Genomic DNA, 144,179 nt, shown 5'->3' with positions numbered 1-144,179 from the left:
GCCATTGGTTCAGATTTGTGGACGACACCTGGGTTAAAATTAAATCTCGGGATGTACCATATTTCACTGACCACATTAACTCAGTGGACAACCACATCAAGTTCACCAGGGAGGATGTGAAAAATGACAGGTTAGCCTTCTTACACTGTGAAATTGCAATTGGTGATGGGGAACATTTGATTGTTGATGTTTACCGTAAACCAACACATACTGATCAGTGTTTAAGGTTTGACTCTCATCTTCCACTGGAGCACAAACTAGGAGTCATCAGGACGCTGCACCACCGAGCTGACAATGTCCCCACTGACACAGCGGCCGGGGAAGGGGAGGAACCCCATATTAAACAGGCCCTGGTTAAATGTGGTTATCCTAATTGGGCATTTGTCAAACCAAGGAAGACGCTCAAACAGTGCACCAGCCAGTCGAAGAGAGAAGGACAACAGCTGTCTAAATGTAAACCAGTGGTGATTCAATATGTGGTGGGAGCGTCGGAAAAGTTGAGACGCGTTTTTTTCCAAACACCATGTCTCAGTTGTTTTCAAACCCCAAAACAAGCTGCACCAGAAGTAGGTCCACCCCAAGGATCAGGTCTCCTGGCACAACCAGAGCAATATAATGTACACTGTTAAGTGCCAGGAAGATTGCCGTCACTTGTACATTGGGGAAACCAAACAGATGCTGGCCAAGAGGATGACACAACACAGAAGAGCTAACATGTCAGACCAGGACTCCACAGTCCACCCACCTACAGCCCAGTGGCCACTCTTTCATGGATGAGGATGTGCACAATCTTGATAGGGAGGAACACTGGTTTGAATGGGGAGTCAAAGAGGCCATCTATTTGAAGAGGGAACAACCATCCCTGAATGGGGGGGGGGTGTGCTAAGAGTACATCTGTCACCATCTTACAATGCTGTGATTGCAACTATTCCCCAGTCCTCAGTGAATAGTACACATGGCCAGTGTAACTCTAGTTAATGGTCATGTCAATTTGCATATAAAACTGATCGTTGGTTTGGGTCGTTATGCCACTGTATTGTACTGCATTGTTTATAAAGGTGGGGACACCTGCAGTCAGTTGAGACTGAAGAGGTCACTTAGCTGAGTGATGAAATGTTTCTCTCAATAAATGTTGTGAACTGATCCAACTTTCTGTGAATTAACAGAATACAATTTGACTTGAAAGATTTAACCAACTATGGTTACTAAATGGCAGTATAGTTACATGGCAGGAATGCACGTAAAACATTGAATTAATATTTAAGTCAGTTAAGGGTGGTACAGTTATGTGAGTCAGATACTTGCTTTTGAAATATCTGCCGAGTAATATTGGCTGGATGGCTAAATGTTTAAACAGTAAGTTCACATGATTCAGACACATACAGAGACAAGAAGTGCTACACTGTATAATTTAATATAAGTTATCAGAAGGGTTTGGGTATATTTGTGTATGAGTGTGAGACATAAAAGTGAGAGAGAGGGAGAGGGTTTGAGATTTACATCGCCCAGCTCAAGTCATTGTCTTGTCTCCACCTTAATCTGGAGACGAGAGTTTCTGTTTTACTGTGGAAATGACAATAAAGCCTCTTCCAGTGACCAACGATGGAGAGAATCTGGAAAGGTGGTTGGGTGGGCCCACATCTTGCTGTGACTCTGGTACCCATATCAGAAGCAGTATGGTTCCCTGGGTGAGGCTAATGGTCATGTCAAAAGACATAGCTTCTCCGAGGAGCCTCCTGTCTGGTTGGTGTTAATTTGGCAGCACTCCAGTGTGGGGGCAGGGAGAGAGCCGCTTAGCAAACACAACTAGTAGTATATGAACAGGCTATTGATTACCTCTGGTGGAGTTTTCAAGGAGGGGGGAGAGAGAGAGAGAGAGAGAGAGATAGTCTCCTCACTACATGGTCCAGATGGATAAAATGACTTTATTACAGATAAGTTGAGGATTTCAGCTTTAAAGACCCAGGACACTCTTAAGAGATTTTTTGGTTATCTTAGCTGGTTAGACCTATTCCAACATGGAGGTTGGGGGGATCTATGTATGGTTCATGCTGTATGTATGTATGTATGTATGTATGTATGTATGTATGTATGTATGTATGTATGTATGTATGTATTGTACATGCTGTGTGTGTGTGTGTGTGTGTGTGTGTGTGTGTGTGTGTGTGTGTGTGTGTGTGTGTGTGTGTGTGGTACATGCTGTATGTATATTTAAATGTATGTATGTATGTATGTATGTATGTATGTATGTATGTATGTATGTATGTATGTATGTATGTATGTATGTATGTACAGTGCATCCGGAAAGTATTCACACCCCTTCACTTTCCCCACGTTTTGTTATGTTACAGCCTTATTCCAAAATGGATTAAATTCCTTTTTTTCTCATCAATCTACACGTAATACCCCATAATGACAAAGTGAAAAAGGTTTTGTAGAAATTTTTGCAAATTTATTAAAAATAAAAAACTGAAATATTGCATGTACATAAGTATTCACACCCTTTACTCAGTACTTGGTTGAAGCACCCTTGGCAGCAATTACAGCCTCAAGTCTTCTTGGGTATGAAGCTACAAGCTTGGCACACCTATATTTGGGGTATTTCTCCCATTCTTCTCTGCAGATCCTCTCGAGCTCTGTAAGATTAGATGGGGAGCGTCGCTGCACAGCTATTTTCAGGTCTTTCCAGAGATGTTCAATGGGGTTCAAGTCTGGGCTCTGGCTGGGCCACTCATGGACATTCACAGACTTGTCCCGAAGCCACTCCTTCGTTGGCCTGGCTATATGCTTAGGGTCGTTGTCATGTTGAAAGGTAAACCTTCATCCCATTCTGAGGTCCTGAGCGCTCTGGACCAGGTTTTCATCAAGGATCTCTCTGTACTTTGCTCCATTCATCTTTCCCTCGATCCTGACTAGTGTCCCAGTTCCTGCCGCTGAAAAACATCCCCACAGTATGATGCTGCCACCACCATGCTTCACTGTAGGGATGGTATTAGCAAGGTGATGAGAGGTGCCTGGTTTCCTCCAGACGTGACGTTTGGCATTCAGGCCAAAGAGTTCAGTCTTAGTTTCATCAGACCAGAGAATCTTGTTTCTCATGGTCCGAGAGTCCTTTAGGTGCTTTCTGGCAATCTCCAAGCAGGCTGTCATGTGCCTTTTACTGAGCAGAGGCTTCCGTCTGGCCACTCTACCACAAAGGCCTGATTGGTGGAGTGCTGCAGAGATGGTTGTCCTTCTGGAAGGTTCTCTCATCTCCACAGGGGAACGCTGGAGCTCTGTCAGAGTGACCATCGGGTTCTTGGTCACCTCCCAGACCAAGGCCCTTCTCCCCCGATTGCTCAGTTTGGCTGGGCGGCCAGCTCTAGGAAGAGTCTTGGTGGATCCAAACTTCTTCCATTTACGAATGATGGAGACCACTGTGCTCTTCGGGACCTTCAAAGCTGTAGAAGTTTTTTTGTACCCTTCCCCAGATCTGTGCCTCGATACAATTCTGTCTCGGAGGTCCACAGACATTTCCTTTGACTTCATGGCTTGGTTTCTGCTCTGACATGCACTGTCAACAATGGGACCTTATATAGACAGGTGTGTGCCTTTCCAAATCATGTCCAATCCATTGAATTTACTACAGGTGGACTCCAATCAAAATGTAGAAACATCTCAAGGATGATCAGTGAAAACAGGATGAACCTGAGCTCAATTTTGAGTGTCATAGCAAAGGGTGTGAATACTTATGTACATGCGATATTTCAGTTTTTTATTTTTAATAAATTTGCAAAAATTTCTACAAAACCTTTTTCACTTTGTCATTATGGGGTATTGTGTGTAGATTGATGAGGAAAAAAAAGGAATTTAATCCATTTTGGAATAAGGCTGTAACATAACAAAATGTGGGGAAAGTGAAGGGGTGTGAATACTTTCCGGATGCACTGTATGTATGTATGTATGTATGTATGTATGTATGTATGTATGTATGTATGGTACATGCAAAATATAATATGTATATGTAATTAGAAGAACCCCGCTACAATGTAGCGGTTTGGTTATCCACCCGTCTAAATCTCCCTCCTCTTCATCCTGCCAGCTAACCGCCTTCCCCCTGCCCCTAAACCCCCCCCACTCCAACTCCCTCCCCCAAATGCTCAGAATCATCTGAAATGCCGAGAAAAGTGGTTTTTAGCCATTTTTAGAAAATGCATATTTTGCATAATTATGCATAATTATTATAATTATATTTTAATTTTCTGCTATTTTTCTGGTCCTGTCTGGAACAATACCTACCACCTCCAAAAAGAATTAGGATCATAAATGCTTTAGTTTTCGGTCCCGCTATCTATACTAACACCACACACACACACATTACGAAAATATATGAGTAGACTAGAAGAACCCCGCTACAATGTAGCGGTTTGGTTATCCACCCGTCTAAATCTCCCTCCTCTTCATCCTGCCAGCTAACCGCCTTCCCCCTGCCCCTAAACTCCCTCCCCCCACTCCAACTCCCTCCCCCCAAATGCTCAGAATCATCTGAAATGCCGAGAAAAGTGTTTTTTTGCCATTTCCTGAGCAGAGGCTTCCGTCTGGCCACTCTACCATAAAGGCCTGATTGGTGGAGTGCTGCAGAGATGGTTGTCCTTCTGGAAGGTTCTCCCAACTCCACAGAGGAACGCTGGAGCTCTGTCAGAGTGACCATCGGGTTCTTGGTCACCTCCCTGACCAAGGCCCTTCTCCCTCGATTGCTCAGTTTGGCTGGGCAGCCAGCTCTAGGAAGAGTCCTGGTGGATCCAAACTTCTTCCATTTACGAATGATGGAGACCACTGTGCTTTTCAGGACCTTCAAATCTGTAGAATTTTTTTGTAACCTTCTCCTGATCTGTGCCTTAATACATTCCTGTCTTGGAGGTCCACAGACAATTCCTTTGACTTCATGGCTTGGTTTCTGCTCTGACATGCACTGTCAACAGTGGGACCTTATATAGACAGGTGTGTGCCTTTCCAAATCATGTCCAATCCATTGAATTTACTACAGGTGGACTCCAATCAAAATGTAGAAACATCTCAAGGATGATCAGTGAAAACAGGATGAACCTGAGCTCAATTTTGAGTGTCATAGCAAAGGGTGTGAATACTTATGTACATGCAATATTTCAGTTTTTTATTTTTAATAAATTTGCAAAAAATTCTACAAAACCTTTTTCACTTTGTCATTATGGGGTATTGTGTGTAGATTGATGAGAAAAAAAGGAATTTAATCCATTTTGGAATAAGGCTGTAACATAACAAAATGTGGGGAAATTGAAGGGGTGTGAATACTTTCCGGATGCACTGTAGGTGAAAAAAATCAAAGATGCTCAGAATCATCTGAAATGCCGAGAAAATTGGTTTTTAGCCATTTTTAGAAAAATGCATATTTTGCATATTTATGCATAATTATGCATAATTTTAATTTTCTGGGATTTCTCCCGTACTCTCTAGAACAATACCTACCACCTCCAAAAAGAATTAGGATCATAAATGCTTTAGTTTTCGGTCCCGCTATCTACACTAACTAACTAACACACACACACACACTAACACCACGCACACACACATTACGAAAATATGGGAGTTGATATAGTAGAAACCCGCTACAATGTAGCGGTACCCCACTTCAAGTGGGGGTGGAAACCCCGAACTGGTGGGGCCCTTGGCCAACAACCAAAAGTTTATTAAACTTATCAAAAGTTAATGCACTCAATGACAATATTTGTAAAACAACTCTTTAAAGTACTATGTACTCACCACCCGGAACACAGTATTCAAAAACTTTACAAAAGCTATTAAACATGCGCTAACAAAATGTACATTGAACACTGAGCCCAAAACACCCTACACTGTGCAGTGTAAACATGACATGATGTTCACAGCAACCAATAGCAGGCCACATAAGATATCACCTGACATGTCCAGAGCCAATCACAGCAGAGCATTTTAATTGCTTGCTACCTGTCACTAACTGTGCCCTAATTGCCCCTTTGAGGCCAGTAGTTGTTCCAACCAAGCATATTTCACATACATGACATTGCATACACAATAACATTAAAGGGGGAGAGGGTCACATTTTCCGGGTTAAGGGGGGGGGTAATGCTCAGAATCATCTGAAATGCCAAGAAGAGTGGTTTTTACCCATTTTTAGAAAAATGCATATTTTGCATATTTATGCATAATTATGCATAATTTTAATTTTCTGGGATTTTTCCCTTACTCTCTGAAACAATACCTACCACTTCCAAAAAGAATTAGGATCATAAATGCTTTAGTTTTCGGTCCCGCTATCTACACTAACTAACACACACACAACACACTAACACCACACACACATTACGAAAATATATGAGTAGATGGTACATGCATTGTGTGTGTGTGTGTGTGTGTGTATGTATGGTACATACTGTATATATGTATGCATGGTACATGCTGTATGGTACATGCTGTATGTATGTATGTATGTATGTATGTATGTATGTATGTATGTATGTATGTAAGTATGTATGTATGTATGTATGCATGCGTGTATGTATGTATGTATGTATGCATGCATGCATGTGTGTATGTATGTATGTATGTATGCAGTATGTATGCATGTATGTATGTATGCATGTATGTATGTATGCATGGTACATGCTGTATGTATGTATGGTAATACTGTATGTATGTATGTATGTATGTATGTATGTATGTATGTATGTATGTATGTATGTATGTATGTATGTATGAAAATACAGAAAATCAACATCCACAGTGCCGTTGTTTTTTGTTTTTCTTGCCCTTTTGTATCTGTTTAAGTCGGAGAGTACTGCTGGCGTCGTGTGTGGCTGCCGCTTCTCCCTCTCGTAGCCCCCCATTCCCATCCAACCCTCAATGTTTTTACTATGTTTATGTGTTGTCTTGTTTCACCCCGTTTATTGTAAAGTGACTTTGAGTGTTCGAAAAGCAGTATATAAGATTTATTTATTATTATTATTATTGTTATTATTATTATACAGATTTTCTTTAACTTCATGCCATAATACAACATAATAACCGGGCCCATTCCTTGGGCCTAGGGTTAGAATGAGGTAGAAGTCTATTTGATGGATAGTGTCTCTCTTCTGAATTCGCTGCATCCGGTCATCGGAAGCGCGTGCGCCCAGAGGCGTGAGGGAACTGATGTGCTGAAGCGCGGGGATGCGCTTCCCGAAAGAGGGGGGTAATGTAACGTGCATGGATAAGTAGACATGTTATCCCTTGGCTAACGGATCAGACCCTTAATCGGCTGGTTAATGTTGTCTTCCGCGGTGCGGGAGATACGGGTTCGCGTCCTGGCGATGGTTCTCGGGCTGCCCCCCTGAATTTGCTGCATTGGCTGCAAGAATTATTGTTATTGTTATTATGTATGGTACATGCTGTATATATGTATGCAGTTACACTTTATTTTAGGGGGTCGGAGGGGGTCGGGAATTACCTAGTAATTTCCTAGTAATAAGGTGGTAATTATCATGTAATTTCTTAGAAATAAGGTTGAAATTACCTTGTAGTTAGGGTTAGGGGTTAGGGTTAGGGTAAGCTGTAAAATTCCCTGTAAAAACTACCAACTTATTACTAGGAAATTACAAGGTAATTTCAACCTAATTTCTCAGAAACTACATGATAATTACCACCTTATTACTAGGGAATTACTAGATACTTCCCGAACCCCTAAAATAAAGTGTTACCAATGTATGTATGTGTGTATGTATGTATGTATGTATGTATGTATGTATGTATGTATGTATGTATGTATGTATGTATGTATGTACTTATTTATGGTACATGATGTATGTATGGTACATGGTGTATGTATGTTTTATGTATGCATGTATGTATGTATGTATGTATGTATGGATGGATGGATGGATGGATGGATGGATGGATGGATGGATGGATGGATGGATGGATGGATGGATGTACGGTACACACAGTATCCAAACGAGTTGAATCAAGTGCAACTGGACTTGGTATATATCTATGAAGACGTTTCGCCTCTCATCCAAGAGGCTTCCTCAGTTCATGCCTTTCTGACTAGACGAAGCTAGTCTGACTGGCTGGTGATGAGACTCAGAATTTCTCCTCTTGGAGTCGTTGTCAGAGCTATAGATGTCCATGGCTCTTTGTGATGTCCACATTGGGGAAGACAGGAGCCTCCACATTGGGGTTTACAGGAAACCTACACACACAGACCAATATCTACTTTTCGACTCACACCACCCTATTTAACACAAACTGAGCATCATCAGAACTTTGCAACACAGAGCTGACAATGTGCCCAGCAGCACTCAGGCCCAATGAGAAGAACACAAACACCTGAGGGGAGCTTTAAAAACCTGCAGCTACCCCAGTTGGACCTTTGTGAAAACTGCAACACATTCCAAAAAGACCAACCAGGTGAGTGACGAGGAGAAAAGGAACAGAAGGAATAGCACAGTCATCCCGTATGTTTCTGGGGTCTCCGAGAAACTCAGGAGAATTTTCAACAAACACCACATCCCGGTATACTTCAAACCCAGCAACACACTCCGACAAAGACTGGTTCATCCCAAAGACCGTGTACCACACACCCAAAAAAGCAATCTGGTGTATGCTGTACAATGCAATGAGGATTGCACTGACCTATACATAGGAGAAACCAAACAACCACTACACAAATGGGTGGCCCAACACAGAAGGCCAAACTCCTAAGGACAAGACTCAGCAGTCTATCTACACCTAAAGGAGAAGACACACTCCTTCGAGGACAGCAACGTACACATTTTGGACAGAGAAGATAGATGGTTTGAAAGAGGGGTGAAGGAAGCCATCTATGTGAAACTGGAAAAACCATCCCTCAACAAAGGAGGAGGTCTGCAACACCACCTATCTCCCACTTACAATGCCGTCCTTTCATCTCTACCCAGGAGACTCAAGATGCCTAGCCTCCAAGAAAAACAGTCGGTCACTAACGGCTCCAACAACTCATGACCACTGAATAATGAAGTCGAAACTAATGTTCACTAATGTTCAAATGTTCATGGGCAAACTTCAGTCTGGCTTTGATGTGCTGCTGTGTGAGCAATGGAGTTTTGTTTGGACGATGACCTCGAAGCCCACCATGATGAAGAGCCCCCACAACATTGTTCCTTGAAACATCAAGTCCAGAAGAGGCCAGTTCAGCAACAATCCTCTTGGCAGAGATCCGGGGATTGTTGTTGACCTCTCTGACTATTTTCCTCTCCAAAATTTTTGAAATCTTGCACTTTCGACCACGCGCAGGTTTGTTTCTAACAGAATTTTTCTCCTTTTGATTTGCAATGATGCAACATACAGCTGTTCTAGACACTGTGAAACACTTGGACATGGCAGTATAGCCTTCCCCCTTAAGATGAGCATCCACTATCTTCTTTCTGAGTTCCAGACTGATTTCTTTGCTTTTTGGCATGATGAAATTACGTCTTATCAAGAATTTAAGAGTAGTCCCTCTCAATCGAGTGTTCAAGTGCCACTAGCCCTGTTCATTGGAGTCCCTTAAGTAAAGTTCAGTGCTGATTGATTGCTCAGGTGTGGTTTGAAAGCTGATTGATTGTTCAGGTGTGTTGTGAAAGCTGATTGATTGCTCAGGTGTGGTTTGAAAGTAAAAAATAACATGGGAGCTTATAATTTTGACCACCTCAATTTTCACTACATTGGTATAAAGCAAACCTGAAGATTTATTTTACATTCCAAAGTGTACCAAATAGGGGCCTTGACATTCATGAATGTTTTACTATGTAAAGTTTTATGAATGATGTGAACATTGGGCAGAATTTTAAGGAAATGTTCCATAGTTCTTTGGGGGCTAATAATTTTGACCTGTATGTATGTATGTATATATGGATGGATGGATGGTACATGCTGTACGTATGGTACATGCTGTATGTGCGTATGTATGTGTGGTACATGCTGTATGCATGTATGCATGTATGCATGTATGTAGTATGTATGTATGTATGTATGTATGTATGTATGTATGTATGTATGTATGTATGTATGTATGTATGTATGTATGTATGTGTTACACTTTTAAGAATGACGCGATGGCCGGTTCTTGTGTAGCATATTAATTTTCCTTTTTATTCCTGTTGGAACATAAACAAACACAACATCAGTCCTGGCGTCTGTGTATTATTCGTGCGTCTGACATCTCACTCTACTAGTGACAGGCATCAGTCACCGATACCTTACACCTACAGCTAGTGACAGGCGTCTAGCAACACACATATTACATATTAAACAAACCAAAAACACTCAAAATACAGCCATGTGATCATGTCACAAACACCTTTGTAGCAACTTTGTACTTTGTGTATTTATATCCAATGAACTTATTGTAATCTCTATTTATTACCATATTAACTGTTTAACCTTTTAACTTATTACTGTTCTTAAGTCTATTTATTATTCTCTTTAACCCCAATGGTCACAAAACATAACAATGAACTTGAATACTGTAGCCGTGTGATGTAAAGGGGAACTCTTATTTTGTAACAGGAAACGATATAGTTTTCCTGGCCAACAATTAGTCAGAGCCGCAGTGAAAGCGGGCTTTTACTGTTAGCAACTGTTATTGGCTTCCACTCGTTTACACGTCAATTAAGAACAGTTCACAACACACCTTAGCATAGGCTAAGTAGAAAACACCCTCATTGATAGTTGTTTCATTCGCTATTGTACATTTCTTTCACACACAGTTTCATAGCTCGTTTCCAATTTCATAGATTAGATGGATCCGCCCGGGGAGCGGGAATGACCAAACCGCCTTTATCAAGTGCGTCTACATTCAAAGCTAGTTAGTTACTACACATCACACTCACAGTCTAAGACCTTAGCAGTTATTATCTCGCTTTCATATACTGTTCTGTTTCTGATATCTGATTATCTTACCTGTTGGAACATAAACAAACACAACATCAGTCCTGGCGTCTGTGTATTATTCGTGCGTCTGACGTCTCACTCTACTAGTGACAGGCATCAGTCACCGATACCTTACACCTACAGCGCCCCCTGTTGACCATGTGTTCCAACCATTTAAGACAGAACCAGAAATACTAGAAAATAATAGAAATCACATGAACAACATTGAAGCAGTAATTTTAACATATTTAAAAGTCTTTCGCTTTTTTATAAGGAGTTTTAATTTTAAATGGGTGGCAAGATATTTTAATCTTTTTCATGCCAATGTCTATGAAAACACTCAGTGCCACATATGTATGTGCGTATGTATGGTACATGCTGTATGTACCATGTATATGTGCCATGTATGGTACATGCTGTGTGTGTGTGTGTGTGTGTGTGTGTGTGTGTGTGTGTGTGTGTGTGTGTGTGTGTGTATCATGTACATACAGCATGTACCATACATGGCACATATACACAGTACATGCAGCATGTACCATACATACATACATACATACATACATACATACATACATACATACATACATACATACATACATACATAATATGGTACATGCTGTGTGTGTGTGTGTGTGCGCGCGCATATGTATGCATGCATACATGCATGTATGGTGTGTGCTGTATGTATGTATGTATGTATGTATGTATGTATGTATGTATGTATGTATGTATGTATGTATGTATGTATGTATGTATGTATGTATGTATGTATGTATGTATGTATGGTGCATGCTGTTACAGCATGTGTCATAATAAATACATACATACATGCATGCATACATGCATGCATACACACATAGTATGGTACATGCTGTACATATAATGTATGCATACATAGTACATACATAGTACATACAACATGTACTATGCATGCATGCATATACATACATATCATGTATGTGTGTGTGTGTATGTATGTATGTATGTATGTATATATGTACGTATGTATGTATGTATACACATATATTATGGTACATGCTGTATATATATGTATGCATACATAGCACATACATACATAGCATGTATCTATGTATATATGTAAATGTATGTGTGTATGTATGTATGTATAGTACATGCTGTATGTACCATGTGCGGCACATGCTGTACACACGTGTATATATATTGAGCACTTTCCCTACCACTGAGTGTTTCTTTTACCAAAGTTATATAAGTATACACACACACACACACACACATACAAGCTAAATAATTTCTACACCCGCTTCGACAAGGACAACGCTGACCCAGCCACAAAAATCCCCAACTACCCAGAAAACCAGATGCTCATTCTATCGATCACATAGGTCAGAGAATCATTTCGCAGAGTGAACATACGGAAGGCCGCTGGACCGGACGGCATACCTGGTTGGTTCCACCGGGAATGCCTCAACCAGCTGACTGAGTTCTTTACAACTATATTTAACATCTCACTGTCACAATCCATAGTCCCAGCATGCTTTAAGACCACCTCTATCATTCCTGCCCCCAAGAAATCAACACCCACATTTCTGAATGACTACCGACTCATAGCACTCACCCCATTCACCCCAGAGACTGGTTCTGGCTCATATCAAAAACATTACCCCCCCCCCCCCCGCATTCAACCCACATCAGTTCACCTTCCATCCCAAAAGGTCTATGGAGGATGCCATTACCACTGCCCTGCATTTTGCTCTGACCCACCTTGAACTTAGCAACACATACATCCGGATGCTGTTTATAGATTATAGCTCTGTCTTCAACACTATCATCCCCACCAAACTAACCACCAAACTCCTCTCCCTTTGCCTCAACCCCTCCCTCTGTAACTGGGCCCTGGGCTTCCTGACCAATAGACCTCAGTCTGTTATGTTAGGTGACCACACCTTCTCTACCCTGGTCCTCAGCACAACTCAAGGCTGGGCTGTGTTCTGAGCCCTCTCCTTTTCTCCCTCTTTACCCATGACTGCCTGCCAATGCCTCCTTCAAATGTTATAGCTAAGTTTGCAGATGACACCACAGTCATTGATCGTATGTATCACCAACAATGACGAGACGGCCTACGGGGGCAAAATTCAGCACCTCACATCATGGTGCACTACCAACAGTCTTGTTCTCAATATGCAGGAGATGAAGGAGCTGATTGTGGACTTCAGGAGGTTTAGAAGCTGCAGCCACTCCCCCATACACATCAATGGGGTGGAAGTGGAGCATGTCTCCAGCTTTAAATTCTTTGGAGTCCACATCAGCAAGGAACTTTCCTGGACATCAGACACCCAGGCCCTTGTGAAAAGGCCCAACAACACCTGCATTTCCTGAGGAGGCTGAGGAGCACCCGTCTATCCCCCAAAATTCTCACCAACTTCTACCACTGCACCATAGAGAGCATCCTGATCAGCTGCATCTCAGTGTGGTATGACAACTGCACATCAGTAGACCAGAAAGCTATGCAGCAGGTCGTCAAAGCGGCCCAGCATATCACCAGTACCCAGCTCCCAGCCATAAAAAAAAACATTTATTACAAATGCTGCCTTCGAAGGGGTCTCAGCATCAGCAGAGATCCTGTCCACCCCAACCATGGACTGTTCTCCCCACTGCGTTCTGGGAGGTGCTACTGGAGCCTCAGAGCCCGCACTACCAGGCTCAAAACAGCTTCTTTTCCCAAGCTGTTGCTCACCTGAACCTGGCTACCCTCTGAATGTCTGTGGATAGTTTTATATATTTTGTACTCGTGCTCTTTTTTTCTGTAACTTATTTTTGGCTTTTGGTATTCATCTGTGTATATCTTATTCTGTGTTTGCTGTGTTTGTCTATTTCTGTCTTGCACTTTTTGGTGAAGGCACAGCCCTTATTTCATTTCTAACATGTGCCCACATATCGTTTTTAATGACAATAAATTGAATTGAATGTATGTATGTATGTATGTATGTATGTATGTATGTATGTATGTATGTATGTATGTATGTATGTATGTATGTATGTATGTATGTATGTATGTATAGAACATACTGTATGTATGTATGCACATATGCACATATGCATGCATGTATGTATGTATGTATGTATGTATGTATGTATGTGTGTGTGTGTGTATGTATGTATGTATGTATGTATGTGTGTATGTGTGTATGTGTGTATGTGTGTATGTATGATACATGCTGCATGTGTGTATGTATTTATGACAGTGGTGCATGCTGTATGTATATATGTATGTGTGGTACATGCTGTGATCAGATTGTACTCAAAAGAAGCAATAATGTAAGTTGTTCGTCCCAACAGGTGCAGCAAAACTAACATAGGAAAGTTGTAGAGATGTGACTCAAATAGTATTTACACAATCAGACAGACCTTAAAGAGGTCTAATCAGCCAACTTAACTGAAAACATCTATGCGGGTGTCGTAGGTGTTTAAGAATTGCGAGGAATGCAGCAAATTTGTATAATAAAAACTGATTGGTTAAAAAGTTTGGCTGTGCGTTAGAGCAATTGGGCAAATATTAAAATTTTTTACCTTTCAGCTAGCCCATTAATAATTTTCATTCCCAACAGCTACCTCAAACACCGCCATTACAGAGGTTCTACTGGAGGTGAAGAAGGCGAGGACTGTGGATGACCCAGAGACGTTTGATGGCTGTTTATCCCGGGAGCATCCACCCCTGTCTTTCTGTGCCCCGCCACCCTCTGAGGATGGTGCTTGCATAGAGCCAGAGCAAGACCTAAGCATCTTCTGCCAGACCAACACACCCATGTTAGTATATGTTATCACAGACTATAAAATTAATATGTATCGTAAGAGCTATGTCATTACCTTTTAGGCATTATATTATATTATTTAGGCAGGCGGCACGGTGGCACAGTGGTTAGCACAGTGGTTAGCACGGTCGCCTCACTTGCTGAAGGTCCTGGGTTTGAGCCCTGGGGTAGTCCAACTTTGGGGGTCATCCCGGGTCATCCTCTATGTGGAGTTTGCATGTTCTCCTGTCTGCGTGGGTTTCCTCCAGGGGCTCTGGTTTCCTCCCACAGTCCAAAGACATGTAGGTCAGGTCAATCGGCCATACTAAATTGTCCCAAGGTATGACTGCTGGGATAGGCTCCAGCATTCTCGCAACTGTGAGAGCAGGATAAGCGGTTTAGATAATGGATGGATATGTGTGTGTGTGAATGTGTCAGCCCTGTGATGGACTGTAGATGTGTAGAAAGTTAGGATGATCAAGGATAGAGTTGGAGACTTCCGATGGTGTGAACTACAGCATAGCAGCACAAGCCACAGCTCTGGTATCGGTCAAATAAAATCCCTATAATTCAAGTACTTTAGTTCTTTAAATCGAATTCAAACAGAGAAGAAAACGAATGGGGGTAAAACTAAGAAAAAGAGGCCAGGGTTAAGGGGCGTCATGGAGAGGGAAACTGAAAAAGAAGCTACCACTATCGTTGCCGAAGGTTGCTCAAGGGGAAAATGGCGACTCCGAAGAAGAAGGTTTCACATCAGCTACACTCACTTCTGTTCACAAAGTGATGAGTGAGGTCATGGCCAAAGCATTGAGCAACTTGAAGTCAGATATGAAAAAAGAACTATCTGACTTTCGAGCTAACTTTCAACAGGACATGAAAGCGCAGCTAGACGACCTGACTACTGAATTAAACCAAAAAATACAAGCCAAATCGAAGAAACCACCCAGCATGTGGGGAAAATGGAGAGAAACATGGCAGAATCAGAAAAGTGGGATATCGGGGTTAAAGACACCTTGATTCAACTGCTTAATAACCAACGAACATTGCAAGACAAAATGATGGACCTGGAGGGTCGCTCCTGGCGTAATAATATTCGTATTTATGGTGTACCAGAAAAGGTTGAGGGCACATCCATGCATCTGTTTGTTGCGGACTTAATTAAGAAATAATTGGAAGACACTCTGGGATTATACTAGGAAAAATCTCTAATAATTGAAAGGGCTCATCGAGTGCTGGCCCCCATACCACGAGCTGACAAACCACTGCGCTCAATTGTGGTTTGTTTCCTGCAGTTTATAACTAAGGAAAAAGTCCTACACTCTGCTTTGAAGAAGAAAGTTTATGTGCAAGACAAGAGGGTGTTTTTCGATCATGACTATGCGGAGGAGGTGCAACAGAAGAGAATGGAGTATACTTCGACCAAGAAAGTGTTTAAAGAAAACAAGATCCACTTCCAAAACCCATCTGTGAATGTTCTCATTCATCCAGGTCATGGAATCAAGTGCAACTGGACTTGGTATATATACCAAGTCCAGTTGCACTTGATTCAACTCCTTTGGATTCCAAAACCCGCTTACCACGATGAGCATTCACCTCGACTCTGGCACTGTTATGTACAACAGCACCTCCGAAGCAGCAGAGGATTTGACCAAGCAAGGCATTGCGGTGGGACCCGTCCATGCAGCCAAGACCAGGGGCATCACAGAGGACACCGTCACCAGGCTTCTTCCTTGGAGTATGGCGGGAACGCGTGGGAGCACGCAGAGTAAACCTGACTTTCAAGAAAATATAAGAAAGAAACTCCGGGAATTTCAGAGGATGAACCTAGACAATGCAACAGAAGAGGTCTGATTTCTATTTAATCCCCTTGGCGTCTGGAAAGAAGTCTGACTGTAAATTGTACCGTTCTCTTTGAAGTTGAGACCAGGGATATTTTATTAACCCTTCCCCTATTAGGGGGGAGGGGTTGTGACAATGGACATCGTAATGTTAGGGCCTCTTTAAGATCTTGTTTTAACTAAGGGCCGATACATGCAGTGCAAGCCAACTTATGTGCCAAGCATGCCACATTTGTTTGGGGGGGGGGGTCTGTTAGTACCCCCTTGTTTTTTGTTTGTTTGTTATTGAGGAGCCCCACCTTGTGGCTAACCCCCCTCACTGTTGTTAGAAGAGACAATAATTCCTCTTGTTTGGAAGCCCTGTCTGTAGATTTGTTTTATAGTTACAGGTGTTTACTTGTTCTTTTTTATTTTGGTTGTTATTTGAGGTCTAAGATGTGGATAATACAGGTACAGGAAGGTTTTATGGGAAAAATAAATGCCTCTTCAGTATTGTAATATTTTATCTCTAAATGTAAATGGGCTGAACAATCCAATTAAAGGAGCAAAATGATAGTGAAATCGAAAAGGGAGAAAATTAATATAGCATTCAGGCAAGAAACCCATCTATCCTGTGATGAACATGAGAAACTTAAAAAACAGGGTTTCCGTAACACTTTCTTTTCCTCCCATAAATTCAATTAATTTTGAATTAATGTCTGACACAAAAGACAAAGATGGCAGATATGTTCTAGTGAAGGACAACCTTGAACATAAAGAAGTAATTCTATGAAATATATATGCCACCCCCCAGGAAGTAATATAGATTTTTTAAAGAAGATATTTGATATAATAGCATCTGAAATATATGGCACCCTTATATGTGCAGGTGATCTAAACAAACTATTGAATCCTAAGCTGGACACCACTAGCAAAAGAAGGGAAAAGAGTCTCACGTAAATAATATTATAACTAATTCTGGGGACAAGGCAACCACAAGAAGTGCCGCGGCCGGGAAGCGAACCCGTGTCGCCCGCACCGCAGGAGACATCGCTAACCGCTAGACTAAAGGGTCTGACCGGCTAGCTAGCGGCCAGCGTGTCTTCTTATCCATGCACGTTACACTACCCCCCCCCCCTCCTTCGGGAAGCGCGTCCCCGCGCTTAAGCATATCAGCTCCTTCACGCCTCAGGGCGCCTACGCTTCCGATGGCCTTACGGTCGCTCCATCCCACTTCTGACACCAATGTAGCGAATTCGGGAGACAACGCAACCACAGGAACTGCCGCGGCCGGGAAGCGAACCCGTATCGCCCGCATCGCAGGAGAAATCGCTAACTGCTCGATTAAATGGTCAGACCCTTTAGCCGAGCGGTTAGTGATGTCGCCTTGTGGTGCAGAACACCCCGTATCGAATCCCGCATCGGGCGAGAAAATAACCGGCTACATTGGTGTCAGAAGAGGGGGAAGTGTAACGTGCATGGGTAAGTAGACACACTGGCCGCTGGCTCGCGGGCCTGACCCTTTAGTCGAGCGGTTAGCGATGCCTCCTGCGGTGCGGGCGATACGGGTTCGCGTCCCGGCCGCGGCACTTTCTGTGGTTGCGTTGTTCCCCGAATTCGCTACATTGGTGTCAGAAGTGGGATGGAGCGACCGTAAGGCCATCGGAAGCGTAGGCGCCCTGAGGAGTGAAGGAGCTGATATGAAATCACTAAGAAAATATATAAGGACATGGATAGGTGGGCCCATTCCCCTTGACATAGGCAGTAGAATAAGATAAATCAAAATGAATATCCTCCCCAAACTACTATATCTGTTCCCAGCTCTGCCAGTAGAGATCCCTGTTAAACAGGGATCTCTACTGGCAAACTTGAGGGATTATTTTTTATCTGCTCAGTTAAGAGCACTATTGCTTTGGTGTAATTAAACATATGAAGCTAAATGGAAAGACAGAATTTTCTTTGGTGGATACACCAATACAGCTGGTTCTGGGTTGTCTCGAGCGGGTGAAAGAAATATTTCAGTTAAAAAAATCAAGGTTTCTTTCCATTAAGATGTGGTTAGAGGTGGTTAAACGATTCCAGCTTCATAGAGAAATAAAAGTACTAAGTTTGCCAGCCTACAACCCAAACTTTACAACAGCAGTACATGACCACGGATACAGGCAATGGACCCACCATGGCATCACCGCATTCTGTAGAATCATATCAAAGGTGGAACCCAACACCTTTCAGAACTTATGCCAATTATTTGAACTCAGTAGTACACAGGATTTGTATAGGCACTTACTGTAAAGAGGTGAATGAATAACAGAGACGGAGACAGTATCATAGGCGAACACTCGAATAACGAGCCCGCGTTCATTCCTAAAACACCTTGTAATATGTAACTAGTGCCCCCTACCGGGGCTTCCAAAGATAACGCTAGCCAGCTATCACCACATCTCCCTTTCTTTAAAACAACAAAACAAAACATAACTTGTCAGGATGTAGGCTACAACTAAACATAGGCTACTTTAATTTTTAACATGAACCAACAGGATGTACAACTAAACATATGTTGTCTTTTTTTTTTTTTTAATAAACACACTAGCTATCAGGGCCAGGGTGGACTACCTGACCCTGAATCGGAGGGTCTCTGGGAGTATTCTGCCCATGGGAGTAGCCTCCATGTTAAGATAGATTAGTCTCAAAGTCTTGTAGGTGTATCGGGGGACCCTACACCCTCTCAGGGTACCAGCGGGGGGCTGGTGGGGGTGAGGCTGTCTCATGGTGAGTAGTAGGCAGTGGGTCGTCCACTGGATCAGGTAGGACATGATCAGTGGAGCCACTCCCGTCTGGCTGAGCGACGGTGAGATCCCGGTGGTTTCTCCTCACTATGCGGCCCCCCACCTCAACATAATAGGACCGTGGCGTGTCAGTCTCTCGCTGTACAGTACCTTTTGATTTAGAGTCCCGAACCCAGACACAGTCACCTGAGCTGAGTGCTGGCAGTAGTTTGGCTCTGTGACAAGTATCAAAGTGAGCTTTCTGTTTCAGCTTTGACTGCTGGTCTTGTCCCTTGAAGGCTGAGAGATCAGGCCAGCCTGGCTGGAGCAGTGAAGGGTGGGCAGGCACTGGTGTGCAGAGTCGCTGTCCTTGGAGGAGTTCAGATGGGCTATATCCACTGGTGAGGGGGGTGGAGCGGTAGGCCAGGAGTGCTAGGTATGGGTCAGACGATTTCTTAAAGAGTTGCTTCACAGTTTGAACGGCCCTCTCTGCCGCACTGTTACTTTGTGGGTAGAGTGGGCTAGAGGTCACATGAGCTAAGTCCCAGGCCCTTGAGAAAAGATGAAAGGTGTCAGAGGAGAACTGTGGTCCATTGTCTGTGACCACTGTAAGTGGAACTCCGTTGCGTGCGAACCATGACTTCATGCGTTCCACAACTGCCGATTAGGTGGTGGACTGCAGCTTGCCAACCTCAATAAACCGCGAGAAGTAGTCGAACATGACGAGGTAGGTGGAGTCATCTAGATGACAGAGGTCAGCCCCGACCTTTTGCCGGGGACCGTCAGGGGTGTTTCCAGGGAGGACTGGCTCAGGGGGTTGCAGTCTGTTCTGGGTGCATATTTGGCACTTTTCCACAGCCTCCTGTAGCTGTCTGCTGAGTCCTGGCCACCCAGACAGAGCACTTTGTCCTCTCTCTGCATTTGGTGATGCCTTGGTGGCCTGCATGGATTTTGTTCAGTATGTCCATCTGCATTGAAGCAGGAATAACCAATCTGGTGCCCTTAAGCAGTAGGCCCTGGGCTATGGTGAGGTCACCTGAGACAGCCCAATAAGCCTTGAATGCATTGTCATGCTTGACATCATCTGGCCAACCTTCCTGACATAATGAGCCACCTGTCTGAGCAACTCATCAGCCTGTTGAGCCTGTTTGAGGTCCATGAGCCACTTTTCTGTGATAGGCAGAGGAGATCACAGAATGCACAAACCCCTCAATGAGCTGCTCTTCTACAGGGGCCTCCGGGGCCTGAATGGCACGCACCGGTGCTCTAGATAGCACATCTGCTGTGGCCATGCTCTTTTCAGACACGTGTGAGATGGAGAAATGGAACCACATGAGTCTCATTTGAAACCACAGGATGCGGGGTGGCAGTTCATCGAGGTGTTTGGTCCCTAGGAGGGCGAGGAGGGGTTTATGGTCTGTTTCAACCTGAAAAGTCATGCCAAGCAGGAAGTCCTTGAAATGCTCGCATGCCCACATTATAGCCAGAGCCTCCTTGTCAATCTGTGCATAGCGCTGTTCTGTGGTCATGAGAGCCCATGAAACGTACGCCACGAGGCGCCAGTCTGTGTCTCGGCACCGTTGACAGAGGACCGCCCCCAGACCATAGGAGGACACATCTGCCGAGACCTTGGTCTCATTACTGGAGTCATACAAGGCTAGGCCAGGTGGGATCGACAGCTCATTCTTTATATTCGTAAAGGCTTTGCACTGTTGTGGGCCCCAGTACCAGGAGGTGTCTTTGTTCAGGAGGTCCCTGAGTGGCTTCGATTTTTCCACAAGGTTTGGGAGGTATTTCCCCAGGTGTGTCACAAGGCCCATGAAACGTCGGACTTCTGTTACGTTTATTGGCTCTGCCATGTGTGTGAGGGCCCTGACCTTGTCAGGGTCTGCTCTGATGCCCTCTCCATCAATGACCTGGCCCAGGAATTTCACCTGCCTCGTTGAGAACTCACACTTTGTGTTGAGTGTGAGTCCTGACTGATGGAGGAGCTCAAGCACTGCCATGAGATGTGTATCATGTTGGGCCTGTGTAGCCCCAAATACAAGGATATCATCCATGTGGCATAGAGTCCCTTCCAGACCCTCTAGGAGTTGGGACATGTGCCGTTGGAAGTGCTCCGGGGCCGAACTGATTCCTAAAGGCAATCTCCGGAAGCAGAAGCAGCCAAATGGAGTGATGAAAGTTGTCAGGAGCATAGATTCCACAGACAGTGGGATTTGCCAAAATCCTGATTGTGCGTTGAGCTTTGTGAAGATTTTAACATCCTTCAGCTGGCCTAGTGTGGATTCAACACAGGAGAGGATGTGGAGTTCTCGGCAGACGTTTTCATTTAACTTGGTGAAATCTACGCAGATCTTTACCCGGCCATCTACCTTGGGCACAGCCACCATCCCTGCACACCAAGCTGTGGGCTCTTCCACTCGTGAGCTGATGCCCAACTTTTCCATCTGGGTAAGTTCATCCTTCACTCTCGACATGAGAGGGAGAGAAATTAATCTGGGCGTGGAGAAAGCGAAGGGTGTTGCATCTGGTTTGAGGGCAATGTGATAATCGCCCTCAAGCCTGCCAATACCCTCAAACAGCGTGAGGACGTGTTGTTTCACTGCTTGTTCTAGGCTGCAGGAGGTAGTGTTAACTGAGTTTAGGTCTGCTCTTATCACCAGGCTTAGAGCTGAAATGGTGGGGTGGCCAAGTAAGGCTGTTCTGGGGCCACGGATGACGTACACATTCTGCTGTGTGGACTTCTCACCTGTCATTAAGGTAGCTGAAAACCTCCCCTGTACGTTCAGTGGGGTACGACTTGGTCCCTGGAGCACTTTATTAGTCTTTTCCAGTGGGGGAGCTGCATGCAGGTCATGGTATAGCCATTCTGGAGTCACAGTCACGTCAGCCCCTGTGTCGATTTTGAACTCTGCGCTGCTGCCACACAAGCTGATATGGGTTACCCATGGCTGCCCCTGACCATCATCTAATGATCCAAGGAATGCAATTTCCATGTCTTCCTCTTGTAACACTTCTGCCACTGCTGTATTAGACCAACAGACAGTTGCAAAATGCCCTCTCTTTTGGCAGTTCCTGCAAGTGACATCCTTAGCTGGACATGCCTGTCTACTGTGGGAACTCCTGCCACACCAGCCACAGTTCTTGTGTTGCATTTGTGGTCTTGCTGGAGTAGGGAGGTGGGGCATTTGGCTGGTTGAGGGGCTAGTTGTATTTTTCCTAATGGCAACTGCCTCCACTGACTGCACTGAGTGTGTTTCACCTTGAAGGGGGCATTGCTGTTCCTTTGTGTTCATGTCTGAGGCATATACGTTTTGCTGTGTCCAGTGTGAGTTTTTCATCCATTTGCAGTTTTTCTGATAATTTCTGATCCCTGAGCTCTTCTCGTAAGGTGCCATATTCACGATTTTGTATTAATTCATACAGTGCTTTTATGAAGCTGTCAACAGATTCGCCACTCTCTTACACTCCTTTGTGGAATCTGGCATGCTCGTATATCAGATTTCGTCTGGGGATAAAATGGTTCGTGAGTTTGTTTTTGACTGTGTCAAAGTCTTTGAGTTGATCATCAGTTATAGCTCTGCACCGGAGAATAGACTCCGCCTCCGGCCCCATAGCATACAGTAGAGTATTGACTTGCTTCTCTTGCGACTGTTTATCCAAGCCTGAGGCATGTCGGAAGCGTATTGTATTGAGCCATAGCGACCACTCTTCAGGGTGGGAGAAGTCAAACTCAGAGGGAGGAGAGATCTGGAAAAATGCCCGCTGCCCGACTTGCTGCTGGTCTCTTACGTCTCCGCGGCAGTTTGTAGGTAAGGTAAGTAATGTCTCGTGGCTAACTTTAGCTAGCTTTGCTGTGTTCCTGAGGCTATCGTTAGCATGCTAACGCCAGATGTGTACATCTGTACACATCTGTAATCTTGTAAATTACACAAACCTCCGAGTGGATTGTAAAGAAGCACATCTTCTATCGGTGACTGGGTGATTATAGGTGCAGGGAGTAGTCTTGACCACTTCAGATACCATGTAAAGAGTTGAATGAATGATGGAGATGGAGACAGTATCGTGGGCGAACACTCGAATAATGAGCCCCACATTTATTCCTAAAACACCTTGCAATATGTAACTAGTGCCCCCTACCGGGGCTTCCAAAGATAACGCTAGCCAGCTACCACCACACTTACAGGTCCGCCACTTTTTTCTGAAGGAGATCAAAGGCCCTCAACCTAAAAAAATGTTCTAAACTTATCCAGATTTTTATAGATGCTTATAAGGGGTGAAAGTAACAAACGGGTCGTTGGAAAATGATACAATGCTATCACCTCAATGAACAAAAATTCAGTTGACCATGTAAGACAGCATTGGGAAAAAGATATGAGGGTGGAAATACCTGAGGATGTGTGGTTACATGCCTAGGAAACTCACTGCACCACCACTAACTCACTGACCTGCAGGGGCTCCTGCTGGAAGGCCTTGATTCATTTTTTTTATAACGCCAAAGCAGAAATCCGAGTTTTCTGGGACCCAGCATCATTGCTGGAGAGAGTGGGGATCAATGCAAGTGGCCCATGCCCACATATTTTGGTTAGGTCCACATATTCAACCTTTTTGGGAATAAGTGGGACGTTTGATATCTAGGATCCTGGGTGTTAATGTTGATGTCTTTTTCCTGTCTGTATCTTGGAGTTCCCCCTAAAAACATATGTAACGGTGATGCCTATCTCCTGAAAAATTTCCTAGTAAGCATCTAAAAAAGCTGTCACCAAATGTTGGCTGCAGAGAAATCCTCCAAATATGGACTTTTTTACTGGAATTGTCAATTATATATGCTCCATGGAAAAGATGGCTTTTCCCCTTCGTCTACAGAAAGACAAAGGGGAAAAATACTGGAAAAAATGGGATTGCAACTTGAAGGAAACTGTTTTTTGATTGGGTTTTTTTTAATCTCTCTTCTTTCTCATTAGGAAACATTGCTGAAATCCCTGTGTGATGACCTGTACCTGCATATCTGTCTTTGGTGTTGGATGATAACAAGCAAGACCTCTTGTTCTGTACTTCGTTTGTATTTTAAATGCTGTTAAAAATCAACTGTGGAAAAAAGGATAGAGATTGAAATATGCTGACAAGCAAGGAGAGTGTGCTGAGAAGGCGGAAGGACTACTTTGAGGCGCTGATTAATGAAGAATATTAGAGAGAGAGAGAAGGTTGGATGATGTGGGGACAGTGAATCAAGAAGTGCAGTGGGTTAGCAAGGAGGAAGTGAGGGCAGCTATGAAGAGGATGAAGAGTAAAAAGGCAGTTGGTCCTGATGACATACCTGTGGAGGCATGGAGATGTTTAGGAGAGATGACAGTGGGGTTTTTAACTGGATTGTTTAACACAATCTAGGAAAGTTAGAGGATGCGTTAGGAGTAGAGAAGAAGCATACTGGTACTGATTTTCAAGAACAATGTGATGTGCAGAACTGTAGCAACTACAGAGGTATAAAGTCGATCAGCCACAGCATGAAGATATGGGAAAGAGTAATAAAAGCTAGGTTAAGAGGAGAGGTGATGATTAACGAGCAGCAGTATGGTTTCATGTCACAACAGAGCACCACGGATGTGATGTTTACTTTGAGAATGTTGATTGAGAAGTATAGAGAAGGCCAGAAGGAGTTACACTGTGTCTTTGTAGATTTAGAGAAAGCATATGACAGGGTGCTGAGAGAGGAGGTATGGTATTGTATGAGGAAGTCGGGAGTTGAAGAGAAGTATGTAGGAGTGGTGCAGGATATGTATGAGGGAAGTGTGACAGTGGTGACGTGTGCCGTTGGAATGACAGATTGGTTCAAGGTGGAGGTGGGATTACATCAAGGATTGGCCCGGACCCCTTTCTTGTTTGCAATGGTGATGGGCAGGTTGATGGATCAAATCAGGCAGGAGTCTCCGTGGGCTATGATGTTCGCGGATGACATTGTGATCTGTAATGAGAATAGGGTGCAGGTTGAGGAGAGCCTGGAGAGGTGGAGGTATGCACTGGAGAAAGGAGGAATGAAATTCAGTAGGAGCAAGACGGAATACCTATGCATGAATGAGAGGGAGGACAGTGGAATGGTGAGGATGCAAGGAGTGGAGGTGCCAAAGGCATATGAGTTTAAATACTTGGGGTCAACTGTCCAAAGTAACAGGGAGTGCAGAAGAGAGGTGAAGAGGAGAGTGCACGCAGTGTTGAGTGGGTGGAGAAGAGTGTCAGGAGTGATTTGTGACAGAAGGGTACCAGCAAGAGTTAAGGGGAAGGTTTACAAGATGATTGTGAGACCAGCTATGTTATATGGTTTGGAGACAGTGGCACTGATGAAAAGACAGGAGATGGAGCTGGAGATGGCAGAGTTGAAGATGCTAAGATTTTCATTGGGAGTGACGAAGAAGGACAGTATTAGGAATGGTTATATTAGAGGGACAGCTCAGGTTGGACAGTTAGAAGACAAAGCAAGACAGGCAAGATTGAGATGGCTTGGACATGTGTGGAGGAGAGATGCTGGTTATATTTGGAGAAGGATGCTGAATATGGAGCTGCCAGGGAAGAGGAAAAGAGGAAGGCCAAAGAGGAGGTTATGGATGTGGTGAGGGAGGACATGCAGGTGGCTGGTGTGAGAGGAAGATGCAGAAGACAGGAAGAAATGGAAACGGATGAACCACTGTGGTGACCCCTAACGGGAGCAGCCGAAAGTAATAGTAGTAATAGCACTATATGCACTACTTGATTAACACCAACAAGACAGCTGATCTTCTACAACCACAACACACACTACTGTGAACTACGTATAGCAGCTCTATAGGAGGGTTTCCGTGCGACGTCATCACAGAGATGTGTGTGCAACTAGGAGGCAGAAAGCAGCTACAGCGCAGAGATTTTAACCAAGATAGAGCTCAAATACAGCAGTGATGACATGCAGCTGTTATGCAATAAACTGCACAAACCGCCAAAAGGATAGGTGGAAAATGTTCAACATTTTAATTGTTGAACCACTTTGGTAGCTCTCAAAAGATTATGAGATGCATAATCTTTTGAGAGCTACCAAAGCAGTTTTGCCCCCTGGCTGTGCACGCACCCAGTAATAGTAATGTTTGTAAACAGGAAACCCGTCTATTGCAGGATCATCATCAGATCGTCCTTTTTGTCATTCAGCAACCAGACTGCACACATATACCATATTGCACAACAACAACTTGAAGAGTGCACTCAGTAGAGTGCAGAGCTCTGCCACGCGTATTTCCCCTTCTCCGGTGCGCCGACTTGATGACAAACCACCCCTTTTTTCACTTACCGGGAGAAAGGGCCCTTATTATGTCGGGACTGCCGTTCTAACTGCTAGCCCATGCAGACCGGCAGTTCTGACAGTCATCCTGGCTGATGTTCGTTCCCTTGGACAGTGATTTTTGTTTTTTGTTTTTTAGTTTGGATATATGTGTTAGTTTAGATATATGTGTTAGTATGTGTGTTCTTGACGTTCTTGTAGTTTTTGGATATGTGTTTTTGTCTTTGTGTTGCACTGCTGTGGGCTGGGGGAAATGATATGTCGTTTCATTTCGTATATGGAAGTATATGAAATGGAACGACTACTAAATTGTTCCTGATTAAAATACTTCAAATGTGTTTAACCATTGTGGTTTTCATGCTATAAAATGAATGTAGGTGAATGACTTTCATTCATTCTAAAGCAATAAAACAATGGCACGGAAATATAGCCTCAGCCATTGGGCATTTTTTTATTGTACCCACTGAGGTGATTTCCAGCTGTGACTGTGATTAATCCTAGTCTTGAAATAGTATTTTTATACTAAATTCCAATGTTTTAACATTGGAATTTATGGCACTTTTGGCGACAGGCATGGGTGCAAATCCATGAATACTGGGATTGTCATCCAGCGGATGACATCCATAGGATTAGTGGTTGTGTCAGGAAGGGCATCTGACATAAAATTTTGCCAAATCATTGATTGACAAGATCATACCGGATCAGTCAAGGCTCCATTCCGGATTGGTCGAGGCCCAGGTTAAGAAAGAACTGCCATTAGTACTGTGCCCTCACAGGGTACCAATTGAAACTATAAAATCCGATGTGGCGATCCCTGGAAAACAGGAAACAAGCTGATGATGATGAAGAAGTAGTAGTAGTCATCTATGGTACTTCAGTATCTGATCCCCCTTATGATATCAGTTAAATAGACATGGTTGCAAGGTGAATAAAGTGAATTATTTTTGGCTCATCCAGTGTTCCTCCAGTTCTCCTTTGCTGAGATCATCAGTGAATTATTTGCTAATTTGTAAAATACCATCGACGTCTCATTTATTTTCAACACTCATACCCGAATACATACTAGACTCTGTCACTGCCCAATCTGCCCGAACAGTGATAGCAAGAACAAACATTTTCTGAAGGTTTTTAATCACTGCAACCATGAGAGCTTCTTGATCATACAGTAATACATGTGCACTAAAACTTTTAGGGTGATAGGTCCAGTAGTTTGCAAGATTAGTCATGGACAAACACACACGTGCACCCAAATGCATAATCCCCACCAGGCTACTGCCTAGCGGAGATAACAAACAAGTTTCCACAATTGATGTAATGTTCACCAGTCACTCGTTCACCAGTCAACAAATTCAACAAAGTATAGCCACATTATCAGTGCACCGCCTTCAGTTCAACAAGAAAAATATGCACACCAATCTGGAGTTGAAGATCCACCTCACTTGAGAGACTCGTGGCAGCCTTCTCTCGCAAAATTAATCCAGTCCATTTGTCCATTAGTCCATTTGGGAGGATGGAAAAAAATGCAGACAGTCCTACCAGAGTCGCATAAAACACGAACAAGATCGACAAAAAGATTGTCAGTAGCTATGAATGCAGCGGCCATTGAACTGAGTTTGCTCACAACCCGCTAAAGGCTCAAGCCAAAAGTTGATGATGACACCAGGGGATAGCACCAATATGTTGCGGGGCACCTGGGACGTTCTGTCACTACTCATCAAATTTGATTGGCTGAGCTGCATCCAAGTAGCATAGCAGTCTATTCCGTTGCCTACCAACACGGGGCTCTCCAGTTCAAATCCCCGTGTTACCTCAGGCTTGGTTAGGAGTCCCTACAGACACAATTGGTGGCGTCTGCAGGTGGGAAGCCAGATGTGGGTATGTGTCCTGGTCGCTGCACTGGCACCTCCTCTGGTCGGTCGGGGTGCCTATTTGGGGGGGGGGGTGAACTGGGGGGAATAGCGTGATCCTCCCACGCGCTACCTCCCCCTGGCGAGGCTCCTCATTGTCAGGTGAAAAGAAGCGATTAAAGAAAGCATGTGGTAGTCTGCAGCCCTCCCCGTATCGGCGGAGGGGGTGGGGCAGCGACTGGGAAGGCTTGGAAGAGTTGGGTAATTGGCCAGATACAATTGGGGAGAAAAAAATCCACAAAAAAAACAAAACAACAAATGATTGGTTGAAGAGATGGTCACTCAAAGTTCTAATCAGTTTGCAGCTTTGGCTTGAAAGAAAGGCTAGCAATACCACTAGTGCCGGTCCAAGGAGCTGGGATGCATTTAGATGACATATGAAAGCCCTGCTCAGCCCCACAAGAAGATGTTAAACTATGAAAAACAAATTATGACTATGAATTTGATAGGGCCAGCAGAGAAGGCCCTAATGGTCTTGACAGCTCACCCCTGACTGTAATGGATTTTAGCAGGGTTCTCATAGAGTGTAAATTGACATCCTTAGCTTGTGTGTTTATATTTGTTATATATGTACAAACAACATTACACAACTTCTGTATACACAGACTGACCTCAGTGGTTGCAGAGCACAGGCGGTCAGTGCGTCCATCTCGCAGGACCCAGGGATCCCGAAACCCTCTGCGAGCTCTGGCAGCCAGAGAGGACATCAGCCAGGACTACATGGAGGAAAGACTGAACATAGCTACTGAAGAAAGTAACACCATGCAAGCAGAGAAGAGTGAGTAACAGTCATTTTCCCACTGTTTTTCTCCTTTTCTCGCTCATTGCACTCCCCCATTCTCTGTCGGTCTCTGCCTCTCCGTTTTGCTCACCCTTTTCTTCTGTCATGACTCACTTAATCTTTTCTTGTGTTTCGCCCACCCTCATAGAGAGTAAAAACTCCACCACAAATGAGCCACAGCCAGCAACCAATGAAGACTTCATCCCTTTGTCAAATGCGGTGACCAACAGGAACTACCCTCCCTTCAGCAGCCTCATGCTCATTCACATCAAAGGTCAGGAGACATATGGGTCACTGGCAGACCTGGCTCTAGACAACAGGGGACCCTAGGCAAGAGTTTCTTTAGGGGCCTCCTTACTTTGCCTGGAGCATAGTAAGGACAACCCTTTGATATTGTACTACCACAATGTGGCAAGAACATTCCTGCAATCTATAAATTGGGTATAATCCTTGCATGACATTAATACACAAAACACACATTGGCAGTAAACATGGCTTCATTCAATAGATGTTCAGTAAGAATTGTGCCCTCAGACCACCATCCTCAAGACACAGAGTCTTTCTAAACTGCAATGAAAAATGAGAGCGTACAACTCTTGATGACAGGCATGTTGGCAAAAAACAACACAACCCAGCCAACACTCAACGGCTGTCATACAATTAAAAATCATCTAAAATGACAACAAAGCTCACTCAACACATAGAAAAATTAATACTGTCGATGTGAGGTGTGAATGATATATGTACATATGTACACCAACAGCATGAAAGACACTAATGTTCTGTTATACATACATTTTATCTGTAATTCCTCCAATAAGATGTTATCTTATTGGAGGAATTACAGATTACCACAATGTGGCAAGAACACATACCAGTTGCCTTGAGTGCAGAAGATTTTCTATCCAGTGCATAGAAAATAGTTTTCCAATGTGCTTTAAGAGGAACTGCCAGAATGACTGCAGGGATTGAATTATGTTTAATGGGCTCTCAACTACCCATGACTATATCTTGTAAATACCCAAATTCAATATATGAGAAACATGTGGCCAAATGTAAAAAACAATAAAAACAGATTGCAGTTTGATACAATGCTGTCAGCTCAGCAAGTGACAGAACAGGGGCTACACAAAAAAATTGCATCACTGTGACTGTCTGATGATAAGCGTCAGATAGCTATAGTGACAAAATCAAATCCAAAACATAATTTATAACTTCCATCCATCCATCCATTTATCTTAGCCGCTTATCCTGCTCTCAGGGTCGTGGGGATGCTGGAGCCTATTCTAGCAGTTATTGGCCGGCAGAAGACACTACTTATATGGTCAAATATAAAACTGGGTAAAAAATAAGACGTGGAAAATAAAACTTTTCAAACATATTTAAAAAAAATGGTGGAAACCTTCATCTTTAAAAATTTGGCAGTCTAGGTGTCCTGGTAGCATAGCAGTCTATTCTGTTGCCTACAAACACGGTCATCGGCAGTTCGAATCCTCGTGTTACCCTCGGCTTGGTCGGGCATCCCCACAGACACAATTGGCTGTGTCTGCAGGTGGGAAGCCGGATGTGGGCATGTGTCCTGGTCGCTGCACTAACACCTCCTCTGGTCGGTCGGGGCGCCTGTTCAGGGAGGAGGGGGAACTGGGGGTAATAGCATGATCCTCTCATGCACTACGTCCCCCTGGTGAAACTCCTCATTGTCAGGTGAAAAGAAGCGGCTGGTGACTCCACATGTATCGGAGGAGACATGTGGTAGTCTGCAGCCCTCCCCGGTCGCTGCTCAGCAACCGGGACGGATCGGAAGAGTTGGGTAATTGTCCAAGTACAATTGGGGAGAAAAGGGGGGGGAAAATCCCTCCCCCCCAAAAATTGACAATCTGTGGTTTCCCTAAAGCTTTTTTCTATTTGACTGTGTGTTTGTAAGAGAGAGAGAGAGAGAATATTCACCTGTGAATTGCTAAAGAACATCTGTATCAATTCCTTCATTTGTATTGAATGACTCCATGATACACACCTGAACCCCGACTTCTGCTCTCTGTCTTCGTTTTCTTAATTTTCCTTTTGGCTATATCAGAAGAATACTTACACCATCATCGTACTGGTTTTTACCATCATATCGCACTTTAGCAGCATAATGATTGGACAGTTGCTGCAGCACCTGCGCCTATCAAATCCATCCACTGACATGACCTATCCATTGAGGAGGGGGCCAGTGTACTGGGTCAGAGTCATTGACTGGCTTTATGTCTCCCAGCAACTTTCTTTATTTCTCATCTCACCTTCAGCCGCTTTTCCGGGGTCGGGTCGCGGTGGCAGCAAGCTAAGTAGGGCACTCCAGATGTCCCGCTCCCCAGCAACGCCCTCCAGCTCCTCCTGGGGGATCCCAAGGCGTTCCCAGGCCAGATTGGACATATAGTCCCTCCAGCTAGTTCTGGGTCTACCCCGGGGTCTCCTCCCAGTTGGCCGTACCCGGTAAACTTCCAAAGGAAGGCCAACACGAGAGTCATTCTAATCAGATGCCTGAACCATTTCAACTGGCTCCTTTCTATGCAAAGGAGCAGTGGCTCTACTCTAAGCTCCCTCCGGGTATCCGAGCTCCTCACCCTATCTCTAAGGCTGAGCCCAGACACCCTACGGAGGAAACTCATTTCAGCCATTTGTATCCACGATCTCACGCTTTCGGTCACTACCCAAAGCTCATGACCATAGGTGAGGGTTGGAACGAAGATTGACTGGTAAATGAGAGCTTTGCCTCCCGGCTCAGCTCCTTCTTCGCCACAACGGTCCGGTACAACGTCCACATTACTGCTGATGCTGCACCAATCTGCCTGTCAATCTCCTGCTCCATCCTACACTCGTGAGGGTAGGATGGAGCGGGAGATTTACAGGCGGCGTTATAAGCAACATCTCCCTTATCTGAAGGGAGATGTTATGAGAGTTGGCCTGTAGGTGGCAACACTGTGTTAATCTTACATATCTGTGATCTACTAGACAAGAGAAGTAGAGTGATTGCACCAGTTTACAAGGCATGTTCTGTACTATGTCCCAGAGTTATAAGTAAAGCTTCATAAACCTACGTATCTGTATGATCATTTCAACATGGTGCATGATCTGCATGATCATTTCAACATGATCATTTCAACCTTTCTTTATTAGAAAAAAAAATTCTCAAGACCCTATACGCTGTTCAGTATTCAGCGTATAGGGTGGGCCGCCTATGGTCACTGAGCATTTGTGTGTGTGTGTGTGTGAGTGTGTGTGTGTGTTTATTCATTTGTGTGTTTGCATGTACATGTATGTTAACTAGCACCCAATGTTAACTAGCACCCGTCCCCTGGTTAATTTTTGCGTTTCCATGGTGACAGGAAAGCAGCATGTTCAGGTGCGCTTGGTAGAGCCCATGGCCCGGTCACTGAACAGCGGAGACTGCTTCCTGCTGGTCACTCCAGACCACTGCATCCTGTGGAGCGGAGAGTTTGCCAATGATTTAGAGAAAGCCAAGGTACCACTAAGCAGAGAGAGAGAGCCACAGCACTTGTCGAGCCAAAAATGAACCAGGTGGTGACAGAAATAACTAGTCACATGACAATAGTCATGCTCCCAAAACGAGACATGATACCAAAATAGTAACTGTGAAACAATGTACCAAGTAATCAGGACATTAAAGGGATCAAAATAGAAGAAAAAAACAAAAACAAATATAACCAATAAATAATACCCCCCCACCCTCTCACCAAGAATACATCCATGTCAATATGTCCTACTGCTTGCACAATAGAATGACAATAAATTCAAATCTTCATCAAGTTCTGGATGGCTTTAGCTTAAATGTAGTAGCTTTAGCACAGAGGACACTGACTCTTACATGTTGCACTAACCTTGTTCACCTGTAAAACTGACTGCTCATATCTTGTCAGCATAAAACATGCTTTTTCAGGGTGTTTTTATGTTTGTGTTTCCCATGATGGTAGTGATAATGTTTTGTGCTCTCATGTGACAAAAAAAATTATCTTTAATTTCCTGGGGCACATATTTTATTCATATCATTTGTAAAGACAGTAATGTGATTTGTCTTCATGTAAACACACTTTTCATTGTTATAGTAATTGAACGTTTTGCTTTGTAGACCTCTACACTGGCATCAGTCATCCAGAGCCAGATGGACCTTGGCTGCCAGGCCCCCCAGGTCCTCCATCTAGAGGAAGGTCTGAACTCTGACAGCAGCATGGCTACAGAGTTCTGGAAGCTTCTCGGTGGAAAAACACAGTACAGAGGTCAGAATTGTGATTTTCTATGTGGTCATGACCTTCTTTACCCCCACACAGCTAACCTACATCTCAACATACCATTTTTTTTTCTGTACAAGATGTTAGTGTGGAAAGGATCCATTGAGAATAGATTGATCCTGGTAACTGGAAGTTGGACATAGAACATTACAATTAATGCCTCAAATTTTTCCCACACACACACACTAATCACAGTGTCAACCATTTAAGGTAACAACCAGCTCATCTGGAGCAGGTAGGAGTTAGGTGTCTTGCTCAAGGACATCTTGACATTTTTTGCTGGGAGAAGGATTGAACCACCAATGAGATTGACTCAGGATTGAACCAGCAATCCTCCAGTTACTAGACGACCTGCTCTACTTCCTGAGCTACTGCCACCCCCAAATGAGCAAAATATTGGGAGGATAGACAAATGAGAAATCTATGGGGAGGGTGGACAATTGAGCAAACTATGGGGAGAGTTTGACCAGTGAACAGTGCCATATTTGGAAAGCAAGAACAATGGCAACACTGTTTACTGATCATAATCATCTAGTTAATTGATTAGCCAAGTACAAAACTTTGTGTTCTCAATTCATGCCAATGATAGCTTTTCCAGACCTATATCCAGAGCAAAGTCTGAGCTTACGAACTATAGGGGTGGCTGTGTGAGGCTAGACCTTCTTTACCTAGCTCCCAAAAAGAAAGTTGATGTTTTTATATTTGTCAAGTTTATTTTGCAAACATTATACCTAAAGTATAGTCTAAGAAAGTCTAAAAAAGAAATGGAAACACTTACCAGTTCTCATTACCTTATTGTAGGTTTGTTTTTATCTGGACTGTTCAATTTGTGTTTTTTTAGTGGCTTTATGGCATATTGGTCAGCACTTTTTGCTCCACACCAGGAGGGTCCTGCGTTCGATCCTAACCCTTCTATGTGGAATTTGTACGATCTTCCTTTGATTACATGGCATTCCAATTTAAAGAGAAAAAAAAGGTTTATCTTCAATTTTCAAACCCACCCACAATTACAACCCCCCCCCCCACTGCCCACCACCCTCCCCACAGACCCATACAAAATACCCCACCACACTCCCACCCCACCTGACATGCCATCCGAAATAACATGAATTAAATTAAAGCATAACAAAAACTAATAAAGTCAACAAATAACAAGCATAAATTAAATTAACAAAAGAAAAGGGGAAAAATTAACTTAAAAAAAAAAACAAGTGAATACATAAGCAAAAGGGAAAAGGAGAGTAGAAGTGAGAAGGTTGCGAAGTAGATTGTAAGCCCATCAACCCCAGCCACCAACTGAGCATCTAACTCCTCCACAAAGTCGAAAAGGCCTTCCATGTCGAGTGGAATTAAGATATAGATCCTCTCATGGTATATGTGATCTTTTCTCATTTCAGTCTATGCATAACCTCTACAATCCAATGTGCAAAAAAGTAGGAGGGGAAGCTTCCTTCTATTTGAACAGTATCAGTCTCCTAGCTAATAGAGTGGTGTAGGCCAACACGTTTGCCCGAGTAGCATTTAAATGTGCACAAGCTAGAACAACCCCAAAGATGGCACTCAGAGGGGAAGGTTCAAGTCGGAAATGTAAAACAGCGGCAAGGGCCTCAAAGATGGAACACCAGAACTGAGTCAGTTTCAGATAGGACCAGAACATATGTAAGAGACTGGCAGTGGATTGTTTGCACCTGTCACATGTTGGGTCTAAATCTCGATTAATTTTAGGCAATTTATCTTTGCATCAATGAAGGCGGTGCACTACTTTGAACTGGATTATGCCATATCCTGTGCATATAGCAACATGCATCTTAATTACTAGATCACAAGTTTCCTCTGGAATCACTATCGATTTTTCCTTAGGGGCTCAAGTGGTATTCGGCCAAAAGTATTGATTGCATAATAAAATTTACTGATATTGTGGCGGACACTCGGGGCTATGCCTCTCACCCAGCAGGGCTGTGAGCTGGGGGCATGGTTTACGTTCCCGGGCTCTCTAGTGCAAGGTTGTTCCTGTTTCAGTTTGGTTTTGAAGCTAAGGAATAAAGTTCAAACTCGCCTTCGTCTCCTGTGTTTTTCCTAATCCTGCCACATTGGTGACCCCGACGTGATCATGTTTGGAGCAGAAGAAGAGTGTGAATCCACTTCGGCCATGCTGCCCCAACTCTCAGCCGGCCATTCTCACCGCAGCTGTGAAGCCCCCAGAGTTCTGGCAGAGCAACCTGGTTTCGTGGTTCCAGCATTCTGCTTCTCAGCCGGCATTGGACATTGTTTCACCTACTGTTTCGGCTGAGGGACGGTGCAGCCGTTATGGCAGGCTGATTAAGCCTTAAGCGAGACACTGATTTTCTTTCCAGGAATCCCTTCTGGGTGTTCAGGGGGGAGGCTGTGTGGCGGACACTAGGGGCTGTGCCTCTCACCCAGCAGGGCTGCGAGCTGGGGGCGTGGTTTACGTTCCCGGGCTCTCTGGTGCAAGGTTGTTCCTGTTTCAGTTTGGTTTTGGAGCTGAGGAATAAAGTTCAAACTCGCCTTCGTCTCCTGTGTTTTTCCTCATCCTGCCACAATATACCCTTTTTCAAAAGGATTAATTTCAAGAATGTGATCCAATTGGGTTTTTAGAGGCAGAACAGGGAAACGATTAAATTTTGATCAAGTACAATCATGAACCTGCAAATATCTAAAAAAGTGACTTTGAGGTAGATTAAATTTCTCAGACAGCTGATTGAAAGGCGTGAAAGTGTCATCAATAAATAGGTCCTCCAAAGTGAATATTCTCCAAAGCTTAAAGGCTCCTTCAGATTTAAGAGGGGACAAAAGACTGATTTTTTTGTAATCGGAGTACCATTAGGGAGATCTTGAAATTTGAAAGCCTATCTAAATTGTTTCTAAATTGTTGAAGGACTCACAAAATTGGGTTTTCCTGATTGAGTTACTCCCTGAGACTATCCAACATTAGCTTGATCTCCGAACGTCACATTCAGTTCCCAGCTGACAGTTTCTTTGTCTGTTGCTCTGCTTGCTTTTAACTTTAATAACTAATAACTTTTAACAACTCCTTGGAACCATGAGATTATTTTAATTGATTTTATGGTTTGCCTGTATTATTATTTTTATGGATTTTATTCAATCATCAGCTCCTGCACTGACTTGATCACACTGAAGCCTCCAATTCTGTAGCACTGGGCTGTGTGTGGCTCGTTTCTATCCTATGGCTAAGGTAACCAATCAATTATGCCATTTTTGCCCTGTGAGGACAGTGTGCTACTAAAGAAAGCAATTAGAAAGCACTGACCTTGAAGAGGATGTATGATGGCTTTCTGATGAACTCCATAAGAAAGACTCCCTTTTGATCAGCTTCATAGTCATTGCTTCTGGGCAGTCCAAATGGATTGCCTCTCTCAGGGGAACCATCCAGGATATAGCTATGTGGGACCCCTGCTGCTCAACACATAACTGCCAGTCATCCTGGGCTGAAGTGGTGGTCCACGGTCACAAGAGAGGCTTGGATGAGGCTGCCCCCCCTCGCCTAAACCTCTCCAACCGCTACACAATCCTGTTGGGTGAGGCTGCCTCCCCCCCTAGCCTAAGCCTCTCCAACCGATACACAACCCTGTCTGATGACACTCTTGTCCACCCAGCTGATGTTCTTGCAGTTCCGATGTGTCCCGATCGGACCTTTCTGCACAAATGGCACCTCCCAACACTGCAGCTGCCCCACTAGTGGCAAACAGCCCTCATCCTGGGTGGTGACCCATCTCTTCCCGTCATAAGATCCTGAAAGAGGCTGTGATTAGACACTGTTGAAGTCTTCCTTGTGCTGAGCCCCCAAGGAAATCCATACTCACAGCTGATGTTGCTGCCTTGTCACAACACTTGCTTGCTCGGACACCATATTCCCAGTCGGCGATTTCAACACAAAGTTTGGGTCATGTACTCTCCTGCCAAGAGAACCCACAGCCGATATCTCCTTGCCCCCTTTTGTCCCCACCCCCATTAATAGTTTGGGATTTCATAATTAGGAACTTCCATTTTCTCAATGCAGCCACTCAGTATTTCCCTGGAGCCATAGTCCCTGGTAGCCTAGATAAGCTCCTGGGGGCACTGTGTATCAGTGGTTTACCTCCTACCTTACAGACAGGACATATTTTGTACAAATTCATAATTATCGGTCAGAAAGTTTGATAGTTCCTCATGGAGTTCCACAGGGTTCATTATTGGGGCCACCCCTTTATGTGTCCACTAAGCCTACTTCCGCTACCCCCTCCGGTACCCTCACTGCTTGCCTACATAATATACGGGACCTTTCCTTCACACTATCGGTTCCCAGCTGATGGTTTGTTTGCCTGCTGCCCTGCATGCCTTTAACTTTTTAACTTACATTTTAATTTTTTAACTTTAATAACTAACAACTTAGCAACCCCTTGGTAGATTTTATTCGATCATCAGCTCCTGCACTGTCTTGTTTGTCCTGAAACCTCCGAGTCTGTAATGTTGGGACAGCATGTGGCAAAGCTAACCAAACAATTATGTCAACTTTGACCTGTGAAGATTGTGTGCTACTAAAGAAAACAAATAGAAAGATCGCTGACCTTGACCTCGCTTTTGACCAGCTTCATGAACATGGCTTCTGGCCAGTCTAAACAGAGTGCCACTCTCAGTGCAACCATCCAGGACACAGTTCTCTGGGATTCCTCCACTTGTCCACAAATTTCCTCCTGCTTGACACCAAACCACCAGTCATCCTGGCCCGAAGTGGTGGTCCTTGGTCGCAAGAGGGGCTCAGATGGAGCTGTCTCCCCCCTCACCTAGGCCTCTACAACTGCTATGTGACTCTGTCTGATGACACTCCGGTCCACCCAGTTGATGTTCCTGTGGCTCTGACGTGTCTTGATTGGGGCCCTTCTGAGAAGATGGCACCTGCCAACACTGCAGCTGCCTCGCTGGTAGCTAGTGGTGTTCATGTGGCTCACCATCCCACTGTGAGCCAAAACAACAGCTCTCATCCCAAGTAATGACTTCCTCTTCCCATCGTAAGATCCTAAAGGAGGCCATGATAAGATGCTCTCAAAGTCTTCCGTGCACTGAGCCGATGTTGCTGCCTTGTCACAACACTTGTTTGCTCGGACACCACATCCCCAGTTGGCGATGTGAACACACAGTGAGGATCATGTACATCCACAACTGACATATCCTCGTCCCCTTTTTCCTACCGCTACATTAATAGCTGGGGATTCCATAATCAGGAACAGTGGCACCGGCAGCCGTAATCCTGTACGCACGGTGCGTACAGGGATTCGTACGCAACGTGCACTATTAGCCAGTGATGTTAACACCAATCATCGGCCTTCAAATAGATTTGCGTCCAAAAAAAAAAGAAACATGAACAAGATCATTTAAAAAAATTATGCATGGTGCGTACAGTATTACGGCTGCCGGCGCCACTGATCAGGAACATCTGTTTTCTCAATGGAGCCACTCACTGTTTCCTTGGAGCCACAGTCCCTAATATCCTGATTAAACTCCTAGAGTTGATCTTCACAGTCCTGTCCTCCACCAATCATTCTGACGGGTTCATGTGGGGACAAACGATGCAGCTCATCAGTAGTCTGAACTAACCAAAAATGATTTTATTGACCTTTTCAGCTTTTTTAAGTACATGCAGAAAGTCTGTTTTTATCTCAGGCTCTATTCCGACAATGGCCCGTGGAGCGGGGCATTTCAGCAGAATCCTCGGCCTGCACACATGGCTCATCTCTGCCTGCAGAGCTAACAATATTGGTGTTTTTGATAATTTAAATTTGTTTTGGGATCATCGCTCTTTCTTCAGATCTGACGAAGTCCACCAAAACAGACTTGGTAGCCGAATGCTAGTGGCCAACCTGCAGCACGCATTACAGTCCTCTCCACATGACTGACTGTTTACATCCCACCCCCCCACCCCCCCGGGCCTCTGCTTCTGCCTGTGGTGACACTCGATGGTACTGTTCCACCCGCTGTCTCCCTCCGCTGGCCCCGTCTGTCCTTGACTCTCTCGCCAGAAGTTTTCCCCATACAGACTATTATTAGGCACCTTGCCTCTCATCCACATGATGTATCTAAAAGTAGTAACAACAACAATCAAATATCTGGAGCAAATATCTGCAATTTGTGTCCTATTTGTTGTACTTCCATTGGTTTTAATTTTGCTTTGACACCAAACAATTTTGGCCTCTTGAATGTGAGATCTCTGGGTAATAAGTCCTTTATCCTTAATGATTTTTTTTTGTTTTGTTTCTAATAATCTGGACTTTTATGATTACTGAGCCATGGCTGTCTAGGGGACACTGTTCCCCTGATTGAGGCTAGCCCTGCTGATTTTGCATATTTTCACATTCCCAGGCCCTCTGGTAGAGGGGGTGACCGAATTGTTTTTTATAAGTTAGGTCTTAAGTGCCATCCTGTTACTTTTGATAATTTTATCTCATTTGAGGTTTTATGTTTTTTAATCACTTGCCCTCCTCCTTTTCTCTGCATCTTAATTTACATGCCCCCTAATTCAATTAGTTTTATCTCTTGAGTTTTCTGTCCTTTTATCTATTCCATCCATCCATTATCTGAACCGCTTATCCTGCTCTCAGGGTCGCAGGGATGCTCGAGCCTATTCCAGCAGTCATTGGGTGGCAGGCGGGGAGACACCCTGAACAGGCCACCAGGCCTTCACAAGACCGATACACACACACAGGGACAATTTGGTACGCCCAATTCACCTGACTTACATGTTTTTGGACTGTGGGAGGAAACCAGAGCCCCCGGAGGAAACCCATGCAGACATGGGGAGAACATGCAAACTCCACACGGAGGATAATCCGGAATGACCCACCAAGGTTGGACTACCCCGGGGCTCGAACCCAGGACCTCCTTGCTGTGAGGCGACCGCACTAACCACTGCACCACCGTGCCGCCCTTTTATCTATTGTCATGTGTTATGGCCCCAGTGCCATGTGTTATGTGTGCAATTACCCTCTTGCATACAAACCCAGGGTTTGTTTTTATGGGAGGGGGTGTTACGGCCCTAGTGCAGTGTGTCTGTATCCCTCTCCAGGTAACGAAATGCTAACCTGCATGTTACCCAGGCTTCACGTGGCAGTACCCCTCCTCCAAATCTTAAAGTGGAGAAACAGTTTTTCTTTTGCCATAAGCCTGGAAATTTAGTTGCAAACTGTAAGGCCTTAAAACGCAAGCAACAGAACAGCAGTTGGAACGTGGTCGTGTCTCAGACGAGGAAGAAAAGGGAGGACCTAAGCCAGCTCCAGAAGAAAGCCCAACCCCAGGTCTCTTTTACCCAGTTTCCTCAGCCTCCAGCAACCCCTGCTGCACCAACCCCCCCCCCCCCGCCGCCGCAGTTGTCCACTGTGACTCCAGCCCAGCCCGCTGTTTTCTCCAAAACCAAACCTATAGATACTCGGCAGGAAGTCTCTGAGCTTAAAGCTCAGTGCAGGCCCTGAACGAGCAACCAGAAGGAGCAATATCCCTCAACACAGCTACTCTAAAGAAGCAGGAGGTGAAAGTTGCACACCTTGAGTCTGCTGTCACTGGCCTCACAGAGGAGTGCCATGCAAAGCAGGTTGAGGCATTACCTGGAGAGGGAAAATTACAGACACACGGCACTAGGGCCGTAACATCAGGCCTAAATATGGCAGGGTGCTTATTCTTGGCAACATTAATATTCCTCCCTCTGACACACAAGTAGATACACGCATTGCTGTGTGCTTGACTGACATCTCAGAGTGGATGGTGACACACCACCTGAAGCTCAATCTGGGCAAGACAGAGCTGATGTTCCTCCCGGGGAAAGGTTGCCCGCACCGAGACCTGGCCATCACCATTGACAAAACCGTGGTGACGCCAACTTGGACTGTGAGGAATCTGGGTGTGATCCTGGATGACCAACTGTCGTTTGCTGAAAACGTTGCAGCAGTTGCACACTCCTGCAGATTTCTCCTCTATAACATCAGGAGGATTCGCCCATTCCTCACCGATGAGATGGCACAGGTGCTCATCCAGGCTCTGGTCATTTCCCGGCTGAACTACAGCAACTCCCTCCTTGCTGGCACCCCAGCGTCGGCCATCAGACCTCTGGAGCTTTTTCAGAAAGCTGCAGTTCGTCTGGTGTTCAACCGCCCTAAGTTCTCCCACACAACTCCCCTTCTCATGTCCCTACACTGGCTCCCAGTAGCTGCTCGCTTCCAGTTTAAGACTCTGGTGCTAGCTTACAGGGTAGTGAAAGAAACAGCTCCTTCCTATCTCCAGGCCATGGTCAAGCCCTACACCCCCGCCCAACCACTTCGCTCTGCCGCCTCGGGACGCCTGGTTGCCCCGTCGCTTAGAGGCCCTTGCTGCCGATCGACCCGGTCACAGCTCTTTTCTGTCCTGGCCCCACAGTGGTGGAATGAACTCCCCATTGATGTCAGGACAGCGGAGTTGCTGCCCATCTTTCGGCGCAGGTTGAAAACTCCCTCTTTAAGAACTACTACCCTGTTACTTGTTCTTAGCACTTACTGTATTCACTCATTTAAAAAATATATATATATATATTTCTTGCACTTTTACTTTAGCACTGGTTTTGCTCTTAGATGCTTGTGTAGATGCACTTATGACCTCTGATGACTAGTAGTTCTCCTGATTTCCTACGTTAAATGCACCTATTGTAAGTCGCTTTGGATAAAAGCGTCAGCTAAACAATTGTAATGTAATGTGTGTTGTGCTTCACATTCCCTCATCTCACACTTTTTGGATCTCATAGAGTCTTTTAACCTCATGTAATCTGTTTAAGGGGCCACCCATTCCAAAGGCCACATTTTAGACCTTGTACTTTATCTGGTTTCTTTTTCGAATGTCTTAATCTAGTGGACATGCTGTATCTGACCATAAAGTTGTCATTTTCAAAGTCCCACTGCAGCTCGCTACTCCTAGTCAATATCATAAAACACACTCTCACATTGTCAACACTGGCTCCACAATTAAATTCTGTGATGCTTTTAAGTCATCCTTATTTAATCCCTCTTTATCCCCCCTCAATCCAGATGCACTCATTCAGTGATTAGTGCCTTTACATCCTCAACCAAATTGCACCATTTAAAACTAGGAAACAAAAATCAAATAACCTCCCCTGGCTTTGAATGATTACACTCGTGCCCTTAGAAGACTCGGTAGACAAACAGAACGACAATGGAAGGTCAACAAGTCCGAAGTAGCACATAACACCCTTAAAAACCACATGTTATTTTGCCAGAAGGCAGTTAATGATGTGAGATCAGCATACTTCTCTGAACTAATGTCAAAAAATAACCATGATCCTAAATTTCTCTTTAGGTTAATTGATTCTGTTATTAATGGCCCATCCACTTCTCTTTTTGAACCTTATGTTGAGTTGTCTTAAGAAATTCTTACTCATTTTGTATATAAGGTGGAGAATATTAGGTCCCAAATCCAGCCAGGATCTTGCATTCGTTCCATTCTCCATATTAATTCTGCCTCTTTCACCCAGTTTCAACCAGTTACAATTTCAGTGTTTGAAAGTGAAGTCTCCAATATGAACTCTTTCTCCTGCATCCTAGACATCATTCCCACTAAGCTGCCCAAGGAGGTATTTTCAACTATCAGCCCCACTATTCTGCAAATTCTTTGTAATTCTTTGGCCTCTGGTTCTTTTCCAGACAGTTTTAAGCATGACATTGTTCACCTTGCTGAAGAAACCTAATTTAGATCCTCTGTCCCTAAATAACTACAGACCAATCTCCAAATCATCTTTTCTATCTAAGGTTCTGGAGCGAGTAATTTATCTTCAGTTGATTTCTTTTATGAACACTAATACTGTTTTAATAGATTCCAATCTGGTTTTAGAGCACTTCATAGTACTGAGACAGCTCTAGTTAAGGTCACTAATGACCTACTGCTGACTGCAGAGGTGACTGCTCAATTTTAGTTCTTTTAGACTTAAGTGCTGCCTTTGACACAGTCGATCACAACATCCTCTTACATCACTTAGAGACTTGGGTTGGCATCAAGGGCTCAGCTCTTAGCTTATTACACTCATACCTCACCAACAGAACTTTTTCTGTTGTTCTGGGTAACTCTACCTTCTCGGTGGCTCAGTTGAGTTGTGGTGTCCCTCAAGGCTCTGTTCTTGGCCCACTTCTCTTTTCTATATTCATGCTGCCCCTTGGCCAGGTCATTCAAAATCACCATGTGCTCTTCCATTTTTATGCTGATGACACACATGATGACACACATGCCATTAAAACCCACAGATCCTAGCGTCTCAGCAAATCTCACAGCTTGCCTCTCTGACATCTGAAGTCTGAAACTTTTCTCAAATTGAATGACCACTTATCGAGTGGATAGAGACCTCAAGGAAAGTGCTGTTTAACCTTTGCTGTCCTACGCAGTGGCTCATTTCCCATAAAGGGCCTAAGAAAGATGCCAGTAACATAAAATCTTGCCTTAATGTACTGAATGAGTATGGAGAGAAGAGTCCCAGATTTGTCTCGCATTACTTGGATGCTCTGCCACCGGTAACATTCTCCAACATGGATGTCTCGAGCCTGCTTGGGAGAATGGAGCAGCTGTACGTGGAGGTCAGCTCTATGAAGCATGCAATGCAGATACATGCTAATGTGAGCAAAGAGCTTCGGTTTATCACTGATAAGATCGATCGCCGAGTGTGTGCACTGGAGCACTCCGCTGACCTGACTGGGGGCAATGGTCCAGATACGTCGGTGGCAGTGGTTGGGGCCACTGTCATGAGCATGATAGATGGAGCCACCGGCCTGGTCGGCACGGCATCTGGGGCTGCACCGGTGGAAGTCCCGGGCCTGGGAGCAGAGGAGGGAGCTTCAGCAGTGGTCTCCACTCTGGAAATGGAGAAGGCTGAGGTAGCAGAGGGTCCTGGTGGATTAACATCTCTGCCAGGCACCTCAATATGGAGTCAAGTCGTGAAACGTCACCCCGCAAAAGTTGCTATTCATTCAAGCTCATGTACTGTTAACCCCGGGCAGAAAAATAAATCTGGCAATGTTATTGGTACCAGAGCTGGGAGTAATATCAAGGTAGTAAAGACGAAGCTTGTGAGTGTTTTTGCCACTAGGTTCACACCAGACCTAGACACTTACACTCTATCTGCGTATCTTAAAGATAAACTTGGCCGTGATGATATCTGTCAAAAGATTGGCTCTGTACACAGTAGATTTGGCTCATATAAAATATATGCTGAATCTAATGAGGTTGGAGAAATGTACAATCCAGAGCTCTGGCCTGAAGGGGCACTTGTCCGGTGATATTATGAGCCGCACAGGGGTGGAGTTATCGGGTCAAACACTGCTTTTGTTGTGAGGCAGATGAGTATGCCTGCTGGTGATGCGATCACTCACTAGTCTTGCTAAATGAATATTTGGGTTTTGTCATACAACTGTCATGGCCTGCGTCTGGGCAAGAGCGCAGGGGATAAAGCTCACCACATAGTTGTTGAAAACCTTTTGGAGAACTGTGACATACTATGTATGCAAGAGAAATTTTTAGCAAAGCAAGAGCTGGAAAAACTGAACTCCTTCAATGAGAACTTTCATGGGGCTGGGTAGTCTACAACTGACCTTGGTGTGGGAATAGTCAGGGGCAGAATACCAGGGGTTGTGGCTATTCTATGGAATAAGAGGCTCGACTAATTGATAAATGTGGTTAGGCTTGGTGTTGACTGGTGCATTGCAATACAGTTTACTCACAATGACAGGAAATTAATTATCCTAAATGTGTATACATCCTGTGAATGCCAGCAGAATGAGGATGAATATATAAATAGGCTTGCATTCATCAATTCCTTTATTCAAGATCATACTTCTTCCAGTGTGTATGTCATTGGGGATTTGAATGCTGATATCTCAGACAGGAATTTGTTATTTGCTAATCACATGGTTCAGTTCTGTCAAGATAATAAACTTATATTGTCAAGTAAAGTCTTGTTGCCTACAAATACTTTTACATACATAAGTGAGGCCTGGCATACTACATCATGGCTGGACCACTAGATTTGCACTGCTGATGCACATGCCTCGTTGGGGAGTATGGGTATTATGTATGGGGCAGCAACGACTGATCACATACCTCTTGCTATGGCTATAAATGTTGAACATCTGCCTGTGCTGTCTAGTAATGGATATAGTGATAATGCAGAAAGGTTGGACTGGTCAACTCTTACAAATATTAGCCTATCATGCCCATACAGATGAACCTTGGGTAATATACATCTGCTTAGAGATGCAGTTATGTGCAGAGACATTCATTGTAAGGATATGAGGCATAGGAGAGATCTCTGCTGCATGTATGATGATATTGTTAGTGGTCTGTATGAAGGTAGTAAGCCCTACTATAAGCATAAAAATAAGACACATAACATCAGGCCTGGCTGGAACAAGTATGTAGCTGGGTATCATGAAGAAGCACGTGAAGCCTTTAAATCATGGGCTGTGGCAGGCAGACCCAGACAAGGGCCTGAGCTTGAACACAAGAAGCTCACTAATGCCAGATACAAGTACGCCATTCGCTTCATCTATAAAAATGAGCAAGCCATGAGGGCAGATTCCATGGCTAAGAAGCTACTAAGAAATGATCCTGCTAATTTTTGGAAAGAAGTGAGAGCTCTCAACAACTGTAAAACATCTCTACTGTGCACTGTTGATGATATCTCCGGTACAAACAATATTGCCAAGTTATGGCGACAGCATTATAGTACCTTATTCAATTGTGTCCACAGTGATATGTATAAGGTGGGCAATATTGAAAGTGATGATTCAATGGTGATCATGTCACAAGAGGTGTACCAAGATTTCTTACCTAGATTATTTAGCATGCATAAAGACAATCTATCCCCTACTTATCTCACAGACCTCCTTCAGACTTACACTCCACCTCGCTCTCCGTGGTCTTCACCAGCAGGTCTATTGGCATTATCAGCCAACAACCTCAGCACAATGGGTGGCAGGGCTTTCTCCTATGCTGCACCTAAACTCTGGAACTCCATTCCCTGTCACATCCGCTTACTGGACTCCATTACAGAATTCAAAACTGCCCTTAAAACACAACTTTTTAAACTAGCATACTCACTTTAACAGCATTAACAACATCAAATTAATCTTTTTTTAACTCGTGCTGATTTATGCTCTATTGTTTATTGTGTGTTTTATTGTTGATTGCACTGTTTTTTACTGCTTTGTTTTACTGTATTTGAAAGGCACGTTTGAAGTAAATGTTTATTATTATTATTATTATTATTATTATTATTATTATTATCATTAATACATTTGGATATAGGGTGAGCCCTATATCTAAATAGGGAGTGCTGAGCAGAGGAGCAAGTGCAAAGATACATGAGAGACAGATGACATCTCAAAGGCTAGCTAACATGGAATTTCAGTGTCTGTGAACTTAGATTGTCAAAAGGATTATATTATAGGACCAGTAATATTGCTGAAAACTTGGTAAGGTCATTTCACCAGCTTCACGGGGTTTCTGATGGACCGACCGCTTTTGCGTATCTGAGGCATTTTTTCCATTACAAATAAATAATTACATTACATTACATTACATTACATTACAGCCATTTAGCCCACGCTTTTATCCAAAGCGACTTACAATAAGTCCATTTAACGTAGGAAATCAGGAGAACTATTAGTCATCAGAGGTCATAAGTGCATCTAAACAAGCGTTTACAAACCCCAATTCCAGTGAAGTTGGAACATTGTGTAAAACGTGAATAAAAACAGAATGCAATGATTTGTAAATCATTTTCGACCTATATTCAATTGAATACACTACAAAGACAAGATATTTAATGTTCAAACTGATAAACTTTTATTGTTTTTTGCAAATATTCACTCATTTTGAATTTGATGCCTACAACACGTTCCAAAAAAGCTGGGACAGGGGCCACGAAAGACTGGGACAGTTGAGGAATGCTCAAAAAACACCTGTTTGGAACACTCCAAAGGTGAACAGGTTAATTGGAATCAGGTGAGTGTCATGACTGGGTATAAAAGGAGCGCTCAGTCGTTTACAAGCAAGGATGGTGCGAGGTTCACCACTTTGTGAACAACTGCATGAGCAAATAGTTCAACAGTTTAAGAACAACGTTTCTCAACATACAGTTGCAAGGAATTTAAGGATTTCATCATCTGCAGTCCACAATATCATCAAAAAATTCAGAGAATCGGGAGAAATCTCTGCACGTAAGCGGCAAGGCCGAAAACTGACATTGAATGCCCGTGACCTTCGATCCCTCAGGCGGCACTGCATTAAAAACCGACATCATTCTGTAAAGGACATTACCACGTGGGTCCGGGAACACTTCGGAAAACCATTGTCAGTTAACACAGTTCATCACTACATCTACAAGTGCAAGTTAAAACTCTACCATGCAAAGCGAAAGCCATATATCAACAACACCCAGAAACACCGCCGGCTTCTCTGGGCCCGAGCTCATCTGAGATGGACTGACGCAAAGTTGAAAGGTGTGCTGTGGTCTGACGAGTCCACATTTCAGATTGTTTTTGGAAATCATGGACGTTGTGTCCTCTGGGCTAAAGAGGAAAAGGACCATCCAGATTGTTATCAACGCAAAGTTCAAAAGTCAGCATCTGTGATGGTACGGGGGTGTGTTAGTGCCCATGGCATCATGGGTAACTTGCACATCTGTGAAGGCACCATTAATGCTGAAAGGTACATACAGGTTTTGGAGCAACATAGTATGCTGCCATCCAAGTGACGTCTTTTTCAGGGACGTCCCTGTTTATTTCAGCAAGACAATACCAAGCCACATTCTGCACGTGTTACAACAGCGTGGCTTCGTAGTAAAAGAGTGCAGGTACTAGACTGGCTTGCCTGCAGTCCAGACCTGTCTCCCATTGAAAATGTGTGGCACATTATGAAGCACAAAATATAACAACGGAGACCCCGGACTGTTGAGCAACTGAAGTCGTACATCCAGCAAGAATGGGAAAGAATTCCACCTACAAAGCTTCAACAATTAGTGTCCTCAGTTCCCAAACGCTTATTGAGTGTTGTTAAAAGGAAAGGTGATGTAACACAGTGGTGAAAATGCCCCTGTCCCAGCTTTTTTGGAACGTGTTGCAGGCATCAAATTCAAAATGAGTGAATATTTGCAAAAAAAAACAACAATAAAGTTTACCCGTTTGGACATTAAATATCTTGTCTTTGTAGTGTATTCAATTGAATATAGGTCGAAAAGGATTTACAAATCATTGTATTCTGTTTTTATTAACATTTTACACAATGTCCCAACTTCATTGGAATTGGGGTTTGTAAGAGCAAACCCAGTGCTAAAGTAAAAGTGCAAGATATATATATATATATATATATATATATATATACACTACCGTTCAAAAGTTTGGGATCACATTGAAATGTCCATATTTTTGAAGGAAAAGCACTGTACTGTTCAATGAAGATAACTTTAAACTAGTCTTAACTTTAAAGAAATACACTCTATACATTGCTATTGTGGTAAATGACTATTCTAGCTGCAAATGTCTGGTTTTTGGTGCAATATCTACATAGGTGTATAGAGGCCCATTTCAAGCAACTATCACTCCAGTGTTCTAATGGTACAATGTGTTTGCTCATTGGCTCAGAAGGCTAATTGATGATTAGAAAACCCTTGTGCAATCATGTTCACACATCCGAAAACAGTTAAGCTCGTTACAGAAGCTACAAAACTGACCTTCCTTTGAGCAGATTGAGTTTCTGGAGCATCACATTTGTGGGGTCAATTAAACGCTCAAAATGGCCAGAAAAAGAGAACTTTCATCTGAAACTCGACAGTCTATTCTTGTTCTTAGAAATGAAGGCTATTCCATGCGAGAAATTGCTAAGAAATTGAAGATTTCCTACACCGGTGTGTACTACTCCCTTCAGAGGACAGCACAAACAGGCTCTAACCAGAGTAGAAAAAGAAGTGGGAGGCCGCGTTGCACAACTGAGCAAGAAGATAAGTACATTAGAGTCTCTAGTTTGAGAAACAGACGCCTCACAGGTCCCCAACTGGCATCTTCATTACATAGTACCCGCAAAACACCAGTGTCAACATCTACAGTGAAGAGGCGGCTGCGGGATTCTGGGCTTCAGGGCAGAGTGGCAAAGAAAAAGCCATATCTGAGACTGACCAATAAAAGAAAAAGATTAAGATGGGCAAAAGAACACAGACATTGGACAGAGGAAGACTGGAAAAAAGTGTTGTGGACGGATGAATCCAAGTTTGAGGTGTTTGGATCACAAAGAAGAACGTTTGTGAGACGCAGAACAAATGAAAAGATGCTGGAAGAATGCCTGACGCCATCTGTTAAGCATGGTGGAGGTAATGTGATGGTCTGGGGTTGCTTTGGTGCTGGTAAGGTGGGAGATTTGTACAGGGTAAAAGGGATTCTGAATAAGGAAGGCTATCACTCCATTTTGCAACGCCATGCCATACCCAGTGGACAGCGCTTGATTGGAGCCAATTTCATCCTACAACAGGACAATGACCCTAAACACACCTCCAAATTGTGCAAGAACTATTTAGAGCAGAAGCAGGCAGCTGGTATGCTATCGGTAATGGAGTGGCCAGCGCAGTCACCAGATCTGAACCCCATTGAGCTGTTGTGGGAGCAGCTTGACCGTATGGTACGCAAGAAGTGCCCATCCAACCAATCCAACTTGTGGGAGCTGCTTCTGGAAGCGTGGGGTGCAATTTCTCCAGATTACCTCAACAAATTAACAGCTAGAATGCCAAAGGTCTGCAATGCTGTAATTGCTGCAAATGGAGGATTCTTTGACGAAAGCAAAGTTTGATGTAAAAAAAATCTTATTTCAAATACAAATCATTATTTCTAACCTTGTCAATGTTTTGACTCTATTTTCTATTCATTTCACAACATATGGTGGTGAATAAGTGTGACTTTTCATGGAAAACACAAAATTGTTTGGGTGATCCCAAACTTTTGAACGGTAGTGTATATATATATTTTTTAAATGAGTGAATACAATAAGTGCTAAGAACAAGTAACAGGGTAGTAGTTCTTAAAGAGGGAGTTTTCAACTTGTGCCGAAGGATGGGCAGCGACTCCGTTGTCCTGACATCAGTGGGGAGTTCATTCCACCACTGTGGGGCCAGGACAGAAAAGAGCCGTGACCGGGTCGATCGGCAGCAAGAGCCTCTGAGCAACGGGGCAACCAGGCGTCCCGAGGCAGCAGAGCGAAGTGGTCGGGCGGGGGTGTAGAGCTTGACCATGGCCTGGAGATAGGAAGGAGCCCTGTAGGCTAGCACCAGAGTCTTAAACTGGATGCGAGCAACGACTGGGAGCCATTGTAGGGATATGAGAAGGGGAGTTATGTGGGAGAACTTAGGGCGGTTGAACACCAGACGAGCTGCAGCTTTCCGTAGTCCAGCCGGGAGATGACCAGAGCCTGGATGAGCACCTGTGCCATCTCGTCGGTGATGAATGGGTGAATCCTCCTGATGTTATAGAGGAGATATCTGCAGGAGCGAGCAACCGATGCAATGTTTTCAACAAACAACAGTTGGTCGTCCAGGATCACACCCAGATTCCTCACAGTCCGAGTTAGCGTCACCACGGTGTTATCAATGGTGATGGCCAGGTCTTGGTGAGGGCAACCTTTCCACGGGAGGAACATCAGCTCCGTCTTGTCCAGATTGAGCTTCAGGTGGTGTGTCGCCATCCACTCCGAGATGTCAGTCAAGCACGCAGCAATGCGTGTCTCTACTTGTGTGTCAGAGGGAGAAAAGGACAAGATCAGCTGGGTGTCATCGGCATAACAATGGTAAGAGAAGTCATGCGAGCGAATAACAGAACCCAAGGATGTCGTGTACAGGGAGAAAAGGAGAGGACCCAGAACCAAACCCTGTGGAAAGCCTGTAGTCAGTCTGGGAGGGTCCGACACAGATCCCCTCCATGTCAGCTGGTAGGAGCGACCCGTCAGTTAGGTTGCAAACATTGAGAGTGCAGAGCCTGTGACACCCAGCCCCTCGAGGTTAGAGATGAGGAACTGGTGTTTCACTGTGTTGAACGCAGCTGACAGGTCCAGGAGTATCAGGACAGAGAAGAGAGAGTTTGCTGTTGCAGAGTGCAGTGATTCTGTCACTGCAAGGAGGGCCGTCGCTGTCGAGTGATCCACCCTAAACTCAGACTGGTTGGGGTCCAGGAGGTTGTTCTGGTGGAGGGACAAAGAAAGTTGGTTAAAGATAATGAAAAAATAATGAAATAAATGTGTCTAGTGAAGAAAAAAAATAATGAAATAAATTTAGAAGAACTTCTTTTTAATATGAACTGGTATAGATTTGGATAGGCTCCAGCATCCCTGCGACCCTGAGAGAAGGATAAGCGGTTTGGATAATGGATGGATGGATGGTATTGATTGAAGGAGGTATAAAAACTAGGGTAAAATATTCATTTTACCTGCATAAATACGACCTGCGAGAGATAGAGGGGGCTCAGACCAACGTTCTAGATCAAGTTTAGTATGGATTAACAGAGTTAGAAAGTTAGGTTTTAAAAGATCATTATATTTCCATGTTACAACAATGCCAATATAAGCAATTTTAGGGGAAATCCTGAATGTAATGGAGCTAAGTGTACATTTATTTGCCACGAAGTTAATTGGGAGTTTAATTTTCCAAAATCCTTCAATAATGTCAAGATCTTAGGGATGCAGATTAAGGGGTCAGATACAAAAACCAACAGGTCATCAGCAAAAAGTGATACCTTATGTTCCTGGTCTCTATGAATACCACGGGTGTTGTGGTCACTACGCAGGGCTATAGCCAGAGATTCTATTGCTATCGCAAAGAGCAGGGGGCTAAAAGGGCACCTCTGTGTAGTTCCTCTGCGTAACTGGAAAGAGGAAGAAATTATATAATTTGTACGTATTGACGCCTTTGGGGATGAGTACAATAATCTGACACAGGATATATAATTATCACCGGAACCAAATTTTCACAAAATAAAAAAAAGGTAGTTCCACTCCACATGGTTGAAAGCCTTTTCTGTGTCAAACGATACCACCACCTCTGGGGTCTGAGAAGGCTTGAAATAAAGAATGTTAAAAATACAACTAAGATTTTTAAAAAAGGCCTGATTTTGACAAATCCCGTCTGGTCTGGGGAAATTATAACTGGAAACACTGTCTCTAACAGGTGAGCTAAGGCTTTAGCCAGTATCTTCACATCAGTATTAAGTAGTGAAATAGGTCAGTAAAATGCACAATCAAGGGGGTCCTTTACCCTTCTTGAGCAACATAGAAATTGAGGCCTTGCATAACGATGGAGTAAGAGAGTTAGTGTTGAATGATTCACCAAACATGTCGGCCAGTAGTGGGGAAAGAAGATTTGAAAATGTCTTATAAAATTCAGTTGGGACACCGTCTGGCCCTGGAGACTTGCCACTCTGCATGGTTCCAATTGCTTGCATTATTTCATTTTCAGAGATGGGTTTCTCAAGTGTTTAACATTCACATTAATGGAGGGTTCTCAAGTTTTTTGGGGGGGAAAAAGGATCCATCAATGAATGATCTTCAGAAGCATTGTTTTGAATAAAACTTATGAAATGTATCATTTATTTTTTTATGATCAGTAGTGACTATACCTGAGGGAGTACGAATTTCTACTTTTTTCTCTCTCTTTTATTCTATAGAAATAAAAACATTGAAAATACAACACACATATACCAAACAAATAGTGAAATAAAACATTTTACAAACCCATCGAACTCTGTAGAATCAAATATTACAACACAGGTCAACAAAAACAGAAAATGGTGAGGTAACCTGTAGACCTTGGCATGGCTTCCAGCCTACAGACCCCCCCCCCCCCACCAAATCAAACAAATAAAAAAAATACTCATAAACCACACACAGTATACTGTTTAACTAAAATCTAACATTACCCTCCCTCCTACTCCAATCAACAAAAGTGCTCCCCTCTACAAATCCACCAACAAACTCTTCTTCTCTAACATAACCATACAACATATTAACATCTCTTTCCATTATACTCCTAAAAATATTCCACACCCCAACCTTCCTCTTTTCATAATGGGCTATATTCCTCCTTAGCTTGACAGCAAACCTTGCGTGGCTTAAAACATAATATGATAAATGAACATTACATCCTTTCACTTTGCCAGCCACCCCAAACAACCACAATTCTCTCCATTCCATTCTGTCAACAGACCAACTTTCCTACATTTAGTACTCTTTTTTTTCACCATGTATTCCTCCAGTTCACAACATTCAACAAACTCATGTATAAATGTTTCCACTCCCACACCACATACATCACATTCTTTCTTCACATTCACATCAAACTTACTAATTATTAAATTATTGAATACCCTATTGTGCCTTAATAAAAAATAAAGATTCTCACATTCAACTCTGTTCCATTTCACTCTCAGATTTCTCCATATCCTCCCTACATCCATCTCATTCATAACCCTCCCCCAAACTTTCTCCGCAGCCGGTCTTCTCACTTCTTCCCCTCTTAAACATCTATACATCACTTTCGTTTTCACATTCATCAGACTCACTCTCCTCTCTCCTTCTCCTACATACATTTCTATCTCTCCTTCCTCATCCAACACAGCCTCTCTCTTAATCGTACTGACCCATTCTCTCGGCATCCCCCTCTTGGTCTTTCCAAATATCTTTTCAGCTGTTCCCAACCACATTCCATCACCCCTTCCACTCACTTCATCTACCAGTACCTGTGCCCTCATAAACCCTGGTATATATTCATTGACTAAATCACTTACATTTCTAAACCCCACTCTCCAAATCACCCTGTTGTAGATTGTTTTTACGAACATGGGAAAAAATGAATAGTCACAAGTCGTGGGATTTAGAAAACACCAAACTTCTAATACTCCATAGGAGTATTAGGAAATGTACAAGGAAATATATTAATGACAGAAGAACATTTAAAAAGAAGGGCATGTTTTGATGAGCTACAATCAAGAGTGGTAGACAAGACACAGTTAAAGTCCCCACCTAGGACAAGACTGTGTGTATTGACGTCAGGTAAGTGAGATAAAAAAAAATCATACAGAATTGTGCATCATCCCAATTTGGAGTGTATATGTTGACTAGAATGACCAGACTATCATATCCGACCAGTGACAATTATGTAACGGCCCCTTGAATCTGCATCAACCTTTGAGACCAAAAACGGGATATTTTTGTTAATCAGTATAGCGACCCCTTTGGATATGAATTGAAATTTCGAGTGGAACAACTGGCCTACCCAACCACAGCGGAGCCAAACTTGGTCTGAGTTGTGAAGGTGCCTTTCCTGCAGAAATGCAAACTGAGTGTTGAGGTGTTTAAGATGAACCAGACCCTTTTACCTTTCTACAGGCAGGTTGAGGCCTTTCACATCTCAGCTGGTGCAATTGAGTGACCTACTCATACAACTCTCTGGTCCAAATCTTAGTGACATTGTATGTCATTGCAGGAGATATTGGACATGAGCATCAATTAACAAAGTTGGAGAGAGATACAGTCAGTATGGCAAATGAAAGGTGACATGTAGACCAGCAGAGGAAACATAGACAGCCGAGATGAGTAAAAAGGAGAAAAAAAAGGGGGGGGAAATACCGTAATACCCACATCCTGCCACTCACCTCCCCAGTTCCCCCTTTCCCTATTCCCATCCCACATCCAACCCCAACAGGGGTATGCATGCAACTGTGTAACCTTAACAAACAAGAAAACAATTAGGGTCCTGCCAAGTGAACATATGAAAAATAAAAACATGTCGGTACGTAGGAACATTAGTGAACCATTTCAGTGGGAGAACAACAAGAAAATGACAGTTCCAGTGTATTCAGGCAGTGATAGTTTGTCTGGCATGAGCCAGGTAATATTATAGAGTACAATTTGTACAAATGGTGTCATCTCCATGTAATTACCATTCTCTTACCAAATATGTAGTATGGGCTGGAGTTTCAGGCTGGGGTGTCTAAAAACAACTAAATTAGCATAGCAAGACTGGCTAATAACAAACTGGTAGACTGAATACCAATCAGCAATCAGTGATGGCAGGTGCTAACAATTTTTTGGGGGTGAGGTGCAATTTACCTTGGCGCAGCACACCTGACAGCTGCTTTAATGTCCACATAGTCACAGAGTTATTAAGAAGGCCAGTGTAGCCTATAGATTTTATCAGGGGTGCCACTGCTGGCAATGGTAAACAAAATACCATAATCATAGAGTAAATAAACATTTCCATGTCGACATAACTATCACCGTTTGCCTTTGTTTACCAACAAGTAATACTACTAGTAAAAGAAAAGTCCATCATTTGGTTTGGTGCACAGGTAATGCTAGCGTTAGCAATCAGAGCTTGTCCATTGTCAGTCAGCTAGCATAGCTAGTTGTTAGCCTGGGAAGCTAACATCAGTAATGTTGCCATAGCATTTTACCATATGTGGTTAATAACATCAAATCAACATGAGCTGACTAGGTGACCAAGATATCGCTCCGGATAAAGGATATTGCTTTTTCAGGAGTGTCGAACACAGAGTTGTTGCCATCGTGTATAATCTAAATAGCACAGGGAAAAGCAGGCCATATTTTACCCCCTGGCGATCTCGGAGCAGTTTCTTGGCCTCGTCGAATGCTGTTCTCTTTTTAGCAACAGCGGCGGTGTAGTCCGGAAATAGTAGAAATCATTGGCCATTGTAGAGTAGTTGACCTGCTTGTGTTGCGCATTGCATAATGTCCTTCTTGACACTAAAATAGTGAACACGAACAATGGAGGGATGTGGCCTCTCTCCAGATTGCGGACATGGCAGCAGGGAACGGTGTGCTCTGTCAAGCAATGGTCTTTCTTCTAGATGCAGAACATCTTTGAGCAGGCCAGCAATGAAGTCAGTTGGACATGGTACCTCCACGCCTTCATGTAGACCGATAATTCTCAAATTGTTCTTGCGTGACCTCCCCTCTAAATCCTCACACTTATTGGATAGGAAAGCCACCTGTTTAGTGAGACTTTGTAGCTTGCGATCAAGGGATGTAGTCTCATCCGACCAGTGATTTGCCCCCTTTTCCAATTCTGTCACACATCTAGAAAGAGCCCCAGCATTGGATCTGACTCATGCTATGTCGCCATGCAGTTCGGTCCGTATCAATGCAATTTTGGACCTCAGAGTTGTTACCAAAGTATCTATTTTAGCGTCCATGGAAGCACAGATGTCCTCTTTCAGTGATGTTAACTCAGATGTTATATCAGCTCGAAGTGATTCAGTAGTACTAAGAACAGCATTGTCCGATGCGGTGGAGTTAACTTAGTTGGCTTTAACCATTGTGTTAGCACCCTTAACACATGTAGTAGGCATAGTGTGTAGTTATAATGTAGTATTAAAAAGATGTAGTAAACAATATACTGCCAGAACGATTATTTGTTCCCAACTGAACAAAATAGGGTGGCACAGTGGTTATTGCAGTCGCCTCACAGCAAGAAGGTCCTGGGTTCGAACCCCAGGGTTGTCCTAACTTGGGGGTCATCCCAGGTCGTCCTTTGTGTGGACTTTGCATGTTCTGCATGGGTTTCCTCAGGGTGCTCCGGTTTCCTTCGACAGTCCAAAGACATGTAGATCAGGTGAATTGGCCATACTAAATTTTCCCTCCGTGTGAATGTGTCGGCCTTGTGCTGGACTGATGCCCTGTCCAGGGTGTTTCCCTGCCTACTGCCCAATGACTGGTGGGATAGGCTCCAGCATCCCGCAACCCTAATTAGGATAAGCGGCATGGATAATGGATGGATGAACAAAATGGGCACCATTGTTTTATCGAATTATTGAATTATTGAACAATTGGCAGGGAGCTCTAAAATTTTCCACCTACCCACTCATCGTGCCACCTGAACCATGGGGTTCCAACTTGCCATGAATTGGAGACTCTAGACTGCCCATAGGTGCAAACAATGGGTTATTGATTGTGTGTGCAGTCCTTGCAGTGGATTGATGCCCGTTCCAGGATGTCTCCTAGGGTTATCAGGGCTTTCCTTTCAATAAATGCCTGCTGGGATAAATAAGCTCCAGTGATGCTTACTTCTACTAAGGTTTCATAGACAATGAATGAGTGAGGTGTTTCTGTGTGTTGCTGGACATAGGAGCAGGTCCACCAGAGGAAGATGAGCTGTATGAGCGTGGTGTGGTTGAATCAAACTGTGTCTACAGGCTAGTGGAGAACAGACTGGTGCCCCATGAACATGCTTGGGCTTCAATGCTGAGCATCTCCCTGCTGAACTCAAATGAGGTCAGACCCTGACTTTTGGTGTTTTTCAGTTTTTGTCATGTGTATGTGTGTAATTCAAGTTAGTTTTAATGAATCTCTCAATCTATGTTATTAATGTGCTTATGAGTCTCTAATTGTGATTGTGTGTGTGTCCCCAGGCACTGGTGTTTGACTTTGGCAGTGAGGTATACCTGTGGCATGGAAAGGAAGTATCCTTTGGCAAGAAGAGGGTAGCTCTACAGTTGGCTCACCAGGTGTGGGCTGGAGCGTATGACTACAGCAACTGTAGCATAAACCCACTTGACCCAAGTCACTGTAATTCCAGCATACAGCTGTAAGTCTACAATAAACTCACCGAAACCTCAGAAGATCAAGATAAGGCCAGCTCACATCTGCCAGCCATGTTTCCATCAAAATGTTAAGCAAAATTTCAAGCAAACCTTTAAAAAAGACAGAAAACCATTAGCTGGTTTAAAAGTGTCTATGCATCATGACATTCAAAAGAATAATAAGTCCGGGTAGCGTAGCGGTCTAGTCCATTATCTACCAACATGGGATTGCTGGGTCAAATCCCTGTGTTACCTCCGCCTTGGTCGGGCTTCCCTAATGACACAATTGGCCGTGTCTGCGAGTGGGAAGCCGGCTGTGGGTATTTGTCCTGGTCGCTGCACTAGTTCCTCCGCTGGTCAGTTGCGGTGCCCCCTGGATCGTCGGAGAGGGGGTGGAGCAGCAACCGGGATGGCTCAGAAAGAGCAGGGTAATTGGCCAGATACAATTGGGGAGAAAAAGGGAGAAAATTGAAGAAGAAAAAAATAACAGAAAGGGTTTGACAAAGACAACTTCGCAGTTGAAGAGAGTTGACAGTTTAGTTTCCGTTGCTAATTATTGTATAATCGTTTTAGTGAAACATCAACTTTTCTACCCCAGCAAAAATCTTTTGCAATATTTAAGGACTTTTTTTCTTTTAAATTTTGTGTTTTTATTCATCTTATCTTGTTAACAACTTTAAAATTTGCATTAAAAAAGCAAGATGGAAACATAGCTATTGACTATAGGTCTTCACTGCACACACTGAAATCCTGGGATGCTGCTGTAAGCCCACTGGCAAATTTTAATGCTATTTTGGTAGCCAGATGTTGAAACCCCTACTAATTAGAGGTTCACACTACATACATTGTTAGTCTAGTAGTAGTTTAGTCATAAGAATACTCCAACACAGGCATACTTTATAACATTAAATTGTACAGCTCCAGTAGATCTCTTTTTGTGTAACTGCAAAATGATAACCAAAATTTTACACAAGTTTTAATCTTTGTCTAAGCAAATCCCCCAGGGTGAAAACAGTTCCATATTTATTATGTGATCCAATATGGAAAGCAGGTTCCTGTTGTTCCTTTTTATAAATTATTGATGTTTACACTCAAAACTTTAAATGTAAAGTGGTGTATAACTGTCCAGTTGAAGTCAGTAAGATATCTGCGAATATAACTTCAACTTGATTTTGAACTTGTTCTTCTGTAAGTTACTTGAGCTTAAGTTCATGGTTCTTGGCGACACTTCTTTTATCCTTAGGCAAGGAGAGGGTCGCCCAAGTTGGGCCCTTTTTGGCTGCCTATCGGAGGACAGCGAGACATCCCTCTTTAAAGGGAAGTTCCTGGACTGGACCGGCCTTAGTGGTGCTACAGAAAAATCTGTCCCATTGAAGGAGCAGACACAGGTTTGACAGAGAGGCCGAGCCCTCCAAGTCACATTGTAGCACTCACACCAATGTGAAATTACAGTGATAGATCTTAGACTCACAGTTGACCTTTTCAACTTTTAATTCTACTTTCTGTCCCTCTTCTGTTCACCCTCTCAGTCATCTAGGTCTGTGTTAACCCCACAGTCAGAGCGTTTGTGCCCATGTGATGCCAAGGCTCTTGTATCAGGCCGGTTTTCATTTGGAGATGGCTTGGTCCTTGGCAGGGTCATTGTCCAAAGGGGTCGCGGGATTGTCACATTGGACAATGAACATCAGATGGAGCTGAAAAAAGTTGCTGTGGATACTTGGCATGTACAGCAGTTTGATGACAGTAAGGTACCTGTGGAAAGCACTGGGCAGCTCCATGAGGGCGACTCATACGTCATCCGTGGGACATATAGCCTCAGCCCTGTTGGTGAGGGATGCTCACAACCAAACACAACACACATACACAACAAGCATGTGCATACAGCAGTCGTATCTAGGATTTTAACTGCAGCAAACAAATGGAATCAGGTTCTACATACTTAATATCTCGTCCCTTATTGTCTGTCAGATATAGAACTAACTTTAAGATCCTACGGATCACAGTTTAAGCACACATAGTGTTAGTTCCATGCTATATAACAGACATTGTATGCCCTTATGAGTCCGTCTACAGCCTAATATCCTTGGACAGTGAGCGTTTTGGTGGTCCCAGATCCTTGACTTGAGACTAAAGTGACTGGCTCTGGCCCATGGGCTATGGGCTCAGAAAGTAACTTGCCTGAGAAGCACATGCTTACATTATCACTATCAACTGCTAAATTATTTCTTAGGATTTGTTTTTATGTTTTAATGTAAATTCTTTCACCCAAATATTTTTGAGTCATTATTCTTTCTGGTAATATTTTTAACCCCCTTTTTCCCTCTTCTTTTACTTGTTTTCATTTCTGGAATTGTGTTTTCATTCTGTCATTTATAATTTAATTTACATTGTTTTAATTTTATTTTTTTGTGCGTTGTTTGCAAACTTTACTTTAGAAAAGACAAAAACTAATAAAATGCTGAATTGTCTCTGTCTTGTCTCTGGCATAGGTAAGAACAAGAGTCCAGAGGATGAGGACGAAGGTCCTGACCAGGAGATCACTGCTCTCTTTATCTGGCAGGGCCGCCTGTCCACAGCCAGTGGGCAAGGCACAGCCACTTTCCTGTCCACTGGACTGGACAACCAGGAGGAGAAACAGGTAAGCCAAACACAAACACTCTTACACAGAACTACTGCTCAGCAGTGAAAGACTTAGAGCAACATAAACACCACACATGCAAATCCACAAAAATAGATGGGCAATTTACAAACATATTTGCCTGTAGGTTGGCAAGCAATAGATTACATATGATTATTAATTAAATCTGTGAAAATAATCATGACATTTTTCCTCACAATATAGTCAGTAATGAGTCAGCGGTGAGGGCTCTTTTAAAAACATGTCAGTAAAAAAATTGAAGAGCAGCTATCATAGCAAAAACAGTTCGAAGAATCTCTCCCAGAGAATAGATCCACAAAACCTCCTCCAAGCTTCCTCCTCTATCTACATATACATGTGTATACATATATGCATATATGTGTACATATACATATACATGTGTATACATACATACATATACATGTATCCATATGCTTGTATCATGGTCATGATGCATAGATATACACATATACATATACGTGTATACATGTATATGCATGTATATGTATATATGTATCATGTTAAGGAGAAACTTCCTCAGTCAGCACAGTTCAGACTGGCACTGTGGCTTATGACCTTTCATACAGAGCATATTTACGTTTCTGAAGGCCCTAATGCTGACATTCAACAATGTTGGCCTTGACGTTTCTTATGTTGTGTTGTTAAAGGTGGTGGTACTTCAGGGGAAAGAACCTCCCTGTTTCTTGCAGCTTTTCCAGGGAGGCCTGGTCATCCACAAAGGCAGACGAGAGGAGGCCTCAACCAATGCAGGTACAATAACACAGTTCTCAGTTACAGTATGTTTGTCTCTCTTCTTCTATATTCTTCAAAGAAGGTGGAATCCGTTCATCTGGATACAATGTTTACTGACAGATACTATGTTTCATCACTCATCTAAGTGACCTCTTCAGTCTCAACTGACTGCAGGTAACCCCACCCTTATAAACAATACTGTACAATACAGTTGCATAACGACTGAAACCAACAACCAGTTTCATATGCAAATATGGGTGTGACCTTTAACTAGAGTTTCAATGGCCATTGTACTATTCACAGAGTGTTGGGGAATAATTACAATCACAGCATTGTAAGATGGCAACAGATGTACTCTTAGGCCCCCCTCAGTTCAGGGATGGTCGTTTTCTCTTCAAATAGATGGCCTCTTTGACTCCCCGTTCAAACCATCCTTCCTCCCTATCAAGGCGGGGCCTAAGAGTACATATGTCACCATTTTACAATGCTGTTATTGCAACTATTCCCAAATCCTCTGTGAATAGCACACATGGCCTTTGAAGCTGTAGTTCATGGTCATACCCATATTTGCATATGAAACTGGTTGTTGGTTTCAGTCGTTATGCAACTGTATTGTACAGTATTGTTTATAAGGGTGGGGTTACCTGCAGTCAGTTTAGACTGAAGAGCTCAGTTGAGTGATGAAACATATCTGACAACAAACGTATCCAGATGAACTGATTCAACCTTATTTGATTTTCCTACCTGGATTATTGAGCATGCATCAAGACATCTTCTTCTGTACCTTCATTTTTAAGATAAGACAAATCATCCCCATTGGGGAAATGGAATGGTGCAGGAAAAAGCAGACTCAAAACCATGCAGCCTTAGTGGTTGACCCAAACACTGTTAGAAACAAAAAGCCCAATAACAAAACTACTAAGACTAATAACAAAACTACTTTACAAAATTCAAATCATGTCATCCAGTCCAGGGTATCCTTCACTAATTGTAGTGTTATCTTTTCTCGGTGAACAAAAGTGAGAACTTCAGTAATTAAATTGAATTGGCCATAAGAATCAAGCAAATGTCCTATTTATTTATATTTTCATAGAGATTAAAAAAGAGACAACTTTCAGGAAAACTGTCTTCTCTTTCTCCTTCTTTTCTTATGCATCTGACCGTTAGCACAGTGGCGTCTGTTCTGTGTACGAGGGGTTCTCCCAGAAGAGGGCGCTTTGTTGGAGGTGGACTGTTGTTGTGCTGGTTTGCGCTCCAGGGGATCTGTTATCCTGCTCAATGGTCAGCAGGGGGAGCTGTACCTGTGGCATGGCTGCAAAGCACATGCCAGCTCTAGAGAGATCAGCAAGAAAGTAGTGGAACGTCTCACACACTCGTGAGTCCATGATAGGATGCTTGATTGATTTTGGAATCTGTTCGGGATGCTTTTGATGTCCAGTGATGTTTTCAACAGTATAAACTGTGTAATTGTGATACATTCCTGCTGTTATTTGACTCAGACTTGATAAACGAAATGGAAATGAAAAGGCCTTTGATTCTGTATTTTGGGATGTAAAATGTGTGTGTGTGTGTGTGTGTGTGTGTGTGTGTGTGGGGTAGGTGCTCACCAGAGCTGGGCCTCAGTAGTAGTAACCCTGTGATGATGCAGGTGGTGGAGGAAGGCTCAGAACCTGCAGAGTTTTGGACTGCTCTCGGCCAGTTAGACAGAAAGGCCTATGACTGTATGCTACAAGGTACTAAACATTAACGCAAACTTGAATACAAAGCCCATACAGTGCACACACACACAAACCCAGGGCAACTCAATCTGTCAGAGGATTTTGGCTCCTTATTAGTCATTTAGTCATATGCTATAAAATAAATAAGCAATAATAATACATTATAATATTGATAATAAATAAAACTCAAAACCTGACTGGTTTCATGTTTCAGACCCAGGAAAGTATAACTTCACACCGCGGCTCTTCCACCTGAGGGCTCATTCAGGGACCTTCCAGGGAGAGGAACTGCTGAGTCCCGCCCACTTACCAGGAGTAGTAATGGCAATGCCCTTTGTCCAGGAGAGCCTGTACTCTGTTCCACAGCCTTGTGAGAGGGGACTTGATTTTCTTAGCATTTGCCAACTTACACAGTGCAAAACTACTTGACCTTTTTTCACAGGAAGTTGAATCAGTTCATCGGTTCAGGGACAGTAATTTCCTCTGCACATAGATGGCCTCTTTGATTCCCTGTTCTTAGGCCCTCCCTGTGTGTGTGTGTGTGTGGGGGGGGTCTAAGAGTACATCTGTCACCATCTTACAATGCTGTGATTGCAAACATTCCCCAATCCTCTGTGAATAGTACACATGGCCATTTAAACACTTGTTAATGGTCACGGCAATTTGCATCTGAAACCGATGGTTGGTTTGGGTCGTTATGCCAGTGTTGTTTATAAGGGTGGGATACCTGCAGTCAGTTGAGACTGAAGAGGTCCCTTAGATGAGTGATGAAACGTTTCTCTCAATGAACGATGTGTCCCAGATGAACTGATTCCACTTTCTGTGATTTCCTTACCTGTATTACTGAGCATGCATAAAGACACTAACTTTTTTCTTTTTTTTTGTTGCTCTTTTTCACTGCTGATCTCCCCTTGCTTCTTATATTCACCCTAACTTCATTATAACATCTACCTCATCCTCTGATCTTTCCTCCATTTTGTGGAATATTATCTTTCTCTGTGTCTCCCTCAGCCTTGTTTATGCTGGATAATCGTCTGGAGGTGTACTTGTGGCAGAGGAGTCGGTGTGAGGAGACAGAAGTTGCCAGCTCAGCCTGCAGCCTGTGGGATAATGAGAGGAGGTGTGCCATGCAGACTGTGCTACAGTACTGCAAAGGTTAGGCCAAGATAGACCAAGAGCAAGCTTGGAAATATGTACAATATATTGTCAGTGGTTGTGTTGGTGTTATGCTTACAGATGTTGTTCATGGTTTTCTAGCACTGAACTCAAGACGTCCACCCCAGGCCTATCTCATCTTGGAGGGATCTGAACCTCTCACCTTCACTAATGTTTTCCCTCACTGGGAGAGGTGCCCTCGGCCCAACTCACAGGTACAACAGCTGTACTGTAACACAGGAGCATAACTTCTCTGCTTTATCATATTTAAAAAGACAGTACATAGTTGTCCAATGTCTGTCACTCATGGCCAAGTCTGTGTGTGTGTTTGTGTGTGTTATACCAAGTCAAACTTAGGTTTGTGGTACAGTGAAATTAATTTCAACATTATTTAACTGATGATTTTTATTACACAATGTTTAATATGTGCATGTGTGTGTGTGTGTGTGTGTGTGTGTGTGTGTGTACGCGCGTGCGTGCCAGGGGTGTGAGGGGCGGCCCAAGCTGACCTTGATGCAGGATGCCCTAGCCCAGTTAACTAAGACCCAATACCCTATAGAGGAGCTGCTTAATGGTCCATTGCCTGAAGGGGTGGACGCCAAACACCTGGAGACCTACCTATCAGACCAAGACTTCCAGGTAGTCCCCCAGCTTTATGACGTTTCCACATCGGAATCACAATCTGTTCTATTTGCCACATAATCCTTTATGTGGTAAGAGTTTGACTTGATGTGTTGCTCACTGTGACGGACTGAATACAAAATTTAATCTATTACTACTACTATTTTCGGCTGCTCCCGTTAGGGGTCATCATAACGGATCATCCGTTTCCATTTCTTCCTGTCTTCTGCATCTTCCTCTGTCACACCAACCACCTGCATGTCCTCCCTCACCACATCCATAAACCTCCTCTTTGGACTTCCTCTTTTCCTCTTCCCTGGCAGCTCCATATTCAGCATCCTTCTCCCAATATACACAGCATCTCTCCTCCACACATGTCCAAGCCACCTCAATATTGCCTCTTTAATACAAAATTTTGAATACAAAATTTAATAAAATCGATGTAGCAAATTTTAGGGGGGGGGGGCAGTCCAGGAACCGCCGCAGCCAGGACATGAACTCGGGTCTCCCGCACCACGGGCGACTACGTTAACCAGTCGACTAAAGAGTCCAACCCTTTAGTTGACTGGTTAACGTAGTCACACGCACCACGGGCGACTACGACATTTTTATATCACTTATTAAATTTTGTATTCAAGATTGAATACAAAATTTAAAAGAAGTGATATAAAAATTTAAAAAAATACTAAGTAAAAATGTCAAATGTTAGGTAGAAAGGTAAAAATACAACATATTTGTCCAGACTTGGTGTTCTAGGTACATTAGGATTCCGGATCTCTGAGAACATATTATTGTAAGAAATTATGAGAGTGTTAGAGTCTATACATAGGCGAGACCAGGCATCTTGTCACACTTTTAAGTCTCTTTTATATGTCTTGGGATCAGTACATCATATTGTTAAAAATGTCATACCAAATGAAATAAAGTCTCAGGCATATGTTTTGTATTAATTTCATTGCCACATCTTATTTCAGTGACACAATGCCCCATCAGTAGCTAAGTTGTCACAATATGTGGGGTAAAATGTCACACTGGATTTTGCAACAAATAAAACAAGAACCAATTCGTTGGTTCTTGTTTTATTGGTTGCAACATTATTCTCAATGTAATAACAATAATAATATATTATTATTATTATTAATTACATTAATATTATTTGTTGTAATATTATTCGGGGTACCAGGGCAGTTGCTACAAGCCATCCGGTCCTTGTATAACCAAAGTGAGAGCTGTGGCTGCATTCTCGGCACAAAGTCAAACACGCTTTCAGTGGGTGTTGGATGCTGTCAATGTTGTCTCTTGTCTCTGATTCTGTTTTTGATATTCATGGACAGGATCTCATGGTGCAGCCAAGGTGACGAGTGTATCCGTTTTGGGAACCTCAAAATTGCTTCTCTGCTCTTCGCAGATGATGTGGTTTTCTTGGCTTCATCAGCACGCAACCTCCAGCGCGCACTGGGGCAGTTTGCAACTGAATGAAATGGCTGGGATGAGAGTCAGCGCCTCCAATTCTGAGGCTGTGGTTCTCTATCAGAAAATGTTAGATTGCTCCCTCCAGGTTGGGGGTGAGTTGTTGCCTCAAGTGAAGGAGTTCAAGTATCTCGGGGTCTTGTTCGCAAGTGAGGGTAGGATGGAGCAGGAGATTGACAGGCAGATTGGTGCAGCATCAGCAGTAATGCGGACATTGTACTGGACCGTTGTGGTGAAGAGGGAGCTGAGCCGGAAGGCAAAACTCTCAATTTACCAGTCAATCTTCATTCCAACCCTCACCTATGGTCATGAGCTTTGGGTAGTGACTGAAAGGTCACCCAGAATTGGAGATGCTGTTTCTTAAGAAATGCTTTTGCAGATACTGCTGCTAAACCACTGCTATTTCATCTGAGTCCCGTTCATGGGTCCCGTGGAGGTCAGGGACAGTATCTGTGGAGTGGTAGACTGGGGTGGTGATTCCCATATTTAAAAAAGGGGACCGGAGAGTGTGCTTCAATTTTCGGGCCATCACACTGCTCAGCCTCCCTGGGAAAGTCTACTCTAGGGTGCTGGAAAGGAGGCTGCGGCCAATTGTCGAACCTCGGATCCAGGAGGAACAATGCGGATTCCGTCCAGGCCATGGAACAATGGACCAACTCTTTACCCTTGCAAAAGTGCTGAGGGACTGTGTACCCCGGGACACTTTATGCGGGGTACTGTGGGAATATGGGGTACCGGGGCAGTTGCTACAAGCAATCCGGTCCTTGTATAACCAAAGTGAGAGCTGTGTCTGTATTTTCAGCATAAAGTCAAACACGTTTTCGGTGGGTGTTGGACTCCACCAAGGTTGTCCCTAGTCTCCGATTCTGTTTGTGATATTCATGGACAGGCTCTCAAGGTGCAGTCAAGGTGATGAGTGCGTCCATTTTGTGAACCTCAGAATTGCATCTCTGCTCTTCACAGATGATGTAGTTTTGTTGGCTTCATCAGAACGCGACCTCCAGCGTGTACTGGGGTGATTTGCATCTGAGTGTGAAATGGCTGGTATGAGAGTCAGCACCTCCAAGTCTGAGGCCATGGTTCTCTACTGGAAAATGTTGGATTGCTCCCTCCGGGTTGGGGATGAGTTGTTGCCTCAAGTGAAGGAGTTCAAGTATCTCGGGGTCTTGTTCACGAGTGAGGGTAGGATGGAGCAGGAGATTGACAGGCAGATTGGTGCAGCATCAGCAGTTATGCGGACGTTGTACCAGACCGTTGTAGTGAAGAGGGAGCTGAGCCGGAAGGCTACTACTACTACTACTACTATTACTACTTTCGGCTGCTCCCGTTAGGGGTTGCCACAGTGGATCATCCATTTCCATCTCTTCCTGTCCTCTGCATCTTCTTCTGTCACACCAACCACCTGCATGTCCTCCCTCACCACATCCATAAACCTCCTCTTTGGACTTCCTCTTTTCCTCTTCCCTGGCAGCTCCATATTCAGCATCCTTCTCCCAATATACCCAGCATCTCTCCTCCACACATGTCCAAGCCATCTCAATCTTGCCTCTCTTGCTTTGTCTCCAAACCGTCCAACCTGAGCTGTCCCTCTAATATAATCATTCCTAATCCTGTCCTTCTTAGTCACTCCCAATGAAAATCTTAGCATCTTCAACCCTGCCGCCTCCTGTCTTTTCATCAGTGCCACTGTCTCCAAACCATAGAACATCACTGGTCTCACAACCATCTTGTAAACCTTCCCTTTAACTCTTGCTGGTACCCTTCTGTCGCAAATCACTCCTGACATTCTTCTCCACCCACTCCACCCTGCTTGAACTCTCTTCTTCACTCCCCGTTACTTTGGACAGTTGACCCCAAGTATTTAAACTCATACACCTTCGCCACCTCTACTCATTGCACCATTCCACTGTCCCCGCTCTTATTCATGCATAGGTATTCCGTCTGGCTCCTACTGACTTTCATTCCTCTTCTCTCCAGTGCATACCTCCACCTCTCCAGACTCTCCTCAGCCTGCACCCTACTCTTGCTACAGATCACAATGTCATTTGCAAACAACATAGTCCACAGAGACTCCTGTCTGATCTCGTCCATCAAACTGTCCAGCACCATTGCAAATAAGAAAGATCTCAGAGCCGATCCTTGATGTAATCCCACCTCCACCTTGAATCCATCTGGTATTCCAACTGCACACCTCACCATTGTCCCACTTCCCTTATATCCTGCACCACTCCTACACACTTCTCTGCAACTCCCAACTTCCTCATACAATACTGCACCTCCTCTCTCAGCACCCTGTCATATCCATCCATCCATTAGCTGAACCGCTTATCCTGTTCTCAGGGTTGCGGGGATGCTGGAGCTTATTCCAACAGTCATTGGGTGGCAAGTGGGCAGACACCCTGTACAGGCCGCCAGGCCATCACAGGGCCCCCCCCACACACACACACACAAACACAAACATTCATACCTAGGGACCGTTTAGTATGGCCAATTCACCTGACTTACATCTCTTTGGACTGTGGGAGGAAACCGGAGCCCCCGGAGGAAACCCACACAGACAAGGGAAGAACATGCAAACTCCACACAGAGGACGACCCACCAAGGTTGGACTACCCGGGGCTTGAACCCAGGACCTCCTTGCTGTGAGGCGACCGTGCTAACCACTGTGCCACCATGCCGCCACCCTGTCATATGCATTCTCTTAATCTACAAAGACACAATGTAACTCCCTCTGGCCTTCTCTATACTTCTCAATTTACTACTACTTTTGGCTGCTGCCATTAGGGTTTGCCACAGCGTATCATCCGTTTCCATTTCTTCCTGTCTTCTGCATCTTCCTCTGTCACACCAGCCATCTGCATGTCTTCCCTCACTACATCCATAATCCTCCTCTTTGGCCTTCCTCTTTTCTTCTCCCCTGGCAGCCAAAAGGCAAAACTCTCAATTTAACAGTCAATCTTCATTCTTACCCTCACCTATGGATGGTCATGAGCTTTGGGTATTGAACCGAAAGGGTGAGATTGCGGAAACAAGCAGCTGAAATGAGTTCCTCTGTAGGGTGTCTGGGCTCAGCCTTAGAGATAGGATGAGGAGCTCAGACATCCGGAGGGAGCTCAGAGTAGAGCCGCTGCTCCTTTATGCCGGAAGGAGCCAGTTGAGGTGGTTTGTGCATCTGATTAGGATGCCTCCTGGGCACCTTCCTTTCCAGGTTTTCCAGGCACGTCCAACTGGGAGGAGACCCCGGCCCAGAACTCGCTGGAGGGACTACATGTCCAATCTGGCCTGGGAGTGCTTTGGGATCCCCCAGGAGGAGCTGGAGGGCATTGCTGTGGAGAGGGACATTTGGAGTGCCCTACTTAGCTTGCTGCCACCGCAGCGCAACCCCGGAGATGTGGATGATGATGAGATGAGATGAAATTCAAAATTAAATTCAGCTACAGAAAAAAAGATTAATTAATCATTGAACTTGAATCAATCCTGGAATGTGGCCATTAATTCAGTCCCAGCTACAACAATTGGAAAATCATTTCAAACAAACTTTCAAATAAAACATGTCAAGCATTCAAACAAATCTCAAACCAGGTCTCAAACCTCACTAGTCAGACTCATCATCAGAATTGCAGTTCAGGCACAAATAAATTGCTTTACCAGGGGTGTACTCTTCATGAGCCCACTGTTTGCATTTCATGCACTGGACCCAAGTCCCTCTTGGACGCCTGTTCGCAGATGGCTCCACACAAACAGGACACAGGCACTCATCTTCATCTGATAAAGAGACATCTGGAGTCTTTCTTTTTATACCTGCCTTCTTTTTCTTTGGTGTTTTAGATTTGGTTCCTCCACATTTCTTTTGGAATATAATATTTTTACCTGTGCCTACCTTTCAGTTGCAAGTGTCTCCTTCACTGGTGTGTCAGTGAGAATAACAGTTTTTCTTGTTTTTGGTTTTGGTTTTTTTTTTTTGGTTGGTGGGCTAGTTTTTCTTGGACCAGCTTATGGGTATGGCCAAATGTTCTCTGGAGTTGATTGGTGGGTGGAGCTGGCATTACTAGGCGAGGGTGAGGTGGTGCTAATGGGCAGGGTTGGATTATTGCTGGGACCTGGCAAGACTGGGTTGGTGCTGGGGCCTGGAAGTGCTGGGTTAATGCTGGGGCCTGAAAGGGATGGCCCTGAAAGGGGCGATGTGAGACATAGGATGGTGCAAATTCTGTTTCCAAGAACGCATCCCTGTTTTAAGGTTGAATCCCTGTCACCCGGAAGCCGGCGTGAATATTCAGTGGGGTTGCAGCCAGAGGATATGCAATTGCCACAATCCCAGGGATGTCATGGATTATGATTGTTTTCCCTGGGTTGTTCCTTATCCAGGAATCAGACACTGAATTTATGTGCCTCTTCAGTGGCCCAAAAACTGTTCTGCCCAAAGGTTTCAGCCAATGTATGCAGTGGGGTGGGAAGGAGAGCGTAATTATGCCATTTTCTTTGGCAAAATTTAGTCCATCGATGGAAAGATAGGAGCTGTGGTTGTCCAGAAGGAGTAAGCATGGCTTTTCCTTTGAACACTTGGCATGTTCAACAAAATGATTAAGGACATCCACAAAGTGTGTTTCTTTTATCCAGCCAGAGGAGTTTGCTCCTCCTTTGCTGCCAGGTGGTTCATTGTTGAGGAAGTGATCATGGAAGTTCACCCGACGGAATATGAAGTAGGGGGGAATATTGTTCCCTGTTGCTGAGACTGCACATGCTAGCATTAGGGTACCCCTTTCACCAGATGTCAGTGACCCTACCTGTTTAAACCCGTGCCTGGCCACCAATCGGTGTGGTTTCTGCATAGTCGTCACACCTACTACTACTACTACTACTTTCGGCTGCTCTCGTTAAGGGTCGCCACAGAAGATCATCCATTTCCATTTCTTCCTGTCCTCTGCATCTTCCTCTGTCACACCAGCTACCTACATGTCCTACCTCACCACATCTATAAACCAGTTTCATCCATATTCCAGATGTCCCCTGGTCCCAGTGAATGTTGGCCTAAAACCTTCTCCAGACTGTTAAAGGCACTTGCTCTGCCTCACAAGGCTAGTTGCCTCTGGCTTTCTGAGAGAGTGAGTAGGGTGCTGCTTTAAGAAGTGTGTAAACCACTCGCTGCTGGCTTTTTCTTTTTCAGCCCAGACTGGTGGAAACTGCAGCTCCCATGCCACTGCAAATTCGTACACTAGCTTCCTCGCCTCAGTTGGTGACAAACCAAAATAGATGTCAGCTGATCTCATGAGGTACTGCTCAAGCTACAGCTCCAAGTCTGGGCTAAAAACCTGCCGTGGAGATTTATACCCAATCACCATAGTTGGGATGGCTGTCTGACTTTCTATGTCAGCTGCAGCGAATGTCTTACAGTATCGAGCTAGCGTACGGTAGTTAATGTTATAATCCTTCACTGTGCTCCTGATTGATTTGCCAACTTCACCTGCCTCACTCCCCTTAGCATCACGTCAGGTGGTGTGCTGCCATTTTCTTTTTTTCTTTTATAATTCCTGACGATCTCTTCTCCCTTCCTTCTTTCTTGCTTGCCTTTCTTTAAAAACACATTCACAAAATTCAAAATTACATATGACAACAGTTGACAAGCAGACTGTCTGTATCAATGTATACTAGCAGCTTGTCTCAGTGATTTTGGAGCAAGTTGTCACTTGCCCTAGAATTACGGAGACAAGTTGCCCCAAACTGCCATGTTTGCTAATGTTTGCTATATCTTAAAGTTAGCTTAAAGCAGGACATTAGCAAAAGTATAACAAGACACTTTATTCTCTCCTCAACCAAGTACAAATGTGTAATTGTGAAGATTGTTAAGTAGAAGATTATCACAAAAAATGTCAAGTTGCATTTTTTTTTAACTTTAGAATGTGAAAAATGGTATCTCAGTGCTCACCTCAGTTAACAGCGTGCTTTGCTTTTCCCAGACACGATATGACATCAGACCAAGTAGATGTACAAAACTACTATTCAACTTTTATGTAGCATCCCTTGATGGTGAAAATATAAACGATGTGACAACTTACCCATGTGACAAGAAGCCCCGGTCTCCCCTACACAAAGTAGTGAGAAACAAGGGTGATGAATATGAAATAGTCTGTCTGCTATGCATGTGTTGTTTCATATTGCCGTAAATTTCCACTTCTATCATATTTTGTATTGGCAGTATACTATTATCTGCTGCTGCAACATTCACCAACCAATGTATTGTCCTAGCAACTTTAAACCACTAGACTGCAGTGTTACCCTGATTTTGCAAGTGTTTGTTGAACATATATATATTATATTCATTGGATTGGCATTTGCGTCTTTTTAAAGACATAACTGATTGTGTTTCAGACTGTTTTGGCAATGAAGAGACATGAATACAACTCTCTCCCGAGCTGGAAACAAGAAGAACTGAAAAAAAGCAAAGGACTGTTTTTCTGAGCAGCAAGAGGAAGTGAAGGCTGCAGTGGCATACCCTGTACCAGATATACCCTTCTCTGCTGAGAAGAGTACTACCACAACACCATGCCTGTGCACAAAGAACTGCTAAAACAATAAAAAGAAAAGAGTTCACTTTTATTACTGTCAACTTAGGCTGAGGAGAGACTGTTTTTGTATTTATTTTTAAGAAAATGGCAATTTCTTGTCAGTTAATGACAATTGTGTACAGTGCTTACATAGTTGCTGTTTTGAAGTTGTGTCTGTGTGTCTTATTTAAGTATGTTTTTATTAGGGCCTTCTTGTGTTCTCGGCCAAAGGTTCTCGTTGTTTTGGAGAGCCAGGACTGCCTATGTGTTTTAACAGATGTGTTTTAACAGATGGGCTACCACCCCTTCTCTTTCCTGAATACTGTATGGGTGTGCAGACTTATCAGACATGGATTACTTAAGTTACTAAAGAAAAAAGTAAATACAGACAACAAAACGCATTTTCCTATGAAACTGAAATTTATCTGTACAAATCGATGAAAGTGAGGAAAGGAAAAGGAAACCAGTAACAAATGGTGGGGTAGGAGTAAGAAAGCAAAGGAGTGTTTACAAAAAGATCAGTTCTTATAAACAATGTAAACAAGAAAAAATAAAAAGGATTACCACTTCATAAATGTTTCCTCATCAGTCGATACCATTCCATCAAAACATCACCGCATGCCAGGAGTTACAGACGGTCTTCACTTTTGATTTCAGTGAATGGAAATTAAAAAGGCACAAATGCTGTTCCACTGTGAGGGTATCCCCTGACTCACACCAGCGGCTTAAAAGTGCTTGACAATAGTGTGAGGAGATGCATTTTACAGGACTTTGTTGTCCTTCACGTCACTTCTGATATTAAGTAATCTCACAGTTTATGTGTAGAAAGTCTCATGACAAGTTTTTTGTTGTTGAGTGGAAATAGACTGTTCAACCTGGCTATGGGTGAGGCCTTGTTGGCATAGTTGGTGGTTTAGCATTAGCAACACATGAGGAGGCAGATAGATGTGTCTAATGATATCTCTCTAGTCGGACAAGACATGCAAGTTCTGCTCCAACTCACTTTACACAGTCATATCAGAGTCTACACAATCAAACACCACATGAATACTACATACTGTCAGTCTCAACAGCTTCAACACCTCTTAATGGGCACATCCACAAGAGACCCTGTCCCTCCATGTTGGAGGTAACTCAAGGTCTCCTTTTGTCTCCACTAAATTGGAGCCTTTTAGGCTAGGTAACTGAGTGTTATTTTCCCAGCATGGATTAACTGGCTAAGCCTCCATGTGACTTGCAGTTTTGATTAAGGCCCACCACTAGCTGATGGGGCACACAAGAAGGGGTATCAAAAGGCCAGTCACCAATGGCAACATCTTAACAGACAACCTCTACAAAACATCTTGTTACGCACAATGGCACCTTTACAAAGTATCTGAATGTGTAACATCTACTTAACAGTAATTGCACAAAGAAAAGGTCTCTGTACAAGGTAGCTGTTGGTACTCTGTGTGGTACATCTTTCTACAAATGTCATACAAAAAAAAGCTATAGAAACTAAGTTGCACTCCTTGGTGCAAATTACTTAGTGCCAAGTACTCCTTGGTAAGTATGAAAAGGAAACCCTAACCCTCACACATTTTGAAAATTAAAGGCAGAGCAGAATCACAAAAACCCACTTAAACTGTCCTTTTTGAGACAGATTCTAAAGTGTTCTTTATCAGTTTGGACTGGACAATAATATTTGGAAACGTGTACCCTGTTAAACACTGTTTGATAGTGTATGCACCAACTGAATATCACTCATGGGTAGAAGTTTCAAGATTGGTAAACTGACCATACACAATAAAACTAACATGTATGCCTTTCTGGAGTGTGTGTGTGTGTGTGTGTGTGTGTGTGTGTGTGTCCTAGATGGCCTGTTCCCTCTGTATGTCTATTCCAGGTATGGTGCGTTCCGGTTCAGAAGCTAGCGCTGCCTCTCGCAGAACCACCATGTGATCCTCAGCCGCGTGGAGGGACTGGTCGATCCAGTCCATACTGCCGGACATGTGACAGGCATTGCGGGTTACCAGCACAAGGTGACTGACTGAAAGGAGGAGGGCAGTAGCCCTGAGGGGAAAGAACAGGGGAGAACATTTTGATCAAAATAAAAGTTGTTTTTTGCCATAAAAAACAAACACAAAAAAACAAACAAAACACACCCCCCCCCCAAAAAAAAAACAAACAAAAAAAACAATAGTTAAGACCAAAAAGCCAGCCGGGAGATAAAGCTCCAGCTTTATCACGAGATAAAGCTTAAATCCTGACGGTTTAAACGCAAACAATTGGCCTTCATAATACATTCTTTGGTCGGTGTGTTTAAGACAGTAGAGTATCCAAATCATGAAGGCTCTGCAGCTGATTTTAATGGTTACTGTCAGGTAGTGTTTCCCAGGGAAGACCTTTACAAATAGATACTGCGACATCAACAGCTAAAACTCAGGTTCAGCCATGTTTTGTTTTTTGTTTTTGTTTTGTTTTTTCCTGCAGTGGGGAGGGCGCCCATAACATGAACTGTAGTCGCCATGGCAACCTATTCATCTCAAATGGATCCTTGGGATTTAAAGTGATCGAACACTAATGCAGTTACCAATATAATCACAGGTGTTGGTGAAGAACAAAACAAAAAAACAAAAACAAAAAAAAGAAAAACGAAAAGAAAAGAAAAAAGAGAAAGGAAAAAACACTCAAAACTTCTAGATTATTTTACGGGAAACAGGTAATCAAATGGGCATACATTTATTCTTGATAACATATTGTAACGTGCATGGATAAGTAGACACGCTGGCCGCTGGCTGGCGGGTCTGACCCTTTAGTCGAGCGGTTAGCGATGTCTCCTGCGGTGCGGGCGATACGGGTCCGCTTCCGGCCGCGGCAGTTCCTGCGGTTGCGTTGTCCCCCGAATTCGCTACAATACAATGGGTATGTTATCAAGAATGGATATCATGGGTTCATGGTAAATACCCATTAAGGGTCACGTAAATGTTCAATTTAAGTAAAACAACTTCGGAGTTGTCTCCCGGGTGGCGCTCGACCGCGATGCCCGAGTAGCTCAGTAGCTCGTCCTCAACAACTTCTAAACTCCTTTTATCGTTTACTCTGTCGACCAACATTGATAACACATCGCAGCATAATATCTCAAGGAAAGCCCGCGGGGAAACGGGAAGGCGAGATTATGTCGCCGTTAGAGAGAAAAACCTATGGTTACTGTAATGCTCTGTTATGTAATAAATCAAGCTGGAAAGTATTGTAACGTGCATGGATAAGTAGACACGTTGGTCCTTGACTAACGGGTCTGACCCTTTAGTCGAGCGGTTAGCGATGTCTCCCGCGGCAGTTCCTGTGGTTGCCTCCTGAATTCACTACAGTATATATCAGTGTTTCTCAACCCTGACCTCAAGGAACCCCTATCCTGCATATTTTCTTTGCAACCCTGAATAGGCACCTGTTTGTAGTTATTCAACCAATCAGCAATGAATTTTGTCAGATGTTGCACACCTTGCATAATTAAGTGCTGCGAGATGATTGGTCAAGTAAGTACAAGCAGGGCTACCTATGCAAGGTTACAATGAAAATCTGCAGGATAGGGGTTCCTTGAGGACTGGGTTGAGAAACACTGGTATATATTGTCTCTGTATTTAATCACGTCTGGTCCGCTCCATGGCTGTCACATTATAATCCTAGAACGTTCTGCGCATGAACCTTAACCCTCTACAATAAACAAGATATACCAATACTGCCATCTACTGGCCCGGTGGGCACATATCATTACATCCTCCCATTTAAGTTAATACAAAAAATAATAATAAGAATAGAAGGTAAGTATAAAGTCTAGGGACTGTTGAGCTATAACCAAACTTAGTCATCTAAACATTACACGACATTTTTAACACTTTCCTTTTCAGGTAAAATAACAAATGGGTAAGTCACATTAAGCTATTGCCACACCTAGTCATTTAAACATTCAACAATATTTTAAACACTTTTTTCAGTACAGGTATACTGTATAACAACAAATAGGTAAGTCACATTTTTTCATTTTCAGGTATCTCAACTCAGTGTAACTTTCTGATACGTTACTCCACACCTCAATGTCTTGTAGTATATCTCTAACCAAACTCAAAGTCTCTTGTTTTTGTTTTTTCATTTCATCCTACAAGCTACAAGTCCTTTATAACTTTCTGTTTTCTAGGCCTGCTAGACCTGCGCATGACTGGTGTTCCAGTCGTTGGAGTAGGTGGAGGAAACTCAGCTAGGTGCACGTCAGGAGGATGCACGACAGGAGGTGTCACTTTAGCACCTGCCTTCCTGAAATGTCTCCTCAGTATTAAGCAGACTTCTGTGGTTGTTCCGCAGTACCTGTCCATCTTCAGTTCTAATGGTATATGACCTTGGACTTACTTCTTTCAGCACCATTGCCTTTCTGTTCCATGCAGAGGGCTCTTCGATTCTGACCATATCATGTTCTGTAAGAGGTTTCAGATTCCTGGCAGCCTCGTTGTGGTACTTTTTCTGTTCCCACTTGAGCTGCATGTGTTTCTGTGTCAGTTCCCTGTTTTCCTTTTTCACAGGCATGCATGGCAGTGTGCTGTGCAGTTAACAGTTCATGAGAAGCTCCTCAGGCGACTCTCAACATGCCAGAGGTGAGGCTCGATAGGTCAACAATGCCAGGTAAGGGTCTGAGTTGGTTTCAGTGGCCTTTTTCAGGACTCTTTTGACAATTTCCACTCCTTTCTCTGCCTTCCCATTTGCCTGTGGATGGAGAGGGCTTGATGTGGTGTGTTGGAACCCATACTGTTCTGCAAACATCTGAAACTCCCGGCAGCTATACTTGGGGCCATTGTGACTCTGCACTGTTTGAGGAATTCCGTGTGGCAAATATGCTTTTCAGGCGAGTAATAACACTGCTTGCAGATGTGCCGTTTAGCTGTGCGATTTCAGGATAGTTTGAGTAATAGTCTATTACTAAGAGAAAGCCCTTTCCATTCAGATGGAAGAGATCTGTTCCTACTTTTTGCCATGGCTCAGCTGGCATGTCTAGAATCAGCATTGGCTCTTTGGTTTGCTTGTTTTTATCTCCCTCGTTTGCAAACGTGAATGTGTTGTACACCTCCAGCGCATTAGCTCCAGCGATGGTGAGTGGCATGGCGGTCTTTTGCTCATTAGGCGCCCCTGTCACCCCTATAGCCACGACATACAGCTTGAACTGCTGCTTGAAATTTCTCCAGTTCGTGTCTACATTTCCAGTTAACGTTAAAGTCCCCGGTGGTTCACTCCTGGTACCATGTAATGTTCTGTTATGTAATAAATCAAGCTGAAAGGTATCTCTTGTCTCTGTGTATTTAATCACGTCTTGTCTGCTCCATGGCTGTCACGTTCTGATCCTAAAACGTTATACGCATGAACCTTAACCCTCTACAATAAACAATACTGCCGCCTACTGGCCCGGGGGCACATATAATTACAGTTACGATGCCAAAGGAAGAGCTGGACGACGCCATTGCTAACGCTGTTAAAACCGCATTGCTAGAACAGCAGTGACCTCAACATGTTAATCCAGTCGGCAGTGAAAGAAGCGATCAACAGTACCCTCATCCCTCAGTTAACAGAACTAACGCGTCAAATTCAACATACCAAGGATAATATGTGTGAACTAGCCAAAGAATTCGAGTCGTCTCACAAAGCTATCCGGAGCAACATGGCTAAGTTTGATGCGCTGCAGGCTACGATGAAAGCTAGCAAGTGTTGCATCTTCCTCAAGAGTATTGCCCAACTTGTACTGCTAGGTTTACAACATAAATCAGTCGGAGAAGGATTCGAAATTAGCCGTCATGACAGCCGGTAGGTTATTCACACCAACTGTAACATGTTACTCCTCGTCACCCGTAATATCAATACCCTGGTCTGGCCATAGGTGGCAGCAACAGACCATCACAGTATATAACATCTCCCCACTTAATGAACATGTAGCATCACTAACATCCGAACACCTTTAACCACATAAGCCACTATCATGACATGTAAACACTATGTTGTCCATGGATAACTAAAATGTCTCAGATCCCTGGAATCAAAACTGTTCAATTACAAAATAACATTACGAATTAACAGTCCCCCTTACTCCCAGTGACAGCAACAATATTCAATAATAATTAACAGTCCCCCTTACTCCTAGTGACAAGCAACAAAATTCAATAAGAATTAACAATACCCCTTTCTCCCAATGACAAGCAACAATATTCCTTCTCTCTCTCTTTTTTTTTTAACTAAGGAAATGAGGTGGACTGCTCAGACCCTGCCATAACCCTGGGTATTATTCTGCCCCATTCTTCTGGGTGTGGCTACTATAAATCTAGGCGGTTAGGAGACCGCTGTTCTCTCTAGGGATACTGGTGGTGAGCGCCAGCCTCTGGCGGATCTACAAGGGGTGCAACAGGGACAGACGTCGGTGTGGAGCATGACGACAGTTCTGTCTCTGAAACTGCTGAAGAGGTGGGCCCAGAAGAAGCAGGTTCTGTGTGACCTGGTGCATTCTGAGTGAGTGTGGGTTGGGCTGGGTTGTCCTGCTCGTATGGCTCAGCACAGACCAATGGTAGTGGTGGCGCAGTGTTCCCAGATGCTGTTGCTGCAGCAAGCAGTTGGTCTGTGCGTCTTCTCCAGACGATGTCCTCAGTGGCCCAGACTGTATAGGACACAGGCCCTGTCTGTGCCAGGACGGTGGCTGGCACCCATTTTGGTTCGGTTTATAGTTGCGTGCGAGTACACTGTCACCTAGGAAGAAGATCCTGTCTTTTGCTTTATGCTGGCGTTGTTGAATCTGAGTTTGTTGTTTCAGGTGAACAGTCTCTTTGGTCATTGGTGGTTTTAGGAGGTCGAGGTTGATGCGCAGCTGTCTCTTCGTGAGCCGTACCGCAGCAGCAGCTCTTGTGGTTGTGTGGGGAACATTTCTGTAAGACAGCAGGAAGCTGTTCAGCCTCTGGTGGAGAGAGCTTTGACCCTGAGAAGCCTTCAAACTGTATTTCCTGCTCTGAACAAATCTCTCTGCTAATCCATTAGTAGATGGGTGATAGAGAGCAGAGCGGATGTGTTGCACTCCATTTACCTCGAGGAATAGCTCGAACTCTTGGAAGCCAAACCGACTGAACATTTCCCCAAGTTTCTCGATGGTTTTCTCAGCTGTTGTCAATCTCATCATGGCCACTTCCGGCCACTTGCTGAGCATCAACTGCCACCAGAAACATCTTCTCCTCAAACGGGCCAGCAAAATCAATGTGGATGTGCTGCCAGGGTCCCTCTGGCCAGTCCCACGGGTGGAGGGGGGCTGGCTGTGGCATGCCACGCACCCGCTGACAAGATGGACATGTTCTCACAGTCTCTACTATTTTCCCATCCATTCCAGGCCACCAGCAGTAGCTCCTGGCAAGTTCTTTCATGCAGACCATTTCGCTGTGGCCTGCATGTAGCTGCTGTAGTAGCCTTTTTTTTGCAGCGTGGGTGGAATAATCACTCTGCGTCCCCATAGGAGACATCCTACCTGCACAGAGGGCTCATTCCTTCTTGCGAGGTACAGTTTTAGCTTTGGAAGGTTCCCACTCTTTCCACTGATCACCTATCCATCAGTTTGGAGAGCACAGGGTCATTTCGGGTGTGTCCTTTCACTTGAGTAGGAATGATGGGAGCCTCCTCCACTTGCCTGAAGTAGAAAATGCCAACCTGCTGTTGCTCACCATGGTCAACCGGCAGGGGCAGCCTAGAGATGCATTTGCATGCAGCTCTGACTTGCTGTATTTGATGTCGTAGTCGTTGGTGGACAACAACAAGGCCCATTTTTGCATCCGACTGGCTGCCACGGACCAGTATGGAGCCCGAAAATTGTTGTCAGGGGGCGATGGTCTGTCAGAAGGACAAATTTCCTCCCAAAGAGATATTGGTGAAATTTTCCGACCCCAAACACAATTCCCAGCGCATCTTGTTCAGTTTGCACATAGTTGCGTTCGGCTTGGTTGAGTGTGTGTGAAGCGAACGTGACAGGCTAATCTTCACTCCTGGACATGATGTGAGAAATTACTGCCCCCACTCCGTAAGGGGAAGCATCACATGCAAGTTGTAAGGGCAATGTGGGGTCAAAGTGTGTCAGCGTGTCAGACTCAAGCAGCGCCTTTTTTGTTTGCGCAAAGGCAACCTCACACTGTTCAGTCGATTTCCATGCCTTGCCATGGCACAGCAGCCAGTGAAGCGGTCGCAGCAGAGAAGAGAGGCTCGGTATGAATTTCCCCATAGTAGTTTAGGAGCCCAAGTTAAGAGCGTAGTTGACACATTTTGAGGTGTCGGTGCTTCCACGATCGCTTTGATTTTGGATGGAGCTTTGTGTAAGCCCTCTGAGTCTATTACGTGACCCAAATACTCTAATGCAGACTGGATAAACTCACACTTTGATCTGCAGACTCTGAGTCCATATTCTTCAAGCCACTGCAGTGTGGCGTCCAGATTTTTCAGGTGCTCTTGCTCTGTCTTCTCAGTGACCAGTGTGTCGTCCAAGTAGCAGTGGATGCCAGCCAAGCCGCTCAGCATCTGGTCCATCGCACGCTGAAAGATAGCCGGGGCCGATGTTATTCCAAAGGGTAGCCTGCAGTATTGGTAGAGGTCCTTGTGAGTGACTATCGTGAGAAGCTCCCTCGACTTCTCATCGATCTAGAGGTAGGCTTGTGTGAGGTCTATTTTGCTGAATTTTGCCCTCTAGCCAATCCAGTGAAAAGCTCCTCAATGTGGGGAAGTGGATATTGTTCAGCCTCAAGCACTGGGTTTATGGTGACTTTGAAGTCTCCGCAGATTCTCACGAGTTATCTTTTTTCATAACTGCCATGATTGGAGTGGCCCAGTCACTCCGACTGACAGATTCCAGCACCCCACTTTTGACCAAGGATTCCAGCTCTGCTTCTACTTTTGGGTTTATTGCGTAGGGAACTGGTCTGGCTTTCATTAACCTTGGTTTGCTATCCGGCTGAATGTTCAGTTTAACTGTTGTGTCTTTCATCATTCCCAGTTCCTCCTTGAACACCTCTGCATGTTTGTTCAAAACTGTTGTCAGATGTTTTTCACCTTTTCAAACCATACGAATTGCAGGCCAGTCCAGTGTGAGCTCCTCCAGCTACGACCGGCCCAGCAGAGATGGAAAATTCCCTTTGACTACATACAGTGGTAGTTTAGCTGTCTGGCCATTCACCAGGACTGTGACAATGACGATGCCTTTTGTTCGCACTGATTCGCCAGTGTATGTTTTCAGTTTGAGGCTGGCTGGTTGTAATGGAAGGTGTTGCAAGTTTTCCTTGTAACAGCATATGACACAATGGAGATGGCTGCACTGGTGTCAGTTTCCACGCGCACTGGTTTCCCCTCCAGAGTAGAGTTTCCTAATATCCATCTGGACCTCCCTGCACTGACAGTACATACACTGATGCCTCATCTGATGAGCTGTTGGGTTCAGCGGTGGTGTGGCTCAGCCCGGTATCATGCCAAAGCGTGTAATACACATGCTGGTCCAACATGTCAGTGTCACGGTTTGCCTCCCTCAGGTGTGAAAAGTACACGCATGTATGAAGGTGGTGCAGTGCCAGCAGGGGGCGATGATTAACTCAATGCCAGCAACTCCCCACGGAGGTAAAGACGCATACAGCATTTTCCAAACCCCCCCCAAACCTAACCCTAACCTTAACCTTAACCCTAACCCTAACTCTAACCTTAACCTTAACCCTAACCTTAACCCTAACCCTAACCTGCCTTCACCTCTTAATCATCGCCCCCCTGCTGGCACTGCACCTTCATACACGCGTGTACTTTTCACGCCTGAGCGAGGCAAACCGTGACACTGACACGTTGGAGCAGCAGGTGTATTACACGCTTTGGCGTGACACCAGGTTGTGTGGTTTGGTTCCACACTGAGGAAGGCTGTCTTTTTGAATTTGGGAATTGGGTTTTTGTTTACTTGCTTGGGTTTCTGTCAGCTCCCTTACTTTTGCAAGCGCATTCCAGGTGCCCTTTTTTTCCACACTTCCTGCAATCCACGTCCTTATTCCAACACTCAGCTGCAAAATGTCCTGTTTTGCCGCATCGGTAACATTTTTCGTGAGCCCCCTTGTCCTCGGTGGAGACCTTGTGCAGTTTACCACTTGAACTGAGGTGCTGAGCCTCCCTGGCAGCTAGCGCCATTGACACAGCAATCTCGACAGCTTTATCCAATGTGACTGCACCTTCAGTTAGCAGACGTTTCTGAGTAGCCTCACTCCTCAGCCCGCACAAGAGTCTGTCTCTTATGGTGTCATTCAGCACATCATTGAATTCACAGTGCTCTGCTAGCCTCTTCAGTGCAGCCACAAACACTGTTACACTCTCCCCTTCCTCTTGGTTTCTTTTACGGAAACATTCTGCAATTACCAGTGGCTTGGATGAGAAATGGGCCATCAACGTAGCCACTATGTTAGCATAGCTTTTAGTCCCAGGCTTGGCTGGCTGGACCAGGCAATGCAGCAGACCAAAAGTTTTCGGTCCCATTACACTCAAGAACATTGGCACAATCTTCCCATCTGCAATCCCATTTGCTTGAACAACGAACTCGAAACGTTCTGTGTAGGAGCCCCACTGCTCAGTATTTTCATCAAAGGGGCCAATGCTCCCAATCATCTCTGCCGTTTTTGCCTCGTTAGCTGCTTTTTCACAAGCATCTTACCTCTGCGAACACTGCAGACTTTGACGGTGAAGCTAACTTGCTAACCTGCTAGCTTCCAGCCTTCACAGCAACAATCTGGCTCAGAATCTTCAAAACGAGTGGAGAAACACACGCGGATGTCGAATAAGATCCTGGTAGCCACTTTGTTGTATCTTCCTTAGAGTATTGCCCAACTTATACTGCTAGGTTTAAAGCATAAATCAGTCGGGAGACGGATAAGAAAGTAGCCGTCAGGACAGGTTATTCACAACTGTAAAATGTCACTCCTCAAGTCACCCGTAATATCAATACCCTGGTCCGCCCATAGGTGGCAGCAACGGACCAGGTATAATCATAATATATAACAGCAAGCAACAAGCTAATGATCTTCAGCGTCAAGTCGGGGAACTCACCTCAAAGATCTCTCAGTTGGAGGACTGTAGCCGGACGTCCAACGTGAGACTGGTCGGGCTGAAGGAAGGCGAGGAAGGGTCGGAGGACATTGGTTTTCTGAGCAAAAACTTGCCGAAGTGGATCCCTTCACTGGGAGAACGGGTTATCCGCATAGAGAGCCCATAGACTTTACAGCAGAGTTAGCACAGATGCCAACCACCCTCGCATGCTGATCTTCAAACTGTTTGACTAACTGACCATCAATCCATTTTGAAGGGAGATAGAGCTTAGCCCATTAAGCATAACAAGCAAACCTTGCTGTTCTTCCCGGGTTATAGCAGAGAAATGACGAGCAAACGGAGGGAGTTCACCCCGGTCGACAAGAGGTTGATTTCTCTTGGGCTCCAGCCGTTCATGCTTTACCCGGCCCAGATGAAAATCACCTATTGCGGGCACACCATCAACTTTGGGACGCAACACGAAGCCGATAATTTTCTGCAAACCACCTTTCAACCTCCACCAGCCCTGCAAAACCAAGAAATGGCCGCTTTGCTCCGGGAGCCGGACAACGGCGACAAGACAGACGCCTCGTCACGGCCGCCGTGTTAATGTTGCCCACAACTAAACGATCTTGTGACATTATGCTGTACACTCTAGCGTCTTGACTTTTCACTGACTGTGACTGTGATGATTGGATGTTGTTACACGTTCTGCCCACTAAGTGGAACTAGCTGTTAGTACCTACCTGAGAGAACTAGATAGGATTAGATGAAAAATACACGAAGAATGCACACGGCTGAATGAGTTGTTTAATGAGTTAAGAGTGGAATAAAGCAAGCCTCATCTTTCTAAACCCGAATATAACACGGTACCAGGAGTAAACTGAGCAAGACGACATGGATTTGAAACCACCGGAGAGTTTGAAACTAACGGGGAATGTCGATGAGAAGTGGCACACCTTCAAACAGCAGTTCAACCTGTACGTCGCGGCCGTGGGACTGGAGACGAAGCCGGATGATAGGAAGGTAGCGGTACTGCTAACAATAGCGGAGCCACAGGCCATAGAAGTATTTAACACATTTCGTGTTTGACAGCCCGGGTGATAGTGAAAAGTTGGATGTAGTGCTTAGTAAATTTGGAGCTCACTGTTCTCCAAAGAAGAACGAGACGTACGAGAGATATGTGTTTCGGTCTCGTACGCAGCATCCACGTGAGCCCTTTGACAGCTTTCTAACAGACTTGCGGCTAAAGACTCCATGATCAGAGACCAGATCGTTTTTGGCGTGGAGGACAAAAAGGTCAGAGAAAGGCTACTACAGGAAACGGAGCTGACGCTGATGGCAGCCATCAAGATCTGCCAGGCGAGTGAGCTGCCCCAAAAGCAAGTGAAAACGTTCAGCGAGATGGCGGCAGGCACTACTCACGTGGGCGACAGTGCAGCGGCGGTTGGTACGGTGTCGTGTCAGAGGACACGGCGCTTGCAGACTGCAAGCGCTGCGGCTCGCGGCACAAGCCAAGACAGTGCCCAGCCTTTGGTAAGTATTGTTCAAATTGCCAAAGGATGAACCGCTTTGCTAAACAGTGCTTCTCTAAAAGGAAAGAGGGGAAGAAAGGAAGATTTCTAAACTTAGTGGAGGATCCTGACCTTAGTGACACGTTTTTTGTTAGCGTTGTGAATTGTGTCAATTGCCGTGTATCTACAGGATAACTGAATTATACAATGAGCAAGGTGTATCTTGGGCTTCCTCTTTTATTTGCTAGACCGTAGTAACATTACAAAACGACTGCGTTAAGCAGGCACGAAAACACGAGTGACCCTCTTACTCTGTCTTCTTTCAAGGGCGCGCACCAGAGTGGTGCGCGTACATTTATACAAAATACACAACCAATAGACATCGAGGGTCAGAGGTCAAACATAAAATACATATTACTGCAAATAAAAACATTTGCTTTCGTGTGTATCTCCATACACTACACTCCTCCCCTGAAATCTGAACCCAGTACATTTACAGTACAACCACATTTCTTTTTTTTTTTTACATCTTTTCAACATTACGTTGTTATAACAACAACTGTGTTCTCACAGATTTAATCTATCAGGCGGCTTCACATGCTGCTGCGGCCTATGGACACCCTCTGCAACTGAGGAGGGAGCAGTATCATTGGATCCTTGCTGCACAACCCTCTCAGTGGATTCTGGAACGTTTACATTTGGAACAACCCTCAGATCATCATCAGATTCATCTGAGACATTACAGTTCTCAATCTCAGTATTAATCATTTGATTGACATGTCTCTTCTACACCTTTCCATACACTTTCACAAGATATGTGACAGTACCAAGTGCCTTTACAATGCACTCAGGCACCCATTTAACACCTTCCCCTCCCCTGTGGTTTCGAACAAACATCTTCTGTTTTGGTAGGAAGCGTCTGACTTGTGCCAACTTATCTGCTGGCTTGGACTGTTGACTGTCCTGTCTCTGTTGCATGGACTCTGCGAAATTAGGTTTGGTGAGAGACAACCTGGTTTTGAATTGACGTCTGAGAAACAATTCTGCAGGTGTTTTCCCTGTAGTAGACTGTGGCGTACTCCTATAACAGAATAGGAAATTGTGTATGCAGTGCTGCAACATCATATTGCTACTCTTTCCCTTTTCAAGAGCTGTTTTCAGGTTCTGCACCAAACGCTCTGCAGCCCCTTTAGAAGCTGGGTGGTAAGGAGAACTCTTAACATGTTTCACCCCATTTTTTTTCAGGAATGTTTCAAACTCAGCAGATACAAATTGCGGTCCATTATCAGACACAAGTTTGTTTGGAAGACCCCAAGTGGCAAAGTATCCCCTCAAAACTTCTATGGTCTTTACAGATGTAGTGCTACTAATCAAAGCTACTTCTGGCCAACGTGAATAGCTATCAGTGACCACTAGGAAGTTGACCTTTCCCTTCTGAGCATAATCTATGTGTATCCTCTGCCAAGGACGGTTAGGCCAGCTCCAGTTGTGAACAGGAGCTGTGGCAGGTTGGTGTCTGGCAACTGTTTACCAGTGACTTTGTCAGAATCAAGGTTTGGCCACCAAAAGTGACTACGGGCTAATGCTTTCATCTTTACCATTCCCTGGTGATTTTCATGCAATCCACGTAACATCTGTTGTCTTAACACCTCTGGTATGATTACCCGGAAACCCCACATCACATAGTCAGATTCAACTGTCAGTTCAGTGTTTCTTATGAAGTATGGCCTTAACTCATCATCATTCAAATGCTTTGGGCAACCATTCAATGTGAAGTGCTTCACACTCTGTAGTGCTGCATCAGTCTTTGTCTGTTTTGCAATCCCTTGTGAGGACACTGACAGTGGTTTGTGGTCTGTAAGCAGAGTAAACTTTCGTCCATACAGATAGTCATTAAACTTGGTCACCCCAAAGATGATATTAAGTGCTTCTTTCTCTATCTGAGAATAGTTGACTTCTATTTTAGTGAGTGTCCTAGACACGTAGGCTATAGGTTTCTCACTGCTGTCTGGAAACTGATGTGAAATCACGGCACCTATGCTGTAAGGCGAAGCATCACATGCCAAAATTACAGGCAGTTTAGGATCATAATGTGTAAGCACTGGCGCGGCTACAAGCTGTGCTTTGGTACGCTCAAACGCCTCTTGACATTTTCTTGTCCAATCCCACTCTTTATCTTTATGTAGGAGCTCAGTCATAGGGTTATTCTCGCTGGACAGGGTTGGTATAAATTTGCCATAGTAATTGAGCATGGCTAAGTACGACCTCAATTCTGTCACATTTTTCGGCACAGGAGCTTTGTCAGTAGCCTCAGTTTTCTATTTAATTGGGCGCACACCTCGGCATCAATTACATGCCCGAGGTAGGCCACACTGTTCTGAAAGAAGGTGCATTTCTCTTTGTTAAGCCTAGGCCCGTGTTCTTCCAGTCTCTGTAACACTTGTTTAAGATTGCGCAGATGTGCGGTGGTATCTGTTCCTGTTATCAAAATATCGTCTAAGTAGCATACAACGCCATCAAGCCCTTGTAATACTTCATCCATAGTGCGCTGGAAAATAGCGGGCGCGCAAGCGCCCCCACATGGCAAGCGGTTGTATAAATAGAGACCTATGTGTGTATTGATGGTGAGAAACAGCTTACTTTTCTCATCGATGTCAAGCTGAGTGTAGGCCTGCGTCAAGTCAAGTTTAGTGAAATGCTTTCCACCTGGAGAATACATCCTGCGGTTTTGGAAGTGGGTACTGATCTACATCAAACCACTGACTTACCGTCACCTTGTAATCTCCGCAAATGCGCACTGATCCATCTTTTTTTGGAATGCACACTAGCGGCGCAGCCCATTCACTATGCTGCACAGGAGAGTTAATTCCCTGTTGTCCAAGTTCGATTAACTTTTTATCCATGGCTTCACGCAGTGCACAAGGCACTGGCCTCGCTTTGCAAAATTTTGGTATAGCATCCGGTGGTACACGCAAGGATGCAGTGACGCCTTTTGCACGGCCTAGCTCTGCGCTGAAAACTGCTCTGTGCTCTGAGCACACTTGCTCCACTAGGTCAGATGCGGCAACGCGATTCACTTTTGACCAATCTAAGCTGAGCACTTGAATCCAATCACGCCCCATCAGTGCCGGTGCTTTACCATGGGCCACTAGCAAGGGCAGCTGTAAATGCTGCTTCCCACACTGCACATTCACTAGGATTTTACCCAACAAAGCTAACGGTTGGTGTGTGTATGTTCTCAATGTAACGTCACTTGAATGTAATTTCGACCCTTTCAGTTTCGATTTGTACAGGCTCTCTGAGATAACTGACATTGCTGCCCCGGTATCTACCCCCATGTACATCCTAACACCACTGCATTTTACCATCACCTTGTAAGGTTTCACATACTCACACTCAGTCTTTACTGAATAAAGTCTCATATCAGTTCGCTGTTATGAATCAGTCCCTGAGTCCGGTTCGCGAGTTGCGTCTGCCTGGTCCACAAAGTTCACCTCCGGGCCGCCTTTGGTCCGAGGCGGGTGGGCAGACGAATGTCCAGCAGACCGCATCCCTTGGTCCCTACCGGTGCGCTTCCGACAGGCTCGCTCCAGATGTCCGTTCTTTCCACATCCGCGACACTGGAAGTCTTTGAAGCGGCAGCTCCCCGGTCCGTGTCCTTTCCCGAGGCACCTGTAGCAGTCCTGGTGGCTGTCGCTGACCTCCCTCTGGTTCCGCGCAGTCCTGGGCCCTCGGTGTCTCCGCACTCCGACATGATCCGCTCGCATATCCACAGATGACTGTCCCTTCTGCATGCTTTCTAATCCAGAATTCGTGCATTCGAAATAGTTCCTTAATTCCACCAACTTTTGCCATGTTAACCCCTCGCCAATGGCGGCATTCAGTAACTTTGGACGCAGCTCTTTGTTAGATGTCCCACACACGAACTGATCTCGGAGCTGCTCCTCGAGGCTCGCGCCAACATTGCATGTAGAAGCTAATCCTTTCAAGCTAGCAATGTAATCAGCAAAAGTCTTTCCAGACTGTTGTCGACGGCTTCTAAAGGCAAATCTTTCCGCCAATACGTTCTTCTTTGGCGTGTAAAAATCCCGCAACTTCGCTGAACTTTTTCGGTGATATCAAGTCCTTTAGCAAGGCAAAATTCTTCGGTCCAACCAGGGACAAAAATGCAGCTCTTCTCCTATCTTGCTCAATTTTGTTAGCAGACAAGAACTGCATAAGCCTTTCTTCATAATTGTCGAAGGTTTCTGCCGTTTCGTCGAACTGCAGTCCTATATCTGTACTATACAATGCCATCACGTACGTTAGCTGCTAAGCTGCTAGCATCGTTCAAAAATTACCGGTCAAGATGGGAGCGACCCGTTGCACATAAAAATAAAGAGGAAAATCCCATCCTCGTCGTCAAAACTTGTCGTGTGTCTACAGGATAACTGAATTATACAACGATCAAGGTGTATCTTGGTCTTCCTCTTTTATTTGCTAGACCATATTAACATTACAAACAACTGCATTAAGCAGGCACAAAAACACATGAGTGACCCTCTTGCTCTGTCTTCTTCCAAGGGTGCGCACCAGAGTGGCGCGCGTACATTTATACACCATACACAACCAATAGACATCGAGGGTCAGAGGTCAAACATAAAATAAATATTACTGCAAATAAAAACATTTGCTTTCGTGTGTATCTCCATACACTCCTCCCCTGAACAAAAAAAAAAAAAACGTCACCAGAGAATATAAATGGAAAGCCTCACTGCTGATAAATGGGATTGTAGTCACTATGAGATTAGACACTGGGCAAAAGCAAATCTCATAAGCAAGTCAGATATCAAAGAAATGAGAAAAAAAGCTACCGATAAGGAGGGAAACGTCTGGACTGAAAGACTACAATGGGCAGCCAATCGAGTGTTTAGGCACATGCAAGCTGAGCGTCACGGTGAAGGGAAAAGTGCATCACCTACTCTTCTCTGTCGTGAATGAAGGACGTGAATCACTTCTGGGTGATAAATCCTGTCAAGGGTTGGGGGGCTGGTGAAAAGAATGTATCGCATCAGCACAGCCGTGAACACACCTAATGACACTGTTGACTCAATAGCACAGAATTTTGCAGATGTTTTCAGGGGTTTTGGTGCACTGCCCTTCACATATAAAATCCAGCTGAAAGAAGGCGCACAGCCCGTTGTGCATGCGGCATACAGAGTTCCGGCACCACTGAGAGACTGCCTAAAGAAAGAGCTGGGTAGAATGACCATGTTGGATGTGATTAAAAAGGTCGATAGTAGTCACAAAGAAAAAGAATGGAGAGTTGAGAATATGCATGGACCCGAAAGATCTGAATGAGAACCTGAAACGTGAGCACTATCAAATACCCACACGGGAAGAAATCATCAGTGAAATGGCTGGTGCCCGTTACTTCACAAAGCTCGACCTATCACAAGGCTTCTGGCAGCTAAAACTGGACGATTAACACGCCCTTCGGCAGATATTGCTTTCTCAGACTGCCTTTCGGAATAAAGTCAGCGCCTGAAATATTTCACCGAGCAATGGAGCAGATCATCGAGGGCTTGGATGGAGTTCGAGTCTACATCGATGACATCATAATATGGGGCACCACTGCCCAAGAGCACAATGAGAGGCTGAACAGATTGATGGAGCGCTTACAAAAGTACGGACTGAAGCTCAACAAGAGTAAATGTGAGATTGGAGTTCAGGAAATCATTTTCCTCAGAGACAAGCTCTCGGCTCAAGGCGTACAGCCCAACCAAGAGAAAATAAATGCAATGCAATACAGAACATGCCAAGGCCCACAGACAAGACAGGTGTGCTACGCATCATGTGGATGGTCAACGTCATAGGCAAATTCATTCCCAATCTGACTGCAAAAACATCATGCATCCATGAGCTCTTACACAAGGACGATGAGTTTAAATGGACAGACAAACATGAGCATAAGTGGCAAAAGCTAAGAAACACACTGACCACTGCACCTGTGTTGATATTTTATGACCACACAAAAAGGATAAAAGTGTCGACTGATGCCTCAAAAAATGGCATTGGCGCAGTTCTCCTACAGGCTGAGGCGAGCATTGGAAGCCAGTGGCTTATGCATCCAGAGCCATGACAAAATCTGAATGCCGATATTAGTCCATGGGCCAGAGCCCAAAATTTCCTATTTCGGTACACTCAAGGTGGCAAAACTTACTTATAATTTTTGAAAGGATCCATGTCTGTAGATGATATTTTGGTATGATAACCATTCCTGAGTGGCAGCTGTATCACAGTTATCAGCTCATGAAGTTAACCACCCCCTAAAGTAAATTGCATTTTAGACGCTGGTGCATATCCTGGTTTAGCCTCATGGTCAGGACATTTTTCAATGTTCTATAATATTGTCTTTGGTATCATTTTAAAGGGGACCTTCTTAGCTTTCATTCAAGCCCTGTTGTGGATATTTCTCACAAATATAGAGGTCACTTGAGCTCTTCAACCCGTCAATAACACACATCTTTCTGCAATGTTCGCCTAAACTATATACTTTCTTTTAGCCCTGTGGCATCTAGGAATATCAGGGACACAAAACACAAAAACTGGAATACTCACAAGACTGTAAAGATTCAGGAAATGTATAATATACCCATACTATTTCATTGTGTGAGGTGATTGTGAACCTTAAATTAGAAGGGCATTATTACTAAGAAACTAACTAGACCAAAGCCAGTTAGTCCATGGGTCAGACCAGATATCGATATCACCCAAGGTGACACAACTTCGCTGGTGCCATTTTATTTGGTACACTAACAGAAGTAAAATAATACATGATAACCTTTCCAAATGAGCAGCTATTTCATTTTTCTTTCAGGAAACCTGTTTCTGTGCCTCTCACGATTGTGTATTTGCCCAGATTTTTACAAATATAGCATTTCAACACCCCTGGTACTGATTAGCCTAACTTAAACTCTGGGACAGTTCTTAGTTGGCCAACAACCAAGGATAACCAGTACTGTGTACTTCCATTCATTGTGCTAAGCTAGGCTAACGTGCAGCCAGATAGCTTTCTACTAAACACATATAGAGGAAACTGGTATCTATCTTCTTGTCTCACTCTGGAGAAGATTGTAAGCTAATTTCCCATAATGTTAGCATGTTCTTTTAATGTATATGTTAATATGATTAGTTAAAGTGGCTACGAGGAACTTTCATCTTGTGTTGATTTTAGCGGCCTCATGTGGACAAAATACAGCTGTTGCATAGCAACTAGGTAATGTATCTATTTGTGGCTATGTAAGATAAATAATGGTAATATGACGCTGGTGAAGCAAAGTAAACTTTGTTTTAGTAGTGTTCATACACCTAAGTTACATGTATTTGTTTGTATGTGGCAGGTGAAAACTGACTGAATATGGCCACTGGTGAACAAGCAAGTTTTTACCCAATACCAAAGCGCCCACGGGTGGAGTGCATTATCCACTGTTCTGATGATACAGATAAGCTGGTTTCACTACAAAGTGTCGACTCATGGAGAACTCTGCTCAGGGCAGCTCAGATACGAAATCATGCACCAGTTTTGAAACTGGCAAAAGACATTCCTGAGGGACAGATTCCAGCAATCTACTACCACAGAAAGTGTCGCAGTATCTTCATTATGAAGCAAATTCTTGACGGCCTCCTTGCAAAAGAAAAGAAAAGTTGTGTCTCTGCTGAAGAGAAACAATCTAAGAGAGTAGCTTAACATGCTCCAAGTACATCTAGGACTTATGATGCAGAGTGCATATTTTGTCAGAAAAACAGCAAATATTCCAAGAGACAGAATACGAGAGAAGTACTGGTGCAGTGTCGAGAACTGCGAGCTGATGCAAAGATCAGGAGTGCAGCCACAAAGAAAAGGGACAGCAGAATCCTTGCCATTGTGAGTAGAGACCTTGTAGCAGCTGAAGGGCACTACCACAGGTCATGCTATAGACTTTACACCAAAGAAGAGGTTTCCAAAGGAGAGGTTGCCAGCAATGAAGATGATGATGCTGCAGCCCAGTATGAAGCTGCTGTGAATAAGGCATACAATGAGCTGTTCCTCTTCATCAGGATGGAGCTTTTTTGGCAATCCTCAAGTGATGACAATGACTGATCTCTCTTCTAGACTGGTAGCTTCAATGAACTCCCAAGGCATTGCCCAAGTCAAGGAATCAACCAAGAAGCACATAAGGCGAAACCTGGAGAGTGAGTTTGCTGGAGCCTTGCAGATATTCCCTGATGAGAAAGGAAAATTCCTCCTCTATCCCGATAACTTGTCCATGAGGGAACTTGCCAAAGAAAATCAGTCTCTCAAAAGGGAGCTGCAGACCCTGAAAAGTGTCAGTGCACAAGATGTTATAGCCAAAGCAGCCATCAAATTGAGAGCAGACATTAAAAGTTAAGATGTTCCTCAAACCTGGCCACCTGAAGTCAAACCAGAAGCAGAATGTCCTACCATTCCAGAGTCGCTCATTATCTTCCTGTACTCTCTACTCACAGGCTCAAATGATCCTGATCATGCATCCCAGAGAGTGCAGTGCCTTCTGCAGTCATTTGGCCATGACATAGTATATGCAGTGACATGTGGAAATACCAAGCCTTCCAAGCACATTGTTCTGCCATTCAGTGTCAAATCGTTGACAGGAAATGTAGAGTTGATAAACATCCTCAACCGACTTGGTCACAGTGTGTCCTATTCACGGATGGAAGAGATCAACACTGCCCTGTGTCTCCAGAAACTCTCATCATCAGGGAGTGGCATTGCCCTTCCAGCTAACATCCATCCTGGCATATTCACAACTTTAGCCTGGGACAATATCGACCGTCTTGAAGAAACTGTCAGTGGTGAGGGAACATCTCACAGAGTCAATGGGATTGCTGTGCAAGCAAAGCCAGTCAACCCACTTCTTGTCCAACCCATGCCCACTGTTCCCAAAACAAAGAAGAGAAGCATTGATGGACCCCCACCAATGTTACCAACTTACAATGCTGGACAACGGGTAGGGCCACCACAAAGCAAAAAGTCAGATGCCGATACTGCAGCCAATACTAAGCTTGCCAGAGAGAAAAACCTTCTTTGGGTCCTAGCACGCATGTCACAACAAGAAGAACAGTCAGTCAGCAGCTGGACAGGCTTCAACATCCTGACTCGAGGAGAGATGACGGTCATCCCCGACAATATAGGCTATCTGCCTACCATCAATGCTCCAGCGACAAAAATGTCTACCGTCAACGAGGTGCTTAACCAGTCACTGAGCATCATGCAGTGCTTAGGCCTGAGGAAGATTGTCTGTGTCTTTGACCAAGCCCTGTATGCGAAGGCTGTCGAGATCACATGGAAACACCATGACAAGTTCCATGATATCATCGTTAGGCTTGGGGTATTCCACACCATCTGCACACTGCTGGCAATAATAGGAAAGCGTTTCCAAGATGCTGGACTCAAAGACCTCTGCATTGAGTCGGGCATGATTGCAGAAGGCTCAATTGCTGGTGTTATGGATGGCCGCAAGTACAACAGGGCAGTGCGACTACACAAGCTCCTGTATGAGGCTCTCATGCGACTGACCTTGAATGGTTTCCTGTCCTGGTTGGAAGAAACTCACAGGAATGACATGATTCACCTGACTGAGACACTGAAGACCATTGACAGCCTTGGGAAAGAAGTCTCGCAACATGCTTTGAAGGAGGTCCTCGAGAACAGCTCTTGTACACGCATCATGGATCTATTTGAAGTCTACCGTGAGTTCCTTAGAGGTGGAAACGGCAGCCTCTCGAACTTCTGGATGTTCTATTTGGACATGGTTGAAATCTTGTTGGGGCTCATCCGAGCATCCAGAGAGGGAGACTGGATGCTACACTTGGCTAGCATTCGAGCAATGATCCCATGGTGCTTTGCTTATGACAGGATGAATTATGCACGCTACCTCCCCTACTACTACGCCCAGATGTCTGAGCTGCCCATCACACAGTCGTTGTTGGAAGTCATTTGGAAAGGTTATCATGTATTATTTTACTTCTGTTAGTGTACCAAATAAAATGGCACCAGCGAAGTTGTGTCACCTTGGGTGATATCGATATCTGGTCTGACCCATGGACTAACTGGCATTGGTCTAGTTAGTTTCTTAGTAATAATGCCCTTCTAATTTAAGGCTCACAATCACCTCACACAATGAAATAGTATGGGTATATTATACATTTTCTGAATCTTTACAGTCCTGTGAGTATTCCAGTTTTTGTGTTTTGTGTCCCTGATATTCCTAGATGCCACAGGGCTAAAAGAAAGTATATAGTTTAGGCGAAAATTGCAGAAAGATGTGTGTTATTGACGGGTTGAAGAGCTCAAGTGACCTCTATATTTGTGAGAAATATCCACAACAGGGCTTGAATGAAAGCTAAGAAGGTCCCCTTTAAAATGATACCAAAGACAATATTATAGAACATTGAAAAATGTCCTGACCATGAGGCTAAACCAGGATATTCACCAGCGTCTAAAATGCAATTTAGTTTAGCGGGTGGTTAACTTCATGAGCTGATAACTGTGATACAGCTGCCACTCAGGAATGGTTATCATACCAAAATATCATCTACAGACATGGATCCTTTCAAAAATTATAAGTAAGTTTTGCCACCTTGAGTGTACCGAAATATCGTCTGGCCCATGGACTATATGCCCAGATCGAAAAAGAATGCTTGGGACTCCAAAGGAGTTGAATCAAGTGCAACTGGACTTGGTATATATCCGTGAAGACGTTTCGCCTCTCATCCAAGAGCTTTCTTCAGTCCGTGCCTTTCTGACTAGATAGGCAGGGGACTGACTTGGGACTGCTTGGGACTGACTTGTGGCTTAGAGCGGTTTCACAGCTATGTATATGGACTGCCATCTTTCACAGTAGAGACAGATCATCGGCTGCTGGTCACTATCATCAAGAAGAATCTAAATGAGATGTCTCCACGGATTCAACACTTGATGATGACGTTGCAGAGGTATGACTTCAAACTAGTTTACACTCCACGAAAACACCTGGTACTCGCCGACGCCCTCTCCAGAGCGCCTACAGGCAACGGTGTGAGTACAACAGATGAGGATATTCAATGCCATGTGAACATGGTGTCTGCTGCGCTGGCTGTGTCAGATGCAAAGTCGAGGCAGATAGCGGAGGCAACAGCAAAGGACACAGAGCTGCAGCATGTAATTCAAAATTGGATGAGAGATGGCCAGTGGGTTCATGTCCACAGTTTTACCTTGTCAGAAGTGAGCTTAGTATTTTGTGGATGGAATGTTGCTAAAAAAGGGGCAGGATTGTCATCCCACAAGCTTTGAGAATGGACATGCTACACAGGGTACATGAAGGCCACCTCGGCATTGAAAAGTGCAAAAGGAAGGCGAAAGAGTCAGTCTTCTGGCCCGGAATGAACAAAGACATTGAAACAATGGTAAGCAAATGTGACACATGCAAGAAATATAGAAACAAGCAGAGCAAAGAGCCCATGGTGGTCCATGGTGTGCCAACAGTACCATGGCACAAAGTGGGAATGGACTTGTTTCACCTCAGAGGTAAAGACTATTTAGTGGTAACTGACTACTATTCCAACTTTCTTGAAATGGCATTATTAGCAAATACGTCGTCAACCTGTGTCATAACATATGTGAGCTCAATCTTCGCCAGGCATGGCATTCCACACACCTTGGTGAGTGACAACGGCCCATGCTTTAGCAGCAGAGAATGGCAGGGGTTTGCAGAGCAATATGATTTCCAGCATGTGACGTCAAGTCCACACTATGCACAGCCAACTGGGCAAGCTGAAAAGGGAGTCCACGTTCTCAAGCAACTCCTAAAGAAAGCAGCCGACAGTGACTCGGATCCGTATTTGGCTCTTCTCAGTTACAGAGCATCACCTCTCGAGTGCGGCCTATCACTTGCTGGGCTGCTGATGAAGAGGAAGCTCCGCATGACCCTGCAGAGTCACGCAAACGACAAATTAAGACAAAAGAAACCCTCAAAGCTGGAATACAAGCCGCGGCAGCAGAAAATGAGGCAAAAGTCATTCTACAACAGAACAGCCAAGCATCTTCCTTCACTGTCCAGCAATGACACAGTCTGGATTGAGGATGCTAATGGATGAAAGACAAAAGCGACGGTTCTGCAAGAGATAGCTCCACGATTGTTCACGGTGAGAACTGAGGATGAACAAATCTTCAGACGCAGTCTGTTAAAGACTCCACCAGAGACTGTCGGTGAGCTCAGTGAAGCCCACAGTGAATCTCAATCCATCTACACACCTTCTATGAACTGTAACACAAGACACCAACACAAACACTCCAAGTGAACCTGAGTTGAGAAGGTCCACAAGAGAAATAAGAAAGCCTGATAGGCTGAACTTATGATTAAAAGGAAATGCAAGCAAATCTATAAAAAAAATATGAAAAATTGTATATTGGTCAATGTTGTTAGAATTGTACACTGGTCAATGCTGTTAATGTGTTCTTGCAGGCCTTGGAGTTGGTCTAGATTTATGTTTATGCAGGTTAAATCATGCTATGTATACTGCATATGTGCTTTGAGGTTATGTTAAATGAGAAATGGTTGAGATAACTGACACTAGTGATTTGATGGTTTACCTCTGTTGCATTTTGCCTCAAAGAAAGGGGGATGTGATGATTCGATGTTGTTACACGTTCTGCCCACTAGGTGGAACGAGCTGTTAGTACCTACCTGAGAGAACTAGATAGGATTAGATGAAGAAGACACACTAAGCATGCACACGGATGTAACTGAATGAGTTGTTAAATAAATGATTTAAGAGTGGAATAAAACAAGTCTCATCCTTCTAAACCCGAACATATCAGTGACTGCCTGCTAACTTCCCTACACAGCAGTGATGGGACTTGGACTGACGTGGCTATTATTCACTCTTTAGGACTGTTTATTTCTCATCTAGGCTGGTTGAAGTTAATGGCGTTATGTTGTGCAGGTTATCGGACAGTTTACGTCATAGGGACTGAATCATTCATATCACATATTGTTCAATCTTTAGAGGGGTCAAGCTTCGTATTGTTTAGATAAGTTGGTTGATATTGATTATGGTCTGTTATGTGTTTTATATCACGAACTGAATAGCCCACAGTGCTGAAGCTCTTTGTGATATGCCAATTTCAGCATCTCTTCTGTGTGGGGTTTTATGTATGTATGTATGTATGTATGTATGTATGTATGTATGTATTTATTTATTCTTAATTGTTTTCTGTTGTTTGTTGAGCATCATGAGGCAGAGAAGAGGAGGGGGAGGGGTTGTGAGGGGTGGCCTTGCAGTATGCGCGCCATCGGAATGACTAGTGCATGATCCATGCAAACCTTAGGGGTTTCAAGGACCTGGCGGTTTGCCTGTTTGTATATAGTTCTGTTGATAAACTTTCAATTTGTCTATGTTACATGTACTTTGCGGTCATTAATGAATTAAGAGACATTCTCAGTTTAATTCTTTTCTTTACTACTCATATAAAGTGGACTGTTTACATGTTATTTTGGTACACTTCTACACCACCATTTAAATGGCCAACTTAAATATCTTGAGCTGGAAGGTTCGAGGTCTGAACTCACCCATTGAGCACACTCGTTGCCTGGAATTTTTACAGCGCAAACGTGTTTCTATAGCTCTGATTCAAGAGACACACCTGACAGCGAAGGACGTACAGCGGTTCCAAAACAAGCACTATACAATTATAGCTCATTCATGCGCGTCAACTAAAGCTAGAGGTGTCCTGATTATAGAGGAAAGGAAATTACAGTTTGTGGTTATGGAGAATGGTAATAACAATGATGGTAGATTTGTCTGTGCTGCTCTGTTAATTATACAAAACTTCTATTAGTGTGTATCTACGCACCTAATGTTTTTGATGATTTTTTTTAATCCTCCATCAGTGCGACTCTGTTACGTTATCGAGACCATCATTGCATTGTTTCTGGCGATTATAATACCACAGTCTCCCCAGAGCTCGACGGACACAGGCTCACTTAACGCAGCTCCTCACTCATCCTTAGTTCTAAGATCCTTCCTGGTTGACTTGAACTTAGTGGATCTCTGGCGCATTCATAATGACAAAGTTAAAGCCTAGTCCTTTCATTCTAGTTGTCATGGCACCTCCTCCTCCAGGATTGATTATATATTTGTCAGCCCTTCTCTTATAAATATTATACTCAATATTAACATGCTTCCTATCTTAATCTCTGATCATGCCCCTGTGTAATGCACTTAACACCATTAATTGATTATCCCAAAGCACACAGGTAGAGATTTAATGACTTTCTGCGTAGCAATGCTGATTTTCTATCACAAATGAAAACATGACTTGGTGAATTTATCGAACAGAACGTTGGGTCATGTGATAATCCCCAAACATTATGGGAAGCAGCGAAATGTTTTATAAGAGGCAGATGTATTAGTTTTGCTTCTAGGTTAAAAGCTGAGCATAATAGGCGGTGTTCTGAAATTGAGCAGGAGACAGAGTGGAGAAGGCGCAGAGAGAAACAGCCTCTGAAGCCAACACCAATATTCTCGAGGCATTAAGGGGCGAATATAGAAATTTATCCATAAGCAAGGCCAAGTTTATTCTACATCGAACCAAACAGAGATATTATTATGAAGGTGACTGCCCGAGTAGACTATTAACCCTCCGGTTAAAACAAAATGAATCCAAAAGCAGTGATTAATGCGGTTCGTACAACAGAAGGTGACATTGTTACAGATCTCAGTCCAATCAACAGTGTTTTCAAAGATTTCTACAGTAGTCTGGAAACATCAGAGTGCCGTGTAGACACGGATAAGTGCACCGTGTTTCTTCAAAATTTAGCTTTGCCCAATCTGGGCCACTTCAAGAGTTTAAAATTAGAAAGCCCAATCTCTTTAGAAAAGCTTGAAATGACAGTAAAAGCTCTCCAAAAGGGCAAGAGTCCTTGCTTGGACGGCCTACCTCTGGAACTGTATTTAGTAGAGGTGGGACGATTCACAAATCTCACGGTTCGATATGTCTCACGATTCAGGACTCACGATTTCAATTCAATACGATACAGTGGATGCCTTGGTAAACAAGAGACAAAACACCGTTGCAGTTCTCGTATTTCTCATTTATTTTAAGAATTAGGCCCAACATTTTGGCATTATCAAGGCACATATTCAAACATAATTCAAGTGCAAAACTTCTAACAAATTTTTTTGCCATCATTTATAACACAATTGCTCTACTCTAAAACTTTAAACTTTAAAAAACTACTAGAACGACCAAGGTCATTTTGACCATTTGGATGTTCAAAGTTTAATAACTTTGTGAAAGAAAAAATGAAAAAGATACAGACCTGCCGCTCCCCGAATGCTCATAAAATTGCATATATTTGCATTAAAATGAGTTTTAGATCAATTGCACAAAAAAGTTATAAGATCTACCTAAACCACCATCAGCGGTCAAAATGATCACGCATACTTTGCGCGTCACTGTTCGCGTCATGTCAGTATTTATGACGTGTCATTTCCTTCGCAACGTTCTGTTCTTTTTTTTTTAATGTTTTTAACATTAGTGTGTTTAATGTTTTTAACGTTTTATAGGCCTTGTTACATTTGTTAGATTAGCAATATGTATTTTACAGGTATTATTTCCAACATGGCTGGGCACAAGCCGCCATTTCAGACACACGATGACTACCATCGAAGCGATGCAGTATTTACAGGGGTTGGACAGTTTAAATTGTTTGAAAAATAGTATCGTAACAGTAATGGATGTGTAAACTCGCTAGCCCGTTAGCTAACAGGTCGGACCCTTTAGTCGACTGGTTAACGTAGTCGCCCGTGGTGTGGGAGATCCGGGTTCGCGTCCCGGCTGCGGCGGATTCCCGGCTGCCCCCCTGAATTTACCACAGTATTATAGTTGTTAAAATGTTAATTTTGGTGTCAGTCGTTTCCTAACAGACATATTAACATATGCAATGCATTAATATCTCAATTGGGTATTTATCTTGACATAATATAGAGTTTTAAAACCGGCGGTCATTTTGACCGCCTATGGTCATTTCAGGTAGGAGTGAAATCCCGGTCGTTCTAGTGTTAATAACACACGATCTCGCGAAACGGGGAGCGTCTCGAACCATGAAGACCGTATCGAACGATTCGGAATTCGATCCAGTATCATCCCATCCCTAGTATCTAGCCTTTTGGGATCAATCAATCAAGTTGCATCTTATATAGCGCTTTTCTAGCTGCAACAGCCACTCAAAGTGAATTTGAGATCAGGTAGGACTCAAATTTGGGATCAGATAGGACCTCTTATGTTGGGCTCTATAAACTTTGCCATTGAACAGGGATCCCAAATTTAATAATCCCAAACATCCTTTAATTCAGTGCTGGATGGCGTCCTACCAGAGCATAGCATATCTTGAGTGTACAACAGCACGACTCAATAGAGCCAAGCCTGCCGCTGTGCAGGCATGGTCAGGCATAGCTGTGTGCATGAGGGACTACCTTAAAATAAGGGCTCTCTCCCCTCCCGCACCCCTCCACACCCAGTAACATCAGACCTGGAGCAGGTCAGCTTTGGAAGTTAGTAGAAATGGATGGTTGTTATATACAATGTACAGTTTTGTTTTATTGTTGTTGTTTTTTCTTTTCAGTCCACTATTATTTGTTTTTTCCCTTGGGAATGTCTGTCTGTTACTCTCAGCTACTAGGGATACGGTATTTTCCCCTTTTATTTCAGTCCTTAAACATTGTTACCAGTGTGCCACCCTGTTGTTGTTGATTGTGTGTTTGGTGTGCCCTGCTTTTTAAAAATAAAAATTGTTGATCACAAAAAACAACTTCGGAGTTGGGAATTTTTTATCTGATACTGACTTTTGCTGGAGACTTGACCACATTTCACTGGACATAATTCAAGTCAAGTCAGTAATAAGCCTTTAAATAAGACTATTACAACAATGTTAATGTGAAGACCTCTGGAAATTATAGGAAAGCAGATGTGATTACCTGGCATCCAAGAGGATTGGATCCAGAGGAGGGTACATAGATCTGACAACATCATCCACCCTACAGGACAAGAAAAAGCAATATGCGAGGTCAGAAGTCAGATTTGATAATACAAATACAATAATAAAAAGTTGTGATACAATTTTTTGCATAAAATTATGTTGGCAGCATGTAGTTTACCTGGGGCTGATGCGTTTGGCAACAGTGATAATGTCACTGAGGCTGGCTGGTGCTTTGACCTTTGCCCCTGAGCCCATTGTCATGGCAACCAACTTTTCAGTCAGAGTGTGGCAGATCTGTGCATGGACATCAATTTTGTATTATTTGGATTTGGTGTACTATCACAAAAAGTGCACACATACACTAACTTTATCTTTATTTTCCAAGGGCAGCAGTCCCCCCCCCCCCCCCCGGTTAGTTAGCTAATAGGGACACCGGGGAGCAGAGAGGTGTTAAATACTCAAGGACACTTTGACAGGTATGGCTACACTGGAGACTTCTAGCTACCTTACTCATACCTCTTGGCTATGCATCAGTGATAAAAGATAAATTAAATACTGAGAAATTAGTTGCATTACCTTTAAAATGGAAATACAGTGAGACACCAAACCACTGTTGGAGAAAAAGACAAAGTTGGCTTTATGACGGCATCTTAGTTTTGGCAATATCAACAAATAAATGGTCATTTATATAAATTAAAACACACCTAACATTTCAAACATCTAAAGCATTATAACTAACTGAATCTGCTATCTATGTTAAGGCAAAGAAAGCAATGATGATAAGAGGATTGGTACACAGGATCGACCAGTATGTTCTTGTCCAGATCAATAAGTCAGTGCTTAGACCTACGAGGCGTCCTCTATCCAGTCCTCATTCTCCAGGATGGCCTCGATATGAGGATTGGTGATAACCACATCATCTAGCTCCAGTTCAGATGGCTCACTCTGGGTCTCCATGGCTCCAATCAGATCTACAGTGGGCCTATGGGGGAAAAAATGCAGTCTATCCAACAGCACAGATTACAAACGACGACTGTGATACTTATGCTACGTTCAGACCAAAGGCGGCGAGAGTTCGCGCCGCTTTGTTCGCCCGTGTTTGGCCGCCAGCTCCGCCAGGTGTGTTCGAACAGAACGCGAATTCGCTGTGTTGACGTCACAACAAGCAGTCTAGTTACACCAACGCTGCTAGCAAGTTTGCTAGACCGCACACAACAAATACCACACACGAGCAGTTTGTGTTTACTTGTGATCATCATGGATGAGCGACAGAGATCAGTTGCGGTGGCTCTGCTTTATATCAACTTGCGCCGCCGAAACCGGCGTCAGCGTTCTGTTTGGGTTCATAGCATAAACCGGAGACGTGCCCAGCTTGGCGAATTTCACCGGCTCGTTTAGAAGTTGCGTTTGGACGGCGTCCGAAAAGAATTCTGGGTAGGGGGCGTTTATTCTTTCCCAACATGAAGGCGGGTACTAACCCTACTTGAAGGTGATTGGCTATCGCCTGGCGAAATCTTCGCCCGAGTTGGACATTTTTGAACTCCCCCGAAGGCGCGTTCGTCGCTCGATTCGCCCAATTCGCGCCGCCCGTAATTTCGCCGCAAATTATTCCGCCCATTCGCCTCCTCCCACTGACTTTGCATGCATTCGCGCCGCCCAAAAAAATCGCGCCGCCTTTGGTCTGAACGTAGCATTAGAAAGAACATTTCGTTGGAATGAAATCTTGTATTGATTGATTGAGAAACTGACTTGGACTCAAAGTGATGCAGCAGGTCATGAGGGTGGCAGTAGCGATGTCTGCACACCACCACCAGAGCAATGAGGGAGGCCAGGAAAATGGCGGCCAACACCCCAATGGCCACAATCACCACTGTCTCCATGATGACTCTGGCTCCTGCCGTGGCTGCAGGCAGCAACACGTTGAGAGGAAACAGTCCAATTGGGGTTGTCTGGTTGTCCAAACTCGATTATGGATGGACTCTCATCTATTAATAGACAGAACAAGTGGTGGTTGCATTTACATTAGATCTAAAATCAAACTACACAAAACTAAAACACCTCTCATTTGCATGTCAATGTCTCTTGCTGCTTGGAAGTGAAACACTGTTACATTCATTATGTGAAAAATATTAACGTTACTGTATTACCCTCACGTAACGTCAATATAACAACAGGACGAGGCGATATTTAACGTGCCGCAGTGTACACTTTTAATGGCACAAGACAGGAACAGGAGTAAAATGAAAAGAACATGAAAACTGGGGCGTCCAGGTGGCGTGGCGGTTTATTCTGTTGTCCACAAACACGGGAATCGCCAACTCAAATCCCGTGTTACCGGCGTGGTCGGGCGTCCCTACAGACACAACTGGCCGTGTCTGCGGGTGGGAAGCCGGATGTGGGTATGTGTCCTGGTCGCTGCTCTGGCGCCTCTTCTGGTCGGTCGGGGCGTCTGTTCGAGGGGGAGAGGGAACTGGGGGGGGGGGGGGGATTAGCGTGATCCTCTCACGCGCTACGTCCCCCTGCCAAAACTCCTCACAGTCAGGTGGAAAAAAAAAGCGGCTGGCAACTCTACATGTATCGGACGAGGCATGTGGTAGTCTGCAGCCCTCCTCGGCTTGGCAGAGGGGGTGGAGCAGCGACCGGGTCGGCTCGGAAGAGTGGAGTAATTGGACGGATACAATTGGGGAGAAAAAGGGAGGGGGGCATCGAGAGAGAAAAAAAAAGAACAGGAAAATAACACTTTCACCCGCTGTCGGAAGCCAGGGGAATTTGACCAGAACAAACACCCAGCCCAATACGTAACAACTCCTCCCCACTTATTTAGACTGCAGTCCCCGCCACAGAGACAAGACTCGCTAACTAAACTGGTGGGAGAGTGCCCCTTACCAAAGGTCCATTAAGAGCTAAGGTGGTGGTGAGGGGGGGGGGGTTTGGTGACCTACGAAGGGTACCTCCTACCAGTCTCTGGAGGAAATTCAACCTCCACTGGTACTTCTGTTGATCCTGGGTTGGCTGCCTGTTTGGGTGACTGGATGACATTTCTGGGGGGGGGGGGGGGTCCTGCCCACCTGCCGGGGGAATAGTCACCGGTCTTTCATGGGGACAGTAGTCATTTGACCCAATAAGGCAAGTTAAGGTGGCTCTCTAGGTGCAAACATTTCCAGGCCACAGGTTCGCATCTGGTCTGTGTGACAATCCCAGTGTAGCGCTGAGCTCACATCAACCGTATGTAACGGGGGCAGTCCTATGGTGTTCTATGCTGGTCAGCCTGCTGCACGCCCGTCATTCTCATCGTTAGCTCTGCGTTGTGTTCTAGTTGGGTGGGGCCCCAGGTGTTGTTGGGGGGGGGGGCCCTCAGTCTCTCATCATCATCATCATCATCATGATCAAGGAAGGAGGGGGGACACACAGGACTCTATTTGGCCCACCTTGCCATTTATTTTCGAAATAACTGGTTTCTACTGCCGGTCATTTGAGCTTTGAATTGTCCTATTCAGCAGTCTAGACTAGAACGGCACATATGGGTACTTCACTCGTGTGCGTTAGGAGAAACTGTCCACGGGACTCCGATGTAAGGAAGGATAAACAAGTATTTTATCCCACAGCTTGCAGTATCTTCTTACAGGGATACTCAAGGTTACGTTCTCCTCAATCAGCAAAGCTGTGCTACGGTAAGAAACACGTGTGGCTCGGCTCGGTCGCTGCTTGACACTCCCCCCACAAAACAAAAATGGCCTCTCCCGCGTTCCCTCTTCCGTGTACCCACAAGACCTCTCTCTTAAAGCGACAGTACATGTATATGACGGTCGTTGTAAAACATACATAAAAGTAAATAATGACATAAAATAAAATGTAGTAAACACAAATAACAGCACACAGACAGGATTTGGTGATATTTCATACTCAAACAAAATAAAAACATTAATTTTAACCTGGTTACACGTATAAGTCACTGGCCCCGCCTGAGACACCACCTCACCCCGCATCCACTGCTCCTTCCCCCGCATATAATCACGGACCAGCACAGAGTCCCCAAATGCAAAGTCCTTTCCCTTTGCGAACGGAGCCCTGCGACCCTGCTGGTCTGCTTGTGCCTTATCCACCACAGCTTGGTTTGAGGAGGTCGAAGCGGGACTGGAGCCAACGGCGGAGGAAGAGCATGGTAGGAGACTCATTAGTTGTCGCATGAGGAGTATTTCTGTAGCTGAGCAGGAACGAATCCAGTCTGTATTGCACTGTGGTCGACCCTCTGGAAGTTTTCAATGAATGCTTCAGTGTCTGCACAAAACGTTCCGCCAGACCATTTGTGGGCTGGGTAAAGGGGTGCAGAGTGCACGTGTTTCACTCCATTTGCTTCGAGAAAAGCCACAAAATCACTTGAAGTGAACTGCAAACCGTTATCACTGACCAACACTTCAGGCAACCCATGATTGCTGAACAAAGTACTCAGAGGTTGTGGTGGGATTCCATCAGTTGAACTTCCGGCCACTTAGAATGGGCATCCACCACAACCAGAAACATATGTTCCGCCAAAGGAACAGCAAAATCCACATGTATTCTCTGCCATGGCGTCCTCAGCCATGACCATGAGTGCAGCGGGGAGAGACTGGGAGACTTCTGGTTGAGTTGACATAAATGATACACTACACTTTAGCCCGCTCTTCAATCTAAGCATCAATCCCCGGCCACTAGATGTAACTAAGATCAATGGCTTTCATTTTAACCACTCCCGGGTGCCCCGCATGCAGCTTTCAGTAATTGTGGTCTCAATTTTGGGGGCACAATCACCCGGTTGCCCCACAGAAGATACCCCTGGACCACGGTGGGCTCATCTTTCCTTAAAAAATAGGGTGTCAGGGCATTGTCCCGCCCTTTCACTACAGGAAACGGCCCTGAGAAAATGTCAAGATTTAGTTCATTGTCATTTCATTATGTACCTGCATACATTAAAAAAAGAAATGCTGGGGCGTCTGGGTAGCATGGCAGTCTATTCCGTTGCCTACCAACATGGGGATCCCGGTTCACAAAGGTGTAAAAACCCGGTCCAGAAAGTAAAAAACCCTAACTGTGTCTTTACTCCACTCATGTACTAAACCATCAGACTGCACTGACTAGTTTCCCAAATCAGCTGGTTTAATACATGGATGGAGTAAAGACACGGTTGTGGTGGACACGTATTGGGGAAAGAATTCACCCCAGGAACTAAGGGTTAAGTCAGGGTTGCCCTGGCAGGTTAACGCAGGGTTAAGTTATGGTTGTTCAGCCACTTTTCTGGTTATTCCTGCCGCCTCCGCTCAGTCGAGCTGTGGTTTTGTTGTCTCTCTGATTTACCGTTGATTAAAGAAAGTTGCCTACACGGCTAAAGTGTGAACCTACGGTCTTCTCCGTTCCTTCGGCTCTACACTGGTGACCCCGACGTCGGTTTTCGGATAAGTTTTCTGAAACCACACACATTATGGCTACGAACGCCGTTGCAATTAAACTGCCGGAGTTTTGGGAGTCTTCCGCGGCTACATGGTTCGCGCAGGCTGAGGCACAGTTGGCGCTCAGAGACATAACAGCAGACGAGACCAGGTACTACTACGTAGTGGCAGCGCTGGGGTGCGCTACGGCTTCCAGGATAAGCGGTTTCATAACCAACCCACCGGCCGATGGTCAATACGCCACCTTGAAACTTTTGAACTGTCAACAACAGAGAGAGCACGTCGCCTCTTCGCAATTCAGGGCTTGGGAGATGGCAAACCATCGGAGCTAATGAGCAAGATGTTAAATCTACTGGGTCAAGAAAAGCCATGTTTCCTGTTTATGGAGATGTTTCTGCGCAACATGCCGCCCCACGTCCAGACTGCGCTCGCTAACTCCGCCATCACTGATCCCCGTGAGCTGGCAAAGGAGGCTGACCGATTCTTCGTCGCTACACAACGTTCCTCCCATGCCGGGGTGCTGGCTCCTACCTTCACTGGCACCCCGCCGACATCGCGGGCGTGACCCGACGGTGGCGCCACAGTGTCAGACCGCTACAAGCCCTCTGGACTCTGTATGTACCACGCTCGATTTGGTGCGAAAGCTAAACGGTGCCGTTCCCTCTGCAACTACAGGCCGACGGGAAACGAGAGGGCCAACACTCAGTAGTGGCCATGAGTGTTGGCGATACGAGCAGGCTACTCTTCATCCTCGACACCATCTCCGGTCGGCGATTTCTCTGTGACACGGGCGCACAGAGAAGCGTGCTCCCTGCTACTGACGTCGACATCATGGGCGGGGAGCGGGGCCCCCAGTTGGCGACGGCTGACGGCAGCCCTATCCACACCTACGGCGTGCGGTCTGTAGAACTGTGTTTTGGTGGACAACGTTTCACGTGGGAGTTCGTCATGGCCAATGTAACGCTTCCCCTCCTCGGAGCTGATTTACGGTTTGCTAGTGGACATTCAGAACAGCCGTCTGGTCGACGCCTTAACCTTCTCCTCTTTCGCATGTACGCGGGGGGAAGCGGCCTATGCAGGTCTAGCCAACTCTCTCTCAGAGAGAGACAAGTTCAACCGCCTCCTCGCTGAGTTCCCTTACCTCACCCAGCCTACCTTCTCTGCACCCACCGCTAAGCATGGGGTGGAGCATCACATTGCTACGAAGGGGCCCCCGGTCTACGCCAGAGCCAGGCGTCTCGACCCCGCCAAACTCGCCATTGCCAAGTCTGAGTTCGAGCACCTGGAACGCATGGGGATCATCCGCCGCTCTGACAGCCCGTGGGCGTCCCCACTCCACATCGTCGCTAAGCCTGATGGAGGTTGGCGCCCATGCGGGGACTACCGCCGACTAAATGACGCCACCACGCCCGACCGCTATCCTGTCCCGCATATCCAGGACTTTTCTGCAAACCTGTCCGGCAAACGCGTCTTCTCAAAAGTCGACCTGGTCCGTGGTTATCATCAGGTTCCCGTGCACCCCTCGGACATCCCCAAGACAGCGGTGACTACCCCATTCGGCCTATTTGAATTCCTACGAATGCCATTTGGACTCAGAAACGCGGCCCAGTCCTTTCAGCGGCTGATGGATTCAGTGCTCCGTGGCCTTCCTTTCATCTTCGTCTATTTGGACGACGTACTCATCGCCAGCGCCTCCGAGGAAGAACACCTGTCCCATCTTCACGCCCTCTTCACACGCCTCAGCCAGCATGGGCTGATCGTCAACCCGGCGAAGTGCCGGTTCGGGCTGACGGCCATTGATTTCCTCGGGCACCGCATCACTGGGGACGGGGCGGTCCCCCTGCCCTCAAAGGTGGAAGCGGTAGCGGCCTTTCCGCGCCCCAAAACAGCTCGTGCGCTCAGGGAGTTCATCGGGATGGTGACATTCTACCACCGCTTCATTCCCTGAGCCGCCTTTATCATCCGGCCACTGTACGAGGCGCTGAAAGACAAGTCCCCCAACCAGGCGGTCGACTGGACAGCAGAGCGGGACCGTGCGTTCACCGAGACTAAAGCTGCGCTCTCCCAGGCTACCCTGCTAGCGCATCCGTCACCTACAGCGCCTATTTCCATAACCACGGATGCATCGGACTATGCTGTTGGTGCGGTTCACGAGCAGTGGGTGGGTGGGGGGGGGGCTTGGCAGCCTTTGGCCTTTTTCAGTCGCCAGCTTACACCCCGAGAGCGCAAGTATAGTACTTTTGACAGGGAACTCCTCGGTCTCTGGCTCGCCGTCCGGCATTTCCGGTTCCTGCTAGAGGGCCGCGAGTTTACTGCGTACGTGGACCACAAGCCCCTCACGTTTGCCATGTCCAAGACGGCCGAGCCATGGTCCGCTCGCCAGCAGCGACAACTCTCCTACATTTCGGAATTCACTACCGACATCCAGCACGTCGCTGGTAAGTCTAACCAGGTAGCTGACTGCCTCTCTAGGTCAGTGATTGGAGCGGTCCACCTAGGCCTGGACTATGCACAGATGGCCGCTGACCAGGCCACGGACCCGAGCATCCTCCGTCTCCGGACCTCCGACACGGGGCTCCGCCTGCAGGACGTTCCTTTCAGCGACACAAGTGTCACCCTCCTGTGTGACGTCTCCACAGGACAGCCCAGGCCCATCGTCCCGGACAGCTGGAGACGCCCCGTGCTTGAAGCTGTGCACGGCCTCTCTCATCCAGGCGGTAAGCCATCCGTGCGCCTGACCTCTGCTAAGTTTGTGTGGGAGGGATTTAAGAGAGACGTGAAAGCGTGGGCCGACTCGTGTGTTGCCTGTCAGCGGGCTAAGATACACCGCCACATTAAGGCGCCCCTGGAACGCTTCGCAGTGCCGGAGAGACGATTTGACCATGTCCACGTCGACCTGGTTGGTCCCCTACCCCCCTCCCATGGGTTCACCTACCTCTTCACTGTGGTGGACAGGACTACGCGCTGGCCTGAAGCTGTTCCCCTGGCATCCACGACGTCTGCTGATGTGGCCCGGGCTTTTATTGGGTCGTGGGTCTCACGTTTCGGTACGCCTTCCGACCTTTCATCTGACCGCGGGCCACAGTTTACCTCAGAGCTATGGAATGCTGTGGGCGAGGCTCTGGGCGTCAAGCTTCACCGCACTACCGCCTACCACCCTCAGGCGAACGGCCTATGTGAGCGCTTCCACGGGTCCATGAAGACTGCGCTTCGGGCTACTCTCAAGGACTGCAACTGGGTCGACAAGCTCCCATGGGTCATGCTGGGCCTGCGGACCGCCCCGAAGGAAGACCTACAAGCCTCCTCTGCGGAGCTGGTGTACGGCACGCTGCTGCGAGTCCCAGGCGATTTCATGCCCAACGCAACGCGTCCCTGGTCAGCTGTGGACCAACGAGCCTCCTTGCTGGACGGGGTCAGAGCTTTCACACCCGTCCCTACCGCCCAACACGGCGCTCCGGTGTCCCAGGTGCCCCCAGGTCTGCACTCAGCGGACTACGCGTTCATCCGTCACGACGCACACCGCCCCCCTCTGCAACCCCCTTATGACGGCCCCTTCCGCGTCCTGGAACGGGGAACTAAGCACCTGGTAGTGGATTTTGGGGGCACGGCCGAGCATGTTTCAGTGGACTGAGTTAAACCCACACACCTGGACTTGACGCAGCCGTTGGAGTTAGCCCAACCTCCTCGTCGCGGTCGTCCCCCGGCTCCGCCTCCTCCCCCCGTGGAGGCCCGCGCTGCCTCTTCTGCTCCTCAGGCCGACCTCCACAGGCCCGCGTCAATGCCTCCCAGAGACACTCCGGACCCTGTTACCCGGAGCCGCCGCGTACGGCCTGTCGTCCCCCCGCGCCTGCCTGACTTCGATTACTAGGGCGAATTCTGGGGGGGCTCATGTGGTGGACACGTATTGGGGATAGAATTCACCCCAGGAACTAAGGGTTAAGTCAGGGTTGCCCTGGCAGGTTAACGCAGGGTTAAGTTATGGTTGTTCAGCCAGTTTTCTGATTATTCTTGCTGCCTCCGCTCAGTCGAGCTGTGGTTTTGTTGTCTCTCTGAATTACCGTTGATTAAAGAAAGTTGCCTACACGGCTAAAGTGTGACCCTATGGTCTTCTCCGTTCCTTCGGCTCTACACGGTTAGGGTTTTTACTTTCTGGACTGGGTTTTTACACCTCTGCCGGTTCGAATCCCCGTGTTGCCTCCGGCTTGGTCAGGCGTCCCTACAGACACAATTGGCTGTGTCTGCGGGTGGGAAGCCGGATGTGGGTATGTGTCCTGGCCGCTGAACTAGCGCCTCCTCTTGTCGGTCGGGGCGCCTGTTCGGGGGGTAGAGGGAATTGGGGGGAATAGCGTAATCCTCCCACATGCTACGTCCCCCTGGCGAAACTCATCACTGTCAGGTGAAAAGAAGCAGCTGGAGACTCCACATGTATGGGAGAAGACATGTAGTAGTGTGCAGCCCTCCCTGAATCGTAAGAGGGGGTGGAGCAGAGACTGGGGAGGCTCGGAAAAAGGGGGGGGGATCCACAAAAAAAACCCAAAAACAAAACAAACAAAAACGAAATGCTGTTTCTCCCAGCCCACATCAGTGCAACAGAAAAGATAAAAATACATATCTAAAATTTGCCTAAAAACAATACCACTAAAAACATATAAAAAACAGAGAGAACAAAACAAAAAAGCACAAGCAGTTAACAACAGTCTATTCAAATGCAAAATAGTCCATTCAAGTGTAATTTCAGTTCAATGTTGACCTGGTGTCTGTCAACGAGTTACGCCCCCACGGTCATGCCGTGGGGGCGGGGGCGGGGGGGGGACACAGTTTGTTAATGATCCTGACTGCTTGTGAGTAGAAGCTATTTAGCATTCTTCTGGATTTAGCACAGATGCTCCTGTACCTCTTCCCAAATGGCAGGAAGGAAAACAGGTTGTGAGAAGGGTGGTGGGGATCCTTAATGATGCTGGAGGTTCTGCGAACTCAGCGTTGATGGTAAATCTCCAACAGGAAGGGGAGAGGGGCACAAATGATCTTTCTAGCTGTATTCACTATCCTGTTCAGCTGGTGTTGTTCGGTTTCTTTGCAGTTACCAAACCAGGAAGTGAGACCGTAGGTTAGAATACTTTCAATGGTGCCCCTGTAGAAGGTGGTGAGGGCTGGAATGGGGAGACTTGCCCTTTTAAGTCTCCAGAGGGGATCGAGCTGCTGTTGGGCCTTTTTAACAATGGCCAAAGTGTTAATGGTTGAGGTCAGGTCATTCGCCAGGTGCATTCCCAGGAACCTGATGTTACTGACCCTCTCCACAGTGGCACCATCGATGGTCACTGGTGTGTGATGGTGCCTGAAGTCAATCACCATCTCTTTTGTTTTATTTATATTCAGGGAGAGATTGTTCCACCTCCATCCTGTATGCAGATTCATCATTATTGCTGATGAGACCCAATACTGTTGTATCATCGGCAAACTTGATGATGTGGTTGGTGTCAAATTTGGCAGTACAGTCATGGGTTAGCAGGGTGAACAAGAGGGAGCTCAGGACGCAGCCCTGGGGGGAACCTGTGCTCACTAAGTTGGAATTTGATGTGTGGCTGCCCAGCCTGACTATCTGCTGCCTCTGCGTCAAGAAGTCGAGGACCCAGTTGCAGGTACCAGTGTCCACGTCCATCAACCTCAGGTTCTTCACCAGTTGTGGTACGATGGTGTTAAATGCTGGGCTGAAATCAAAGAGGATCCTGGCGTAGGTGTTCTTCCCTTCCAGTTGGCTCTATATGCAAACTGTAGGAGATCAAGGTTTGTAGTGAAGCAACCCTTAACGTGCTGCATGACAACCCGCTCAAAGCACTTCATAACTATGGGAGTGAGGGCCACAGGGCAGAAGTCATTCATGCAGGCTGGGTTTGACTTTTTGGGTAGGGGAATGATGCTGGCACTTTTGAGGTAAGTGGGCACTACTGCTTGAATGAGCGAGGTGTTGAAGATGTCTGCAAAAACATCTTTCAGCTGTTCTGTGTAGTCCTTAAGAACACGCCCAGGTATGTTGTCCAGCCCCACAGCTTTGCATGGGCTGATGCTGATGAAGGCCTTCTTTACTGTAGTACCTGGTTGCTTGGTGATGATGGAAGTGTCTGTGCCCACTTGTTGTAGGTTACCTCAAAACGTGCAAAAAAGTCATTGAGGGATCTTTATGACATGCCTGCAGGGGTGGGGGCTTGTAGTCCGTTATTGCTTTAAAACCTTGCCATAAGCGCCATGTGTCGTTATTATCAGTTGTGGAGCTTTTGTCCATACAGCCTCTTTGCCTCCTTGATACCCCAGGACAGATTTTTCTTGACCAGTCTGTATGCTGCAGTCTTCTCTGGATCTGAATGCAGCATGTTGGGTTCTCAGTAATGAATGGACCTCCGCATTCAACCAAGGTTTCTGGCTGGCCCGCTTCTTGATAGGCTTTTTTTGGGGGGGGGGCATTTTCCACCTTTATTTGATAGTGATAGTAGAGAGAGACAGCAAAGGCAGGGGAGAGAGGGGATGACATGTAGCAAAGGGCACGGGTCAGGTTCGAATCCAGGCTGCTGCGGTAAGGACTCAGCTTTATATGGCACATGTTCTACCAGGTGAGTCACTGGGGTGCCCTGCTTCTTGATAGTTTTGACCTCAGTCACATCATCTATGCAATTGTTAATATAGCTTACGACAGACTCAGTGTATTCCAATAAGTCAATGACATTGTCATATGTTGCTGCCACTTCAAAAATTTCCCATTGTGTGTTTTCAAAGCAGTCCTGCAGTGATGGAATTGCCTCCTGTGGCCACATATGGACTTCTATCCCCTTGAGAGAGCACTGGGTCATACCTTGTTTCTTCATGGATGTCTGTGCTGCATACAGGCACGGAGTTCAGGTGATGTGTCAGCACTGTATCAACTGAACCTGGTTTGTCATTGTGTACTACCTGCAGTGGCAGGCATGAGAGGCCGTCCATATTGCCATGTTCAGCTGCACTCCTGTACTGAATCGTGTAGTTGTGAGCTGTTAATACAAGGGCCCATCACTGAATCCTCACAGCTGCCATAGATGGAATAGCCTTGCTGGGGCTTAATATTGTTGTCACTGGCTGGTGTTCAGTGAGTAGGGTGAAATGGCGCCTGCACAGATATGCATGAAATTTGCGTATGCCAAATATTATTCCCAGGGCTTTCCATTCAGTTTGAGCAGTTTTGCTTCTCTTTGCTCAAGGTTCTGGAGGCAAACGCTATGGGTCTCTCTCTTGACCAACAGGCAACACATGAGAAGTCACTGCACCCACGCCATATGGTGAGGTATCACATGCCAATCTGATCAGCAGTTGGGGGTCATGAGTCAATACTCTCTTTGAGAGGAGCTGTTCTTTTGCCATACAGAGCACCTTTTCACACTCCAGAAACCATTTCCATTGTGCCCCCTTGTGTAGTGATGCATGCAAGGGTCTGAGTGTTGTTGCCATGTTTGGAACAAATCTGCAATAATAGTTTATTAATCCCAGAAAAGAGTGGAGCAGAACAAAACCGGCATGTGATGTATGGATCTGACAGCTTTTAATTGCTTTCCAGTTCAGTTTCACTTTTCTCAGCCACTTCCGACCAAACCCGGCGGGGGGGGGGGTGCATTACCTTTCACCACATATAGGGGGAGTTGTGCTCTTTGTTTGTTTATCTGGACCCAAACCTTCATGAGCCCTGCTGGGGAGATCGCTTCACCTGAATATGTTTTCAGCAGGATGTGGGTGTGGCGCAGACGAATGTGGTTGAAATTTGCCTTGTACAGCTTCTCTGAAATAAGGAAGACTGCTGGCCCAGTGTCTAATTCCATCTCTGTTGTCTGCCCCTCTACTTTTGGCATAACCCAGATTACAGAAGAGGCTGGATTGCCCTGCTGTATGATATTTTCTCTCCATGTCCCATCGTTAGCTACATCTACCATGTGCATGGTTAATTCAGCATCTGAGTCTGTCAGCAGTGTCACTCAGCTTAGCACAAGTGTCCATCCTATTAACCTGTCTCCTTGAATTTTCCTCCCATTTCTTCCCTTTTTTTCCCTCCCTCGTTGTGTTTCCTGCTTTATTTCCCTGCTTTCTCTCTTTGCATGTGCATGAAATGTGGCCTTTCTCATCGCAGCGGTGGCAGATCTGATCTTTGTAGGAGCAGTCACTTTCAGTATGATTTGCGCTACCACACCAGGTGCATTTCCTCCATGGAGTTGATGAAAGGCACATGGCATTCACCTTCAAGGAGCTGCTAAGCTGCTGGGACTCCCTTGCCACCGTCTCCATAAAGAAGATGATTTTCACCGCTTTCTGGTAGGTGAGGGCAGCCTCTTTTAGTAGTCTCTTCTGGATGGACTTGCTGTTGAGGCCGCAGACCAACCTGTCCATCAGTGCACCCCCCCCCCCGATAAGCCCCAAACTCACAGTGCTTAGTTTTGTTGTTTTTTTTCTACATCCACAATATACTGTGTTATTGTCTCCCCCGCCACTTGATTTCATTTGTAAAAGCAATATCATTCTGCAATCACAATGGGCTTTGGGGAGAGATGGGCTTGTAATACTTCCACAGTCTGATCACGAAATACCAGCACGAAATGTCCAAGCCTCTTCACATATGTCGACCACTGCTCCGTCGACTCATCGAAGGCATCAATATGTCTGATGATCCCCGCCATCTCTTTGTGTATCCGCCGATAGGCCTGCACCACCGCCGCTAGCAATGCTAATGCTAGCCACCATAAACTGGCACGGATTCTTCGCCACCCAAGTGTTGTTGAGAATCGCCGGGTGTACCGTGCTCGTTGCCAATTTGTTACATCCACTATGTGAAAGCATTGCCGTTACATATTACCCTCATGTAACGACCGTTACATATTACCCTCATGTAACGGCCGTTACATATTACCCTCATGTAACGGCAATATAACGGGAGCGAAGCGATATGCGTACACTTATGGCACAAGGCAGGAACAGGACGGCGCTGGGAACAGGTATACAGCGAGAAGAACATGACAATATTACTGTCGCCCTCTGTCGGCAACCAGGGGAACTTGCCCAGAACAAACACCCAGCCCAACACATAACCAACACAACGCACCTCCACAACACTGAGTGGAGAGGTGAAGCATTGTGGCACGCCTTACAATGCACACAAACTTCAGATTTTTATCTGAGCAAACAAAACGTTGAATTGAGTGTATTTGTCCTTTGTGTTTCATAGCTGTATCGTGTGTTATAAAAATGACACGTGTTTTAAAGAGACCAAATCATTCTTTGGAATACATAGTTCAGTTTCTAAAGAACGACAACTTTATAAAACAAGGGGAAAATAACATGCTTTTTTTATTCTGTGTGAACTTGACGATCAGATTCAAATCCAGCAACTCAAAAACACAGTTAACGTAATGCTGCTGCGTTAGCTATTGAAAGCCAGGCAGGCAGCAGTGAAACATACTACACCCCTCTAGGACTCACTAGGTAAGCCACCCCGGACACAGCACACATGATACGCTAAGTAGCACGCTAACTCCTATCAACCCCAACAAAATACACACTTACTGTTATCAATTTCAACTTCTTACCATCTCAATATCAAAGCTCCAATTCAAGTAGACAGCCGAATTATTTTAATAGCTTCTCCAAAGCGAGTTTTTAGCAAAGACGTGTAAATCAGGAGTATCTGCCCTCTGCCCAGCCTGGTCACTTATTAACAACCCCGATGATTGTTAACTTATTAACAACCCTGCCCACCTGAGATGCTTCATGTCACCGTGGGTTTGTGGGGGCGGGGCAGCGGTATTGTTTGACATTAAAAATTGTGGGAGGGTGACTTGAGAGCAAAAAGTCCTCTCTGGGTTGTGTATAACTGGTTTAATATAAGGCACCTCTATATGCAACGGAAATGTTGCCCACAAACTAAATCACATAATTTCAGTGTTTCCACCCAACGTTTCCCCCCTGGATGATGTGATTTTGCTATGGAATGTTTTAATTCTTTAATCAGATTAATGTGTGCTGCATTAGCCGTCCTGTCCCTCTGCTGAAGTCTTTCCTAATGGAGCCTAAAGCTTTTCTGTTGTTAACACATTTGTCATCGTAACGAGTGTAAGTTAGTTGCTTTTGTACTGCTTCTATATTTTGAAGTCAGTATTCTACTCACTGCGTTGAACCTTTTCTCAGTGATTACAGTTAGTGTTATCCCAGCCAAATATTTCAGAGTATTTGTGAGAAGCAACACGCCGAACAAGAGTTTCTAACAGTGCAACCAAAACATTCCGATATCCGCACAGACTGCACAGGGTGCCCATTTTGAAATAGTGATGTTTTTTATATTTTTAAGAAAAATGTCAAATCTTTGAAATTTACTGAGGCACAATTAACAATGAGTACAGTCACCGGGGCCAATCTGTGTGTAAAAACATAATTCATCTTAATTTTACTGCACCTTCATTAACATTCTGGATTTCTTCTAAATCCTGGCGGACTGCTGTAACGAAGCTTCACTGCCTTTACGACCCTTTTTGTCGAGTTAAAAGGGGCTACGTGTTACTCTACGCTGATAACGGTGTCCTTGTGGTCTACTTTCTTTGCCTACATGATTTTATCAAACACAAATAGAACCTGCAACCAAGCCTAAACACTTCACATGATAACACATATGATCAGTGGGCATAAACCAACAGAGCTAAACTGTGGACTGTACGGGTCTGTTTGAAGAAAGTTCAAGTGGCGAGCAACATGACCCACGACGCGTATGGATAACAAAAGAGACAAAACAAAACAAAATAACCTATTCGTATAAACAATGGAATATACGTTTACTTGTTTAATACTTTCTTTCACCTCACTGAATAGACACACACACACACACACACACACACACACACACACACACACACACACACACACACACACACACACATTGCAGAGCAAGTTTGTCAAGCAATTGCAACATTTATCAATTTAGTTGTTGTTTTGCCCTACGGTGTCCCATTTCTTAACACAACAAACAGATTTCCAAAAGAGAAACGTTTTCTTTCGACACCCTACACTTGGTAGAACAACTTACTTACTATCTGCTGATATTACGACAGAACCGACTCTTCCTCTGAGTTAGGCAAGTGTATATTCAAACGGATTCGTGTTCACTTACCTAAACATACCATCCCGTTGTGAGCGTATATGGGGAGACAAAGCGCTGTTTGCGCAGCGCAGCGGAGATGGCGCGGACTTCTCCAAACCGGGAACGGGAGCGCGCAGCAGCGATTAGCTGCGCGGCTGAGCAGCGGCGGTGAGTGATTGATGACAAACTTTACTTTTACTGAGCCGGCTTGTGCGCGCGCCATATGTTTAGGCGGACACGCGCGTGGAACAATAAACAAACTGCGTTTTCAGGTTGCTGAACCGCTTTTGAGCCGTGTGCGCAAAGCGCGCTCCGCGAGCACCGTCTGCTGATAAAGTTCATATAAACATATTGCACACAAACCAAAACCTCACGCTAGGTGGCACACCATGTCCGGAACCAGGTTAGTTGAGGACAAACGGCACTCTCAAATCCTCCTTCACAGAACGGCCAACACTGTTTTCATTTCTGTAATAACGTGTTATAGAAATATAAGGGAGAACATTTAAATCACAGCCTCAAGCTAACCACCTGCACATCTATAGTTTTTTTTTAATGTACCATATGTGATCCAAACTTGTATAATGTAGGCTCGCCCTATAGCAGCCAACCTCCGCAAATGGAGTTCATAGAGCCTTCAGCCATTCTGCCCCTCGCCTATGGACCTCTCTCCCACAAGACATTCACAACATTGACTCTCTTTCAACCTTCAAATCCCATCTCAGAACGTACCTTTTCAAACTGGCACTCTCAGTCTGATCCACGCTTCATTGAGTTTTGTGCAGATGACGATTTTATACTTATCTGTTGTATTAACTTTTTATTGTCTACCCTGCTTTGTTTTGATTTTATGCTGTCTGATACAGGGCTGCTTGTTTTGTAACTGTGTTCCGTAAGGTGTCATTGAGTGCTCTGAAAGGCGCCCACAAATAAAATGTGTTATTATTATTATTATTATTATTATTATACAAATTTCTCTTAACTTCATGCCATAATACAACATAATAACAGGGCCCATTCCTTGGGCCTCGGGTTAGAATGAGGTAGAAGTCTGTTTGATGGATAGTGCCTTTCTTAGGATATGAGATGTTCCAAGTAGTGTGATCTTCTGTAGTTCTTGTATTCCGATGTTACCCGGCGGGATCCGTTGGGTGTATTTCTCCATCCCTTGTTTTACAAGTCCCAGGGCTCCTATCACTACTGGTATTGTTGTGGTTTTCATTCCCCACATTCGTTCAATCTCGATTTCAAGATCTTTATATTTCCACCGTTTTTCAGTTACTTTTACTGAGGTGTTCCTTTCAGTCGGGATGGACATGTCGATGAGTAGGCAGCTTTTTTCGTTTTTGTTCTTGATGATGATGTCTGGTCTGTTGGCCTTTATATCATGATGTGTCTGTATTGACATGTCCCATAAGATTGTGATGTCGTCTTTTTGTTACTGTTTGGGGCTCGTGCCATTTTTCTTTTGTGTTGATGTTGAGTTATGTGCAGATGTTCCAGTGCAGGTATGTGGCGGCCTTGTTGTGTCTTTGTAGGTATTCGGTTTTGGCCAGCTTAGGGCACCCTGCCACGATATGGTCAATGGTTTCCTGGAATTGACCACATATCCTGCACGCTGGGTCTGTGCCATCTTTGAGGATTTTGCCCCGGTAGTAATTGGTCTTGATGGCCTGGTCTTGGGCAGCGATGATAAAGCCCTCTGTTTCGGATTTCAGCCCAGCTGTTTTGAGCCATTGATTGATCAAATGTTGGTCTACATCTTTCTCACCTACTCTTTTTGGGTATTGCCCCTGCATTTGTTTCCCTTCCCATTTTTGTGTCATTTGTTCTTGGGCGTGACACTTTGCTCTTTGTTTGACTTTTCGGGCATGAATGGTTGGAGCTTCATCTTCAGGTTGTGGTGTTTCAGGAAGGTTGAGCTCTCTTCTGAACATTGCAGCTTGGTTAGCTACGGAGTACTTTTTGTTTTGTTTTTCATGCTCTCTAGCAATCATGAGAAGGGGGTCATTTTTGGTGTTAAGGTAAGTATCTAGGCCTATTGTTGTTTTGTAGGCAGTTTCCAGTTGGATTAGACCCCTGCCACCCTCGTTTCTGAGGAGGTACAATCTATCCACATCTGATTTTGGGTGGTGCATCCTCTCTAAGGGGAGTATTTTTCTTGTTTTTCTATCTAGTTTCCTGATCTCTTCTAGTTTCCAGTCGATGATGTTGAAGCTGTAAGTTATGACTGGTGTAGGGTGTTGATGGCTTCCATTCGGTTGGATGCATTGAGTTCGGATTTTGTTACCATTCTTATTCTTCGGTAGTACTCCTTTCTGATCTTTTCTTTCATTTTGGCATGTTGTATCCCGTCCCCTTCGTTCACTCCCAGGTATTTGTATGTGCCTTCTTGTTCTAGGTCTTCGATGGTCGTGTCTAGGTCAATTTGGATGTTTTCGGTGGTGGTAAGTTTTCCTTTGTTGAATGTAGCTTTGGCACATTTGTCTAGTCCGAACTCCATTTTGATGTCGTCACTGAAGCCTTTTACGATGGTCAAAAGGTCAGTTTGTTCTTGGTCATTGTTGGCAAAGGTTTTCAGGTGATCCATGTAGACTGGTTAATAGTGCATGCACCTGTAGTATAACCATAGCTGGTGTTGTTCAGGAGGGAGGGTAGTGGAATAAGAGCTATGCAGAAGAGGAGAGGAGAAAGTGAGTCACCTTGAAATATTATTATTATCCTTATTATTATTATTATTATTATTATTATTATCTTCACATTCACGTGCTTTCATAAAGACAACTGTTGAGCGTTTCTGTTCTTTTATTTCAGGTAACAGGAGCCCATTTTGCACCCTCTGTTTTTTTTACTCCAGATAATGTGCTACTACTACTACTACTACTACTACTACTACTACTACTACTACTACATATACTACTACTTTCAGTTGTTCCCGTTAGGGGTCGCCACAGCGGATCATGCGTTTCCATCTCTTCCATAACTATTACAAGGAAACATAGCAAAGCCTGTGAACTAGTGGACCTAAATTAAAATGGTAAATGGACTGCTGCGCTTTGCTACTCTACCGACCACCCAAAAGTGCTTTACCATCTATGTCTGACATTCACACACACATTCATACACTGCCTGCCTGACCAGGCGCCAACCTGCTCATCAGGAGCAGTTAGGGGTTCAGTATCTTGCTAAAGGACACTTCGACACGCTCTCTGGAGGAGCCAGGGATCGAACCAGCGACCTTCCGATTACTAGATGACCCGCTCTACCTCCTGAGCCATACCACCCTTCAGCTGAATGTTCTGTGGGCAGTTATAGGTCCTTTGATAGTCTAGGTCACTTTCATCCCTCCTGTGTTTTAGAAGAAATAAAGCCACTTTATTTAGAAGCAAGCCACTTGTATTCTTACAATGAATTGTATTCTTACAGTGAATGTGTTCTCTGTATTTAACCTAACCTATTGTATAGCAGTGGGCAGCTGCAGCGCCCGGGGATCAACTCCAGTTCTTCTTTCTATTGCCTTGCTTAGGGGTAGAGGCATGAGTATTAAGCCTAACATGCATGTCTTTTTGTCTTTAGGCTTGCCCATTCAACAAACAGTTGATTAGCACAAGGCTGCCTGTCCTACTGTCGATAAGTACAAGTACAGAGTTACAGCCCCCTGAATTACTTGTGATTTACTATAGTAGTATGGCACCACACTTCAAGTCAGAGTATATGCACCTCCTCAAAATAAAGATTAGATCAAACGTTTCCTAGTATTTTTAAGGGTATCACGTTTTTCTTACTGCTCTTCATTTGCTTTGCTGACATGTTTTTCATTGTTGGGGTATTAGAGTAGTAAATGGCATCTGATCCAAACAACCAACATAAATAATTATGCACTCTTTATCTGAAGGCAGCATGAAAAAAATGGTGCCCCAGCACCTTAGCCTGTGATACTGATTGATGTTTGCACTACCTAGTCAATGACATGTGTAGGCATTGTTGGGTGTGTTCCTGCAGGAGTGTGGAACATTCTTGCAGGAGTGTGGAACGTTCTTGCAAGAGTTTGGAACATTCATGCAGGAGTGTGGAATGTTCTTGCAGGAGTGTGGAACGTTCCTGCAGGAGTGTGGAATGTTCATGCAGGAGTGTGGAATGTTCCTGCAGGAGTGTGGAACGTTACTGCCTTTGAAGTAAATGCCAGCATAAGGATAGATCCAACGTTCAAGATTCTTATTTTTTACGTCTCATTATACAAGTACAAGAGAGCAAAATTCTTGTGTTTCGGCTCTTCAACACTGCAGCAACAATAGTAATAAAGAACAACAAAACAGAATATAAAAGCAGTAATAATAATAACAAATACTGTGTGGTGTATGTAGGGTGCTGTGTGGTGTGTGTGTGTGTGTGTGTGTGTGTGTGTGTGTGTGTGTGTGTGTATAGGCCCAGCATTAATAAATGTGCATATGTGTATGTAGTTGTTTGTATATTTGTTTGAGTTTGTGTATGCCAAGCTATGTCTGTGTGTGTGTGTTTGTGTGTAAACTGATGATCTGCTGAAGACCATCGGTTAGTACCAGTCAGTCCAGCACCAGACTTAGTGTCTTTAATGTTCTTTGTTCAAAAGCCTGGTTGCTTGGTGGAAAAAGCTGTTCTGGAGCCCACTGGTCCGGGCTTTGAGGCTGTGGTACCGCTTGCCTGATGGTAGCCGTAGCAGCTGGAACAGTCCATAGTTGGGGTGGCTGGGGTCTTTGATAATCCTACGGGCTTTGCTGACACAATGTCCATTGTATATGCCCTGGATAGAGGGAAGCTTGCATCCACTGATATCCTGGGCCATCCCCACAACCCTTTGCAGTGTTTTGTGGTTGTGGGCAGTCCAGTTCTCATACCAGGTGATGAAGCATCCAGTCAGGATGCTCTCGGTTGTGCCTCTGTAGAAGGCCCATAGAATCCTGGGCCCCATGCCGAACTTCTTCAGACGCCTGAGATGAAAGAGGCATTGTTGTGCCTTTTTCACCACATGGCTGGTGTGTTCATCCCAGGTGACGTCCTTGGTAATGTGGACACTGAGGAACTTGAAGCTCTTGAACCTCTCTACAGCAGTCCCGTTGACGGTGATGGGGTCCACCCTCCCCCCTCTCTTCCTGTAGTCCACAATCAGCTCCTTGGTTTTGTCAACGTTGAGTGAGAGGTGATCGTCCTGACACCACTTTATTAGATTGTTGACCTCTCTCCTGTATGCCGTGTCGTCGTCGTTGGTGCTCAGGCCCATCACCGTCGTGTCATCAGCAAACTTTATCACCAAGTTGGAGCTATGTGTGGCCACACAGTCAAGGATATACAGGGAGTAGAGGAGGGGACTCAGGATGCAGCCCTGGGGGGGGGGGACTCCTGTGTTGAGGGTTAGAGGGGCTTAGGTGTTGGAGCCCATCCTCCCCACCTGGCATCAGCTTGACAGGATGTTCAGGATCCAGCTGCATGGGCTGGGGTTGTGACCTAAGTCCCTGAGCTTGGTGTAGAGCATGGGTCTCAAACTCGCGGCCCGCGGGCCAGTTGCGGCCCGCGGGACGTTATTTTGTGGCCCCCTACTTGACATCAAAGTTTAGTGTTATTGCGGCCCGCGCTTGCTCTGGGCTTTGATTTTTCACTTATGAGCTACCATAGCGCAGGCTCATGACAGCTTCCGGTGTCGTGTTTGTTGTCAAGTCATGGTGCGTTCCCGTTACGTTGGAAGTTGTAAAGTGGAACGACTCGGATTTCAGACTTCCAGTTGAAATGTCCAACTCGGCGCTCAGAAAGTCCGACTTCCGAGCACAACTTGAACGCACCATAATGGGCAGCGCGAATTAGCAACGGTTGAAACTTGGTTGAAACTTGATTCCGGTGCGACACCAAGTGGAAGGAAAATATGTCCTGTCAGCAAGCCCCAGTTATGTCTTTCTCAAAACCTGCCGTGAAGAGAAAAGTTGGTGACGAGCACAGACAATTTCAGGAAAAGTGGGAGACGACGGCATATTTTTTTGTTGAGCACAGAGGAGGCAGCCCGACGTGTCTTATATGCACCGAGAAAGTTACGGTGCACAAGGAATACAACATCAGACGTCATTACTCGACTAGACATGCTGATGATGAGTATACAAAATATCAGGGAGATGAGAGAGAGAAACGGGTCGCCAATCGTAAAACATGTTTACTGAAGTGACAAGATTTCTTCAAGAAAGCTAGCAAAGATAATGATGCAGCAGTCGAAGCTAGCCACGTGGTGAGTGAGATGATTGCTAAGTCGGGAAAGCCATTCAAAGAAGGGGAGTTTGTTAAAAAGTGCATGTTACAGGCTGCAAGTATAGTCTGTCCGGAAAAGAAGGGTCAGTTTAGCAACATCAGCCTTTCAGCCAACACAGTGGCAGAGCGCATTTCTGACCTGTCAGGTAACAGATATGATCAACTGCGTGAGAAAGCCAAACGTTTCTGTGCATACTCAGTCGCTCTTGATGAGAGCACAGACATCACTGACACTGCGCAGCTTGCAATCTATGTCCGTGGTGTTGACGACAGTTTTGAAGTGATGGAGGAGTTGCTCACAGTGATTCCAATGCATGGCTAGACCACCTCTCAGGAGATATTCCGCCAGCTGTGTGATGCCATTGTGGATGCGGGTTTGCCATGGAAGAGGTTTGCTGGAATAACAACCGACGGAGCGCCATCAATGACAGGGAGGAGAAATGGAGTGGTGGCACTTGTTCAAAAAAAACTGGAAGAGAAGGGTGTGGAGGAGGCCATTGCTCTGCACTGCATTATCCATCAGCAGGCCCTTTGCAGCAAATGCCTGAAGTTTGACAATGTGATGTCTGTCGTTGTGAAATGCATCAACCATATCAGATCCAGGGGTTTAAAGCACCGGGAGTTCCGCGCCTTTTTGGAGGAAATAGAGTCAGCATATGAGGATGTGCTCTACTTCACTGAGGTACGTTGGCTCAGCAGGGGAAACGTCTTGAAGAGGTTTTTTGAGTTGAGAGCAGAAGTGAAAGCCCTCATGGAGAAGGCTGGGATGGCTGTTCCTGTGCTAAGTGATCCCAAATGGCTCATGGACTTAGCTTTCCTTGTTGACATCACACATGAGCTGAATGTACTGAACAAGAAATTACAAAACCAGGGGCAGCTTGTCAGTGCTGCCTATGACAACGTGAGATCATTCTCCACAAAACTTGTGTTATGGAAAGCCCAGCTCTCTCAGACAAACCTCTGCCATTTCCCAGCATGCAAGGCACTCATGGATGCAGGCACAACATTCAGTGATGAGAAGTATGCTGATGCCATTGTGAAGCTACAGGAGCAATTTGATTACAGGTTTGCAGAGTTCAAGACACACAGAGCCACTTTTCAAATTTTTGCTGACCCCTTCTCCTTTGATGTGCAAGATGCCCCTCCTGTGCTTCAAATGGAGCTCATTGACCTGCACTGCAGGTCAATGAGCTTATTTGATAGCTTGTTTGTTTTTGTTGTTTTTTTTTGTTTTTTTTTAGCTTATTGAAGTATTCCATTCATTAGTATTCCATCTTGTCATAACAGAACCTGGTGTCCCCTTTTTGTCTCACACTGTTCGTTTTTGTTCCTGCACTTGTACAGTTACCTGTCTTGTTTTGATCACCTGTATATATATCAATAAAAAAAATTTAAAAAAAAAGATTGAGAACATTGGATCGGTTGTAAATTTTTTTTTTTGGAATACTTGCGGCCCAGCCTCACCCAAACTCTACCTCCAGCGGCCCCCAGGTAAGTTGAGTTTGAGACCCCTGGTGTAGAGTCTGGAGGGGACTATGGTGTTGAATTTTAGCTGTGTAATCTTTTTTTTCTCCCCTCGTCAAGAAAAGTATTGTCAACTCAGCCATTGAGCTTCGTCTCCACGCTGAACAACTTTTCTTTGTCAAAAATACATATTAAAACAATAAGAAATGACATTCAACACAATGAGATCTATGACAGAAATTAGAACATTAATAGCCCAGCTAATATAGCAGCATAACTGGCTTGAATGATATTCTGTCACTACTCAGTCTAAACCATAGTCCTAGGGTGGCTGGCTGTTTTTCATTTGTTACTCAGTCCCTTTGCCTTGTTTAGATTTTCTGCCAAGAAAACAAGGGTGTCTACATTTTCCTTACTCAGTCTAGAACACCCAGGACTGCAGATATTTCCAGATGTGCTAAAGAAAAGTTCAGATGTACAGCTTGATGCTGGAATACACAGATACTGTTTTGCAAAGCGAGCCAGGATGGGCAGGTGTGCCTCATGTTGATACCAAGTCAGGGGGTCCTCTGCAGGGCTGGTGCCTCCTAATTGTTTATAGTCAGTGATCTCACCATTTAGTTTATCTACTGGTGTTGTAGGTGTGGAAGAATCATGTCCTGTTCCAGAACTATGTGCCCCCTTCTTTTTTGAGGTGATACTGCAGAGCAAACCTTTTAGATCACTTCTTTTTCACTTTGCTGCAGCAGCTGCTCCTCTATTGTCCTCCAAGTCTTCTTGTTGCTCCTGACTGTGCTCCCTCGGAAGCTTAACTGTCTCAGCTTTTAGGAGCAGATCCCTCTTAACTTCCTCTTCCATAGTAACAAAAGTGATCTTAAATCTTGGGCCAAGAAAAGTGGAGATGTTTAGTGTCATCTTCAGCTCGTGCTAGTGGACTGTCACCTTCCTTATCTTTCAGGCAGGCTGTTATCTTCCGCATGAGTGGCAGGACTGATGAGAGAGCTGTTTCTTTCTCTCCACATCTGTGAAATCACTGAGTGGAGCTAAGACATCCCTCACTGTTTCCAAAGTTGTTATGTCTGTGTCTCTGGGCATCAGGTGCCACTTCTTTCTTTCCTCAGCCAGAACAGCAGAGACTGTTGTTGCTGCCCTCACTACTATCGATCAACCATATCATAGGTGGAACCCCATCGGGTGGGCTCATCATGAATTAGTGTATGTTGTGGCAGCTTTAAAGATTTCTGTTTGTCTTTCAGCAGTCTTGACATCCTATTAGATCTTGAGAAGCCAGAGACAGTCTTGTGGAGTCAGGAAAGACAGCTTGCCACATGATCAATGTCTATGGCTTTCTTAATTTAGTTTATTGTTTATTTGACAGGGACAATGCATAATTTTACAATTGCACCAGAGTTAGCTGGCAGCTAATTTGCATCTGCCGTTGGTCCTCCAACGGCTGCTGGAGAACAGGCTCTTCGTGAGGGCCGAGAAGTGTGTGTTCCACTTCGCCTCCGTGGAGTTCCTTGGCCAAATCGTGGAGAAGGGGCTCATCCGCACTGACCCCTGGAAGATCCGAGTGGAGGAGTGGGCATGGCCCACCAACAGGATGCAACTCCAGCGCTTCCTGGGGTTTGCAAATTTCTACCAGCGCTTCATCAGGGGGTTCAGCCGTGTGGCCGCCCCCCTCACTGCACTCACCTTCACCCTCCGCCCCTTCTCCTGGACCTCGGAGGCGGAGGCCGCCTTCTCGGCCCTGAAGAGGCTGTTCACAACGGCTCTGGTGCTCACCCACCCGGACCCGTCCAGGCAGTTCATCGTGGAGGTGGACGCATCGGACGCGGGCATCAGAGCTGTCCTCTCCCAGCGGTCGGAGGAGGACCAGAAGATCCACCCGTGCGCCTTCTTTCCCGGCATTTCAGTCCTGCGGAGAAGAACTACGACATCGGCAACAGGGAGTTGCTGGCTGTCCACGCTGCCCTAGGGTAGTGGAGACACTGGCTGGAGGGAGCAGGGCAGCCATTCATCGTATGGTCCGATCACAAGAACCTGACCTACGTGCGGACGGCTAAGAGGCTCAACCCCAGGCAGGCGCGCTGGGCTCTCTTCTTCAGCCGGTTTGACTTGACCCTCACCTACTGCCCGGGCACCAAGAACGTCAGGGCAGACCCCCTCTCCCATCTGTTTCCCGAGGGGTCCCCTGACGCCCCAGACACCATCCTTCCCCCGGCCCGGGTGGTGGGTGTCGTCACCTGGGCCATCGAATCGGTGGTGAGAAGGGCCCAGCGCGCCCAGCTCGACCCAGGCAATGGACCCCGGAACCAGCTATTTGTGCCTCTCTCTGTCCGGCCCCAGGTGCTGGAGTGGAGACACTCCCGCCGTTTTGCCTGCCACCCCGGTGTCCACCGAACGGCGGCCTTCATCCGCAGGGGTTTCTGGTGGCCCGCCATGGAGGCAGACACCAGGGAGTTCATTGCTGCCTGCAACACCTGCACCCGCAGCAAGGCTCTCCATCGCCCTCCAGCAGGTCTCCTGCGCCCCCTCCTGCCCCCGGCCGACCTTGGTCCCACATTGCCTTGGACTTTGTAAATGGCCTCCCCATGTCCCAAGGTAATGACACCATTCTGACCATTGTCGACCGGTTTTCCAAAGCCATCCACTTTGTTGTCCTCACCAAACTCCCCTCTGCAGCCGAGACGGCGGACCTTCTCATCTCCCACGTCGTCCGACCCCATGGGATTCCCCTGGACATTGTCTCTGACCGTGGTCCCCAGTTCACTTCTAAGGTGTGGCAGGCCTTCTGTAAGGGGATTGGGGCCACGGTCAGCCTCTCCTCCTCTCCTCCTCTGCTCCCTAACCTCCAGCGGGAGCCGTGACCTACCCAACTGCATGGGCTCCTCCTCCGGCCTGGATCCAGAAGCCACCCAGGGTTGCAAGGGGGAGTGTGAAGGTGGAGAGAGCCCGTGGGAAGCTGTCCCAGGGAAGGCACCAGTAGAAAGGACGGGGGTGCGTTTCTGGCGCCGCTCCCGCAGCCGTTCGTCCATCAGGAGGGTGAGAGTGACGAGCTCGTTGAAGGAGGCAGGGCAGTCCCGAACGATGAGGTCTTTGATTGGCTCGCTCAGCCCCCTCCTTTACGCGCTCTTGAGCGCAGTGTCATCCACCCACTGTCTGCCGCGAGTATCCTCACCTCCAAGGTATAATCTGCCACTGACCTGGCTCCCTGCTGGATGGAATGGAGGTGGCTGGCAGCGTCCTGGCCGTCAGCTGGGTGGTCGAACACTAGACGGAACTCGCGGCGGAAGGCACCATAGTCCGAGGCGAGCCGCTCAGTATGGCAAACACCGCTATGGCCCAGCTGAGGGCTTTGCCGGTGAGGAGGTACATAACAAGGGCTACCTTAGACTCTCCTGTCCTGGCTGGCTGGTGTTTGAACAGGAGCTCACACTGACCAAGGAAACCCCTGCACAGCTCAAACTCCCCACCGAAGGCCTTGGGGCAGGGAAGGTTAGGCTTGAACCGGGGGTCCAGTGGGGGTTGACTCGGAGGAGGAGGAACGTCGGGACCAGGAACGGGGAATCCGGAGGCCGACCTGGGGGCAGGGACCGGGGCCAGAGCAGGGTGGTCGCTCATCCTGGAGACTGCTGTTGTGAGTGCAGCGATCTGCGCGGAGAGGGCGTCTAACGCGCTCGTCGCGGCCTGGGAGCCGGACTGAAGATCGCTGATCTCTTCGGTGACCTGGGTGAAGGCAGTAGTAAGCTCTGAGAGAGAGGCAAGTTGGCAGCTGTGACTTCTTACTACTGCCTCTAGGGGGACGGGGCTCTGGGGCTTAGGGGTCGGGAGTGTCACAGGGACCGTCTGCCCCTTGGGTTTGCCTGGGTCCATAATGGCTCCGACGTTCTGTTATTCTCACTCGCCAGAACCCGACCCGTGTGGCGAAACCCAAGGCAGACAGACACAGGATGACAGTTCAAAATCCAAAAGGCGGTTTTATTGGGGGAGGGGAATAACAAGGAAGGGAGATAACAAATACTGCCACTAAATAATAAATAGAATAGAGTGGGGGGAATGTATGGTGCAAAAACGTTCTGTTAGTGGGATGTGTGAATAAACTATGTGCGAGTGTTTTTAGCCTATGTGTGGTGCGGTATGTAAATGACAAGGAGGTGTTGAATAATGTGCGTGCACCTGGCAAGCAAGTCCAGTCCGTGATCCAAAAGGGGTTGTCCGAGGAAGTCCGGGTCTGAGATCCAGGAAGTCAAGTCCGAAAGGAGGGGTCCAGGTAGAGAGACACGGGGGGAGATAGCTGGAGAGGTCCGGGGGAAAAACGTTAAGGTCGCTGGGGACGAGGGAGCCATGGAGGTCGCGGAGGGAGAGTCGCAGGGTTCAGTACGTCGAAGCAGGGAGTGGTGTTCTGGGAGACTTCTTGTAGAGGGCTGCCTGATTGCCGCAGGTGTGCCTGATGGATGATGGCAAACACCTGGTGCAGTGCAGCGCTCGTCTCCTCAGAGCGCGAGCCGAGCGCTCGGATGTTTCCGGCACGTCCGAGCTGGGGGAGTTGCTTGAACGTGCCGGGGAGGCAGCTCGGGGCGGTGTAACCACAACACATACACCTTGGGAATTCCATTCCTCATTCCACTTCGCGACCACCCCGATCCTGAAACCTCGGTCTTTTATCCATCCCTCATTCCAACTGCAAAACAAAAGGTGACCGCACCTTTGCAGCTTTAGCCCCAAGCCTCTGGAATAATCTTCCCCAATCCATTAGATTTGCTGAATCCTCGAACTGTTTTAAATGGCTTCTAAAAACCCGTCTTTTTAGGCAAGCCTTTTTATAGATTCCCATCCCTGCCTTCTGTTTTGGTTCGTTTTCAACTTGGTCTGTTACTCTCTTACCTTCTCTGGATTGAGAGTAAAGCACTTTGTAACTGTGTTTTTAAAAGTACTATATAAATAAAACTTACTTAAAACCATTAAAGAGACTGTTAAACCAGTGGAGATGCCTAGCGCTCTTAGAGGGTGTGCCGAAAAATAAAAGATTAATTGACTCTTGAGAATTTGAAGCAGGTAATATTGTCCCTGAATCCAAAGTTCAGGCCCTGCTAGAAGTGTACCATAAACAGGCACAGGAACAGAACGAATGCTATTCCTGCTGTGGAGGAACTTTTACTGGCCCCGGATGGAGCAGGTTGCACAGGTTTACACACAAGAGTGCCCTCACACTAGGCTAAAACTAATGCCAGAGCCTCCCTTGTCCCCCTAACTCCCAAGGCCCCGATGCAAGAAACATGATTCTGATCCTGATTAAAGATTTCTTGATTTTCCGAAAAGACTTTTTAAAACTGAAAAGCAAAAATTAAGTTATTGTGACTTTTCCCAGCTTTACAATCCTTGCAGCTCCAAAGGCTTCTATGGCTTCCCGTTTGGTAAGTGGTTGAGTGTGAATTGTAGCAGTGAGCTTTCTGTGACTAAGTGGAGGGGCGGGTGGCATAGGGGCTTGGCGGGTTACTTAGCGGAGTATAAGACATAAGAATGTCCTTGAAAATTATAAAAATCCAGCAGGCTTTTGCAGTGAGCTCTGCTTCTTAGTCTTGTTTGCCTTTGTTTATTCCCTGTGAGAATGGTTGAACTCCCATTCTTGGCTGTAAAACAGAAAAAACGAAAAACAAAAACAAAAACAAAAAACAAACAGTTTTGTTGTTTCCCCTGGAGATTAAAAAAAAAAGTATTTGACTTTGTGCCGAGAATGCGGACACAGCTCTCACTTTGATTATACAAGGACCGGATGGCTTGTAGCAACTGCCCCGGTACCCCATGCTCTCGCAGTACCCCCCCACAGAGTGCCGCGGGGTACAGTCGTAAAAAAATCAAACAGCATGATTTTTGGAGTTTCACTCATTTGCGGGGCTGAGAAGGCGAGTTGACTGATCATGAAAACAAACAGTGCTGTAATGTCCTGTATTATTACAAATCAAAAACATAGCTTTATTATCCTCACTTACATCTGTAAAAGCTTTGAATTCTTGCAATCAGGTCCACAAATCTATGTTCTATATTCCCCCAAATTTGAAGATGTGTAAAATTATATTTTATTTTGATCTAAAAATTAGCATAGCCCTTTGTCAGACATGTATCGGACAATTTCATAAACAGCCTTGTACGTTTTTGCCAGTAGTATTTCCTAAACGATTTCTTACATTGTGTCAACAACTTAGCAACTGGCATTTCCAATTTGTTTGCTTTTATAGAAATTAAATTCATCCACCATTATCCAAGCTGCTTATCCTAATTGGAGCCACGGGATGCTGGAGTCTATCCCAGCAGTCGGGCGAAAGGGGGGGAAACGCCCTGGACAAGGCCACCAGCCCAGCATAGGGCCACCACATTCACACCTAGGGACAATTTAGTATGACCGAGTCACCTGACTTACACGTCGTTGGACTGTGGGACGAAACTGGAGCACCCGGAGGAAACCCACGTAGACACGGGCAGAACATGCAAACTCCACACAGAGGATGACATGGGATGACCCCCCAAGGTGGGGCAACCCCGGGGTTCGAACCTAGGACCTTCTTGCTGTGAGGCAACAGCACAAACCACTGGGCCACTGTGCCGCCCTACGGAAATTCCTGTTACCTATAATCCACTTTACTCCAAGACCTTTGGATTAATACATTCCTGCTGAAGTTGGCCGTTTTTAGTTGATCTCTTCTCTTTTAACGTCAACCAATAAAGCCAGGATCTTTAAGCAGCTTTCGGAATGGAATTATCCAGTGATAAGCACTTCGGAAAAGATGCCGCTGTAGGAAGATAAGTGTATTGCTGTAGCTGCTGGTGTATTGTTGGTCTGCGTGTGTGTCAGAGTGTGATACCTTGTGTGTTCCAGGGTAATAGTGTAACCGGTTATTTTCTTGCCCGGGTGCGGGATTCGATACGGGGTGTACTGCACCACAAGGCGACATCACTAACAGCTCGACTAAACGGTCAGACCCGTTAGCTAGGGACTAACGTGTCTTATTAGTAGTTTACAGTCGTCACCCTCCCCGGAAGCGCGCCCTCGCGCTTTGTTATTTCCGCGCTCCGAATTGACTTCTGAGGATCTGCACACTTCCGTATCCCACCGCTGCCACCAATGTAACCGGTTATTTTCTTGCCCGGTGCGGGATTCGATACGGGGTGTACTGCACCACAAGGCGACATCACTAACCGCTCGGCTAAAGGGTCAGACCTGTTAGCTAGGGACTAACGTGTCTTATTAGTAGCTTACAATAGTTTTGTTAAGTGCCCAGCTAACAAACTAGGAATCTGATCAGTTGTGGATGACAAACTAATCTTGGTGCACAAAGATGAGGTGAAGGCTTAGTACTACTGACTCTCACCAAAACAACCAACACGATCTGATCTTTACGATATAACCGATGATACATGTGATAAACCAATGTCGAATAAACGAATGTTATTAACGAAAATTATGAAATGTCATAATTTTCAATCCATTCATCAAGCTTCTTTGCTAACGTGTGTATTAATCGCTCAGGGCTCAAGCGCCTCATGTCGTGTTCACACCGAAAGACAAAATAATTCGCGTCGCTCTACTCGCGCGAGACGTCGCACAGACTTTTATTTTGCCGCGCCACAAAAACACTCGCGCTACAGAACGGGTCTTTTTGGGCGAGTTGGGCAGGCCTTGATGTAGTGGCCCGACCTCCCGCAGTAGAGGCAGAGGTGGTCACGCATCCTCTGCTCCCGAACCTCCAGCGGGAGCCGTGACCGACCCAACTGCATGAGCTCCTCCTCCGGCCTGGATCCAGAAGCCACCCAGGGTTGCGAGGGGGAGTGTGAGGGTGGAGAGAGCCCACGGGACGCTGACCCAGGGAAGGCACCGGTAGAACGGACGGGGGTTGGTCTATGGGAGGGGCCAGTGCGCGGGGCGCGTTCCTGGCGCCGCTCGTCCATCTGGAGGGCGAGGGTGACGAGCTCGTTGAAAGAGGCAGGGCGGTCCCAAACAATGAGATCTTTGATGGGCTCGCTCAGCCCCCTCCTGTACGCGCTCTTGAGCGCAGTGTCATCCCACCCACTGTCTGCCGCGAGTATCCTTACCTCCAAAGAATAATCTGCCACCGACCTGGCTCCCTGCTGGATGGAATGGAGGCGGCCGGCAGCGTCCTGCCCGTCAGCTGGGTGGTCGAACACCAGATTGAGCTCGCGGCGGAAGGCACCATAGTCCGAGGCGAGCCGCTCGGTATGGCCAACCGCCGCTATGGCCCAGCTGAGGGCTTTGCCGGTGAGGAGGGACATGACAAGGGCTACCTTGGTCTCTCCTGTCCTATACCTGGCTGGCTGGTGTTTGAACAGGAGCTCACACTGACCAAGGAAACCCCTGCACAGCTCGAACTCCCCACCGAAGGCCTTGGGGCAGGGGAGGTTAGGCTCGCACCGGGGGTCCAGTGGGGGTTGACTCGGAGGAGGGGGAACGTCGGGACCAAGAACGGGGAAACCGGAGGCCGAGCTGGGGGCAGAGACTGAGGCAAGGCAGGGTGGTCGCTCATCCTGGAGACCGCAGCGATCTGCGCGGTGAGGGCGTCTAACGCGCTCGTCGCGGCCTGGGAGCCTGACTGAAGATCGCTGATCTCTCCGGTGACACGGGTGAAGGCAGTAGTAAGCTCTGAGTTGAGAGAGGCAAGTTGGCAGCTGTGACTTCTTACTACTGCCTCTAGGGGGGGGGGGGGTTGTGGCGTCACAGGAGCCGTCTGCTCCTTGGGTTTGCCTGGGTCCATAATGGCTTCGACGTTCTGTTATGCTCGCGCACCAGAACCCGACCCGTGTGGCGAAACCCAAGAGACAGACACAGGATTACTTCAAAATCGACAAAGGGGGGTTTTAATGTGGGAGGGGAATGTATGGTGAAAAAACGTTCTGTTAGTGGGATGTGTGAATAAACTATGTGTGGTGTCCCGTGGTTTGCGTGTATAACTATGTGTGAGTGTTTTTAGCCAATGTGTGGTGCGGTATGTAAATGACCAGGAGGCGTTGAAATAATGTGCGTGCACCTGGCAAGAAAGTCCAATCGTGATCCAAGAGGGGTTGTCCGAGAAAGTCCGGGTCCGAGATCCGGGAAGTCGAGGCCGAAAGGAGGGGTCCAGGTAGAGGGACAAGGGAGGAGATCGCAGGAGAGGTCCGGGGAGAAACGTGAAGGTCGCTGGGGACGAGGGAGACGCGGGGAGCCGTGGAAGTCGCGGAGGGGGAGTCTTGGGAGGAAACAGAGACACGAAGATAAGACACTGGGGAATAAACAGAATGCGAGGAACGCTGGAGGGCTTGTCAGAATTTTACCGCGGGGTTCACTACGTCGAAGCACGGAGTGGTGTTCTGGGAGACTTCTTGTAGAGGGCTGCCTGATTGCCGCAGGTGCGCCTGATGGATGATGGCAGACACCTGGTGCAATGCAGCGCTCGTCTCCTCAGAGCGCGAGCCGAGTGCTCGGATGTTTCCGGCACGTCCGAGCTGGGGGAGTGGCTTGAACGTGCCGGGGAGGCAGCTCGGGGCGATGTAACCACAACAGTACCACCGGGATCACAACGTCCCCACCCTCACAGCGACCGGCAAAGGGGATAAATCCCACATTAAACAGGCCCTGGTTAAGTGTGATTATCCTAATTCGGCGTGTATCAAAGCCAAGAAGACGCACAAACAGTGCACCAGCCAATCGAAGAGAGAAGTACACGTCTTTCCCACTGGCCAAAAACCCCGCAAAAAACCCGCTAATGTCCGCCTTTGGTCAATGTAAAAAGGCGGATGTTGGCGTTTTTGTTTTTTGTTTTTTTTCCTTTGGCCAGTGGGAAAATAAAAGCGTACAAGTGGTGATTCTGTATGTGGCGTCTCAGTTGCTTTCAAACCTCAAAACATGCTGCGCCAGAGGTTGGCCCACCCCAAGGATCGGGTCCCCCGGCACAAACGATCAATATAGTGTACACTGTTAAGTGCCAGGAGGATTGCCGTGACTTGGACGTTGGGGAAACTGAACAGACGCTGGCCAAGAAGATGGCACAACACAGAAGAGCTAACACATCAGGCCAGGACTCCACAGTCTACACCCTAAATGGTATAGGTGTGCCGTGGGATTTCGTGAAGCCATACATTATTATTGCAATATACAGCTAAAAAGTTATTAATGAATTTTTAATTGTTGTACACACTCATTTCCCAATACAGAGACAAATTATCCGCCTGAAAAATAATTTCTTTAAAAACTTCCGTGAAAGGGGTCCGCGGTGGTGTAGCGGTCTAAGCATCGGCTTTGTGTCGATGCAGTTGCCCACTGGGGACTGGGGTTCGCGCCCCGGTCTCGTCAGATCCGACTATGGCCAGACTCGATGAAGCAGCAATCATTGGCAAACGCTGTCTTCGGGAGGGGGGCGGAGTCGGCTTGTGTTCGTCACGTGAATGCGTCTCTGTGTGTGTCGGAAGAAACAGTGGTTCGGCCTGGAGTCGCCTTGTCACGAAAGTGGGGAGGCGGTCTCCTTCGAGACTGCCGGCCGGAGAGATGCAGTTGGCGAATGCATGCAGGACGAGGGTGGGTGTTTGAATTAAAATAGGGATCGATTGGCCACTAAATTGGGAGAAAAAAGGGAAAAATCAGAAATAAATTAAAAAAAAAACTTCCGTGAAAGGGAACTCCAGTTTTCGCCGTTCGCGCAGTAGATGTGGGAATAATTAGAGCGTGACACATCAAAGGCCCTGATTGACAGCCAGTGCGAAGGAGGATAACAACATGAGAAATCCTTGAGGGGTAAAATGGATCACTTTCTTGTGCGGAGCAAACCACCACTATTGCAGACCACGCACCACCTACAGAAAAGAGGGGGGGAAACTGTCAGTTGACAGTATCACGAAAGCTACCTGTGTTATGGCTTCAGTTAGACCAGGGACGTCAACAGCCCTCAGCCCGAGTGCGTCATCTGTCGGGAGAAGTTGGCTAATGCTAACATGGTGCCAAGCAAGCTGAAGAGGGGCTTGGAAACCAAACATCCCTTCCACATTGAGAGAGACTTGGTGTACTTCAAAAGAGCCCGGGATCTGAACCAAGACCGTTTGATGGATTGTCTGAAAGTGTCCAATAAGGTGATGGAGGCAAGTTATGTGCTAGCCTAGCGGATCTTATTGCAAAGCAGAAGAAACCAGGGACATCAATTCACCAGAAGCCAAGGTATGGACAAGTAAGATGACGTCACATCTGACGTCACGTGACATCAAATTGAGTCCCTCAAATTCTCATTCCATCTCACCCATGTGACTCTGTGCCGGTAGTCAGCTACAACCATTTATTTCATTTATACAACAGCGTCACCCTAATACAGTCAGAGCCTTGACTGATTCAGTAGGAAAATCCTAACTTAGTCAGTGGTTGTGTTATTTTGCACAAATAGCTAGCTAGCTAACGTTACCTCAATCATCGAAAATGTTAGCCATCTGGTAGATAAAGTTAATGCAAGCTAATGGTAGCGGACCTTGTTTTAAAGGTTAGTTAGCTAGCCGGTAACGTTAGCTAGCTCGTGAATGTGGTCCTCGGCAAGCCCGAACGAGCCCAAAAATGTTCTCAAAAAGTAAGATAATGACACTCCTGTTAGGGTTTGTGGAAGACCCCAAGCGCACGACTCCAGACAGAGATGGGGTCGGCCGAAAACTGGTGTACTTTATTCCTTACACGTACAAATAGTCAAACACAGGGAGGCAATGAGCGACAAGAAAAACGGAAAGTCCAAGGGGAAAAACTCGCGGGTAATCCAAAACGGGAACACGGCAGGATACTAAATAGGATACTAAAACATAAACCAAGGGCTGGGGTGAGTTCGGAGAGAAAAGGACCGTGAGGGAAGAGTAGCCGCTACTGCGAGGAGGTTACAACACGAACTGACAACGGGCGCGTGGGAGGCCACCAAACTTAAGCCCGGCCATGACGAGCTGATTGGCTGCCGGCGCGGGGTGGGCGAGCCACGGCGCGGGGTGGGCGGGCCACGGCGCGGGGTGGGCGAGCCATAACAGTACCCCCCCCCTCCACGGGAGCCACCAGGCGACTTGCCCGGCTTGTTGGGATGGGAATTATGGAACTCAGTGAGCAGCCCAGGGTCCAGGATGAGCTGGCGGGAGACCCAGCTACGTTCCTCCGGACCATAGCCCTCCCAGTCCACCAAATACTGGAACCCCCGTCCTCGGCACCGGACATCCAGCAGCCGGCGGACCTTCCACTGTGGGTGCCCATCCACGATCTCAGGGGGAGGCGGGGCCGGGGCCGGAGGCATCAGAGGACTGTGGGAGACAGGCTTAACCCGAGACACATGAAACACTGGATGGGCTTTCAAGGAAGCCGGAAGCTTCAGACTCACCGCCGCGGGGCTGAGAACCTTCCTGATCTCAAAGGGCCCGACAAACCGGGGGTTCAGCTTCGTCGCGGTGGACTGAAGCGGGAGATCCTTCGAGGACAGCCACACCCTTTGGCCTGGTTGGTACGTAGGCGCTGGGGACCGGCGTCAGTTGGCTCCCCGACTGGCGCGCTCAGCTGCCCGGAGCAGAGCAGCTCTGGTCCCCTCCCAGACACGACGACACCGGTTCAGATGGGCCTGCACGAAGGGAACTGCCACTTCCGACTCCTGCGCAGCAAAGAGAGGCGGCTGGTAGCCCAGGGACACCTCAAAAGGTGAGAGGCCGGTGGCAGAGCTGACCAGGGAGTTGATGGCATACTCGACCCAGGGGAGGAACCGGCTCCAGGAGCCGCACTGGAGGGCAGACTCCACGCTCTGGTTCATCCTCTCCTACTGCCCGTTAGTCTGTGGGTGATAGCCAGAGGAGAGACTAATAGAGGCACCCAACCCCTTACAAAAGGCCCGCCATACCTGGGAGACGAACTGGGGCCCTCGGTCCGAGACAACGTCCAGGGGAAGGCCATGGAGATGGAACACGTGGCTCGTCAGGAGGTCCACCTTCTCAGAAGCCGATGGGAGTCTGGGGAGGGCCACCAGGTGCACTCCCTTACTGAAGCGGTCCACCACTGTCAGGATCACAGTGTTACCCTGGGAGGGAGGCAGTCCGGAGACAAAATCCAACGCCACATGGGACCAGGGCCGGCTTGGAGTTGGGAGGGGCTGCAGCACACCCGCGGGTGCCTGGTGAGAGGCCTTGCACAGACGGAGCAGGCCCTTACAAAGTCCCTGACTTCGATCCTCATGGTGGGCCACCAGAAACGCCATGGCATGGCCCCACTGGAGAACCCGGGTCCGGACTGCGTCCGGGACGAATAGGCGGCGTGGAGGGACGTGGCTAGGGGCAGGATGGGAGCGCAATGCCTGCCTGTCCACGGTCTCGATGCCCTAGGCAACCACGCCAACCACCCTGGCCTCAGGAAGGATGGGAGTCGGCTCCTCTGTAGCTGGCTCCCTCCTCGGGTGTTGTCGGGACAGGGAGTCTGCCTTCGTGTTGCGGGACCCGGGGCGATAAGTCAGCGTGAAGTCAAACCGACTGAGGAAGCTGGCCCACCGTGCCTGCCGACCATTGAGGCGCTTGGTTGCCCGGATGAACGTCAAGTTCTTATGATCCATCCAGATGGTGAACGGCTGTTCCGCCCCCTCCAGCCAATGGCGCCACTCCTCCAGAGCAGCCACCACTGCCAGCAGCTCCCGGTTCCCAACATCGTAGTTCTCCTCGGCGGGGAGGAACCGGCGAGAGAAGAAGGCACATGGGTGGACCTTCTGGTCAGACGCTGACCGCTGGGAGAGGACAGCCCCCAACCCGGTGTCCGAAGCGTCCACCTCTACGATGAACTGCCTCTTGGGGTCGGGGTGGAGCAGGACCGGGGCGCTGGTGAACCTCTCCTTGAGGGACTGGAACGCTGAGCGGGCAGCCGGGGACCAGATGAACGGCTGGGAGGGGGAGGTCAGCCTGGTGAGAGGTTCTGCCACGCGGCTGTAGTTCTGGATGAACCTCCGATAGAAGTTCGCAAACCCGAGGAAGCTCTGTAATTCCTTCCGTGATGTGGGATCGGGCCAGTCCACCACAGCCTGGATCTTGCGGGTGTCGGCCCGGGTCTGTCCCCTCTCAACGACGAAGCCCAGGTAGTCAACGGAAGAGGAATGGAACCGGCACTTCTCTGCCTTGACGAACAGCCGGTTCCGGAGCAGACGTTCGAGTACCCGGTGGACATGCTGGACATGTTCCTCGAGGGTCCTGGAGAAGATGAGGATGTCATTGAGGTAGACCACCACAAACTCGTCGAGCATGTCGCGGAGAATGTCATTCATGAGAGCCTGGAATACCGCCGGGGCGTTGGTGAGGCCGAACGGCATGACCAGGTACTCATAATGACCCCGGGGCGTCTTAAAGGCTGTCTTCCACTCGTCCCCCTTCCGGATCCGGACAAGATGATAGGCACACCGGAGGTCCAGCTTAGTGAAGACTGTAGCCTGGGTGAGGGGCTCAAGGGTGGAACTCATGAGAGGAAGGGGGTACTTGTTTTTTACGGTTATCTCATTGAGTTGGTGATAGTCAATGCAGGGTCGGAGGCCCCCGTCCTTCTTCTTCACGAAAAAGAATCCAGCTGCCACCTGGGAGGACGAGGGCCGAACGAACCCCGCTGCCAAGGACTTGGAGATGTACTCGTCCATCGCAGCCTTCTCGGGGATGGTCAGACTGTACAGACGACTGCTGGGAAGGGGTGCCCCAGAGTGGAGGTCGATAGCACAGTCATAAGGCCGATGAGGAGGAAGAGATTGGGCCCAGGTCTTGCTGAAAACCTCACCTAACTCATGGTACTCAGGGGGAACAGAGGAGATGTCGGGAGGCGGGGCACTAGGGGCACTAGGGGGGATGGGGCGGGAGCAGCCTGGAGACATTGGGCATGACAGGAGGAGCTCCACTCCATGATGGTACCGGAGGCCCAGGCGATGTGTGTCTCATGCTGCACGAACCAGGGGCGCCCTAGGATCACAGGGACTAACGGGGACTGGACGATGTAGAACCGACGTCTCTCCACATGGAAAGTGGGGCGAGCAGGAGTAGGGGTCCTGTTACGAGTGCTGGACGACTGGAGAATGGAAGGGGGTCCACGCAGGGCTCGTTCGCGCCTCCTCTCCCGGAGGCGTCCGTCGATGTGGATGGCGAGCTTGATCAGGTCCTCGAGGGAGGTGGGCTCCTCCTGGCTAGCTGGTCTTTGACAACCTCGCTGAGACCCGAAGTGACTGGTCGTTCCAGCCACTCTCAGCTGCGACCAGCCTGAACTCCACCGAGTAGTCTGTGACACTGCCACTGCCCTGCTGGATACTGCTCAGCCAAGCACCAGGGTCCTGGCCACCGACTGGATGGTGGAAAACCTTCCGTAGTTCCGCCTCAAAGGCCTCGTAGGTGAGGCAGAAACTGGCCTTCATGGACCAGGAAGCAGTGGCCCACTGAGCTGCTTGGCCTGTGAGCAGGTTGGTCACGTAAGCGACCCGGGCAGCATCAGACATGAACATGCTGGGTTGGTGCAGGAAGACCAGCTCACACTGCATGATGAACGTGGCACAGGTCTCAAAGTCGCCATCAAATGGTCGTGGGCTGGCGAGGCAGGGCTCCCGGGGAACTGGGTTGAGCCCCACAGGGTTAACCGGGGCAGCGGGCCCAGGGGGTGGGTTACCCACGACTCCAGGGGCAGGCTGGCCCGGCGGCTGGATGGTGAGAGCCGCCGTGATGGTTTGCAACTGCCGCAGGATCTCTGCTTGTTGGCTCGCCAACGCCGCCTGCTGGCTCATTAGGTTACCCACACAGGCCTGGAGGGGCTGGACACGAGTCTGAAGATCTCTCACCGCGGCGGAAGCCGCCTCTAGCTGCTGGGTGTGGGAGTTAGTCACTTGGATCTGTCCGATGAGAGCCGCTCGAAGCGGACTAGCTGGTACGCTCTCTGTGTCGGCTGGGGTCGTCATGGTCAATTCGTACTGTTGGGGTTTGTGGAAGACCCCAAGCGCACGACACCAGACAGAGATGGGGTTAGCCGAAAACTGGCGTACTTTATTCCTTACGCGTACAAATAGTCAAACACAGGTAGGCAATGAGCGACAAGAAAAACGGAAAGTCCAAGGGGAAAAACTCGCGGGTAACCCAAAACGGGAACACGGCAGGATACTAAATAGGATACTAAAACATAAACCAAGGGCTGGGGTGAGTTCGGAGAGAAAAGGACCGTGAGGGAAGAGTAGCCGCTACTGCGAGGAGGTTACAACACGAACTGACAACGGGCGCGTGGGAGGCCACCAAACTTAAGCCCAGCCCTGACGGCTAAGCCCGGCCCTGACAAGCTGATTGGCTGCTGGCGCGGGGTGGGCGGGCCACGGCGCGGGGTGGGCGAGCCATAACACCTCCCTCCCTAAAGTTTCGCCGTTGATAACGCTCTAAATGTGTAATATGTTTATAATGTCTTACTTTTAATAGGAAGAACATTGAAGTTAATGCTACTATGATAAGCACAAGTTTCCTTGATTTAGAGCTAATGTTAGCTTACCTTTGCTGTCAGGACTGTGTTGTCGCAGTGATCCGGTCAAAATATAAACAATTCCCTGCACCCAGCCATTGGTGAAATGTCCGTGGGCCTCAAGGGATTTGTAATTTCGGAACTGTTCACAAGTATAAGCACTTATACCGTAAACAAGATAGTTTGTGATATCAAGGTGTGAGGTTGGAGGCAGCAATGTGGGGTCAGCACTCCACCGTTTTGCAGGCTGGTCGTATGGATCAATGGTCTTAATTGACAACAATTTCTACAAATAACGGTCCCTTGCATCCTTGCAAAGTTTGTCTCGGTATGGTATCCTCTCTGCTTTTTTATGCTCTGCCATGGCTACTTTAAAAGTGATTTTATTTGCTACTACCTGTCACCATGTTAGCTATTTCTACACCACCGATAATACCAGGAAAATGGCGGCTGGGAGACGTCAAAATCAACAAACATACGTTACTGTCAAAGACCGATTGAGTCAGTGACGACCGAAAGACAGGAGTTGAGCCGAGTGAGGTGCCGATTCACTCGATTTTATTCTACTTCGTGCAATGAATGATTTTGCTACAGTAATAGGATCATTTATAACACTGGGAAATGTATAATTGAAATATATTATTTCACACTGACCAGGCAGCCAAGGTGCCATACCTTGCCATATCCAGTTG

The 144,179-nt window shown here is 45.9% G+C and overlaps 2 protein-coding genes across 3 annotated transcripts; one reads left to right on the top strand and one right to left on the bottom strand.

Annotated features, from left to right (window-relative positions):
• The first annotated feature begins 27,488 nt into the window (after nucleotides 1–27,488).
• Nucleotides 27,489–73,088, top strand: LOC130119817 (supervillin-like). The gene is made up of 18 exons (XM_056288412.1): nucleotides 27,489–27,499; nucleotides 29,088–29,260; nucleotides 29,412–29,537; nucleotides 32,629–32,765; nucleotides 33,390–33,537; nucleotides 57,755–57,900; nucleotides 58,038–58,213; nucleotides 59,452–59,596; nucleotides 59,738–60,035; nucleotides 60,698–60,846; nucleotides 61,515–61,617; nucleotides 62,767–62,974; nucleotides 63,199–63,332; nucleotides 63,532–63,687; nucleotides 64,329–64,472; nucleotides 64,575–64,687; nucleotides 64,965–65,111; nucleotides 72,930–73,088. Exons 1-18 carry the CDS (start codon nucleotides 27,489–27,491, stop codon nucleotides 73,017–73,019), a joined length of 2,604 nt encoding a protein of 867 aa, XP_056144387.1. The 3' UTR covers nucleotides 73,020–73,088.
• Nucleotides 73,089–73,105: 17 nt separating this feature from the next.
• tmem98 (transmembrane protein 98) lies at nucleotides 73,106–119,418 on the bottom strand. Of its 2 annotated transcripts, none has more exons than XM_056287567.1 (7): nucleotides 119,304–119,418; nucleotides 104,466–104,701; nucleotides 103,567–103,698; nucleotides 103,293–103,326; nucleotides 102,895–103,010; nucleotides 102,715–102,774; nucleotides 73,106–75,157 (listed from the first exon to the last, which is right to left on the bottom strand). In XM_056287567.1, exons 2-7 carry the CDS (start codon nucleotides 104,594–104,596, stop codon nucleotides 74,956–74,958), a joined length of 675 nt encoding a protein of 224 aa, XP_056143542.1. In that variant the 5' UTR covers nucleotides 104,597–104,701; nucleotides 119,304–119,418; the 3' UTR covers nucleotides 73,106–74,955. The 2 variants fall into 2 exon arrangements, with proteins under 2 accessions (XP_056143542.1, XP_056143543.1); XM_056287568.1 differs by lacking the exon at nucleotides 119,304–119,418 and adding an exon at nucleotides 117,733–117,843.
• Between the last annotated feature and the right edge of the window lie 24,761 nt (nucleotides 119,419–144,179).

Source organism: Lampris incognitus, chromosome 10 (assembly GCF_029633865.1).
Source record: "Lampris incognitus isolate fLamInc1 chromosome 10, fLamInc1.hap2, whole genome shotgun sequence".
In the NCBI taxonomy this organism is placed as follows: Eukaryota; Metazoa; Chordata; class Actinopteri; order Lampriformes; family Lampridae; genus Lampris; species Lampris incognitus.
Note: the sequence above shows the minus strand (reverse complement) of the source record. Positions and strands in the feature narration are given on the sequence as shown.

Excerpts from the sequence above, each read along its gene's own strand:
- LOC130119817 (XM_056288412.1), top strand. Across the intron at positions 57,901-58,037 it reads CCCTGCTGAACTCAAATGAG|GCACTGGTGTTTGACTTTGG; the intron begins GTCAGACCCTGA and ends GTGTGTCCCCAG. Across the intron at positions 59,597-59,737 it reads CATTGAAGGAGCAGACACAG|TCATCTAGGTCTGTGTTAAC; the intron begins GTTTGACAGAGA and ends TCACCCTCTCAG.
- tmem98 (XM_056287567.1), bottom strand. The coding sequence starts at position 104,596 with ATGGAGACAGTGGTGATTGTGGCCATTGGGGTGTTGGCCGCCATTTTC. Across the intron at positions 103,699-104,465 it reads CTGCATCACTTTGAGTCCAA|GCCCACTGTAGATCTGATTG; the intron begins GTCAGTTTCTCA and ends TTTCCCCCATAG. Across the intron at positions 103,327-103,566 it reads GACTGGATAGAGGACGCCTC|TGGTTTGGTGTCTCACTGTA; the intron begins GTAGGTCTAAGC and ends TTTCTCCAACAG.